Genomic DNA, 115697 nt, shown 5'->3' on the forward strand with positions numbered 1-115697 from the left:
CCGGGGCTCGGGCTCGGGCTGCTGACCGCTGGCCCGGGGGAGGCGGGGGCGCCCCGGGCTCGGCGCCGAGGGGTCGCGCTCCCCTCTCCTGACGCCTCAGACTCCCGGTCTCCAAAGCCAGAAGAGGAGGTTTGATTCAGCAACTGTTTCCTCTCTTTTCCGGGTCGCTGTGACCCTCTGGATACTGGGTTGATCCACGGAAAAAACCCGAAGACGACGTTTGGGATTTAATTTTTCCTCTCAGTTTTTGGAATCTTTTACTTCTCACTTGGACAAGAACTCACGAGCAAAATCCCCGGTGAGATTCCCCCTCCTGTCGCCCCCCCCCCTTGGAAGTTTTGGTTCGCTGTGTTATCTAAAGACTTAATGTAAAGTTTCTATTTCTTTTTCCGATGGTTGAACGAACCATTGAAACGCCTTTTCCTGGGGGAACCCGGCGAGATTTTCCATTTTCCCTCTCGGGCCCTGGCTGCTCTCAAGCCCGGGCGGTCTTCGCCCAGGGGGTGCAAACACGGTTTCCCTCCCGACTTGGGGCGAGGGCTTCCTCCAGGAGGGCTCTGCCACGAACTGCTCTTGCAAACTGTGTCATCAGGTCCAGTGGTCTCGTAGCAGTTTTGAAAGGATGCTGTTAACGTGGCCTTAATGTAGTTACAAAAAAGAAAAAAAAATCTGCATTCTCTATGGAAGCCATTATCCCTGAGAATATTTAGGAAAAAGGAAAACCTTTCTTGGTATTAGGGATCGGCCGTCGCGCAAACCGGTCTTTAATGTTTGGAAAAGATGAATTTTACTTACGTCTCTAGGTAAAATCTTTATTACTTTACACAGAAAGATCTGATAAATTTTTGTGTCTGATTTGCAACTCCCTTGAATTTGTTTCAGAGTTGTACACATCTTGTGTTGGGGTGGAGGGTTGGTTTGGGAATGAAAAGATCCGGGGAGTCTAGGAAGGAAGGCGACGATTGCATACGGATTTACTAGAGGTGTATGGGAAATTGTTTTGGAGTCTATTTAAATCCTAATTTCTTGTTCTCTTCTTATATAGTTAGTCTGTCCTTTTCTTTAGTTTCTAATTACGGGTGAGAGGGAACTAATTTGGTTAGGATCTGGATTAGTTCAGTGGCTGCTTCACCTGGCCAGCTCTCTAAGAGAGAAAAGTCCTGTGTCCCCCCCTTTTTTCTTTTTCTTTTTTGCTAATGCTGCCATTGAAGGGGAGCCTTGCGTATTGTAATCCTGTGGGGAGAAACAAGTGGTATAGCCCAACAGTAAGGAACTGAAACCAACATCTTCTTGCCTATAGGCCTCAGACAGTTGTAATGTGATTAATGTTGATCTTGACATGGAACCACTTGCCCCAGAGCTGAGAGGTCCCAAACTGATGAAGAGGAACCAGATTTCTCAGGAAGCCTTTAACTTACACATATCCTAAACACTTCATTCCGAGGAAAGAAAGGTTGAGTTCGAGGATGAGTTCTCATCTCTGCTCATATCATTATTCTTTAGTGTTGCAATCTGGTTCCTAAGGAGGAAGAGGAAGGCAGCCCTGGAGTGGTTTCTTTCTGTAATTTCAACAGAAGAGTGAGAGATGGAACCCGAAGAAGAAAGGATTCGTTACAGCCAGAGATTGGTTAGTATTTTCTTGTCTTTTTTTTTCTTTTCTTTTCTTTTTTTCCAATTTTGAAGCAGAAAAACTATTTTGTTTACATTTGTGAACATACTGTGATTAAAACTTTTCAGGTGGCTTTTCTCTGCACCAGAGGAGGGAAGGTGTATTAGTATCTCATTTGAATTTTAGGCCAAGTAGTTAGAGTCTTAGTAGTCATCCTATTTGGAAATGGATTTATAGGTAGCTTTTAACTAATGCTGAAACCGTTGTAAATCAAAGGATTTTGTGGATTACAGTGTGACAAGGATTCCTAATTTTGCAATACTGACATTGTAATAAATCTAATTGATTAAGTTAGATTTGAATGTAAATTTGAGGAACAAAACTGTTTGAGGAAGGATAGTTCTGTATAATTTTTTTAGATTATTGTGTACCAAGATTTTTGGCTTTGAGCTGGGGAGTGGAAATGTGGATTTTTTTTTTTTTTTTAACACAAATTAACACTGATAGGGTTGAAGGGGATTGATTGAGAGAAGGTAGAATACTGGATGCTGATAAAGTTCTGTATTTTGTATTTGGGGAGGGATGTATGTGATATATCTTATAGAAATAAATTTTTACTTAGTAATGATTTGGAAGGAATTAGTTTGTATGTGCATATGAATACTTTGTCCATTAGGCTCCTGCTTTCCTCTCAAGGTTTCCCTACTGGAGTTTAAGAATTTGATTTTTGTTTTCCCTAGTCAAAGAGAGCTTTATTAATATTCTCACCATATATTCGTTTCAGAAATTTGACTTTATTTGTAGAGTGGGGAATGAGGAAAGCCACAGAACTATATGCATTATGTAAAATTTGGTGAACTGAAAGACCTAGAAAATTACTAAAGGAATTTATGCTGGTTTTATTTGGCTCTGCATTTTAGACTGAATTTGGAGGAAAAAAGAGTGATTCTTTAATTCATTTTCTGATAATGTCCAGACTCTTTGAGAAAAGGCTGTTCTCCCCCGCCCACCCCCCCCATGCCCCAGTGTGACTGTTGAAAAGGTGTGGTGTGTATTGGCAAGTGTATCCAGTAGGCAATATGTTCTGGCAGAGCTTTATTTCAGAGATTTGCGTCTTGTCTCCTAATCTGTGTGTTGAGATTATAATTCTTTAACTTTTAGAAATAAAGTATATCATCAGTGGAATTTTGTACGTTTAGGATTTATTTTTGTTTTGACATTTCTTGAAATCAGTTTTTTGGGGGGAAAAGAAAGAAGATGCTGCAAAACTCTTTTCTCGGTTAGTTACTGCTATATGGATTTTCGTTTTTATCACGTCAGGCTGGTAGAATTGCTGTTTCATAAATATCTGAGAGATCTTGGGATCCAGTCTTTCAAAGCAAGTTTTTATTTTTTAACAAGATAGGGAGGTAGTGGTAAGGAGATCCAAAGAATCTGTGATTTTTGTCCTGGTAAGATTTTTTTTTTAATTGTAAAATGATTACTACCTGTTGCACACATTAACCTTTTCCTTATCTAGCATATTTTTTCTTTTGGTTTATGTGTTTTTGTAGCAGTGTTGTGTAAGAGGGTACAGCAAATATTTTGGGAGAATCTTGCTCACTTAGAATTTTGGGTAATAATCTTGAGTTTAGGGTGACTGATGTCTGTTTTCCTTTTTTAAATTACATGACAAAATTATATCCAAAGTGTAAATCCCTTCCATAACATAACTTTTTTTTTTTTTTTTTTTTTTGTGGTACGCGGGCCTCTCACTGTCGTGGCCTCTCCCGTTGCGGAGCACAGGCTCCGGACGTGCAGGCTCAGCGGCCATGGCTCACGGGCCCAGCCGCTCCGCGGCATGTGGGATCTTCCCGGACTGGGGCACAAACCCGTGTCCCCTGCATCGGCAGGCGGACTCTCAACCACTGCGCCACCAGGGAAGCCCCATAACATAACTTTTGATATGAGAGCATATTGGTGGCTAATTTGAATGGCAGTCTGCCTACCAAACTTTAAAATTTATTTATTTATTTATTTTTAAAATTTATTTATCTTATTTTTGTCTGCGTTGGGTCTTCATTGCTGTGTGTGGGCTTTCTCTAGTGGTGGCGAAAGAGGGCTACTCTTCATTGCGGAGCACGGACTCGAGACACGTGGGCTTCAGTAGTTGTGGCGTGCAGGCTTCAGTAGCTGTGGCACACGGGCTTAGTTCCTCCGTGGCATGTGGGATCTTCCCAGACCAGGGCTCGAACCCATGTGCCCTGCATTGGCAGGAGGATTCTTAACCACTGCGCCACCAGGGAAGCCCTAAATTTATTTATTTTAGGCTGTGTCGCATCTTTGTTGCTGTGCGCCGGCTTTCTCTAGTTGCGGCGAGCAGGGGCCACTCTTCGTCGTGGTACGCGGGCTTCTCATTGCGGTGGCTTCTCTTGTTGCGGAGCATGGGCTCTAGGCGCGTGGGCTTCAGTAGTTGTGGCTCGCGGGCTGTAGGGCGCAGACTCAGTAGTTGTGGTGTACGGCCTTAGTTGCTCTGCAGCATGTGGGATCTTCCTGGACCAGGGCTCAAACCCGTGTCCCCTGCATTGGCAGGCAGATTCCTAACCACTGCGCCACCAGGGAAGCCCTGCCTACCAAACTTTTAATGTCTCTGTGGCAAGTGCTTATATTACAGAATTCTCTATTGATGAAGTTAGATATTTGAGGAATTTTAAGACTGACATGAAGGCATAAAGGCTAATTTTTACAGTAGCTATAACACTGTATCTCTTTAAAGTAAGTCAAGGTATAGAACTTAGTTTTGTTTTGCAGTTACTGGCCATGGAACATGAAGTTTGAAAGAGAGACAAAATGACAGGTGTGCTAATTTGGCTTGGTGATTAAACTTTGTGTGGTCTCATACTATATGTTTGTTGAATTGAATTACCTAGTGCATTGATTATAGTGTTATTGGCTATCACTTCCATATTGTTTTAAAGGACAAAACCTAAATGGTTATCCCTCTGTGACATACTTTCAAAATAGCCTCTTGGGAGAGAAAATGTAGTATACCAGTATTAACAGTCTGAGGCCAAACTCATTTCAGAACAAGAGTGACTTTAATATTGAGGATCTTTTACCTATCTTAAAAAAAAAAAAAAGTTGTATTCTTACTTATAAGAATATGTATTATTCATGATTGAATAGATCCTTTTTAATGCTTTTAACTGACATAGCTATTTCAAGTTCACAGACTGGATTTGGTGAGATAAATTTTGATATGTTTGTATCATCTTTGTGACAAGCCATTTTAAAAAAAATCAGACATAGCTAGTTTTTAAAAATTGGCTTGTCTTTTGTCAAACTAGTATTATCTATTACATGTAGAAGAGAATTACACCTTTGAATATGGTATGTACGTGTGGATTGGGGGCATAAGCTCTTCTTTCTGGAACTAGAACATTTACTTATTTTGCAGTGTAGGGAATACAAGGGAGGGTAAATGCTGTTTTGACTTTTTTAAACAAGCCACCGTTTTGTTTTTAATGAAAAGATTAGTAGTTTTGTGTTTGGATTTCTAGAAGAAAGCCAGATAGATCTCCATGAGAAGTTGACATAGTTGAGGAGGTATTCAAGTGAGAGGGATAGAAGCTTCAGGTTGGTGATGGGTGGATATTTGGTTATCCTGAGGTAACGATGATTTATTTCTGTATTTCTAGTAAATTAAGATGTAGGACCTTACTGAGAAACATGGACAGGTACTAATTTTAGAACTTTTTTTCTTCATTTGGTTTCAGGAGCCAAAGTGTTGAAGTATTTTTGAATGTTTGTTACAGCCATGTATATTTAAATGTTTGTTTATAGGGAATGTTCAACATAATATCTTACTGTTTCTTAATCTAAAATGTTAGTTAAATCCTCAGCAATTGTAGTCAATGATCTTTTTTTTTTTTCTTTTTTTTTTTTGCTGTACACGGGCCTCTCACCGTTGTGGCCTCTCCCGTTGCGGAGCACAGGCTCCGGACGCGCAGGCTCAGCGGCCATGGCTCACGGGCCCAGCCGCTCCGTGGCATGTGGGATCTTCCCGGACTGGGGCACGAACCCGTGTCCCCTGCATCAACAGGCGGACTCTCAACCACTGTGCCACCAGGGAAGCCCAGCCAATGATCTTTTAAGTTTTTGAAATCACACCAATTCTGAGTAATCCTTATTATTGCATAATAAAAATAAAATCAAGGACAAAATAATGTGCATCTGAAGTAAATGCTTAAGCTATAGTTACATTTAGTACAGAAAAAATTCACTGACCCCTGCCAAAGGCAATTGTAGAAACAAATGAACGCCTAAATCAATGTAAAAGAAGGTGAAGACAATATACTTCAGGGTAAAAGAAGTTATATGACCTGAATATTTTTTTCCCTTGACTTCACCTAAGCCTAGTGCTGTTATCTGAAGGGAGAGATGCTGATTTACTTGAGAATTCAGCTTGCTTGTCAATCTTGATGCTAAGATGAAGAGATTTTCTAAAGGATGTTATTATACTACTGGATGCTCAATCCTATTAATATGCCTTACATATGATTCTCTCTGAAATAGCTAAATCATTTATCTGTTGCAAGAAACTGAGGACACTGAGTCCTTATGATATTCTCACCTTTCTTTGGGTCATCCTTAAAATTGTCTCCCCAGATTCAGGAGCAATGAACAGATTATCCCTTTTACAAACAGTCGCACTTTGAATGTCCCCGCTCTAAGGTCTTTCTGCCCAGGAATAGACCAGGCAAAATAAAAACCTAATTTTAAGCAAGTTTTTCCATAGTTTATTAATAATTAAAAAATTATAGATGGTCTAAATTGTTGAATTTGCTTATTTATCATCATTCCATTAGACTTAACTGTCAGTCTCTATTGGTGGAGGAGTACATTGTTCGGAGTGTTGCAGTCTCCTTCCTGGTGATGTAGGAAAAACTTGTTGCCCATTTTTGGCATTCAAAATGCAGATGATGAGGGAGCTAATTCTTTATACTTATGCATCAGTCTTCCACAGTTACCCGTATTTTGGGGACCCAGAATACAGGGCTGTATTTAAGCCCCATTACCTTCTCTTATTTATTTTGCCGAGCACTAATCACTACCATACTTAAGTTTGTTTGTGCATATCTATCCACTAGAGTACAGGCGCCTTGAGAGTTGGGACTTTGTTTTTGTTTATGGTGTCTACTGGATGCTTCGAATAGTGCCTGACACATAGAAAGTGCTCAATAATTAGCCTCAAAAAGAGAGAAGAAAGTACTCTCAGTCTGCAATGTAGAAAATGCTCAATAAGTGTTTGTTGATATTGTTGAAAGCCTTCATAAGTATTTACTTTTCTTTGCTATGAGTTTTCTTGACTGCTAGGAATAGATCACTAGAATGGAGGAGAGTTTGGTATACAGGGATGAACAAAATATTGGGGTATTGGGTTCTGTAGTATACATAAGAACCAGAAGGCCTAAGCTCTAACAAATAAAAACTTATGCTTAGCACACGTGCCACATGAACACATTTATAGTATTTAAGCCATTAGAACAGATAAGAAAATATTTAGTTAACTGTAAAAGCTCAATCTGAATTTTAAGTTTCCTATCTGAAATCCTGTCCTAAACCCTCCATGTTAAGGTTTTTGCTGACTTTAAGACAACCTTAAAGTTGTGAAGTTGCAAGCGACGGTGTTTGTGTTACTCTCAAGTCTTGGTTTTTGTAAACTGATACAGCCACTATGGAGAACTGTATGGAGGTTCCTTAAAAACTAAAAATAAAACTACCATACGACCCAGCAGTCCCACTACTGGGCATATACCCTGAGAAATGGTAACCATAATTCAAAAAGAGTCATGTACCACAGTGTTCATTGCAGATCTATTTACAGTAGCCAGGACATGGAAGGAACCTAAGTGTTCATTGACAGATGAATGGATAAAAAAGGTGTGGCACATATATACAATGGAATATTACTCAGCCATAAAAAGAAACGAAATTGAGTTATTTGTAGTGAGGTGGATGGACCTAGAGTCTGTCATACAGAGTGAAGTAAGTCAAAGAGAAAAACAAATACCATATGCTAACATACGTATGGAATCTTAAAAAAAAAAAAAAGGTTCTGAAGAACCTAGGGGCAGGACAGGAATAAAGACACAGATGTAGAGAATGGACTTGAGGACATGGGGAGGGGGAAGGGTAAGCTGGGACGAAGTGAGAGAGTGGCATGGACATATATACACTACCAAATGTAAAATAGATAGCTAGTGGGAAGCAGCCGCATAGCACAGGGAGATCAGCTCTGTGCTTTGTTACCACCTAGAGGGGTGGGATAGGGAGTAGATATGGGGATATATGTATAGCTGGTTCACTTTGTTATAAAGCAGAAACTAACACACCATTATAGAGCAATTATACTCCAATAAAGATGTTAAAAAAAAAGTCTTGGTTTTGACCATTAAGTCAGGGAATGGATACATTTGCTGTATACCATGCAGAGGGACATAACATTCTTATTTTCTGTTCCTTTTTATTTTTCTTCTTGGGGAATGGACATCCTTAGTCAGGTTTTATTAATGTGCTCTCTTTATCTCATTTTTGGGATAATACAGTGTTTTGCATTGTGCTTTCACATCAACAGAGGTTAAAATTCAATAAAGATTTATCATGTGTCAAGTACTAGGCTAGGTTCTTTCAAATGCGTTACCTTATTTAATCTTCAAAACAGCCCTGTAAGGTAGATGGTATAGTTTCCAACCTTAATTTTTTTTTTTTTTTTAATAAATTTATTTATTTATTTTTGGCTGTGTTGGGTCTTCATTTCTGTGCGCGGGCTTTCTCTAGTTGCGGCCAGCGGGGGCCACTCTTCATCGTGGTGCACGGGCCTCTCACTGTCGCGGCCTCTCTTGTTGCGGAGCACAGGCTCCAGACACGCAGGCTCAGTAGTTGTGGCTCACGGGCCTAGTTGCTCCGCGGCATGTGGGATCTTCCCAGACCAGGGCTCAAACCTGTGTCCCCAGCACTGGCAGGCAGATTCTCAACCACTGCACCACCAGGGAAGCCCCAACCTTAATTTTTTTTATCATGGTAATGGAGGCGTAGGGAGCTGCCTTGACTTGACCAGGGTCACAAAGTTGGTAAGGGGTGGAACGGGACTTTGAACCCTGTGTTTCTTCTTTCACACCTTATCATCTCTCTTGCAGTGTATTTCATACAGAAAACAAATGATAGGTACTCCTGTTGTAGGAAGTTGTAAACTGAGTGCTTCATCTTTTTTTGAGGGTACTGTTACAGTTTCTTTCCTAACAAATATCTGCTTAATAGCCTAAATGGCTATTAAGCTATTAATAGCTATTAATATTAATAGCTATTAATAGCTATTAAGCTACTAATAGCTATTAATAACTATTAATAGGTACAAATATTTGACAGCTAACATTTGATTATATTTTTTAAAAATTGGCACGTTCTTTCTTTTTTGTGAACTTTGAACTTACTGCACTTGATCTATTAAAATAGCAATATTCATGCAGTTTGTGTATATGTCAAGCCTTTTATTTATGCATGTCACTCATATCATTGTTTTCTGTTTTAAATTTTAGGTTCTTGGGGGTTTTCTCTATCTGTGAGTACTTGGTAAAAACTTAAAGCCTAAAGATAAAAGGCAGCAGATAGTGACCAAATGAGTGGTTTTGGCAAATACAGTGGTGAAGCCTCCTTCAGGTAGGTAGAGAGGAGGAGGGAAGAGGGTGGTCTTGTAGGAGCTAAAGAGAGCGTAAGCTTTACTACAGATTAGTAGGACTAAAGTAGAAGATTTGTTTGGGAGGTAGTGTTGATAATGTAGGGAACACATTTTAAACAACTACGAAAGCCAGGTATGGAAAATAGCCGTTAGAAGCTGTGGTTTGTTTTTAATTGAACACTAATTTGATCAAAATGTTTTTTTACGAGTAATATTTTTGTAGTTTTAAGTCAGGGAGGTGTCTAGAAGAATACTGAAATAGATTACCTCTTGAGGTGATAGGTTACCTGAACTCTAGGGCAGTGGTTCTTGAAGTGTGGTCCACTTACCAGCAAGGTAAACATTATCTGGATGTCTGGGAACTAGTTAGAAATGCATATTTTTGGGCCCTGCCTCATACTTTTGGTGGATCAGAAACTCTGGGGTTTGGGACCCAGTGATCTGTGTTTTAACAAGCCAGGTGATTCTGATGTGTGCAGAAGTTTGAGAACTACTGCTCTGGGGGGGTATAGATAGTAGAAATGGAAAGGAAGAGATAGAAGCAAGACACTTTGGCAGTGAAGGACTGACAAAACTTGGTGAATGATAGATACCAGCATGTTAGGATGGAAAAGAGTGCTTGATTGGGGATCATGAGCCCAGAGTCCTAGTACCAATTCTACTACCAGCTATAGTTGTGAGCAAGAGAACTGACCTCTTCTTGAGGGAGTTGTACTAAGTGATTTCTGAGGATTTTGGAAGCAAAGACAAATGAATTAAGGTGGACTCTGGGATTAAGTCTTGATTATCAGGAAGATCAGAGGGAGGGATTTTTGAAAGAGGGAGGAGTGAGTGTGGGCAGATGTTTTAGACATTTGGAACAGATTTGTTTAAAGCAGAGGTTCTCAGCTGGGTGTGATTTTTGCCCCCACCCCCCGGAGACATTTGGCAATATCTGGAGACATTTTTGATTGTCAGACTAGGAGAGTACTACTGGTATGTTAGTGAGTAGAGGCTAGGGATGCTGTTAAAACATCCCATTAAACATTCCCTACAGCAGAACCTGCGGTATAGTGCGGGGAGCTCAGCTCGGTGCTCTGTGGTGACCTAGATGGGTGGGATGGGGTGGTGGTGGGAGGGAGGTCCAAGAGGGAGGGGATATATGTATACATATAGCTGATTCACTTCGTTGTACAGCAGGAACTAACACAACATTGTAAAGCAACTATACCCCCAAAACAAAAACCAAAACAAATTGCCCATAACAAAGAATTATCCAGTGTTAATTGGGTGAGATTGAAAACTGATTTAAAGAGAGCTATCCAGTAGATGGGTTCTAGGTTTCCATCCTGATTATCTGCTGTTAATCTTAGAGTTTTAAGTCCAACACAAAACATCTTGAAAGCATCTCAGATTGTTTTGCTCAGGGCTTTGCCCAAATAAGCATGAAGTGGTTTTTTTGTTGTTGAATTTTTGCAAAAGTAACTTCATGGTCATGGCAAATCCTCAACCTAGTTGCAGATTTCTTTATTATTCCTTTTAACTTATTCTAAGATCACTTGATTTGGGTAACCAAAGTAAGTACTCACTGTCTTGAGATGAATAGTTAAGTTATAACAATAAATCATCTTTTGGTATTCTCTTCGAAGGATAGCAAAAAATGAGCTAAAAGCTGTGGGTGTTGATGTGAACAAATATTGAAATACTTTTGATTACCGTGTGGCTGAATAAACCCATGGCCATTCCTGAGAAACAACCTCATGAGCTGGTTGTGGCCCTCAGTGTGAATTTAAGGTAGCCCCAACCTTAATTTATCTCTTTATATCCCTGGATCACAGAAGTTACGAAGTCTTTTGTGTCAGGGCAGTAATCTAGCCAACCCTTTCTTGTTTCTGACAGTAACTTCAAGAGGATGTATATTCATAAATACGGTGATTGTATTGTAGTACTTTAATCATTTCCAAAGTACCTCTGTGTTTATTGTCTTTTGATCATCTTATTCTTTTGATCATCACAATTGCAGGGGTTGCTAGGACATGGGGATGGTGCTACCATGTTGCACAATTCCTGAGGGACCCGTTCACATTTCTTTATCTATGTGAAAGATGCTCTTGGAGATGGGCAGTGTGCAAACAAAAAAAAGGGACCCTTTCTGGGTGGGTAAGATAAAGGGCTTCCCTCAAGGCGCAGTGGTTAAGAATCTGCCTGCCAATGCAGGGGACACAGGTTTGAACCCCGGTCCAGGAAGATCCCACATGCTGCAGAACAACTAAGCCTGTGCGCCACAACTACTGAGCCTGCGCTCTAGAGCCTGCAAGCCACAACTGCTGAGCCTGTGTGCCTAGAGCCCATGCTCCGCAGCAACAGAAACCACGGCAATGAGAAGCCTGCGTACCACAATGAAGAGTAGCCCCTGCTCTCCGCAACTAGAGAAAAGCCCGTGCAGCAACGAAGACCCAATGCAGCCAAAAATAAATATAAATAAAACAAATTTCTTTCAAAAAAAAGATAAAGGAAAAGCCACCTTGTATATTTGAAACAAAGGGAGAAAAGAGTCCAGTCTGATGAATAATAGCACACATTAATTGAGTGTATACTATGTGCTTGGTACTGACCTTTTACATATATTAACTAATTTAATTTTCAGCAGCCCTTTGAGGTAGGTTCTGTGATTTCCATTTTCTAGTTTGGAAACTGAGGCATAGCACAGTTAAGTAACTTGTCCCAGGTTATTCAGCTAAGTAGGGAAAGAGCCAGGATTTATAGTAGGCAGTCTAAGATATACTGCCTCTTTTTCAACTTTGTTGGAACGCAGTTTGTAAATGTTCTGCTGTTGAATTTAGGGTGTTCCCCAAGTCATCTTTTCTCACTCAAGAGATTCATTCACTTAAATGTTTGCTGAGTGCTTACACTGTGTCAGGCACTTAACATGGGCCTTGCTTTTTTAGAACTTCCAAATAACTGTGGTTTCAGGTAGTACTGAATACTTTGAAGAAATTAAGAGGGGGATAAAATACTTGTAGGGTGGGGATCACTCCTTGAGTTGGGTCATCGGTAAAGGCTCCCTGAGAAGATGGTGTTTGTAACTGAGACCTGAGGGATGAGGAGCCAGTCTTGTGAAGGTCAAGGCCTTGGGGGACCAGATCTGGGTCAGCAGAGCTCTAGGTTGAGGGACCATCTAATGCAAAGCCCTATGGTAGGAATGAGAAAATATTACAAGCACTTAACCACATGTCAGACACCATGTAGGGCACTTGGGATACAGATACAGTGCTGAGCAAGATAGGCATGGTCCCTCCATCATCGAGATTACGGTCTGTTAGGGAAGTCAGACATTAAATACTTATAATGTTAATTATAGTTATGCAAAGGACTACAAAGATAATGTAGGAGGCAATGAAAGTGTATAATAGAGTGACCTAATCTAAACTTCAGGAGTGGGAAGAGGCATCAGGGAACACTTTTCCTGAGAAAAACTTTAAAGCTGAGACCTGAAGGGTGAGTAAGAGGTAACCAGGCAAAAAGGAGAAGTGATTATCATATGCAGAACCTCCGAGGTTGGAAGGAATCTGAAATGTTTGAGGAGCCTACCAACCAAACAAAACCAAAAAGGACAGTGTAACTGGAGAGAGGAAGTAAGTGGTGGAGACAGTTAAAATCCTGACAAGGTGATCAGGGGTCAGGTCAAGTAGGGCTTTATTCTTTTCTTTTTAAATTTATTTATTTATTTATTTTTGATTGCGTTGGATCCTTGTTGCTGGACGCGGGCTTTCTCTAGTTGCCGCTAACGGGGGCTACTCTTTGTTGCGATGCGCGGGCTTCTCACTGCGATGGCTTCTCTTGTTGCGGAGCACGGGCTCTAGGTGCACGGGCTTCAGTAGTTGCAGCACGTGGGCTCAGTAGTTGTGACTCACGGGCTCTAGAGCACAGGCTCAGTAGTTGTGGCGCACAGGCTTAGTTGCTCCATTGCATGTGGGATCTTCCTGGACCAGGGCTCAAAGGGTAGAGCTTTATTCTGAAGGCAGTGGGAATGCAAAGTTCAGCAGAGGTGTATAACATGCTTGGAGTAATATCAGTAGCTGCAGGGTAGAGAAGGGATCAGGGAGAGGTAAGAATGGATTTGGTGAGAACAACTAGGAGGCTACTGCAGTTCAGGTAAGATAAGATGGTAGTATGGTTGAGAGTGCTGGCAGTAGAATTATAGAGGTCTTCAGGAATATTTAGGAAATGGAATCAAAGGACTTTGTTTCATTGGTTGTGTGGAGGGTGAGGTTAAGGGTTACATATGAGCATGACTCCCACGTTTTTCTCATGTGAGTGGTTTGTGGTGCAGTCCTTTTATTGAGATACAGGGCGCACTGAAGGAAGAGCAGGTTTGGAGATTGAGGGGAAGAGCTTACGTTCAGTTTTGAGTTAAGTTTGGACAGGTTGAGTGTGAAGTGCCTGTGAGACATCCTGGTAGAACTGTTGAGTAGGTAACTGGCTGTGGTTCTGGGCTTCAGGAAGGGCTTATTGGCATATAGTTGGATCTTACCGGCATACGTGTGGTAGTTGAAGTTGGGTAGACAGGGAGTGACTTAAAAAGGGGGTGAGAAGGAGGAACCAGAGGGATATGAGGAAAATCAGGAGAAGTGGTGCTGGGACTTCCATGGTGGTCCAGTGGGTAAGACTCCTCACTCCCAATGCAGAGGGCCCGGGTTTAATCCCTGTTCAGGGCACTAGATCCCGCATGCAGGCCGCAACTAAGAGTTCGCATGCCGCAACGAAGATCCTGCATGCCACAACTAAGTCCCGGTGTGGCCAAAATAAATAAATAAATAAATTCTTTAAAAAAAAAAAAAAAAAAAAGAGTAGTTGTGCCTTGGGGACTTCCCTGGCGGTCCAGTGGTTAAGACTCCATGCTTCCAAGCAGGGGCATGGGTTCAATTCCTGGTTGGGGAACTAAGATCCCACATGCCATGTGGTGGGGCCAAAAGATTTAAAAAAAAAAAAGGATAAACAGTGTTTATCAGGCACTGTTCTAACCATCAGTGTATTTTTACTCATTTAATGCTTGTAACTCTATGAAGTAGGTGCTTTTATTATCTCTATTTTATAGATCAGGAAAATGATACAAGAAGGGACTGTATAATTTGCTCAAGACCACTGGGTAGTAACTGGAGAAGTTGGTTTTCGAACCCAGGTTTGTATGGCTCCAGTTTGCATTTTTTTTTTTTATAAGTTTGTTTATTTAGTTTGGGGTTCTTTTGGCTGTGTTGGATCTTCATTGCTGTGTGTGGGCTTTCTCTAGTTGCAGCGAGCGGGGGATACTCTTCATTGCAGTGTGCGGACTTCTCATTGCGGTGGCTTCTCATTGCGGTGGCTCTAGGCACGCGGGCTTCAGTAGTTGTGGCACGTGGGCTCCGTAGTTGTGACTCGCGGACTCTAGAGCGCAGGCTCATAGTTGTGGCTCACGGGCTTAGTTGCCCTATGGCATGTGGGATCTTCCCGGACCAGGGCTTGAACCCATGTCCCCTGCATTGGCAGGCGGATTCTTAACCGCTGTGCCACCAGGGAAGTCCCCAGTTTATATTCTTTTTTTTTTTTTCGCGGTATGCAGGCCTCTCACTGTTGTCGCCTCTCCCGTTGCGGAGCAACAGGCTCCGGACACACAGGCTCAACGTCCATAGCTCATGGGCCTAGCCGCTCCATGGCATGTGGGATCTTCCTGGACCAGGGCACGAACCCGTATCCCCTGCATCGGCAGGCGGACTCTCAACCACTGCGCCACCAGGGAAGGAAGCCCCCCAGTTTATATTCTTAAACACCACTTTACACTAATAGTGTTTCAAAGAGGAGAGAGTGGTCAGCTGAGGTGGATGCTGCTTACGGGCTGAGTATACTGAAGACTTGAGATTTCCATTGGATTTGGCAACATAGAGGTTATTGGTGACTTTAAACAGGAGTTTTGGTGGCATTTGGGGGCAAAAGACATTCTTCAAAATAAATGTGAGATTAAACAGAGACAGTGAATGAAGAGAAGTTTAGAGAAGTTGGGCTGTGAACAGAGAAGTGGAGCAAGTCGTTAGCTACAAGTGTAAGATCCAGACAATGTTCCCTTCAATGTTTATTTGTTTGCTGTGTTTTGTTTTAAGATAGAAGAGACCACTGCATTTTTTTGTTAATGGCGTTATCAACTATTACTCCTTCTGTTACTCTCCATATTTAATTAGTTGCTAAGGCCTGCTGGATTTCTGATATTCATCTCTTTGTAGTTCCTACTGCCACTTCTAGTTCTTACTCTTAGCCTGGACTATTGTAGTAGCCTTTTCTTAGATTTTTAAATTTTTATTATTATTTAGTGTCAATTCTTTTTTTTTTTTTAAGTTTATTTATTTATTAATTTATTTTGGCTGCGTTGGGTCTTCATTGCTGCATGTGGGTTTTCTCTAGTTGCAGTGAGCGGGGGCTACTCTTCGTTGTGGTGTGCGGGCTTCTCATTGCGGTGCGTGGGCTTCTCACTGCGGTGGCTTCTCTTGTTGCAGAGCATGGGCTCTAGGCACACGGGCTTCAGTAGTTGTGGCACGCAGGCTCAGTATTTGCAGCTCGCAGGCTCTAGAGCTCAGGCTCAGTAGTTGTGGCGCATGGACTTAGTTACCCCGCAGCATGTGGGATCTTCCCAGACCAGGGCTCGAACATGTGTCCCCTGCATTGGCAGGCAGCTTTTTAACCACTGTGCCACCAGGGAAGTCCCTCCATTATTTCTTATATTGTGCTTCTAAGGTTCTGATAATGTTATTCCTATCCTCTGTGACATTTCCATTCTGTAAAGTCACTGGTGGCATGGGACAGACACTGGACCTTGGTTCATGAAACTTGGCTTTGAATTTCAGCTTATAAACTGTGTAAACTTGAGCAAGTTATCTAACCTTGATGAACTTTCATTTTTCAAGTGTGGAATAGTAAAAATAAAACTTACATTTTGGAAATAGCTTATTAGTGCTTGGTTAACTTTAAAGGTTTGCCACTATAGGCGCGAACTCCTTAGCCTGGTATTCAGGCTTTCCTGCACACTTGTGATATCCTGTCCCTACCCTAGTTCTCATCCTCTAAAACCCATTTGCAGTATTGTTTTCTTAATCCTATATGTTGAAGGAAACCTCTTTCCTGAACACTCATAGTTTTTTCTCGCTATCTCTTGTGATATCTAACTGGATACGAGATAGAAAGCTTGATTATGTCTAGATTATATGCTCCTTGAGGACAGAGCATGGCACACAGATAGCACAGAACTATTTACGTCACTGAGACTCTAACATTACGAGTCGGTTAACTTCGTCATGAACACATGGTAGAGTGTAATCAAATTAATTTACTGCATTCTCTTGTTAAGTGCTGACAGTACTGCTATAATTATCAGGAGGGTGGTGGTCAGACAAAAGAGAAGGGAGCCAAGGAACAAGAATTTGCCACATCTGGTTGCCCCACTTGTTATGGTCAGTAGAGAAAGGTGGAACAGACTGCTCATGTTCTTGAGACCATCCAGTTACCTTATTTCTTATATCGTGCTCACCAGGCTACTTTCATAATTAGTTTGGTTCCCCTGTTCCTTGGGAAATGGGTTCCCTGGATAATGGGCATGAGTATTTATAGTGCTAGGCATTGTGAAGAAGTTAACTGACAATCCTTTTATCTTGCAGAGTTGAGTACTAGCCTACCAAGATCTCTCCTCTGGGGCTTCCCTGGTGGCGCAGTGGTTGAGAGTCCGCCTGCCGATGCAGGGGACACGGGTTCGTGCCCCGGTCCAGCAGGATACCACATGCCGCGGAGCGGCTGGGCCCGTGAGCCGTGGCCGCTGAGCCTGCACGTCCGGAGCCTGTGCTCGCAACGGGAGAGGCCACAACAGTGAGAGGCCCGCGTACCACAAAAAAAAAAAAAAAAGTCTCTCCTCTGAACCTTAAAGGAGACAAAAATGTCCACTTAACAGTAGTAGTGTCTACACTCTTCTTATGTACAAAGGTTTGAACGGTGTGTAGAATGCTAAGGTGCCATCATACCTTAGCTCAGACTCTTTTCTCTGGGGAGAATTTCTTTGACTAGGTCAGATCTTCCAGTTATTCTCATAGTATAGAATACCTCTTATGCGTAGCACTTCTCAAAATTGCCACTTTGCTTGGGTTATTATTTGATTGTCTGTTTCCCTTTTAGAATATAAGCATCATTAAAGGCTGCTACAGTGCCTTTTCTCACCATTTTATCCCCGTGCTTGGTACAGGTCCTGGTCCACAGTAGGTTCTTGATGGAATTTTTTTCTGTGAATGTGCATATCTAAAATGCTTTCCCTCCCACCCCATTCTGTCTTCTTGGGTAAGCTCTTAGTAAGCTCTTAGTTGTCCTCTAAGACCCCCAGATGTTGCTCTTCTCTTGAGTTCTCCTCAGTTACATTCCCAAGACACTTCTTATACATTTTTGCTCTGGGACTAGTCACTTTGTGTTGTAATTCTTTGACCACGAGTCTATTTTCACCCAGCTAGAGTAGACTCTTTTCCAGTTTTATTGAGAAATAATTGACATACATCACTGTATAAGTTTAAGGCGTACAGCATGATGGTGTGATTTACATATATTGTGAAATGATTACCGCAATAGGTTCAGCTAATATCCATCTTCTCATACAGATACAATAAAAAGAAGAGAAGGGGACTTCCCTGGCAGTCCAGTGGTTCAGACTCTGTGCTTCCAATGCAGGGGTCACGGGTTCAGTCCCTGGTTAGGGAACTAAGATCCCACATGCTGTGTGGTGTGGCAAAAAAAAAAAAAGAGAAGAAAGGAAAAAAAATTTTTTCTCCTTGTGATGAGAACTCTTAGGAATTTCTCTTCCAACAACTTTTCTACATATCATACAGCAATGTTAGCTGTAGACATCATGTTGCACATTACATCCCTAGTATTTTTTTTTTTTTGTAACATCCCTAGCACTTATTTATCTTCTAACTGTAAGTTTGTACCTTTTGACCACCATCCTCCAGTTTCCACTCCCCCCACACCTCATCTCTGGTAAGCACTAGAGTAGACTTCTTTAAGGCAAGAACCATGTCGTTTTCAAGAGCTCAAGTGCATTTTATTGTGCTTAGCTTTATTGCGCTTAGCAAATACTGTAGGTTTTACAAATTGAAGGTTTGTGGCAAGCCTGCATTGTCAGATGATGGTTAGCATTTTTTAGCAATAAAGTATTTTTTAATTAAGGTATATATATATGTTTTTAGACAATACTTTTGCACACTTAATAGATTATAGTGTAGTATAAACATAACTTCCATATGTCCTCGAGGTATGCTTGTATGTCTATTGAAATGAACAGAAATGTGTTGTGTACTTTCTTGAAAGTACATAGACCATCATATATAACATAATAACCCTAACGATTAAAAAAACCTTAGCTTGGTAATCAGGAAGCCTGTATTAGTTATCTCAGCTTTATTTTATTTACCTACAAGGTCCTTCTCAGTTCTAATAGTTTAAACCAGTTGTTTTCGAAGTGTGACCCAGACCACGTCATCTGGGAACTTGTTAGAAATGCAGATTCCCAGGTCCTACCCCAAACTTACTGAATCAGAAACTCTGGGAGCGGGACCTGGACTTGTTTCAATAAGTCCACCAGGTGATTCTGATAGATGGTAAAGAACCACTGAAATTATTTTAGCAGTTAGTTTTTCTGTGCATTAAAAAAAAAATAGAGTTAACGACCTTAATTTAAACTTCATAGCTTAAAGTTATTTTTAAAACTTTTCTTTATATGTGTTTCATACCAGTTGAATTTGAGGACATTTTTCTAAACTAGTTGTAGCTAAATATCAAGGTATCTTTGAATCAGCGGCAGTAGATTCAGAAGTATTTGAAGACTGCTGCTTGCACAAAGTATGAGTGTGTGTATGTGCTTATATTTATATCTGTATATATGCATGTAGCATACATACATGTTTTTCTCTCTATCACTGGAAAATTCTCCATGATGAGTGGTTAAAGGAAGGGAAGGATACAGTACAGGCCTCTATTAGGCAGACTTGAGTGAGTGGTATGGCAGAATAAGAAGTATTAAAAAGTAGAAGTTGCTTTTTTACATAGCAGATACACATATAGTTGGCCCTCTGTGTTCCTGTATCCTGCATCTATGGATTCTACCAACCATGGATTGAAAATATTCAGGGGAAAAATTCCAGAAAGTTTCAAAGAGCAAAACTTGAATTTGCTGCAGTGGCAACTACTTACGTAGCATTTACATTGTATTTACAATCATTTATATAGTATTGTATTAGGTATTATAAGTAATCTAGAGATGGTTTAAAGCATATGGGAGGATGTGCATAGGTTATATGCAAATACCATACCATTTTATGTAAGGGGCTTGAGCATTTGTGGATTTTGGTATCCTGTGGTGGGGGGTGGGGGTTAAGGGGAGTTCCTGGAACAAATCCCATGTGGATGCTGAGGGACAACTATATTTACCTCCTATACCAAGGAGCTCTCTTAGCAACAGATTTTACCTCCGTGCTACCTGCAGCGGGTTGTTGTTGTGGACTGAAAGGTACTGATTATTGTTGATGTTCACTTACTTCCTATAGAGGGAGTTGCACACTTTACTATTGGAAACCATAATAATGGCATATCTCAGATGCATATTTTGTGTTTGGCACTATGCTAAGTGCTTTTATATGTGGCCCACTTTCACCGCTGTTGTTTTGGCTTAATACCTTGAGTTTAAATTTACTCTCTGTTAAATAAAAGGGAACCTTTTGGAAATAGAGTTCCTAAAAAGAACTCATTTTTTTTTAATAGATTTATTTATTTTTATTTATTTATTTTTGGCTGTGTTGGGTTTTTGTTGCTGCGCGCGGGCTTTCTCTAGTTGCGGTGAGCGGGGGCTACTCTTCATTGCGGTGCGTGGGCTTCTCACTGTGGTGGCTTCTCTTCTTGCGGAGCACGGAATCTAGGCGCGCGGGCTTCAGTAGTTGTGGCACACGGGCTCAGCAGTTGTGGTGCATGGGCTTAGTTGCTCTGCGGCGTGTGGGATCTTCCCGGACCAGGGCTCAAACCCATGTCCCCTGCGTTGGCAGGCGGATTCTTAACCACTGTGCCACCAGGGAAGCCCAAGAACTCCTTTTAAGATACCTACTTGAACAGTTTCAGGATTTAGTAAACAGTATCATGTTTGCTTCATTTACCTGTTGTGCCTTTTGTGTGTGTGTGTGTGTGTGTGTGTGTGTGTGTGTGTGTGATTCATTATTTTTATAGATTATACTCCATATAAAGTTATTACAGAACAGTAGCTATATTTCCCTGTGCTTTACAATATATCCTTGTTGCTTATTTATTTTATACATAGTAGCTTGTACCTTTAGTTATTACCCATCTCATACTTTCTAAATTGAAGAAGCCTGTTTTCTTTCACCTTTCCTTACATGGAAGTTGCTTCTTCTTTTTTCTTTTTTTCTTTAATTACTGTAATGGCCTTTCTCCAAGTCTTTTCTACCTATTAACTATTTCCTAGTGTGGTTACCAAAACTATAAGAATTGTCATAGGTTCAGAAGTTTTGTTGTTTTTGCTCATTTATTTATTTATTCAGCAAACATTGTTGGGTGTACTGTCGATGTTTATTGCATGTGCTGGGTATACAGAAATGAATATCTCTACCCTGTCTTCATAGTCTGATAAGAGCCATATAAACAAATAATTATGCTCTACTATGGTAAATGAAATTTAGGAGGTATAAAGTACAAGAGGCAAGAGGAAGGAGGGTATGACTGAGGAAAGAAAGTCTTCAAAGAGGAGGTAAACTATTTACTAAGCTCGATATTGTAACATTAAGGGTTGTCCAAGAGGCCAGAGGGTGAGGGGGGAAATTCCAAGCAGAGGAACCAGCATGTCCAGAGGCAAAGAAATATGAAACAGCACTACAGGCTCAAAACAGCATTGCCAGTAGTTCAGTGTTACTAGCACATACAAATGGGAGAGGATCTGAGATCTGAAGAGTCTGAGTCCTGTTAAGTTGTTTGTACCTTATGCAATAGGTAGTGAGGAGACATTATCGGAACTAGAAACATGGGGATACTTGATGGTATCTGTTTTAGAAAGATCGCCCTGGAAAGGTGTTGTGGTGGATAGACTAGTGAGGGAAGAATTGCAGCGGTAAGGAAATCAGATAAGAATTTACGATAATATTTTAGAAAGAAATGGTAACCAAACCTTGGTACCAAGAATGGAGATGGAGAAGAGACTGAGTCGAGGTACTTTAGGACAGAGTTGATGGGACTTGGTGATCCTGTTAGATGCCCTCGGAGAGGAAGATGACTCCTGAGTTCTTGGCTTGTGTTCCCGGTTGATGGGTGGTGTCACTCACTGAGAGAGAATACCATGGTTCTATGCAAAGGCAAGAATGTAATTTTGATATATTTATATTGATCTTTATGTCTACATTAGTGTATTTATTTAATTTATTTATTAAAAATTTTTTTTTCTGCGTTGGGTCTTTGTTGCTGCACGTGGGCTTTCTCTAGCTGCGGCGAGCAGGAGGGGCTACGCGGGGGCTACTCTTTGTTGCAGTGTGCAGGCTTTTCCTTGTGGTGGCTTCTTTCTTTGTTGCAGAGCATGGGCTCTAGGCATGTGGGCTTCAGTAGTTGTGGCACGTGGGCTCAGTAGTCGTGGCTCGCAGGCTCTAGAGCGCAGGCTCAGTAGTTGTGGCTCACGGGCTTAGTTGCTCCACGGCATGTGGGATTGTCCCAGACCAGAGCTCAAACCTGTGTCCCCTGCATTGGCAGGCAGCTTCTTCACCACTGCACCACCAGGGAAGCCCTACATTAGCGTATTTAAATCACCAATTATTTATTGGGTCTGCTCTATGAGAACCTTACTAGAGATTCTGGGCTAATGTCATGAGGTATCAACATAGATTTGGATGACTTTTTATTAGGTAAAACTAGTTCAGAAACCATTGTATTTTTAAATTAATTAATTAATTTTTTATTTACTTATTTATTTTGGCTGTGCTGGGTCTTAGCTGCAACGCTCAGGATCTTTAGTCACGGCATGCCTGCAGGATCTAGTTCCCTGACCAGGGATCAAACCCGGGCCCCCTGCACTGGGAGCACAGTCTTACCCATTGGACCACCAGGGAAGTCCCAGAAACTATTGTATTTTAATTACTACATGGATTAATTATTTTTTCTCTAGGCCTTTTACTTTAAACCTGCCCAAATCAAAGGCTAATAGTATAATACTGATTCATGTGGCTTTTTAAGCCCTTTCTCAGTTCATTTCCCTCTGTTTGGAATATTATTGCATGTTGTCTACTATATCATTTATGAAAATATTAGGAACTGTCCCAAACATTATATTGTGGAAAACACAAACATCTGGAAACATCCGTCTACTTGTTACTTTTTTTTTTTTTTTTTGCGGTACGCAGGCCTCTCACTGTTGTGGCCTCTCCCGTTGCGGAGCACAGGCTCCAGACGCGCAGGCTCAGCGGCCATGGCTCACGGGCCCAGCCGCTCCACGGCATGTGGGATCTTCCCGGAATGGGGCATGAACCCATGTCCCCTGCATCGGCAGGCGGACTCTCAACCACTGTGCCACCAGCGAAGCCCCTGTTACTTCTTTTTAAGTTTTTTTCACCAGTTCTTCATATATGATACAAAATTCTTCCAGATTCTGTTTTAAAAATTCTATAAACTTTGTTTGTTAAGAATTTTTATAATTCTGAATAAATTACATTTCTCTTGAGTTTCTCCCTTCATGGAATCCATGTGGCCATCCTAACAGCACATTTGGGAAAGCCCCTGTTGATACTTTGCCATCCTAAGTCAGGTTGAACTGTGAGGAACTCTCAGTTACCAGCCATGAGCCAACGAACTCTACTTTCACTGGGTAAAAGTAGAATGGGAGTTTATAGTGCCATGGTCAAGTGTCAAGTGGGTGGTGGTGGTAGTTTTAGATCTGGGAATACATCACATCTCTAGGCCTCTCGCCTTTCCTGTGTGAGAACAGGCTTCTCTCTCATTTTTTATGGATTGAGAGTTTTCTAATCACCTGGATACAGCTCCTTAATTTGATGACTTTATTGGTGGGTTTTTAAGACCCATTTGAAAACCGAAAACTATTGGCTGAAATTTCTCAATCTTGTTCTATGGTAATAATCATTTGAATGACTTATGTATGCCCACCCATTTGAATCAAATTCACTGGCTTCTCCTAAAGCTCTAATGGGAATAGAATGGCAAGCTGACACATGTCCATTTGAATCAAAACCTGTCTGTTCATTTCACAGGTGTCGGATAGGTTCATTACCACAGGACTTTAAACTAGGCACACTGGCTTACGTGTGAAATAGGCTCTATTCGGTTTCTGAAAAGGAGAAGTTCCTTTGGGTATAATGCTTCTTTATATGCTATTAAATCCTAAAAATAGTCTATTGGTTAGTTGTACTATGGGATTAATATGACTCCTATTGAAATAGTAATTAAATACAGGAATAATACAAAGGAATGGAGAAAAATTCAAATAGGATTTTCCCATGGGTAAAATTTTGTTTACCTTTTCTCATACTGATCAGTCTTTTGGAATGTAATACTGATGACTCTTCCACAATTTATTAGTGTTTTTGCTTTCTTCCCTGAACTTTGATAGAATTGATATTTTGGGTGAGTGAATGAGGAAGAAGTTTAAAGGATTTTACCCTGTCTAGTGATAAAAGTTACACATGCTAGTTGTGAAAAATACAAGACAATCACTCATAATCTTAAACTTAACCATCATTAGCATTTTAGCATATCTCCTTCCAGTTTTTTTTCCCCATGCATAAAAGTATTTTTATGTAGCTGGGATAATGCTTGATATCATTTTATATCTTGCTTTCTAAATTTATCATAATCATTTTCCAGTCACTAAAAAATCTTACAAGAGTTTTTAGTGACTAAAGGTATGCTGTGATTTCCTGTAGTTTATTTGCCCATTTCTGTTATCGAACATTAGGTTGTATCTACTTTTGGGGAGCATTAAAAATAAAAATACAGTGAACTTATGCATTTTTTTATGTTTCTGAGTATATCCTTATCATTCCTACAAGTACAGTAATTAAGGTTATGAACATTGAAAAAACTTACTGTGGAAAAATTTAAACATACACAAAATAAACAATAGTGTAATGAGCTCCATCACCAGCTGCAATGATTATCAACATATGGAACTCTTTCATCTGTATCCTCCGCTCCCTCTCAATTATTTTAAATTAAATCACAGATACTTTTTTTTTTTTTTTTTGCAGTACGCAGGCCTCTCACTGTTGTGGCCTCTCATGTTGCAGAGCACAGGGTCGCAGGCTCAGTGGCCGTGGCTCACGGGCCCAGCCGCTCCGCGGCATGTGGGATCTTCCCAGACTGGGGCACGAACCTGCGTCCCCTGCATCGGCAGGCAGACTCTCAAGCACTGCGCCACCAGGGAAGCCCACAGATACTTTTATTTAAGTAATTTATTTCATCTGTAACATCCTTCAGTTATGTATATCTGAGTTTTTAGTAAAACTTACTGTTTGTGAAATATAAAGCACATACAGAAAAGAATGTAAAACATAAATTTCTAGTTCAGTGCATGATCACAGAAAATACCCTTGTAACTACCACTCATCAAGATTTGGAATTGCCACTACCTCAGGAGCTTCCTCATGCCTCTCCAAGTCACTAGTTTGTTTTTCTTTCCCAATGGAGACTTCTAGCGTTATAATTTAGTTTTAGTTGAGTTTGAACTTTTAAAATTGGAATAATACAGTGCGTATTTTGTGTCTGGCTTGTTTTACCCAACATCTTGAGATTTATCCATGTTGCTCTGTAATATAGACTTTTTAAAAGCATAGCAGCATTACTGGGCTTCCCTGGTGGCATAGTGGTTAAGGATCCACCTGCCAACACAGAGGACACAGGTTTGACTAAATTTGCCAGTGTTCTTCCCTGGTCCGGGAAGATCCCACATGCCACGGAGCAACTGAGCCGGTGAGCCACAACCACTGAGCCCACGCGCCAGAACTACTGAAGCCCGCGTGCCTAGAGCCCATGCTCTGCAACAAGAGAAGCCACGACAATGAGAAGCCCACGCACCGCGCTGAAGAGTAGCCCCCGCTCGCGGCAACTGGAGAAAGCCCATGCGCAGCAACGAAGACCCAGCGCAGCCAAAAAAAACATGGATGAGAAACAACATTACTAGTATCAAAGTAAATGAACAACTTCTTAATACCTTCATTGTTCAAATTTCCCTAATGGTTTTTCTTTTTTTTTTTCTCTTGTTTTTGGCCACGCGGCTTGTGGGATCTTAGTTCCCCGACCAGGCCCTCAGCAGTGAGAGTGCAGAGTCTTAACCACTTGACCATCAGGGAATTACCTTTTTTTTTTTTTTTAAATGATTGGTTTGTTTGAATCATGAGTCAGACAAGGTCCATCCACATGTTGTATATGGTTGTTATGTGTCTGAAAACTCTCTTAACCTGTAAGTCACTATTCCCCCCTTTTCTTTTTCTTGTCTTGTGGAAAGATCTGGTCACTTGTCCTGTAGAATTTCCCACTTTCTGGATTTTGCTGATTGTATATCCATGTTGTTGTTTTTTTTTTAATTGAGATATATGTAACATATAATGAAATATAGAGGTCTTGTGTTCAGTTTGGTGAGGTTTTTTTTTTGTTTTTTTTTTTGTTTTTTTTTTTTTTTTGCGGTACATGGGCCTTTCACTGCTGTGGCCTCTCCCGTTGCGGAGCACAGGCTCCGGACGCGCAGGCCCAGCGGCCATGGCTCACGGGCCCAGCCGCTCTGCGGCATGTGAGATCTTCCCGGATCGGGGCATGAACCCGTGTCCCCTGTGTCAGCAGGCGGACTCTCAACCACTACATGCACCACGAGGGAAGCCCCAGTTTGGTGAGTTTTGACAGAGTAGTCACTATTCAAAATAAGATATAGATAGAGAACATTTCCATCTTCATGGAAATTTCCCTTGTGTCCCTTTGTATTTAGTGTCCTCTTCCATCCCTATATCTGACTTCTATCACCATAGACTAAACTTGCCAGTTTTCATAAATATAGAATCACAGCATGTGCTCTTCTGTGAGGGGCTTCTTTCACTTAACATTACGTTTTTGAGTTGTGTCCATGTGTTTCCAGAGTTTTTTCCTTTTTATTGCTGAATATATTCCATTGTGTATATATATCATAATTTGTTTATTCTCCTTTTGATGGACACTTTGGTGGTTTTCAGTTTTCAGCTATTATGAATAAGGCTGTGATAAATATTCTTGTATAAGTCTTGATGTGGACATGTTTTCATTTTTTCTTGAGAAAATACAAAAGAGTGGTTGCTGGGTCATATGGTAAATATATGTATAACTTTATAAGAAATTGCCAAACTATTTAAAGTGCTGTTCCATTTTACACTTCCCCAGCAGTGTATGAGACCTCCACTTGCTCCATATGCTTGTCAACGTTTTTTTGTGGTTTTTTTTTTGGCCGCGCCATGTGGCAAGCGGGATCTTAGTTCCCTGACCAGGGATGGAACCCATGCCCCCTGCATTGGGAGCATGGAGTCTTAACCACCGGACCGCCAGGGAAGTCCCCTTACCAAAATTTTTGACATTAGCGATTCTAGTGAGTGTGAAATAGTATCTCATGATTATAATATTTATTTCTCTGGTAACTAATAATGTTGAGCACCTTTTCATGTGCTTACTGAGCATTTGTATATCTTTGATGAAGTATCTGTTCAAGTCTTTTGCCCCCTTTTTTATTGATTTGTTCATCTTTTAATTGTTGATTTGTAGTTCTTTTATATATTTGGATACAAGTCCTTTGTTAGACTTAACGTGCTGCAAATATTTTTATCCAATCTGTGACTTATTTTATTTTTTTAATGGTGTATTTTGGTGAACAGAATTTTTTAAATAATTTTTTTGTTTGTTTTATGGTTTGTTACATGCTTTTTAAAACTTGATATTTGAGATAACCCTTTGAGAGGAAATATGGTAGTGTCCTCATTTTGCTCATTAGGAAACAGAGGCCCAGAGAGGTAAAAAGACTTGTCCTAAAGTTATACAACTAATAAGCGGTAGAGCAAAGCTTGGAAACCAGGTCTTTTTACTTCGGGTTGAATTTCTTTCCATTACATCTTATTCTCCCTTTCTCTTTTCCCATTACCTGAAAATGATACTGTACTCAGCTACTTTCTTTTTCTTGAAGTTCTCTGGCCTATTTTACCTTGGGGCCTTTGCGTATGCAGTTCTGAGTTGAACACTTTCCTTCCTCTCTCAAATTTGATTTATCCTTCAGATTTCAGCTTAGATGTTACATCCTTTGGGAAAATTTTGACATCTGTTTCTCTTCCTGCTAGATAAGGTACCTCTTCTCCCTGTTTCTTTAACATTAGATTTTTCTGCTGTCATAACAAATAATACCCTGATTGTCTTTCTACTTACTCTCTCTAGATTCTGAGGGCAGGAACCATTACCGTCTTATTTACCAGAAAATTGACAATGTCTGGCACATGGGAGATGATTAAAATATAATGAATTCGATTGAATATAATTCTCTCTTTATCTACTAGTGACAGATTTTTTTTGGTACCGTATACTTCAACCCTATTGTGTATTTAATTTAGCATTTTTGTGTAGTGTCATGATGTTTCACTTGTGATTGCTGAATTCCTGAAAGGATTGTAGCGTATTTTAAAGTGAAGATTATAAAAATTTATTTTTTATTCCCTATATACCTAAGGAGTATTAAAACTTATTGAATTGAATATTTGACTAGCTTTAGGAAGTTTTCTTTATCCATTTACTTTATTTTTATTCATTTACTTTTACTATTGACAATGTCTTAAACTGCAAATTTAAACTATATAATTGCCTGAAAGATATTACATCTGAAAAACTAATTTATACATTTCACAGCTGCTATCTTTGACATTGAACAGCAGGCATAGACTCCATCTTTTATTCCTAAAGAGTAGATAGGTTCTTAAAAAGTAACTTACAGAATTTACTGACACCTGGTCTGTGGTGTGGTTAAAAAAAAAAAATCCTTATTCTTAGGAAGTGCACACTTAAGTATTCAGGAGTAAAGGGCCATCGTATATACAACTTACTCTCAGATGGTTTGGGAGTAAGTGGGGAAAAAAATACACAGCTGTGGAATGTAAATTGGTGCAGCCACTGTGGAAAACAGTATGGCGGTTCCTTAAAAACTAAAAATAGAGTTGCCATATGATCCAGCAATCTCACTGCTGGGCATATATCTGGAGAAAACTATAATTAGAAAAGATAAATGCACCCCAGTGTTCACAGCAGCACTATTTACAATAGCCAAGACATGGAAGCAACCTAAATGTCCATCGACAGATGAATGGCTAAAGATGTGCTGTATAGGCACAGTGGAATATTACTCAGCCATAAAAAAGAATGAACTAATGGAGAGTTCTCTGATGGCTTAGTGGTGAGGATTCAACCCTTTCACTGCCATGGCCTGGGTTCAATCCCTGGTCGAGGAGCTGAGGTCCTGCAAGCTGCGTGGCGTGCCCCCCCCCAAAAAGAATGAAATAATGCCATTTGCAGCAACGTGGATGGACCTAGAGATTATCATATTAAGTGAAGTAAGTTAGAAAGAGAAAGAAATACCATATGATATCACTTATATGTGGAATCTAAAGAATGACACAAATGAACTTATCTATGAAACAGAAACAGACTCATGGACACAGAAAACAAACTTATGGTTACCAAAAGGGAAAGAAGGTGGGGGAGGGATGAATTAGGCAGATACAAACTGTTATATATAAAAGAGATAAACAACAAGGTCCTACTGTATAGCATTGGGAACTATATTCAATATCCTGTAATAACACCATAATGGAAAAGAATATGAGAAAGAATATGTATATATAAGTGAATCACTTTGCTATATACCAGAAACTAACACAACATTGTAAATCAACCAGACTTCAATAAAGGAATAAACAAAAATTCCACACCTGTATACACACACACACACACACACACACACACACACACTCTTGTATATATCCACAAGCAGTCCCCACTTTGCATGGTAGTGTAGGACTATAAAAACGACCATGAAGACTAAGGCCATGCAAGATGACCAATGGGAAAAGTTATGATGTGCCCTTTAAAATTTTTGTCAAAATATTGAAAACAGTTTCATTGTTGGTATGAAGAAATGAAAAAGTAAAACTAGTATTTATTTGATACACTGTAATCTAAAGCATTAGAAACATTGAATATTAAAGTGTTCTATGTCTTTGTTAAAATTTATCAAGAGTAGTTTGAGCAGTGTTTGCCTGCTTCTTGTCCTATAACTTAAGATATGGAGGAAACGTCTTTTGGATGCCTTGGCTTCCAGCATTTTATCCTTTGTACTTTCTTTTTTTTAATTTATTCTTATTTATTTATTATTCTTTTTTATTTTATTTATTTATTCTTTATCTTTTTCTTTTTTTATTATTCTTTTTTTTTCTTTATTTATTTTTGGCTGTGTTGGGTCTTCATTGCAGCGTGTGGGCTTTCTCTAGTTGTGGCGAGCGGGGGCTACTCTTTGTTGTGGTGCGCAGGCTTCTCATTGTGGTGGCTTCTCTTGTTGCAGAGCATGGGCTCTAGGCACGCGGGCTTCAGTAGTTGTGGCTCACAGGCTCTAGAGCGCAGGCTCAGTAGTTGTGGCGCACGGGCTCTAGAGCGCAGGCTCAGTAGTTGTGGCGCACGGGCTCTAGAGCGGAGGCTCAGTAGTTGTGGCGCACGGGCTCTAGAGCACAGGCTCAGTAGTTGTGGTGCACGGGCTTAGTTGCTCCGTGGCATGTGGGATTTCCTGAACCAGGGATTGAACCCACGTCCCCTGCATTGGCAGGCGGAGTCTCAACCACTGCACCACCAGGGAAGCCCATATCCTTTGTTGTTGTTGTTTTTTTTAATTAAATTAAATTAATTTTTTTATACAGCAGGTTCTTATTAATTATCTGTTTTCTACATATAAGTGTACATATGTCAATCCCAATCTCCCAATTCATCACACCACCACCACACCCTCCCCCGCCCCCGCCACTTTCCCCCCTTGGTGTCCATATATTTGTGCTCCCTATCCTTTGTACTTTCAATGTCATGAAATATCATTGAGAGTTCCTGTTTTTTTTCGCTGGTGTCAGTTCCTCTGGGACATCCTCATCCTTTTCATCATCATCATCATCATCACTTTCCTTATGTGTATGTTGATAAGTTTGCCAGTACTAAGCTCCTCTGATGCATGTTAACTCTGTTTATTTTCTATTCAGATTTTACTTTAAGCATTACCACTTTTTACCTCTTTGCTTCATTTTTATCTCTGTAGGCCAGTTCCCTTTTTTGATTATCCATTTTTATAAAATGTCACATGGGTTTATTACTGGAGACTAGGAGTCAACACAGCTACACGCTGTGCTGTTTGTGTGTGAACTGAATAGCATGCCCAGTGACTCATCACTAACAGACTTTGAAAGAAGTGATGTGATTGGTCACTGATCACAATGCACATCTTCACTTACATAGCCATTTCTGGAGTGAAGAACTAGCAGTAAAATTTGTACTTGAACCTAGGGGCAGGACAGGAATAAAGACGCAGATGTAGAGAATGGACTTGAGGACACAGGGAGGGGGAAGGGTAAGCTGGGACAAAGTGAGAGAGTGGCATGGACTTACATATACTACCAAATGTAAAATAAATAGGTAGTGGGAAGCAGCCACATAGTGAAGGGAGATCAGCTCTGTGCTTTGTGACCACCTAGAGGGGTGGGATAGGGAGGGTGGGCGGAAGACGCAAGAGGGAGGAGATATGGGGTTATATGTATATGTATAGCTGATTCACTTTGTTATAAAGCAGAAACTAACACACCATTGTAAAGCAATTATACTCCAATAAAGATGTTTTTAAAAATTTGTACTTTATGCAGCTACTTGTGGTTCATATACCATGGTAACTGAAGTTTGAACTATGTTGTTGGGAGACTGATGTTATTTAACTAAAGTGTGACTGCTGAAATTTGGGCATATGGGATCGTGGAAAACAAGTACTACCAGTAAAAAGAGCATGTGTGGGGCCTTCCCTGGTGGCGCAGTGGTTGAGAGTCCGACTGCCGATGCAGGGGACACGGGTCCAGGAAGATCTCACATGCCGCAGAGTGGCTAGGCCCGTGAGCCATGGTCGCTGAGCCTGTGCGTCTGGAGCCTGTGCTCCGCAACGGGAGAGGCCACAACAGTGAGAGGCCCGCGTACCGCAAAAAAAAAAAAAAAAAAGGAGGTCATGTGTGAATGAATGCAAATCCTTCCATTTTTATAATGTTAAAAGATTAATAACTCCTTGCAGGAAGATTTATGTCATTGTATTCACTTTTAGTGACTTGTAGCTGTTATTTACAGGGAGCATCAGATGATGAGACACTGTATGTATATAAAAGTTCTTTGTTAATCATGACATAGAGAACAATATATGGTATGATAGGGTAACCAACATTTGCTGAATCGCTCTAATATGCCAGGCAGTATTTTAGATATTTTACATTATTAGATATGCCGTTTAATCCTTGTAACAATCTCTGAAATTGGTAGTATTTTATATAACCTCATTTTATAGAGGAGGAAACTGAGGCTCAGGGCTTATGTAGGCTTAGTAAGTAACAGTTCCAGGATTCAAACTTAGGTCTGCCTGGCCCCAGACCTACTCATTCTGCTACCCCATTTTTCATGGTGGTTGTTGGCGCTCCACCAGAGTCCCTTTGATCGTGACTAAACTGAGACTAAAACATCAGAAAGGAGCACTTTAGATATAAGTTTATGGAGCTTTAGGTGATTAGCTTCAGGTTAAACACATTGGCAAAAATACTACAAGGGTCACCGCCTGTGTTTATTTATTGCATCATACCAGGAGACAGTTTCAGGTTGTCTCATTTTTGGCGTTGCTATGTTTGATCACTTTGTTACAGGTGCAACTGTCATATCTTTCCTTTAAAAATGTGTTTTCTCCTTTGTAATTAGAAAATAATTTGTGGGATGGTACTTTGAGATTCCCAACAACTTTTTGCTAATCATCCATTTATTGTCCTTGCTGTGGTATACTTTTATTGATATCTTTAAAAGTTTATTACCAGAAATTTAGAAAATTAAACAAATAATGTATTTTTCACTGTAAGAGATAATAGGTGATCTCCAAAGAAGAGAAAAAGTTCAAAGGCACTGTTGAGCTTTTATTCTTTTATGATAACTTTGCAATTCCTAAATTTTTTTTTTTTTTTTTGCGGTACGCAGGCCTCTCACTGTTGTGGCCTCTCCTGCTGCGGAGCACAGGCTCCGGATGCGCAGGCTCATGGGCCCAGCTGCTCCGCGGCATGTGGGATCTTCCCGGACCGGGGCACGAACCCGTGTCCCCTGCATTGGCAGGCAGACTCTCAACCATTGTGCCACCAGGGAAGCCCGCTAAATTACTTTTGAACTGTGTACTCTGAAGTATGTCAAAGGCACTGTTCTGTATTCTAATTGTTCTCTAGTAGAACACAGCACAACACACACACACATTTGGCCTGTTAAACCTTTCTGAGTTTTCTTTTTAAATAATAAATAATCAGTAATCAGAATATAGCACTCAATGGCAGAAACTTTCAGGAGAAGACAGAATTTAAGATCTACTGATATAGTGGCAAAGAAAAGAGAAGAGTTATTTTATGGTTATAAATAGATAGAGCTGGGTGATTGTGATGATAGGTATTCAAGAATCAGAATTAAATAATGGCTTCTCTGGAAATGGTGGATCTTAAACTGGTGAGGACAGAGAGCCAGAGAAATAATTTTAGAAAGTAAAGCACAAAAGGCACATCTTAGGGGCTTCCCTGGTGGTGCAGTGGTTGAGAGTCCGCCTGCCGATGCAGGGGACCACGGGTTCGTGCCCCGGTCTGGGAAGATCCCACATGCCGCGGAGCGGCTAGACCTGTGAGCCGTGGCCACTGAGCCTGCGCGTCCGGAGCCTGTGCTCCTCAACGGGAGAGGCCACAACAGTGAGAGACCCGCGTACCGGAAAAAAAAAAAAAAAAAAAAAAAAGGCACATCTTAGAACTTAGTCGTCTTGAAATTTGAGTGAATTTACTGAGACCCAGTGAGAGGGTGAGAAGGTACCTTGATAATGGGGGTAGGATGAAAGAGGCAAGGGTTGGCCCAACATCGTGGGGAAGAAAAACTATAATTGCTACGTTTTAAAGTTTTGATGTTCTTTATAGAGTAAGTCATGAGGTCATCATTTGTAAGGAAGGGTGGTAGAACTGGGAACAGAGTTTAGGAAAGGAACTTGAAACAGCATGTGTAATATAAACCGAAGTCACATTCAAGCCAATATTGCTGAATACAGAATGAGCAATATTGAAATGGTGGATGGAAAATAACCATTTATTCTCTCTCTCTTTTTTTTTTTGCTGTAGAAAACTCTTCAGTTTAATATTGGTTATAAAAAAATATTGGTTATAAACTATAATGCCATGCTTTCCCCCCTCATTTTAGTGGGTTTTATCTATTGATTTCTTAACTTGAGTATAAAAATGTTTTATAAAAGCTTTTAAAGGTACATAGCTTTTTTATTTCATTTGGAATTAGGTTAATATGTTTGAAACTCCCTCAGAATCTCGCCCAGGACTAAAGTTAATTTGTAGCACTGGCGGTAAAAATTTCCTGAACCAGATACGGAACTTGAAATAGAAATAGAACTAAGATTTGTGAAAGTGTCTGACGTATAAGTCCAGAGTATGTAATCAACTTAAAAACAATGCTGTATGGAAGACTTGGCATTTGAGAGTGGAGATAAATCTTATTTATATTTCATCCAGGCTTAACCACAGCTCTTGTTCCATCCTGGGAAAGGTCAGGTTAAAAGAGATGCCCTTCACTGGATTTCAGGAGTCAGTGAACCTAGCTAAACTTGATTAAAGAAAGAAAGAAAGGATTTCAAGGATCATGAGCTTCGGAGTCACTGTATATATTTCCCTTACATTAGAGATTCTTGTAGCAAGACTTCTAGCTGATCTTCTAGCGGTAATGTAAATTGACTGAATACACACATATCAGTTGATTAACTTAATTTTTACTAGATCAGTTATAGTTGGTACAAATACTTGTCATTGTTGTTGTCCTTTAAGAAAATTATGGGGTTTTTGGTAGTTAAAACTCAAATCATAGGGTTTTTCCTTTGTCAGAAACAAATAATCCACACCCTAAAGTGCAATCCAGCTGAATTTATCCGCTGTACTTTGCTTAGAATTAACCAAAAGAGCTGAGGTGGGAGCTGGTGGTACATGGCTTGTCACTACAGCTCTACTTAAATCTCTCAAACTTTCAATAGGTTCAGGACGCTGCAGCCACGATCAGCGGAGTTAGTACGCCAGTCAAGAAATACCACAAAGTGGTCTTATGGCTTCGTTTACTGAGTCTGGCAGATAAATAAGCAAATTTTTTTCTTTAACAATAGCAAAAGTTAAAAAGTGTTTTCTCTTTACTCCTGAATTAACTGAGTATTCCCTTAGCAAGGCTATAACTAATCTGTCAAATTCCCTGTGGATTTGCTTTAGTGTGGTTTTGGGGTCCCTTCCAGGCCCTGACATTTGTGTGACCTTTAACAGGGCATTTCTTAACCTCTCTGAGTCTCAGTTTACTCATTTCTAAGTTGGGGGTAATGATGATACTTGCCTTTTTAGAGTTGTTTGAGGATTTAATGGGATAATGAATATAGACTACAAACAATGAACTTTGAATGAATGGTATCTGTTATAATTTTCAGAACTTAAGTTATATAACCAGCTAGTTCTACATATTTCAAATCTGACTTTTTTTTTCTTTTTTAAATTTATTTATTTTATTTTATTTTTGGCTGCGTTGGGTCTTTGTTGCTGCACACGGGCTTTCTCTAGTTGCGGTGAGTGGGAGCTACTCTTCGTTGCAGTGTGCAGGCTTCTCATTGCGGTGGCTTCTCTTGTTGCAGAGCATGGGCTCTAGGCACACGGGCTTCAGTAGTTGTGGTACGTGGGCTCGGTAGTTGTGGCGCACGGGCTTAGTTGCTCCGAGGCATGTGGGATCTTCCCGGACCGGGGCTCAAACCCATGTCCCTTGCATTGGCAGGCGGATTCTTAACCACTGCGCCACCAGGGAAGCCCCCTGACCAGTTTTTAATTATACAAAGAGAATAGAAACACATTATTATATAAAGTATTATAGATAAGGCTAAAGAGCCCCTTAAACGGCTCTAGTCCCAGTCCCTTCCCCAGAAGTAACTATTTTATCAAGTCATGTATCCTTCCATGTCGTCTTCTTTGCCTTTAAACACACATACACATACACATGCACACGCGCACACATGTACACAAATAATACACAGGTATATATATTTTCTACTTCATAGATCTATAAAAAGATAGTGAGTTAGTAATTTTGTATATATTACAAGTACTGGTTATTAGAATCTGTATTTTATTAGCTCAGTAAACAAAGGATAGCAGAATTCAACAATTTTTTTTTAAGACTTTTTTTTTTTTTTTTAGATGTTGGTAGGAGTTTATTAATTAATTTATTTTTGCTGTGTTGGGTCTTCGTTTCTGTGCGAGGGCATTCTCTAGTTGTGGCAAGTGGGGGCTACTCTTCGTTGCGGTGCACGGGCTTCTCATTTTGGTGGCTTCTCTTGTTGCGGAGCACAGGCTCTAGGCTCGCGGGCTTCAGTAGTTGTGGCGCATGGGCTTAGTTGCTTTGCAGCATGTGGGATCTTCCTGGACCAGAGCTCAAACCCGTGTCCCCTGCATTGGCAGGCGGATTCTTAACCACTGCGCCACCAGGGAAGTCCTAGAATTCTTATAACCCTGGAAAGGTTTATTCAAGGGAAGAAGCTGGAAGAAATAAGAAATATAGTTTCAGTCATTTAGCTCAAAAATACACATTTGCTAAAAGACCAATAAAAGATTAGAACTTAGGAAATTCACTGTCTCTCCGTTTACCTGAAGTTCTACAGTTGGGGGGTCAAAGATACTGTTTGTTAGTCTGACAAGTAAGAAATGATGTTTCCTTTTTTCAAAAATGTGAAAAATTTGCTCTCATCTTTGTGGGGCAAGGGAGACATTTGAGGGAGGATAGTAGGGAAGAGTAATTGAACTACTATTTGTATATCATTGATCCTAAGTATATTTAAATTATTTTTTTGTTACCTATGGTATTTTTGAAATAGACATTGGGAAGTGGATTCTAGGCCACTTATGGAAAGAGATTGATCTTGAAGTGATGTTAGTTGCTTTCCTAAAGCCACTTTCTGGCAGAATTTTCTTTTTAAAGTAAGGGAATGTCAAGAGGAAGAGGCCACAGTTACTTTGGCAGCAGGAATCTAAGAGTTGGAGAATATGGATTTGACATGATCTCTCTTCTCTGGGGAATTGGAGGTCAGTTGGACAAAACAATGGGGGAAGGGGTTAGTAGACAAAGACAAATGCCAAGGGAAAATGGTGCTAATTCTAAGCATTAGCACCTTTTTCTTTTTTCATCCTAGTCTTCAGACTGAACCTAGTAATGAAAGCCAAGGGACAGAACTCCCAGGCCCACCCGGTATGTGTGTAGAGGATGTGGGGTAAAGTCTCCCCTGCCCACATAGAGATGTGATAACCCCCTTTGCTTAGAGGATATCGTGGAGGGTACCAGAGCAGGGATTGAGTTTAGTTTGTAAATTAAACCTTGGTAAATGGTTGTTTGGCTGATTATCATATGTAAATATAGAACAATTCCAGCATTTGTTGATTTTGGAGATTCATATACATACAGTAAATCCCTTTCTTGGTAGCTCACTTTCTAAGCTTTGCTTTCTGTTGCTTCTTCTAAGAGCTAGATTGTTTTGTTCAGCATAGTAAGCCACTGGCCACATTTGGCTATTGAGCACATGAAATGTGGCTAGTGTAATTTGAGATGTGAGTGTAAAATACACAATGAACCCTGAAGACTTAATATGAAAAAATAAAGATCTCAATAATTTTTATAATGATAACAGTGAAATGATATTATTGATTACATGTGAAATGATTTCTTGGATTAAATAAAATATATTATTAAAATTAATTTCACCTTAAAAATATGGCTACTAGAAAAAAATTACATATGTGGCTCACATTACTTTCTGTTGGAGCCCGCTGGTCTAGAACAACCTGCACAAGGGATGCGTACTTGCTGTAGAATTTCATGTGGGTCATTCCGTAGACATTGAGTGATTTTAGTTCAGTAAGAACATTTAAGCCATCATTTAACTTTTATAGTCAGATTTTTTTCCCTTGGCTGGGGAAACAGCATTTGAAATTTAATTTTGTAAGTCAATGAGAATATAGGATTGCAGTGCCAATTTTTTGTGTGTGTGTGTTACATGCATGCACTTGTGCATGTGTTATTTTTCAGGAATTCCTCTTGCAAGTGCTTATGGTGCATCTTATACCCATGTCCACAAGGAATGGGTCCTACCAATCTTCCTACCTGATTAAGCCTGTCCTTGGAAAAGCGATGCTTTTCTGTCCCAGAAAAGGATCCTGGAACCAGGTATATTCCTCAGTGCAGTTCTCATAAGCCCTTACTCCCAAGGAATTTGGGACATTAGGCTTAATATGTTGTCAACCTTTGTATTCAGCTGTCTAGAGCCAGTTTTCTACCTTCACAAAATAAAGTTGCTCCCAAACTTTTTTAGTTTGAAAAAGCTCTAATACAGAAAAGTTGAAAAAGCAATATAATGAACATCTGTATATTCTTCCCCTAGAGTCCCCAAATACTTTTTGAAAATTGCCACGTTGTTTCTATATATAGTTTTTTGAGGCTGAATTATTTGAAAGTAATTTGCGCATCATGACACATATTTATCACCCCTAAATATTTCAGCATGTCTTTCCTAACAATAAGGGTATGACCTTATCACAAAGCTATTGTCATAACCTAAGAAAATAACAATAGTTCCCTGATATCTAATATTCACATTTTCCTAAATAGCTTTTTCCTGACTTTTAAAAATTCTGGATTCAGTCCAAGTTTATGATTTACGTTTAATTATGACTCTTTAGTCTCTTTTAATCTAGGATAGAGGTTGACATACTACAACCCCTGTGTCAAGCCTGGCTAGCCACCTGTTTTTGTACAGCCCGCTAGGTAAGAATAGTTTTTACATTTTTTTCCCATATCATGTTTTTTTAATTGAGGTAAATTCTCATAACATAAAATTAACCATTAACCATTTTAAAGTATGCACTGCATTGACGATTAGTACATTCAGTACATTCTATCTAGTTCCAAGACATTTTAAACATCCAAGAAGGAAACCCCGCACTGTTAAGCAGTATACCCCTCCTTTCAGCTCCTGGTAAAAGTACTAGTTCACTGTCCTTTCCTGTAGATTAACCTATTCTGGATGTTTCATATGAACGGAATAATATAACATGAGACCTTTAGTGTCAGGCTTCTACTCAACATGTTTTTTTTGTTTTGTTTTGTTTTTTTGCGGTACGCGGGCCTCTCACTGCTGTGGCCTCTCCCGTTGCGGAGCACAGCCTCCGGACGCGCAGGCTCAGCGGCCATGGCTCACGGGCCCAGCTGCTCCACGGCATGTGGGATCTTCCCGGACCGGGGCACGAACCCGTGTCCCCTGCATCGACAGGCGGACTCTCAACCACTGCGCCACCAGGGAAACCCCATGTTTTTGTTTTTTTTGGGGGGGCTGCGTTGGGGGTTCGTTGCTGGGGCTTTCTCTAGTTGCGGCGAGCAGGGGCTACTCTTCGTTGCAGTGCGTGGGCTTCTCATTGCGGTGGCTTCTCTTGTTGCGGAGTATGGGCTCTAGGCTCTCAGGCTTCAGTAGTTGCAACATGCGAGTGCTGTAGCTGTGGCAGGTGGGCCCTAGAGCACGTGGGCTTCAGTAGTTGTGGCGTGTGAGCTTAGTTGTGGTGAGTGGGCTTCTCAGTGCAGTGGCTTCTCTTGTTGCAGAGCATGGGCTCTAGACGTGTGGGCTCAGTAGTTGTGGCACGTGGGCTCTAGGGAACGCGGGCTCAGTAGTTGCGGCGCTCAGGCTTAGTTGCTCTGCAGCATGTGGGATCTTCCCGGACCAGGGCTCAAACCTGTGTCCCCTGCATTGGCTGGCAGATTCTTAACCACTGCGCCACCAGGGAAGTCCCCATCAGTGTGTTACATTTGTTACAGTTGGTGAATCTACACTGACACAACATTATCACCCAAAGTCCATAGTTTATATTAGGGTTCACCCTTTGTGTTTATAGTTCTGTGGGTTTTGACAAATGCGTAATGTCATGTGTCCACCATTACAGTATCATACAGAATGGTTTTCACTGCCCTGAAAATCTGCTGTGCTCCACTTAGTCATCTCTCCTCTTCCCTCTCACACCAGCAGCTACTGATGTTTTTATCATCTCCATAGTTTTGCCTTTTCTAGAATGTCATGTAGTTGGAATCCAAATACAGTATTGCAGCCTTTTCAGACTGGCTTCTCTCACTTAGTAATAAGCATTTAAGTTTCCTCCATGTCTCTGTGTCTTGATAGTTCTTTTTATTGCTGAATAATACTCCATTGTATGGCTATACCATAATTAGTTTATCCAGTCACCTGTTGAAGGACATCTTAGTTGCTTCCAGGTTTTGACAGTTCTGAGTAAAACTGCTGTAAATGTTTGTGTGCAGGTTTTTCTGTGTGGACATAAGTCTTCAACTGTTTTTGTGGATGTTATTTCCCAGTCTGTGATTTCTCTTTTCATTCTCTTAAAAGAGTGTCTTTCACAGAGCAGAAGTTTTTGATTTTAATGCAGCCCAACATAACATTTTTATTTCATGGATTTTGCTTTTGGTACTGTATCTAAAAACTCATTGCCAAACCCAAGGTCACCTCGGTGTTTTCATATTATCTTTTAGAAGTTTTATAGTTTTGTGTTTTACATTTAGATCTATGATCCATTTTGAGTTTATTTTTGTGAAAGATATAAGGTCAGTGATTGTATTTTTTTTTTGTACATTGACTGTCTAGTTGTTTTAGCCCCAATTATTGAAAAGACTGTTCCACAGGAAAACGTTGAATTGCCCTTGGTCCTTTGTCAAAGATCAGTTGACTGTACTCATGTGAGTGACATTGTCTTTTAAAAAGCCCTACATTCTGGATTTGTCTCTTTCCTCATTGTATACTTTAATTTGTTTTCCTAAACTGTATTCCTCATCAACTAGAACTTGAGTCTAGAGGATTAGATTCATGTTAAACATTTTGGCAAGGATGCTTCCTGGATGATTGAGCACTTCAAATTATATCAAGTCAGAAGGTACACAGTGCTAGGTTGTCTCACTGGTAGTGATGGTTAAGACTGGTTAAGGTGGTAACCAGCAGATCTTTCCATTGTAAAGGTATATTTTTCCCTTTGCAATTAGTAAGTACTATAGGGGTAACTTTGGCCATGTAACAGATGAATAGTTGAATCTATATTTGTCAGGCGTGTGCTAGATTCTTGGGAGGCAGCAGTAAAAAGAAAGATTTCTGCTCTCACAGAATTTGCCTTTTCCCCTCCAAGTTTGAAGACAGTAGTGGGATTGGGTCTATTCTTGGACGGGGTGCACTTGGAACTTAGGGTAGGCCGATATCAGAAAAATAGGATCATTGAAAACGTATATGCCAGTAAGTATAGAGTTGCAGTATGGGATGATGTAAAACTCCTGGCTGGAGAAGGATAGTGGTGTTGGTTGCATAATAATGTGAATGTACTTAATGCCACTGAACTGTATGTACATTTAAAAATGGTTAAAATGATAAATCTTGCATTATGTGTATGTTACTACAATTTTTTAAAAGTATATGCCATTATGATGCATCACTGAACGCAGTCCTGCCTCACTGCCTTTTCGCTGATAATTTTCATCAGGGTTTTGTTAGTCTGTTTGGACTAATTGAGAGAGAAACTGTTTCTGAGAGAAAATTCTGCAGTTCAGTTCTGGTAGAGAGGAAGAGGCAGTGATGTTATGTTTCATTCACTGCCTCCAGTAGAGTTTGTCTTTGTAGCCTCTCAGGGAGATCATTGTTGAGATCTCTGGGTGTCCTGGATTGTGCCCAGGCTGTGGGTGGAGCTTCAGCTGTTGGTGCAGACAGGCTCTGCCTTTCACTATCTGCTGTTTCCATTTGTTGCAGTTCGCCAGATGCAGACCTGCCTTTGCCAGGATACAGAGAGAGATCTACAACTTGAACCATTGTCTGAGTGCTGCTGTTTTGACCCAGGAAATCATATAGATTCAGGATGAGAGCAGTAACCATAACGCCAGCAGCAAAGTGATTGTTGACCAGTTTGCTCTGAAGGCAGGCCCTTCATTTAGGAAGTCAACCTGTGATTAAGAGCAAGAGCTCTGTTTAGAGGGAAGGGAAGAGCACCTTTATTTGTGGCTGATGGAGCTTGGATAACTCTTGCCTTCCTATTTACCTGAACTGACTGTGGAAGCAAAGGTGGTAGGAAAGCTTTAGTGGTGGCTGTGGCAACAGCGTGATAGCGTGGTGAGGTGACCTGTGGCTTTATTCAATTTATAGAAATTGTATCCACCTGAAACCTTTATTTGCCTTCATGTTGGAGAATATCTAGCTTATGACAAATTCTCAGTTTTTAGTATACAGATTGTAGGTTATGTGTGTATAGCCTCTGCTTTGGCAGTAGTATAGGGAAATTAGTATGTTGTACAGTGTTTTTCAGTGTTTGACTGAGCTGCAGTAGGAAATACATTTTCTTTTTTTTAAATTTAATTTATTTTATTTTTGGCTGCATTGGGTCTTTGTTGCTGCACGCTTTCTGTAGTTGCGGCAAGCAGGGGCCACTCTTCGTTGTGGTGCACGGGCTTCTCATTGCGGTGGCTTCTCTTGTTGAGCACAGGCTCTAGGCGCACGGGCTTCAGTAGTTGTGGCTCATGGGCTCTAGAGTGCAGGCTCAGTAGTTGTGGCGCACGGGCTTCCTTGCTCTGCAGCATGTGGGAACTTCCTGGACCAGGGCTCGAACCCATGTCCCCTGCTTTAGTAGGTGGATTCTTAACCACTGCGCCACCAGGGAAGTCCAGGAAATATATTTTCGTTAGGACCTAGTACACTCATACACATGGGTGTACATAATTTTAACAGCAGTTTCAGGAAATGGTACTTAGCCTACTGTGTTTTCTTATACTCTCCATATCATTCTATTCTTTTATTTCATTTTAAAAATGCATATCTGACCTACATTGATTTTTATGACCCATGATTTAAAGAAGATTGGTGTGGAACAGTGGTTCCCACAGTATGATATATACTCAGGATTCTTTTATGTATAGGGATCTGTGAAGTCAAAACTATTTTCATAGTAATACTGAGATGTTATTTGCCTTTTTCTGTCTCATTCACCAATCAGTGGAGATTTTCCAGAAATACAGTGGAGTTTTCCAGAACTTACATGATGTGTGATGACATCACTCTCAGGGTTAATAGAGTGTGTATTTGTGTATTCTTGTGTTTTCTAAAATTTTGTAAAGTAGTAGGATTTAAATGTGTTTTTTTCAGAGATTAACTCAGTTTTCAGTACTCATATTGTGCTCTTACTAGCTACTGTTTGATTATAACTGCTGTAATCTCTGTAACTTCATTGTGGTCCAGTGAAATCCTGAAGTTTTCCTTGAGCCTTTGTGGAAATACAAGACATTGTCTTGTTTTGCAATTATATACTTAGAAAATTCTTCCATTTTAATTTGTAATCACTAAATATTGACCTATGTAACCCACATATACAAAAGCTATTTGGGGTCCTCAGTAATTTTTAAGAGTGTAAGGGATTCCTGAAACCAAAAAGTTCGAGAACTTCCGGCATAGGGATAAGAATGTAAGCTTGTTTTTTTTGTTTCGTTTTATTTTTTGTCTGTGTTTTTTTTGCAGAAGGGGAGTCGCACTTTTTTTGTGTGGTTAAGAAATATATATATATATAACCTGAGATCTGTACTCAACAAGTTTTTATTTTTTTTAATTGTTATTTATTTATTTAATTTATGGCTGCGTTGGGTCTTCGCTGCTGCCGCACGGGCTTTCTCTAGTTGCGGCGAGCAGGGAGTATTCTTCCTTGCGGTGCGCAGGCTTCTCATTGCGGTGGCTTCTCTTGTTGCAGAGCATGGGCTCTAAGCAAACGGGCTTCAGTGGTTGTGGCACGTGGGCTCAGTAGTTGTGGCGCATGGGCTTAGTTGCTCCACGGCATGTGCGATCTTCCCGGACCAGGGCTTGAACCCGTGTCCCCTGCATTGGCAGGCAGATTCTTAACCACTGCGCCACCAGGGAAGCCCTCTCAACAAGTTTTTAAATGTGCAATATTGTTAATTATAAGCACAATGTTGTGCAACAGATCATCTTGCATAACTGAAACTTTATACACACTGAACAGCAACTCCCTGTTTCTTCCTTCCCCCAATCCCTAGCAACCACCATTTTACTTTCTGCTTCTGTGAGTTTGACTTAGAATATAGGCTTTTTTTAATGATAGTTGGCTGTATTTGAGTCCCAGCTCAGCTACATGTTGAGTAATCCTGGCTTCTTACCCAACCTTTTTGATTCTTTCTTCATAACTAAAATTGGCATTTTACTGTCTTCATAGGGTTGTTGTGAGGATTATAAATGAGCTAGAAAAAGGGCTCAAAAATGCTTAGCACAAGGAAGCATTCATATGTTACCTATTATTATGATAGAAAATGTAGTAACATCTAGTCACATTGATATTTAGCTGTAGCATTTCATAGCAACACGCACCTGTGTGAAATTGGATTGTCTAAACCTACTCTTAAGTTCTCGTTCTCATTCTGCTCTTGCCTGTGCCTCTAGTCTTTTCTTAATTAAGTGGGTGCTGTTTTCCAAACAAATTATGAGCTTCTTGAAAATAGCCGCTCTCTTCTATTTATTTCTGTTCTGTCTTGGACAGAACTCAGCCTATAGTAAGTACTCAGGACATGTAAGTCCTGTAAGTCCTAGTACAAAGGCTGTGGGACACACAGGCTTAGAATCTCTACGAGGATGATGGTGGGAAAAGAGCTTTTTAGGTCCCTGTTTTGATTCTTTACTCTGTCTCTCTCAGGAACTTCCTTCCACTACTAAACAAGCTTCCTAACAAGTATAGTGAAGGATGAATTACAATTTATTAAATCATTTCAGTTTATTTGGTTATTGCCCTTTTTCTTGGCAATATAAAATTCTAACATAATTGTATACTTTTCACCAGGGTTTTCTTTCATTATATCCGAACAGTACAAGAGAATCATAGCAATAGATGATTTAATTCTTGTTTTCTGTAAATGTACATGATTACTTCTATAGCACTTTCTGAGATTTTAGAGCAACACAGGCAGGGAGGTGTGAAATTTATTTTATGTCAAGAATTGAACTGTGTTCTAAACCTTCTAGTTTTGTTGGTCAGTTCTCTTTTCTCCTTTAGTCTGTCTTCAGCCTTCTGTCTGTCTTAATGTCCAAAAACTTGTTCTTATATAAGCACAGAGCTCCTCTATCTTCTGGCTCCGCACTTCCCCTGTTCACATATGACCATTCCTTTAAGTTCCTGCTACCCAGAAATCAACAACAGTAGAGCCAGCTCTACCACTTAGACTTTTAGGCTTCTCCCAAATAACACCTTCCAGCAATGACCACTTCATATTAAATTGCTGACAGTGTCGGGATGGAGAGGGTACAGTTGCTGCATTTCCTGAAATTTCATCCCTAGGATTAGATATTTGATGTAAGGAGATAGAGATGGTGAAAACATAAAAGAGCTCTTGAAAGGGATAGACTTAGGAAACTTATTAGAAGCTTTGCCACTTGGGATGATAAGGGAGGAATATATCTTATCTGATGTTTAATGCTGTTTGAGAAAAGGCATGTGAGGTATGACTTGTCTCTAGCTGCATAAACCGCTCTTTTTGGGAAAGATAGCTTGTTTCCCAGTCCAGTGTTGATTCCTGTTCAAAACCATAGTTGCTAATATTTTTTGGACATGTGCTGGCTACTTCACGTCTTTTATCTCACTTAATCCTCATACAGTCCTGTGTGATGGCTTCTATTTTAATTTTTAAAGTAGCTCATGTACAGTGAGAGGCAGAACCATTATTTGAACCCTAGACTCTGCCACTACTACATTCAGTCTTTTTTTATGTATGGGACGCTTTACAGTTTGCAGAGTACTTGTGCATATGTTCTCATTTAAACCTCACCACAATCCTGTGCATTAAGTGAAAGTCTTGACATTTTCACACAAGAAAATGGAAGCTTCAGGAATTTGAAGCTCAAAGTACCGGTACCTAGACCAGGCCCATACCCACTCTGACTCCAGTTCCTTTGTTCTCATTATGTAGTTTTGCTAAAAATAATAAGTAATAAATAGGGTCATATCTGAAGGTGAATTTTCTAAGATTGTTCACTTGGTTGAAGGTGATTGGTAATGTTTTAGATGTCTGGAGAAGTTAGCAAATATGTGGTCATTAACTTGCATTACTGGTTTCTCTCATAGCTTGAGTATAACTGGTTTATCTAAGTATTCCCTTTGCTCTTGGGCTTCTCAATGCTATGGGTCAGTTTACCACTCTTACACTAACATTTCTAGGTAAATTCAGAAGTGAAGACATAGTTTTCTGTGCTTTAATCTTCCTTGGGTGGCACAAATGAGTGACTGAAAGATGAGAAGGAAAAAGGTCTTGACAGGATTATAATATTATCATGGTAGTGGGAAAGGGGAGGAGTATATGTGTTTGTGGGGGACAGTTTAAAATACCAGCTCTTCATCTTTTGCCAGTTCCTTCCAGAACTTCTGTTCCTAAACATGAAATTTCATGACTCCTCTAAATCTCAAGTTTGACAGTTTGAAAGAGGTCATGTGTTGGTGAAGAGATTGATCTTTGTCTGTGAATCAAAACATTAATCATAGCTCCAGAGAGGAGGGCCATAGAGAAAAGCATCCTGATCAGAGGAATATAGCAAGGCTGGAGATAGGTACATTTATCTAATATCATCTGGCTTCAAGTGACTGCTTGCTGTCTCCCCAAACTCACCTAAAATTTAGGAGAAGCAGCATGTGGGACACATTTAATGGTTCATATCATTTACTGAGTAAATGTTTAGAGTTAGTGTTTTCCAGAACAAGCTGTCCTTTTAGGTTTGCAGTACCTTTCTCAGTGACTGGCAGAAAGGTCACACTCTTACTTCCCCATTAGATTTAAGGTAAACTTCTAGGGGCTTTTTCTTTTTCTACAAATTGTTTTGTCTAACAAATACACTAGTCTTTACCTTCTAGGAACTGAAATGGCATGGCTTGTGCTACATATCATACTAATGGCTTACAGTTGCATCAGTTACCGAAGATGGTGAAAAAACTAGGCATTATCTTTGTTTCTGGATTCTGGGTGTCTGTTGCTATAGAAACAAACCAGGCAGTAAACATGAGTGTTTAGGGAGTATTTGAATCTCAATGGATGTTCATTGGCTAATGAAAATAAAGTTAAGAAATTTGTTGAGTTGAGGGATAAACTGAATATTACTGAGTTCATTATTGTTTCCATTTTTGGTGGGTGGTATTATCCATTTTGGTTGTGTGCAGGTCATTTGAAGATTATTTCCTAGTGATTAGGCCTTCCAAAATTCCCTTTTCTGCTCTAGGAGGTGCACAATTAGAAAAAGCAAACATTTTATGTTCCTTTTGGGTAATGATTTCACTTAATTCAGATTAATTTTGGGGGGTTTGGCAATGAGTAGATTAATTTTTGAGTGTCATATAGTAAGAGTGCTGAGTTTAAAAATCATTCTATGGTTACTAAAAGGAGGTGAAGATTTAAGCAGGATAGAAGGTAGGGTGGGGAATTACACATCTTTATTTCCCAGTTATTTAAGAAATAAATCCCCCTTGGGACTTCGCTGGTGGCACAGTGGTTGAGAATCTGCTTGCCAGTGCAGTGGACACGGGTTCGATCTCTGGTCCGGGAAGATCGCACATGCTGCGGAGCAACTAAGCCCAGGCGCCACAACTGCTGAGCCCACTTGCTGCAACTACTGAAGCCTGTGCGCCTAGAGCCTGTGCTCCAAAACAAGAAGCCACCGCAAGGAGAAGCCCGCGCGCCACAACAAAGAGTAGCCACTGCTTGCTGCAACTACAGAAAGCCCATGGGCAGCAACGAAGACCCAACGCAGCCATAAATAAATAAATAAATCTAAAAAAGAAGTAAAACCCCCAACATGACTTGGACATTGACAAATGTTGTTACTTATTTCCAGTTTCTCTGATGGCTTGACTAGGCTACTTTGGGAGGATAAATGGATTGAACATTTGCATGTTGATAGTGTAATATTGCTGAGTACTACTTTTGCCAGTATCCAAGAAGAAGAATGTATGTATATTCTAGTAAAAACCTTTAGGGGAATAAAAATGTGCTTTTTCTATAATGTCTGAACTCAGATTATTTCTCTTAAAGATGGTGTTGAGATGCCTGTCTTCATCCTGAATTTCAGAGAATGATTTGGCTACTTGTAGCCACAGTTTTTTTCTTTACAGAATTGTGGCGATATCATGGTTACTTGTGCAGTAAGCACACTGAACAGTTGATTATACCACATAGTATGCAGAAAAGCAGGGCATGTTGGTGGAAGAGATCCAGCACTTTAACTCATTTCTCAGCCAGTTGGTTTTTTGGAGGACGTGTTTGTGGTTGAGTAACTGTATCCTGACTCAGAATTTTAGGATCATTCTGTATATAGTAGGTATTTGATATTAGTTCTGAGGGAACTTTTAGGGGAAAAGTTCACTTTGTGTTATATATCCCTCTTCTTCGGAGCATTGTGCCTTCTCAGCTATCTTTTTTTTTTTTAATCAGAGACTTAGGTGTGAATAAAGCTTCTTGCCAATTTCTATTTATGGATTACTCTGCCTTGTTGGAATTACTGTGATCTGCTAACGTCTTTCATATATAGAAAGTGTTCTGTGTACTGTTGATCTCTGCAGAACGTGATCTTCAGTTAGCCCAGAAAATATTTGAAGGCTGAACTGTCAACAAAAGAAATGCAAGCTTTTCAGCCATGTCAGTTGATCAGTACACATTCTTTGTAATACATTAAAGCAGTCGTGTTAAAACTAAGCATGTACGGGGCTTCCCTGGTGGCGCAGTGGTTGAGAGTCCGCCTGCCGATGCAGGGGACGCGGGTTCGTGCACCGGTCCGGGAAGATCCCACATGCCGCGGAGCGGCTGGGCCCGTGAGCCATGGCCACTGAGCCTGCGCGTCCGGAGCCTGTGCTCCACAACAGGAGAGGCCCGTGTACTGCAAAAAAAAAAACAAAAAAAAACTAAGCATGTGCCTTCCTTTATCTTTGTGGTCAGGCCTCTTATTTTAAGGGCCAGTAAGTGTTAAATCAAAAGGTAAAAACTTGGGCCCAAGGTTCAGTCACTGTAAGGCAGTGGTTCCTACTGTTCTTGTACTACCTTAGGGTGTTCCCATTAAAATCCCTCATGAGGTGTAATGATCACATTTTCTAAACAAAGATTATAAGCTTTTATTTTTGAAAAATGTTATCCACACCCTCTCATTTAATACGGAGGTCCTGAGTAATCCAGTAGGGTGAGGGGGAAACCCAAAAAAGTTTGAAGAGGTCACTGCTATAGAGGAGCAATATAGAGTCTGTATCTATAGTCCTTGGCACTTAGTAGGTGTTCAGTAAAGTTATTATGAATGAACAGACATTTCTTCTCTTATGTGGAGCCTTCACCAGCCATTCTGTTACTTCTTCTTCTTGGACTTTAATAACATTTGTATCTACCTATCTTAATACAGTACATTATCACATTGAATTGTAATACTGTAATTTATTTACATATCTGTCTCCCCCTACTGGCCAGCAGTCTCCTTCAGGGCTAGGACTGTGCCTTTTATCTTTGTATGCAGAGCATCTGGCTGTTACTCCATGTTCAGTGTCCTGTTTTATGAATGAGTAAGTGTTCAAATAATTTTTTTTTAAGAACTTATTTTTCTCGTTCTTTTTTTTTTAAGATTTTTTTGATGGGAACCATTTTTAAAGTCTTTATTGATTTGTTCTGTTTTTTTTTTATGTTTTGGTTTTCTGGCCACGAGGCTTGTAGGATCTTAGCTCCCTGATCAAGGATCGAACCCCCACCCCCTGCATTGGGAGGCGAAGTCTTAACCACTGGACTGCCAGGGAAGTCCCCTCAAATAATTTTTATAGCACAAACCACACATACACACATAGGAAGGTGGTAGGCAACGATCCATCTACATATGTACCTGTCCCACTGTGTGATCTTACAGTAATGATGGGTTTTCAAAAATATGGAAAGAAAGAAAATGAGAACAACACTTTAAAGTTCAATTGATTTTTAGGGTATGTATATGTCCATACTTTTGTGATAGAGGCTAGTTGAGAACCTCAGCTTCTTTCTTTAAAGATGTATAAGAGCTTATTAAGCACTTATCAAATAGGGGATTTGGTATATGTTGGAAAGATTCAGATTTAATCCATATAGCTTTATAAATTTATAAAAAGATGCCCCAAACTTTTTTTAAAGCAGTATCATGATGTGGACATGAAAATCGAGTTATTACTTGGCTTCTTATACTATCACCAGCAAAGAGGCTGTGTAATTAATAACTTTTCTATCAGGTAGTGGGGTAGATCTATCTCAGATCAGAATCTTAGAGAAAATAGGAGACATAGAAATCTTGCTTTAAAAAAATGTTGGCAATTTCATTTTTACAGAAGGTATGTAATAAATGTCACTGACTACAAATACAGAGAATGAGAACAAATTTTAATACCATACACAATAAAGGTACTAAGTTCAAAGCACTCTGATATAAAATAAAATGATCTCTGGTTAGGAATAGCAATATTTTTATTTCAGCCAGAATAGCTGAATGTCCAGTAAGATAATTTGTCAAGTAAAAGCTAGAATTAGAAGTCAGGAATGGTAGAATGTTAAATAAATAGTGGCATAGCTAGAAATGTAGTATCCCTTAGCAAATATCAGAAACCTCCAACCTTAGGGAAGGTCTTTTGCTAATCTTCTTTCTACCAAGCATGGTTTTCTGATTTATAGATAGTCTCCTTTGTTGCCAGTAGGTCCCACCACTTTACTTCCTCTCGCTGACAGAGTCATTTCAGCTGTCTGGGTGTCTTCTTCCTTTGACAGTTACTTCCAGCTGTCTCAAGCTACTGGTCTGGCTGAAGTTTCATTCCAAAATGATTTCAGTAGTATAGGGTGGTTAGACCATTGGTTCTAAAACCAAAGTGCCGGGGTTCCAATCTCAGCTGCACCAATTACTAACTTTGTAACTTGGGCAAGTTACTTCTATCGTACATTTGCCTTTTTTATTTTTATAAAGTAGAGAGGATAATATTCTTCTATGTGTTAATACATGCATAGTGCTTATTACAGTACTCGGTACGTGGTAAGCACTCAAATGTTAACTGCTATTACTACTGTAATTTTGCCCTGGCATCATAGTTCACCTTCAGAGCAGTAGCCCTTGTGGGTGTCATTAATAAAAAACTAACTGCCTTTTCATACTTTATACAATTTCTTCATTCTCTGACTCCTTTGTATCCCTAGGGGAGTGGGAATTGCCTAAGCTCTCCAGAAAGAACTGCCTCTAACATCTGGTTGATTGAGATACACGGAGGTTTGTTTAATATGGGGGGGTAGGCAGACAGCAGGACGATGTTGAAGTCCCTAGGAGGGCTACCCTGCCAACCCACCACTGGTCTCTCTCAGTGTCTCTGGTCAGGACAGAGAGGGCTAGGTCTGGAATTTAGATAGTCTATGAATAAGGGCAGGCAGACCTGGGGGACCGGTATGTAGCAAAATTTCAACATGGTATAATGTAAAAGGGAGCAAGGCTGATATCTTAGATGGAATCAGATTGTTGAGGACTTTATTTTAGAACACAAAGGGACCTTGAATTATTTACCTCCAGGGGAAAACTAGGATCTAGAGAGGTTAAATGATTTACTTAAGTGCCTAAGATCACATAGAAAGTAGCAATAGTAGAATTGACACTAGATAATTTCTCCCTTTAGACACTTTTGCTTTCTTGTTTTTCTGCTGTTTTCTAAGAGGGTTAACTTAGGTCAGTTTTACCTTTCTTTTTCTTTGTAAAATAATACCGTCATATTTCCTGATTCTCACAGGTTGATTATCTTAGCAAGAAAAACTATTTGATATAAAATGATAGAATTGTACAGTGATTCTTTTTTTTCTTTTTTTTATTGGCTGCGTTGCATCTTCGTTGCTGTGCATGGGCTTTCTCCGGTTGCGGCAAGCGGGGGCTTCTCTTGTTGTGGAGCATGGGCTCTAGGCACGCAGGCTTCAGTAGTTGTGGCACGCAGGCTCTAGAGCGCAGGCTCAGTAGTTGTGGCGCACGGGCTTAGTTGCTCCGCAGCATGTGGGATCTTCCCGGACCAGGGATAGAACCGGTGTCGCCTGCATTGGCAGGTGAATTCTCAACCAGTGCACCACCAGGGAAGTTCCTGTACAGTGATTCTCAAAGGGAGATTTTTGATATATTACATTACTAATTTTTAGAAATTGTAAAATATTTATAACAAAATTTGCCATTCTAACCATTTTTAAGTGTATTAATTCAGTGTACTACCATCATTACTGTTTCCAGAACTTGTTTTCATTACCCCAAATAGAAATTCTGTAATCATAAAGCAGTAACTTCCCATTCCTCCTCCACCCAGCCCCTAAACCTCTAATCTACTTTCTCTATGAATTTGTCTACTCTAGGTACTTCATAAGTGGAATCATACAGTATTTTATCTTTTTATGTCTGACCTATTTCACTTAGCATAATGTCTTGCAGGTTTATCCATGTTGCTGCATGTATCAGACCTCCATTTCATTTTATAGCTGAATAATATTTCATTGTATATATAAACACCACATTTTATTTATCTGTCAACGGAAATTTGGGACTATTTCCACCTTTTTTTTTTTTTTGACCATTGTGGATAATGCTATTATGAACATTGGTGTCAAGGTGTCTGAGTCCCTGCTTTCAGTTCTTCTGGGTATATACCTAGAAGTGGAATTATTGGATCATATGGCAATTCTGTGTTTACTTTTTTGAGGAATTGCTAGACTGTTTTTTTACACAGGCTGCAAACAGCAATGCATAAGGGTTCCAATTTCCCTACTTCCTGACTAACACTTGTTATTTTGTGTTTTTTTGATGATAGGAATCTTAATGGATGTGAAGTGGTATCTCATTGTGGGTTTGATTTCTAGTGATGTTAGATCTTTTCAAGTGCATATTGGCCACTTGTGTATCTTCTTCGGAGAAATTTCTGTTTAAGTCCTTTGCCCATTTTTGAAGTGGGTTTATTTTGTTGTTCAGTTGTAAGAGTTCTTTATATATTCTAGATACTGATCCCATATCAGATATATGATCTGCAAATATTTTCTCCCTATGGTTTCTTTTCACTCTGTCATTAGTGTCCTTTGCACAAATTTAAAAAAAAAAATTATTTAATTTATTTGGCTGTGCCGGGTCTTAGTTGTGCATGTGGGATCTTCTTTGCCACGTGCAGGATCTTTAGTTGCGGCATGCGGGATCTAGTTCCCTAACCAGGGATCAAACGCGGGCCCCCTGCATTGGGAGCACGGAGTCTTAATCGCTGGATCACCAGGGAAGTCCCCAAATTTTAAAAATTTTGATGAAGTCCATTTTGTCTGTTTTTTTTGCTTTTGCTTTTGATATCGTTTAAGAAATCCTCGTTAAAGCCAATGCTGTAAAGATTTTCCCATGTTTTTGTCTAAGAATTTTATTATAGTTTTAGCAGTTATGTTTACGTCTTTGATCTATTTTGAGTTAATTTTTGTACTGTATGGTGTCAGTAAGGGTCCAACTTCATTCTCCTGCGTGCAGATACCCAGTTTTCCCTGCATCATTTGTTGAAAATGTATTTAATCTTAATTAATTTAAGTCTCATAGTCACATGTAGCTAACATTTTGGACAGCTCAGATCTAGCTGATCATGTAATTTTTCTCCTTTAATCCGTTAATGTGGTGAATTATATCAGTAGTTGGAGTGGAAATTCTCAGAACTAACAAACCGCTTCTGCATTTTTGGCACATCATGGTAGTTCATTAAATACTGAACAACTTTTTTTAGTCACTTGTCTGTGTCCTTTCATATAAAATCAACTGAAATGTCTATGGAAATTGTTTAGAAAAAGACTTTGCTTTCTCAAAAAAATGATATCAGGCAATGTGTCTTCTATTGGTCTACATCAAACTTTATTCTTATAAAAATACATTGCTTTACTTAAACATGTACGTTGTATTACCTTTATTCTTTTACAGTTGCCCATCATTATTTTGTATTGAGATAGAATTCATATGCTAGGCAATTCACCCTTTTAAAGTGTGCAATTCAATAGTTTTTAGTAAATCCACAAAGTTGTGAAAACATTACCAGTATCTAATTCTAGAACATTTTCATTACCCCAGAGAAACCCAGTACACATTAGCAGTTATTCCCCATCTCTCTTCCTTCCAGCCCCTGGCAACCACTAATGTGTTTTCTGGCTTTATAGATTTGCCTATTCTGTCCATTTCAGATAAAGGTAATCATAAACTATGTAGTCCTTTGTGATTGGCTTTTTTCACTTAGTGTGTTTTTTAAAGTTCATCTGTGTTTGTAGCATTTATCAGTACTTCACTCCCTTTTTCTGCTCAACTGTATTCCATTGTATGGATATATACTATATTTTATTAGCCATTTGTCAGTTGATAGACCCTTGGGGTGTCCATCTACTCTGGTTATCATGAATAATGTTGCTATGAATGTTGGCGTACATGTTTTTGTGTGGCGTGTTTTCATTCTCTTGGGTAAATACCTAGGAATGGAATTTCTGGGTCATATGGTAACTCTAACCAATTTGAGGAACTGCCAGACTGTTTTCCAAAAGATTTGCTCTGTTCTTCATTCCCACTAACTGTGTATGAGGGTTTTGCTTTCTTCACATCCTCACCAGCACTTATTACCTAGTAGTTGTGAAATAGTATCTCGTGGTTTTGATTTGCGTTTCCTTAATGACTGATGAGCTAAAGACTAATGATGTTTCATGTGCTTATTGGCCAGTTATATATCTTTGAAAAATACTCTTTCAAACCTTTGCCCACTTTAATTTTATATTTTGCCTTTTCATTTTTAAGTTGTAAGAGTTCTTTATATATCCTAGATATTAGACCCTTATGAGATATATAATTTGCAAATAGTTTCTCTCATTTTATAAATTGCCGTTTACCTTTCTTGATAGTGTTTTTGAAGCACAAAAAGTTTTAATTTGGGGGCTTCCCTGGTGGCGCAGTGGTTGAGAGTCCGCCTGCCGATGCAGGGGACGCGGGTTCGTGCCCCGGGCTGAGAAGATCCCACATGCCGCGGAGCGGCTGGGCCCGTGAGCCATGGCTGCTGAGCCTGCGCGTCCACAGCCTGTGCTCCGCAGTGGGAGAGGCCACGACAGTGAGAGGCCCACATACCGCAAAAAAAAAAAAAAAAAAAAAAAGTTTTAATTTTGAAGAAATCTAGTTAATCTATTTTGTTGTTGTTACTTGTACTTTTGGTGTCTTATCTAAGAAACTGTTGCCTAATCCACAGTCATGAATATTTACACCACAGTTTCTTCTAAGAATTGCATAGTCTTAGCCTTTACATTTAAGTCTGATCCATTGTAAGTTAGTTTTTTTGTATAAGGTGTGAGGTAGAGGTCCAGCTTCATTCTTTTACATGTGGATATCCAGTTGTCCCAGCACCATTTAAAATTTTATTTTAATTTTTAAAATTTTTATAGTTTTAAAGGTTGCTTTCCATTTACACATGTTTAGAAAAGAGAATGCCAGATGTTTCTGTGTCATAGTGAGTACCTGTTTGCATCTATTCTTGCACCATTGTCTTTTTTTTTTTTTTTTTTTTGGCCACGCTGCAGCTTGTGGGATCTTAGTTCCTCAACCAGGGATTAAACCCGAACCCTCAGAAGTGAAAGCGTGGAGTTCTAACCACTGGACCGCCAAGGAATTCCCACCATTGTCTTTTCTACAGCTAACCATCTAGGAGAGTATAGTATAGTATAGTATAGTATAGTATAGTATAGTATAGTATAGTATCTGTAGCCCTTCATCTTATGTATCAGTACTTGAGTTAACTAAATATTCCATTTATGTGGCTGTTTTTACCATTTAATATAGTTAATTACCACCTGACCAGGAGTGGTAAATATTTTTTTAAGGCAGTTTCTAAATTTTTTTTTTTTCGGCTGTGTTGGGTTTTTGTTGCTGCGCGTGGGGTTTTTCTGGTTGCGGCGAGCAGGGGCTACTCTTCGTTGCAGTGTGCGGGCCTCTCATTGCGGTGGCTTCTCTTGTTGTGGAGCACAGGCTCTAGGTGTGCAGGCTTCAGTAGTTGCAGCACGCGGGCTTGGTAGTTGTGGCTCACGGGCTCTAGAGTGCAGGCTCAGTAGTTGTGGCACACGGGCTTAGTTGCTCTGTGGCATGTGGGATCCTCCCGGACCAGGGCTCGAACCCGTGTCCCCTGCATTGGCAGGCAGATTCTTAACCACTGCGCCACCATGAGTTTGCTCATGGTGAGTTGGAAAACATGAGTTTGCTATATAGTTTGGTAATCTAAATAGAATAAATGATAATTGGTTATTCAAGAGTAAAACTCACTGTTAACCCTGGAAAGTACAAATTGCTTTTGAGTGAAAATGTGGTTGGAATAGATTTCATAGTTCAGTTTGTGCCTATTTACTGTGACACTGGGTTCGGCAAGGGCTGGTGTCTATGGGAGCCCAGAAACATCCTTTAGGTTGCCAAAAATCACCTAGAATTTAAAAAAGCACAGCATGCTAGTTAAACCATTTAGAATTATTTGGTAATGTTGGTAGGCTGGAGGAGATTGGTGGCTGCTTTCCTTAGTGTTAAAGTGGCATTGCCTTTTGAGTTTCACCTGTAGCAGATTGTGTCATTGACTACTTATTTCCAGGGTTATTTTGAGGATTGAATATGTTTTTTAAGCACTTAGAGGTTTGCCGTAGATGTTTACTTTCACCAGGGTTTGCATATAGATAGAATGGGGTGGGGGGAACCTTATCCTGGACAGTGTTAAAACCAGCACAAATAATTTCACATTACTGTTGACCTCCCAATTGCAACAATCAAAAGAAAACAAGAATTAAATTTTTCTGTAGTCCTTAAGAAATGGGCATAGCTTGGCTGGAGCAGGAGTTTTCCTTATATCCTTACACTTTCCATATTGAAAGTACAAATGGAAGAATAATTCTTCTTGAATATAGGAAAAATAAAAGCATGTAAAAAGAAAGAAGAGACAGAGAACTTCAGGCTACCATGTTAGAAATGTTGGGATAATCAAGATGATGATATCTTGACTGAAAAAGAGTCAGTAATAGTTGACCTAGGAAATGTTAAAGTTTGAAAATATGACTGGGATTTTTTTTGATGTGCATATTAGAATTTATGCAAAAGAATGCTTTCTTTTCTCTTTGAAATTGAGGTATAATTGACATACAATATTATATTAGTTTCAGGTGTACAACATTCAACATTTGTATACATTGCAAAATGGTTACCACAATGGTTCCTTACCATCTGTCACCTTACAAAGCTAATACGGTATTATTGACTATATTGCCCCATGCTGTACATTACATCCCCATGACTTGTTTATTTTATAGCTGGAAGTTTGTACTTCATAATCCCATTCACCTGTTTCACACCACGCCCACCCCTTGGCAACCACCAATCTATTCTGTTTATGACTCTGGATTTTGTTTTGTTAGTTTTGGTTTTTAGATTCCACATACATGCAGTGTATGTCTTTCTCCACCTGATTTATTTCACTTAGCGTCATACTCTCAATCCTGATGTTGCTTTAGATGGCAAGATTTCATTCCTTTTTATGGCTGAGTAGTATTCCATCGTGTGTGTGTGTGTGTGTGTGTGTGTGTGTGTGTGTGTGTGTGTGTACACATATACCACATCTTTATTCATCCATCAATCAAATCGACACTTAGATTGCTTCCATATCTTGGCTATTATAAATAATGCTGCAGGGAGCATAAGGATGCATATATCTTTTCTTTTTAAAGAATATTTATTTATTTTTGGCTGCACCAGGTCTTCCTTGCAGCATGTGGGAAATTTAGTTGCAGCATGTGGACTTCTTAGTTGTTTCATGCAGATTCTTAATTGCATATGTGGGCTTCTTAGTTGCAGCACGCATGCGGGATCTAGTTCTCCGACCAGGGATCGAACCTGGGCCCCCTACATTGCGTACATGGAGTCTTACCCACTGGACCACCAGGGAAGTCCCGCATATATCTTTTCAAATTCATATTTTCGTTTTCTTCGGTTAGATACCCAGTAGTAGAATTGCTAGATGATGTGGTAGATTGATTGATTGAGTCTTCATTGCTGCGCGTGGGCTTCTGGGGGCTACTCTTCGTTGCGGTGCGCGGGCTTCTCATTGCACTGGCTTCTCTTATTGTGGAGCATTGGCTCTAGGCACACAGGCTTCAGTAGTTGTGGTACGCGGGCTCAGTAGTTGTGGCGCACGGGCTTAGTTGCTCCGCGTCATGTGGGATCTTCCCGGACCAGGGCTCAAACCTGTGTCCCCTGCATTGGCAGGCAGATTCTTAACCACTGCACCACCAGGGAAGTCGCTTTTTTTTTTTTTTTTTTTGCCATTCTGTGTGGCATGAGGGATCTTAGTTCCACAACCAGGGATCAAACCCACACCTCCTGCAGTGGAAGCATGGAGTCTTAACCACTGGACAGCCAGAGAAGTCCCTGTTACCTTTTTGATAATAGCTATTCTGACCGGTGTAGGATGATACCTTACTGTGGTTTTGGTTTGCATTTCCCTGATGATTAGTGTCATTGAACATCTTTTCATGTGCCTCTTGCCACGTGTGTCTTTTTTGGAAAAATGTTTATTCACATCATCTGCCCATTTTTTAATCAGTTTGTTTGTTTGCTTGTTATTGAGTTGTGTGAGTTCTTTATATATGTTGGATGTTAACCCCTTATCAGATAAATTATTTACAAATGACTTCTCCCATTCAGTAGGTTTCCTTTTTATTTTTGGTGGTAGTTTCCTTTGCTGTGCAGAAGCTTTTTAGTTTGATGTAGCCTCATTTGTTTATTTTTGTTTTTGTTTTCCCTTGCCTTTGGAGTCAGATCCAAAAAAATTGCTAAGACCAATGTCAAGGAGCTTACTGTCTATGTTTTCTTCTAGGAGTTTTATGGTTTCAGGTCTTATTACATTTAAGTCTTTAACCCATTTTGAGTTAATTTTTATATATGGTATAAGATAGTGCTCCAGTTTCATTCTTTAGCATGTAGCTGTCCAGTTTTCCCAACACCATTTGTTGAAGAGACTATCCTTTCCCCGTTGTATATTCTTGCCTCCTTTGTCATAAATTAATTGACCATGTATGCGTGGGTTTATTTCTGGGCACAAGTGAATGCTTTCTAAAAGTGATTATTGTGGGAAACTACATTTATTCCGATGGTATTGTTCCTGCTTTTTGACATACTTGGAACTCATCTTTTGGAGTTCTCTTCAAAGACACATATATGAAATAAGGTGAGGAAGAGAACGGAGTGGTGTCTTCTAAAAAACGAACCTATTTAAGAAATTGTCAGTGAAAATACCACCCCCCCTTTCAAATATAAAGGTAACTAAGAATATTTTGAGCAGTGATGGCATTTTTAGAGTGAGAGGTCTACTAAAATTAGGTCTTTTGGCCTTTGAGCTGTGATTTATGGCAACAAAGTGCTAGGTAAGAGTGTTATAAAGTTTTTTGTGTTTTTTAAAAATATTTATTTTATTTATTTATTCTTTTTGGCTGTGTTGGGCCTTCGTTGCTGCACGTGGGCTTTCTCTAGTTGCCCCGAGCGGGGGCTACTCTTCGTTGCAGTGCGCGGGCCAGTGGCTTCTCTTGTTGCGGAGCACGGGCTCTACGTGTGCAGGCTTCAGTAGTTGTGGCGCGCGGGCTCTAAAGCACAGGCTCGGTAGTTGTGGCACACGGGCTTATTTACTCTGCGGCATGTGGGATCTTCCTGGACCAGGGCTTGAACCGTGTCCCCTGCATTGGCAGGAGGATTCTTAAGCACTGTGCCACCAGGGAAGCCCAAGAGTGTTATAAAGTTTTTTACCAAATATGGAAAAGATATCAGGTATCTATCAGTGTTTCTACCTAAAACTGCTAAATTGAATCTTGCTCTCCTCTGGTGTGCTCTCCTCTGTGTGTAGTTTTTATATTTTATGACTTATTTCTGCCCTTTCCCTGATCCTATTCCCTAAGAGACCTTTCTACAGTGTCTCATTTTCTTATGTGTTTATATAAATTCAGGTGCCATGTAATCAATTCTAGATCATCAATATCTAACTTTAAATTCCAGGTTTGGTTGTCCTTAGCACATACTGGAGTAGGGCTACTTTACCATTCATTGTCTCCCACGTGGATTGTCCTATGTGTATGTATTCAAGAAATTTCGACAAATTTTAACACTGGCTGTAGTAAAATATACCAAAAGGTAAATTTGCAGCATAAGCAACGTGTTATCTTAAAAAAAAAAAAGCTTACAAGATTATTCACATACCATAAAATTCACCCGTTTAAAGTGTACAACTCAGTGGTTTTTAGTATATTCACAGAGTTGTGCAAACATCACCACTATCTAATTCTAGAACATTTTTAATTTCTCCCAAAAGAAACCCATACTGTTAACAGTTACTTTCTATCTCTCCCTCTCCCCAGCCCATTGCAACCATTAATCTACTTTCTATCTCTGTAGATTTGCTTTTTCTGGACATTTCATGTAAATAAAATTATGACTTTTTGAGGGCGGTGACCGAGTCTGGAGCTGCCCCAGGAGCCGGATCTGTCGTATCCTCTCTTCCACTTCCTGTTGCAAACAATAAAGTCCATTCGTACAGTAAAAAAATAAAAATGTGATTATGGTCTTCTGTGTTTGGCATCTTTCACTTAGCATGTTTTTAAGATTCTTCCATATTGCAGCACATATCAGTACTTCATTCTTTTTTATGGCCAGTTACTATTCCATTGTGTAAATATACCACGTTTTGTTTATCCATTCATCAATTGATCGACATTTGGGTTGTTGCTGCCTTTTGGCTATTATAAATAATGTTCTGCTGTGAACATCTGTGTACAGGTTTTTGTATGGACGTGCGTTTTTAATTCTTTTGGATATATACCTAAGATTAAAATTGCTGGGTCATAGGATAACTTACTGTGTGTTTAACTTTTTGAGGAACTGCCAAACTGTTTTCCAAAATGGCTGCAACATTTTACATTCCCATCAGCACTGTATAAGGGTTCCAGTTTCTCCACATGCCCTCCAACACTTGTTATTGTCTACCTTTTTGATAATAGCCATCCTATTGGGTGTGAAGTGGTGTATCGTTGTGGTGTTAATTTGTATTTCCCCTAATGACTAATGATCCCGAGCATTTTTCATGTGCTTTTTGGCCATTTGATCCCGAGCATTTTTCATGTGCTTTTTGGCCACTTGTATATCTTTCTTTGGCAAGACACTATCCTTAATGCTAAGTATTGATGGTCTGCTGTTTGGAATACTGTTGTTTAGATTAACTTTCTTTATCTGCTGTAAAAGAGTTTCTGTTTCATTAATTCAAGTGTTTTAGTCTATTCTTGAAGGTTGTTTTAGAAAGCTAATCTAGAAAGGGCCTTCCCCATGAAAAAATTATGTTTTGTATCCTGGCCTGTAATGTCTATGAAGACAGTTTAAGCAATGATAGACAAATAAAATGTTTAGTAGACCCGATTTGGTCCTATTTTCGTTGTAAATTTATATCTCTAGGCTCAAAGAGTTAGCAGTGGTAAAATGTACAAAGTAGGAAACCTAGTGACTCATTTAAAATTTTGTACATTCTGAGAATATTAGCTGACCTTTGGTTGAGAAAAAGATCTATAAGGCAAGGAAAATTGATGCTTAACATAGCAACTGAAAGGCATGAAAAAGTCCATGATTTCATCCTTATGTCCCTCTCTCCCCAGCGTGGTACCATGCGACGACGCTATGAAGATGATGGCATTTCAGATGATGAAATTGAAGGAAAAAGAACTTTTGACTTGGAAGAGAAACTCCACACCAACAAATATAATGCAAATTTTGTTACTTTTATGGAAGGAAGAGGTCAGTATCATTTGGGTTCAGACCTGCAGCCCCTTGATGTAGGAAGTTGTAGACTCTGGGAGCTGTGGACTCAGCATCTCTGCAGCCAAAGTACTGCCTGTTGATGCTGTGATGCTATTTATCTGTATTTTCTCTTACTACTCAATGCCACTCATGCACACACCCCCGCCCCAGTCCTCCCACCCTGTGAGTCATTCTCTGCTATATTGGAAAAAGCAAGCGTTTATTAGGGCAAGAATGTTGGAATTTTTCCCTAAAGGCCTCTTCCTTCTTCTTCTCCCATCCCTTGGTTTGGGTTTAATTAAGAATAGTATAATAAAAATCCTTTTATGCGTGTACCTGCCCCACCAAAACTGAGCTCTATGTGTATCATGCAGCTTTGTTCCTTGGCAAACTGACAAGGATGTCATGGTATGTATTGTAGTGGACAGAGTTACATATTTAGGCTATTAAGTGACAGGGCGATGATTTCTGCTTAGGATTTATGAGATGACTCAATAGTACTATCCCCTGTTGGTTAAATTCTGAATTATTGTGGAAGTATAGATTTAGCAAATCCCTTGAGCCCTGCTTCTCAGTGTGCTCTCCCTATACCTTAAGAGATGCTTCTTAATAACAAGCATGTATTATCTAACAGCAAAACTGTATACACAGAAATAGCAAATACCATCTCTACCTTATTATTTAGGATCCATTTTATGGTCCTTTTGTCTTTTTCCAGCTAAACCTTTTGCCTTTCTAACAATTGTTTTCCTATGGTGACAGATTTTAATGTAGAGTATATCCAGCGGGGTGGCTTAAGAGATCCTCTGATTTTCAAGAACTCCGATGGACTTGGAATAAAGTAAGTGTTTGCTGTTTGATTGGATGTGATTGCAAAATGGCCACATTACACCCAGGGCTATAGACAATGCAGTATGGATAATCCAAAGCATAGATCATTGAAAATATCTAAAAGTGTGTTGTTATAGGTAAGTGAGAAAATATAGATGAGCTATAAAGAAAATAAATCTCCTAAAATCTACCACCCTGAGATAATCTCTATTAACCTTTTCTCATATATTCTTTTTTCCTATGTATGTATATGTACATATATATACATTTATATTTCAAATATATTTTAATCCTCAATATGAAGATTGATACGTCTTGACTGGAGAGTTCTTAATTCTTTAAGAAAAAACTCACCTGACTAGAGTAGTTGTGCTTCCCATTATACTTACTAGTGTTTGTTTCATAGGATGCCAGATCCAGACTTCACTGTGAATGATGTCAAAATGTGTGTGGGTAAGTATTAAACTTGAGGCCTTTGAGTGTCTTTGAGGCAAAGATCTAAGATTTACAACTGGGTCTTAAATCCCTTACTGAGATTTAAGGCTTAGGAACATTGAACTATATATTTGATTGAAGTATATACTACTTGAAATCGTTTCTTGATTAGAAACTACTGTTTAACAACTGAGGATTTTCTCAAAGGTAGTTATAGAAGTTGCTTCATTTATTACTACTCATTAGACATACAACATCTGAACATCTGCCTCTTTCCTACCTACTGTTTTTATCACTGTGCATCCTTCCTTCTCTCCATGAAGAGCCTACCTTCCAGGGCAAAATTTCAAAAGTGAAATTTTATATCTCTGAGCCAAGAATAAAACTTCATTTATGATTCTCTTCCTTTCCCTAAAAGCCATGGAGAAATTTCCAGGAAATTTTCACCAATGCTACATTTGGTAACTTGGCTAAGGTTTGAAACTTTGTAAGCTGAGAAGTAGATTCATTAAAATTTCTCTTCATCAGTGATTGGTTAACTTGAGTCTTAATCAGAATTGTATTTTCTTCCTTCTTTTTTTTGGCTGCACTGGGTCTTCGTTGCGGCATGCGGGCTTCTCTAGCTGTGGCACGTGGGCTCTGTAGTCGCAGTGCGCAGGCTTAGTTGCCCCATGGCATGTGGGATCCTAGTTCCCTGACCAGGGATCGAACCCTCATCCCCTGCATTGGAAGGCAGATTCTTAACCACCGGACCACCAGGGAAGTGCCAGATTTGTATTTCATTATACTGAAAGTTTAGAGGGAAAAAGCAAATTAGAACAGTCTAATTAAAGAAGAAAACTTCCTAGAGTCAGTAAGGGTTTGGTCAATTTTCTGCAGATCATTGGTGTTCAGTGCGGCCCTGAGACGTGTCAGGATCCTTAGGAATTCAGAGATAGTTATTCTCCTATACATGATAAGGCAGTAAAGTGGATTAAAATATTTTAGAAATGTTTCTGACAGGACATGAAACAAAAGTTTTCAGGTGCTTTCCGCCTAACACTACAACTTCTATTATGTTTTGTCCTCTATGCTGAAGCTCCAGTGCAGTCTCTCCCTTTGAAGTTAAGTATTGCAGTACTGTCTCTTGGCCACTTGAGGGCTCTTTTTAGACAGCTGGATAACTTCCGTTTATCCAAGAGATAAATGTCCTAGGTAGAGGAAGTTTCTCTAATTCCCTGTATTTTCCACTCCCCTACCTGTTTCTCTGTTAGATTCCAGCTATCTGCCTGTCACTATGTATTTCCTATTACTTAGCACAGTCTCTGGAGTATAGTAGATACTCAGTAAATCTGTTTACTAATTAAAATGCTTTCCTACTCTTCACAAGGCAGGGTTCTCAGGGGGCCTCGGAAAACTTATCGGTCCATCGCTTGACTTTTTTTTCCTAATGGACCTCCAGGAAGTAATTCCTTGGATCCACAAGTTAATGGACCACCAAAGCTTTTCTCTATTGGTCAGGCATTCTTAGGGGTTTGTGATCCACAGATGACCTGCATCAGAATCATCTGTGATACTTGTTAAAAATATAGACTTCTAGATCCTGTCATAGACTTACAGTATCCAAATTTCTGAGCTGTACAGATATAAGGACTGATTCACTCACTAGCCTTCTTTTGCATTCCTTCTCACTTATCACTTTCTCATGTCCTCAATATGTTTTCTGCTAATAATGGTCTTTAGAGCCCTTCCTAACCTTATATTTTCCAAATAGACCTGTGGATGGTCACAGATATCTTTGTTGTGATTTAAAATAAAGCAGTGATTATATTTAAACTGACAGACTTATCAGAAGTTTCAAATGATGATTGTTAAAATGCAGTGAACAACATATTGGTGATTACAATAACCCATTATTACTAAATGTACTTTGGCTGATCCATTCTTCTTTTCTACCTAAAGTAGAATGTTACATCTCCAGTGTCAGTTCATGTCCCCAAAAGATAGTACACATGTTCTATTGTGTAAACTTTATATAATGGGATATATTGATTTTAAAGTGTGGACTCAAACAAAACTGGCTGGTTTCAAATCCCAGCTCCACTAATTACTACCTGTGTAACCTTGGGCAAGTTACTTAAATGTGAAGAACAGTGTCTGGCACGTAGTATGTGCTCAGTAAAAGTTAGCTATTTCTATGACTGTCATTATTTTATCTGAGTGCTCTGGTAGCATTGGCATAGTGGAACTGTGTTTGCCTTATCTACATTCCTAAAGGAAAGCATTCACTTTTTAGTTTTTTTTTAAATTATGGTAAAATACAGATAACCTAAAATTTATCATTGTAATAATTTTAAAGTATCCAGCTCAGTGGCATTAAGTATATTCACAGTGTGCAACCATCACTAATACCTACTTCCAGAACTTTTTCATCACCCCTAACAGAAACTCCATACCCATTAAGTAGTCATTCCCTGTTCTCGCCTTCCCTCAGGCCCTGGCAACCACTAATCTACTTTCTGTCTCTAGATTTGCCTATTTTGGATATTTCATGTAAATGGAATGATAAAATATGCAGCCTTTTGTGTATAGCTTCTTTCACTTAGCATAATGTTTTTGAGGTTTATCTATGTTGTAGCATATAACAGTACTTCATTCCTTTTTATGGTTGAATAATCCATTCATTGTATGAGTATACCACACTTTGTTTTTGGTTTTGTTTTTAATTCCTTAGTTTTTCATTTATTTATTTGGTTGCGCCAGGTCTTAGTTGCAGCATGCAGACTCTTAGTTGTGGCATGCATGTGGGATCTAGTTCCCTGACCAGGGATCAAACCTGGGCCCCCTGCATTGGGAGCACAGAGTCAACCACTGCACCACCAGGGCAGTCCCACCACACTTTGTTAATCGATTCATCTGTTGATGGACATTTGGGTTATTTCCACCTTTTTGCTGTTGTGATTTAGAGCCGCTAAGAACATTCATGTATAAGTTTTTGTTTGAACACTTGCATTTGATTCTTTTAGATATATACCTAGGAGTAGAATTGCTGGATCATGTGGTCATTCTCTGCGTAATTTATGGAGGAGCTACCAAAGTGTTCCCATAGCACCTGCAGCATTGTACATTCCTGCCGGCACAGTCTGATTTCTCTGTACCCTTGCCAGCCCTTGTTATTTTCCCTTTTTTAAAAAATTTAAATTGTGGCCATCCTAGTGGGTGTGAAGTGGTATTTCAAGGCAGTTTTGATTTAGTGTTTGCCTTTTCTTCCAAATAATGAAGAGTAGGTTCAGTCCGTTGTCTTACATTAGCAGTTATCTTTTTATGTGTATTCTGCCATATCTGCTTCATTATGGCCATATTCTTGTCCTTTTGCCTATTATGTCTTATCTCTAACTAGACTATAAACTCCTTGAGGCAGGGGACCAGGTCCTAACACTGCTTGGTATATCCACCAAGCCAGGTGGATATATAGGTGTTTGTTAGTTTCTTACAAATTGAACAGTATTCTTAATATTTCAGTGGCAACTTTTTATTCTCTCTCTCCCCTCCTTGACCTCCATTTTCTTAACTTTTTAGGTGTGCTGCCTCTCCATATCTTCTCTTATGCTGTTGCCTCTGCTTGGAATTCTCTCTGTTGAATCTTGTTGACATTCTGTTTATTCCTCCAGGCTCAACTCAAATGTTTCTTCTTCCCCTTCCTTTTTTTTCTTTTTTTTTAAATTTATTTATTTGGCTGCATCAGGTCTTATTTGCGGCACGCGGGATCGTCGTTGCAGCACGCAGGCTCTTCGTTGTGGAGCGCGGGCTTCTCTCTAGTTGTGGCGCATGGGCTCTAGAGTGCACAGGCTCAGTAGTTGTGGCGCGCGGGCTTAGTTGCCCTGCGGCACGTGGGATCTTACTTCTCCGACCAGGGATCGAACCTGTGGCCCCTGCATTGGAAGGTGGATTCTTAACCACTGGACCACCAGGGAAGCCCCCCCACCCCATGCGCCCCTTTTTCTAAAATCCTTCTCTGGTCAGTCTAGTGTAAAATATTTTTTTAAATTTTCTTTTATTTTTACTGCTGTTTAACTGAGCACCTATTTTGTGTCAGACATTTTACCTCATTGACTAAATCCTCACAATGGCCCACAAGGTGATATTATTCCCAAGTTACAGAAGAAGATATTAAGGTTCAGAGAAGTTAAATAACTTGCCTAAGTAATATTAGAGCTGAGGTTTAAACTTGGGTCTCTGGCTCTGAGGCTGTTGTTTTCTCCCCTCTGCTATTTTATGCTGGCTCTGTGACATTCTGCTTTTTGTTGTGGTTGTTATAGTTGGTTGAGGATCTGACGTACATCTTTGTATTCATTAAGATGTCTTTATCATTCAGTAAATATTTATGGAATGAATGAAATTTCTCATCTATGAATGGTACTTAGTATTTAAAATTGTTAGGATTGAGTGAGATGTTGAATATAAGATTCAATGCCTGACCATATAGTAAACATGCCATAGGGAGTGATTGTTGTTTTTAATATTAACCATTGTCTTTGTCATTCTTTATGATTTGATTTTCTGTCAGTTACCTTGAAAGTGACAGCTATAGCCTATTAGTGAATACTGCAAAGTGTTTACTTTCACTTGTGTCTTATATTCTTAATATATTTAAGGATATTAGTGGCTCAGTAGAGATGATCAATGCATCTTTCATGGCAGGGAGTCGTCGGATGGTGGATGTCATGGATGTGAACACACAGAAAGGCATTGAAATGACCATGGCTCAGTGGACACGCTACTATGAGACCCCAGAGGAGGAGCGAGAAAAACTCTATAATGTCATCAGCCTAGAGTTTAGCCACACCAGGCTGGAGAATATGGTGCAGCGGCCCTCCACGGTTAGTCTAATCATTTTCTCCACATTGTCTTTGTCACCAAGCGGGTTGATTATACACTGGGAGAATTTATAACTTCTTAAACATACAGGATAAGGATGAACAAGACAATTTGATAAGAATAACTTGTGTTTTTAGAAGGTTCATCATTTTCCAACATCACTTAGTTTTTGATAGGGAGAGGCCATTCTGATAATTTAAGAACATTGGCCTTTGCATGTAATGGAGAAAAGTCTTAAATTCATTCTGATAAGAACTGTGAATAGGAAGTTTGCCTAATAAATTTCTATCCTATAGGTTTATACTTGCAGAGATGCTTGGGAGAAAACTGATTTAGAGCCAGGTGATTGTATGAGATGGGTTCTCGAGTAGATTCTGTTGGATGACTAATAGCAATAATTTGACAACCCACCCCAAGGGGAAGTTAGTTTTCGATGCTTAACTTTCCTGAGGTAGATACTGATTTAACCCATCTCTTATGAAAGTGGCTGTCTACAGGATGCTGAGAGCACTCATTTCCCTAAGTGGGATTGGTTTCACTTTTAAAATATACCTAGTCATTTTTCGACCACTTTTATTCCTGTCTCAGAACTCACTTGAGTCAAGTATTCCACCTGGAACGGTGGAATTTGGAATGTACTAATGGAAAAAATGTACATTTTTTCGGAGTCAAGTTCTCAGAGTTTTATCCTATCGCCATTTAAATTATCCTAATTGTACCCTTGGACTTTCAAAGTTGAAATGTGGTATTAATTGGTTATAATACTGTTTTATATATGCATTTATATATAAAATATATATATACATATATATATACATATACTTTGACTTTCAAATTGTACCCTTTGACTTTCAAAGTTGAAATGTGGTATTAATTGGTTATAATACTGTTTTATATATACATTTATATACATACATACCTTCAACTTACTAGTTAGTTGCATTGTTTTTTATCACTAACACATTGGTGTGTACAGACCAAAGGGAAAATGTTGTCAGTGTTATGTGAAGAGACTATAATTTTTGTCATTGTTTCTTGTTATTGGAGATGCTACAACAAATACAGAATTTCTCAAGAAAACTTTTCCTCCCTAAAATGACAAAAATCCTTTTTATATTAATTGTCATTTGTTTGGTCATGTGGAAATACAGGAAGACAGGTGGTTAGAATTTAGCCTTGTTATTAACCTAACAAGGTGCACTTAATAAATAAAGAATTCAATAAGAGAGATAGTAAGAATCACAATAACATTGTTTATAAATGTGTTCCTTAATATTTTTAGAATTTCAATTTAAGAGTAGTAAGATTGTAGCTGTAAAAGTAAAACTTGGCCTGGATCATACTTTTCCATTCTTAAAATTTAGAAATGTGTTATTCACACATGAAGCCTTCTTTGTAACATCCTTAATTTATTCATTTTGCCCCTAGTTTTAATGATAAAAATGCTACATCATTTTATAAAAATTAGAAAAGTACTCCACCATTAAATGGAGGAATAGAACCCATGGAAGAGCTCAGAAATAGAAAATTTTCTAGAGGGCGGAGAACAGTGCACCAGTATCTTCTAGAGACCTAAAACAAGGCCAGAAAGATTGAGTGAGCTATTATTACCAAAGTCACCTCCTAAAAGGAAGCAAGCTTTTTATGACCTTGCTATATAAGCAGCAACATTCTTATTCTACTAGGGTGTTATTTATTTACCAGGGTATTTTCCCCCAAGGTATATCCCTCCATTTATCTAGGTCTTTTCTAATATATCTCAATAATGCTTAATAAAAAACCAACTTTATTGAGGTACAATTGATATACAATAAAGTGTACCCATTTTAAGGGTACATTTCAGTGAGTTTTGAAAAATGTATTCATTCATGTAGTAATCTTTTACATAAACTACATAATTACTTGTTCACTGTGATCTTCACACCTTCAGAGTGAGCTTATTGGTTTAAGGGCCTGCTACATGCTAAGTGCTGTGCTTAGGTGCTAGAGGTACAGTGGAAAACAAGATCATTCTTGTCCTCAAAATGCTTAGAGTCTCATGGGGAAGAAAGACCAGAGAATTGGCATTTATAGAAACTACAATGTGGTAAGTGCTTCAAAACTGAATAAGTACGGAATGTTGTGGGAGCCAGTAGGAAGGACCCACCTAACCTAAACCGGAGGAGAATTGGGCGAAGTTTTTTGGAGGAAGCGGTACCTAGGCTTGACATGAAAGAAAAAATGAGGCAAAGAGAAGGAAGACCAGAATCCCAGGCAGGAAGAATAATATGTGCAAAAGTAGGTGCAGGGAAAGTAAGGTGGGCAACTTTTTTTTTAATAAATTTATTTATTTTATTTATTTATTTTTGGCTGTGTTGGGTCTTTGTTGCTGTGCACAGGCTTTCTCTAATTGTGGCGAGTTGGGGCTGCTCTTCCTTGTGGCGCGCGGGCTTCTCATTGTGGTGGCTTCTCTTGTTGTGGAGCATGGGCTCTAGGCACACGGGCTTCAGTAGTTGCAGCATGCGGTCTCAGTAGTTGTGGCTCGTGGGCTCTAGAGCACAGGGTCAGTAGTTGTGGCACATGGGCTTAGTTGCTCCACGGCATGTGGGATCTTCCCGGACCAGGGCTCGAACCCATGTCCCCTGCATTGGCAGGCAGATTCTCAACCACTGCGCCACCAGGGGAGCCCAAGGTGGACAACTTTTAAGTGCCCATTGTAGGTGGTAGCATAAAGTGGGACTCTCTAGTGAAGAGAGAGAGGTGATTTCTGCTGTCATCCCAGCAGTAACTGAGAAGTAGATGAAAAATAGCAGCAGATGTAATGTGCAGATTTGTTTGGTGATGGGGAAATTAGTTCGTGGAAGGCCATGAGCTGTTTTTGCACAGTGTATGAATAGATTATCTCTTAGTTATTGCACTTCTTGCCAGTTTGGCCCTGTATTGGTACGGGACAGGTAGAAACTGTGATTATCTCCGCTGGAGACTTGCTGTCATATGGATGAGGCCATTTAGCAAAAGGCCTATCCAGAGCCTAAAGATTAACCTAAGAAAAATGTATGAACGCCTTACCATAATATTCTCTTGATAGTCAGATAATACCCAATAATATCAAATAAAGGGAGGCCAGAGAGTGACTTATTGCTGCAGGTGAGAAATTCTAGCCAGAGAAGTTCATCTATCTCTGAGTGAACACTTGACAAAAAATACTCATGTGTTCCTAACTTTTCCTCTCCCTATCCAGATATAAGAACTTATAGTGAGTATACTGAGCAACTCACAGTTTTTCTGTATTCTGTTAAAGGCTTTCCAAAGGACAACACCAGGAGATGGGAGAAAACTGGCCACTACATCAAGAGAGCAGAAAATAGATTTTGTTTGATAGAAAGAAGAATCTGGGGCTCATTCAGTGTTCTTAGGCCCAGTGGATGCTTAGTTAAAACTGTTGGATCCCTGAGTGGAAATTCTTTGAAATGGGGCAGCAAGTTAACCTTCATAGTTGTTCCTCATCTTGCTTATTTAAACTTGCATATCGGGACTTCCCTGGTGGTCCAGCGGTCAAGACACTGTGCTCCCTATGCAGGGGGCCTGGGTTTGATCCCTGGTCAGGAAACTAGATCCCATGTGCTGCAACTAAAGATCTTGCATGCTGTGACTAAGACCCAGCGCAGCCAAATAAATATTTAAAAAAAAAAAAAATCTTGTATATCATTGGTGACCCCTTCCAAACACTCTCCCACAGCTTACATCTGAGTGTCCACTGGACATTTGCCTCATATCATTACACACAGATTGTATGCATTTATCTAGATCTATGTTGTAAGGAAATAAATGATCAAATATATACATACATAAGTTATAAAGCTTACCAGGTACATGCTTTTTATAGCCATAAGTTAGATACTTGGAACACCAGTGCTATGCTGAATCTATGGTTATTTGGTTATCACATGGTTATCACACTTTATCTACCTAAGACTGTTTCTTGGAGTTCAGTGGTTGGGTGCCGTCATTTGAAGGTACAGGGCACGTTACAATTCAGTGTGAAGTATTTTAATAAGTTCATACTGTTTTCATTTCTCATTTCTTTCAGCACATATTGGATTGGCCAAAATGTTTGTTCGGGTTTTTCTGTACGATGTTATGGAAAACCTAAACGGACTTTTTGGCCAACCCAATATTTAAAACAGATTCCTGGACTTCCCTTGGTGATCCAGTGGTTAAGACTCCATGCTTCTACTGCAGAGGGCACGGGTTCGATCCCTGGTCAGGGAAGTTCCCCATGCCGCATGGTGTGGCCAAACAAATGGATTCCTAAACTCTGATGACATTATATCAAAAAATTTTTAACATGTATTTACATGTAATCCTCACAATATTCCTTTGCGGTAGTTATCCTTATTTTACAGATAAGTTCCAGAGGCTCACATATGATCTTCAGAAAACTAGACCTGGAACTTCTGATTCCTAACCCAGTAGATTCTATAGCACATTGCTCATGCAAGCTACAAACCCCTACTGGAATTCTTTTCCCTTCCCCTCCACCTCTCCCCTCCCCTCCCCTCCACCTCTCCCCTCCCCTCCCCTCCACCTCTCCCCTCCCCTCCCCTCCCTCTCCCCTCCCCTCCCCTCCCTCTCCCCTCCCCTCCCCTCCACCTCTCCCCTCCCCTCCCCTCCCCTCCCCTCCCCTCCCCTTCCCCTCCCCTCTCCTCTCCTCCCCTCTCCTCTCCTCCCCTCCACCTCCCCTCCCCTCCCCTCCCTTTTTCTTTCTTTTTCTTTTAAATTTATTATCTTAACTTTTTCTTAAATGATTTTATTTTTTTTAGATTTATTTATTATTTATTTATTTTTGGCTGCATCAGGTCTTCGTTGAGGAATGCAGGATCATTCGTTGCAGCATGTGGGCTCTTTGTTGTGGTGCACGGGCTTTTCTCTAATTGTAGTGTGCGGGTTTTCTCTTTCTAGTTGTGGCACGTGGCCTCCAGAGCACGTGGGCTCTGTTGTTTGCAGCACGCGGGCCCTCTAGTTGAGGCGCAGGAGCTCAGTAGTTGTGGCACACGGGCTTAGTTGCCCCACGGCATGTGGGATCTTAGTTCCCTGACCAGAGATCAAACCTGCGTCCCCTGCATTGTAAGGTGGCTTCAAAAAGTACAGCTGATTATACTTCTCTCCTCTTCTTTTTTCTTTTCTTTTCTCTTTTCTTTCTTTCTTAAATGGTATCTTAGCTGCTCTAACAGTACTTATATCTTTTGGTAAGTTTATAGGTACCTTCCAGACAGTGCCTTTTATTGGACCAAAAAAAAAAAAAAATTACAGCTGATTATACCACTACTGACACAGAAGAGAGGGCTTGGTTGGATACTATGGCATCATTTAATGACTTTGTTTTGATTAGGGCTACTTTTATGATCATGCTGATGGAACCATTAGTCTTTATTTTCACTTAATAATTATTTCTAGAATGTTTGCCTATTGATCCTAAGATTCACCAACATATTATTTGTTTGCTTAAAATTAAATTGTAGTCTTTCAGTGTGTGTTTTGAGAATTTCTATTTTTCTTGACTTTAGAATTCTCTTTAATCCCAACCCTTCCTTTGAAGCCTAAATGTTCCTCCTCCTTTTTAAAGGTGGATTTCATTGACTGGGTAGACAATATGTGGCCAAGGCATTTAAAAGAAAGTCAGACTGAGTCAACAAATGCCATCTTGGAGATGCAGTACCCTAAAGTGCAGAAGTAAGTGGCTTACCCTGCATTTTCCTCGGTGTGCTGTGGGACACCAAAGTGATAGCAAGAAATGGTTCCTCCCTTCGGAACCTTGCTCTGGGTCCCAAGTGATCAAAAAGGTGAATTATTTAAAGAGTAGACTTTAGTTCCAAAGGGAAGAGTGTATGTAAGAGTACCATAGCCCATGATGACATAAAAACAAAAGTATCTTCTGATAATATGATAGCTTGAGATTGCATTCCTCTCACCGACTGGGAGTTTATTAGGTGGAAAATAGAGGGAGTGGAGTACACAAGGGGAGAGTGTGGCATTGTGGTGGGGAAAGTCCTCTTTTTCTTGTCAGTGTACTAATGCTACTGCTTTTTTTGGGTCAGGTACTGTCTGATGAGTGTTCGAGGCTGCTATACTGACTTCCATGTGGACTTTGGTGGTACCTCTGTTTGGTATCACATCCATCAAGGGGGAAAGGTACGGTCATAGTTGTGATGGGGGTTGGAATCTGAAGCTGGTTATATGAGTTTCCTTCAGTTCATGCATGCTTCATATACCCTGGAAACGAGTCTACTAGGGGATTGTCCCCACTCATATCTGGAGAGAATTGTAGATTAAGTTGACCTTCTTGGCTAGAGTCCAGTAGGAATTACTATTCATCTAGTTCATTCTCATTTTACCAGTATTGGCATCACTACTTAGTAAACCTCAATGGTCCTGTTTCTAGATTCCCAAAACAGAATTCTCCAAATGAAGGCAAGGAACTGGTTTTAGGAGGACAAGATAATTTCTCTACATGAAAGTATAATAAAGTAGTAGAAGGAAACACAAATTATGGGTAGATTCACAATGAAATCAGCAAATTGGGATCCAAACCACTTTTCCCTATATAGAGGCATTGGTCTGAAATGTAGCCATAGGAAGCCTTTAAGTCCTGTCAGAGGATATAAATAGATTTTGAAAGATTATCCTCATTCATAAAGACCTTTGTTCCAGCTTCTCAGAGTGCTTCTGAATGCTGTTTAAGAATGGAAATGTAGAATTAATATTAGAGGTTTATAGTATTACACTCTTACGTTACCCTTTTTTCTCGTAAGAAGTGAAAGCATTTGTGAGAGAAAAGTAGAACTGGAATGAAAACAGATGATGCTTTTAAAATGTGAGGGCCAAATCTAGAACAGCTGTACCTCCAAATCCAGAGTCATTTTGTTTATTTTGGATCCATTTAAGTGGTATCTTAAGTTCTGTCCTTTCAGTCTCGGTTACTACCTTGGAATAAAGCAACTCAGGCCTGTGTTTTGAAGGTACTGTACCTAACTAACTGTGCTTCTTAGGACCATTTAGACCAGCCAGCCAGGGGCAAATAGGGACTGCCTAGGTGACAAGCTAAATGCCCTCCTTCTCTCTGAGTCCTGTATAGGTTCCGGGTTCTACAATCAAACCCCAGGGAAGCCCTAATGCTGTTTGATCAAGTGGAGGACAAAAAAGGTTCACTTCCTTGAGGCCTCTAGAATTTCCCAAATGGTCAAGTTCTGTAGGCTGGGAGGATTGCTTGTTTCTCTTCTACCTGTTGGTCTTAAGTTTGTACCTGTTTATCAGTTGAGGGAGACGACTGGGTCATGTCAATGGCTGTTAACAGACTGAAGTTTTTTAACTCACAGGTCTTCTGGCTCATCCCCCCTACAGCCCACAACCTGGAGCTGTACGAGAATTGGCTGCTGTCAGGGAAACAGGGAGACATCTTTCTGGGTGACCGGGTGTCAGATTGCCAGCGCATTGAGCTCAAGCAGGGCTATACCTTCGTCATTCCCTCAGGTAAGCAAGATGCAAAAAAGTGGGTTGTCTACTCTAGCCACTTTCTTTTCTTAAAGAAAAATAAATTGATAGATTACCACCAACACCAAGAATGGTTATGATGCTGGAGTGGGCAGAAAACAATGGCGTGTTCTTTCTTGTCATTACTGAGTAGATGACAAGAATTTATCTTCTTTTATAAAGTCTATGATTTTCCACTAAGAGTATGTATCAGAATTGCCAGTGGCAGCTTTTCAGATCTACATGTTTGAGCCCCACATTAGCCCTAGCTCTTCAGAATCCTAGGGATAAGACCTGTTTTGCAGGTGATAAACAGCCCCCTATTAAGAGCTACCTACTCTGCTAAGGGATAGCTGTGAAGGCTAGAGTGCTAAATCAGTAATAGTTTTTATCAGGTAACTAAGTTCCCAAATAAGTACTTAGAGGGAGCGTAGATTTTGGAGTCACAGACCTGTATTAGAATTCTGACTATGAATTTACCTGCTAATATTACTTTGGTCAAATATTTAAATCCCTGTCTCATTTTGTTGTGAGGAGTAAATGACAATACATGTAAATTCTCTTGTACTAAGCCTGGTTAATATTAGGTGCTCCAAAAAATGCAAGCACCATTTATTGAAAGTTTGTTGTAAACACTTTACACGTACTTTCTCATTCAGTGCTTACCAACCACACATATAAAGTATAATTTATCCTGATTTTATAGAGGATATTGGGGCTGCAAGAGATTAAGTAACTTGACCAGCCGTGAAGAGGCAGAATTAGAGTAAAAAGTGTGATCCAGAAGTCTTGTACTAATGCTCTGAGAGAGCCATGTTACAATGTGTGCTTACAGCCACTGCCCTCCATTCCCTTTCTTCTAGGCTGGATTCATGCTGTGTATACTCCTACAGACACATTAGTGTTTGGAGGCAATTTTTTGCATAGCTTCAATATCCCCATGCAGTTAAAAATATACAACATTGAAGATCGGACACGGGTAAGTAACTCTATGTAATAATTGGATTTGAAGAGGTTTCTTATATCTTTCTTTAGTCTGCTTACTATGTAACACTCAAACTGTTAAACTTTATGAATGTGTATACTGCCTTTGTCAACTGGGGTTGTGTGAGAGAATGAAGCCCTATAGAAAATGATTTGTGTGTCTTGTTTTGTCAGTTTTCCATAGGATGTTACATAGCTGATAAACCATTCTGGATATATAGGGGAAAAGTTACATGCATTGGATACCTTAAGGCAAGAATTGGCAAACTTTTTTTGTAAAGGATCAGATAGTAAATATTTTAGGCTTTGTGGGCCATACAGTATCTGTCATAAGCACTTAACTCTGCCTTGTAGAATGAAATACTTAAATAAGTGAGGATGGCTCAAATAAAATAACATTTTGTTTATGGACACTGAAATTTGATTTCATATAAGTTTCTCATGTCACAAAACCCTCTCTTAGTTAGGTTTTCTTCTCACCCCAACCCCAGCCACTGAGAATGTGATATGTTAACAACTGGTGAATCTTGGAGATGCTGTGGAAGTCTTAGTGGTACTGCTTTTTAAACTTTTTGGTGGATTTGAAAGTTTTCAAAATCAAAAAATAACAATTAATGAAGAATTCACAACTTTTAGAAGGAGTAGTCACTGACCAATTTACTGTGAACATGATCAGTTAACCATTTTGGTGCCTATTTTGAAACATTTATTCTGGTTGGAGCTATTATATTATACGTAAGTTATAAGATTGGTATTGTTGGAGTTACAGGGATTGCCCTGTTAGAATTGAGAGGATGCAGTGCTTTTTAAATAAATTTTATAGAATTGAACTTCTGCTTGTTTGTTAAAAGTAATGAAAGTACAGAAAACAGTAAATAGCTTAGTAAGTTTTAAGTTATAGTAACAGTAAAAGTAGTTAAAATGTTTCAAAAGAGAAAAATTACATAATTTCATAGTAAAATACTCTTATTTAACTCAATCATTCTAAGAGGTAATACCACCTACACTGCTGTAAGATTCAATCTGAAAATGTTTTTAAAAAGCATTCCCTTTTTTGGCTAAAAATAGCTATTATACCCACAGCTTAATTGTTTGCTCAGTTTGAGGGAAGAAAGGGAGAATATATATTCAATGGCATAGGTAAAATGATCACCTTATCTCTGCATGAAAAATTTCCTTCAGACAGTTAAACTGGTAATAACTGATGTTGATTTATCTGTCTAATTTTCCTGGACTTTGTTTATCAGAAAATGTCAAATTTCAGTATCTAACTGCTATATTATTCCATTTTTCCTAAGAACGGCTTAATTCTTTCATTCCAAATAGGAACCCTTCCGTGTTTCTATAACATTTCATTGGGTCCTCTACATATGTACACACAGAGCCTTTTTTTTTTTTTTTTACTTTCTCCACCAAGCTTTTACATTGCCAATACCAACTTGACATATGTTTATTATGTTACAAACTTCTATAAACTTACAGAATTTAACTTAAAAGAGAATGTGTAGAGAATGCTTTAGGGAAGAAATATACAGTGTTGTAAATTTAAGACAATGTTTTGGCTACTTTTGCCATGCCAGTGTAGAAATAGACTATTTGAACTTGATACTTAGTAATTATTCTATTGATAGCTCTTAAAGGCTCAGTAATTTTATAATGAGTATTAAAATTTTTTCTTCCAAAAACATTCTAACCCAGTCTTAGAAATTGCTGTGCTCTGTGGTGTCTAGCAGCATAGGTAAAATGTAATGGCACAGTTTGGGTGTGTGATGTCTTGGCTATTATTAGTACAGTCTCTTGAGTTCCAAGTGAAAAATCAAAAGTTTAATGCCCACTTTATATTTTATTTATTTATTTTCTGTCAGTATTACTCCGCTCTCAACAGAGTCCCAGAGGTTTTAGAATTTTGGGTTGTCCTGAACTTTTAATAAAGACCTTTCAGAAAAGTGTTAATAAAACTTAAAAGGCGAGCAGAGAAGTCCAGTATATTATGTTTAATTTGGGGGGGATCAAGTATCTATTAATTCTTGTGTTCTCTCCTACTGTACCAGAAGTAAATTAATTTGATTTTCAAATAAGGGTGGATAAACCTCTTCTAGTTGTTAAAGATGTAGTGGCAGTGAGAGACCGAGATTCGGAGCCTGAAGCCTCTGCGTTTTAAAGCTAATGAAAAGTACATGTGTCTCCTGCCTTGCAATGAGGAAAGTGATCTCCTCACTCCACAGTGATGCCCTGTGACCTAGTGAAGGGTTTTGAAAAGGGACTCCCATCTGGGTCTCCTTGACTGGGGAAGACTACCTGACATGGAGCTTTGAAAGGAGGTGGGAACATTTTCAGGAGTTACATGTTCAAAACAATCCTAAAAGTATTGTTTGCCTTATCCTTTTGAGAGATGGCCTCTCTGAAAGAAGATGAGCAGAATATACAGGCATACCTCAGAGATATGGCAGGTTTGGTTCCAGACCACTGCGATAAAGTGAATATTGCAGTAAACTGAGTCACATGAATCTTTCTGGTTTTCCAGTGCATATAAAAGTTATGTTTACATTACATGTAGTCTGTTAGTGTACAGTAGCATTATGTCTTTAAAAAAAAGTAGATACCTTAATTAAAGTATACTTTATTGCTAAAAACATGCTAACCATCATTTGACAGTGCAGGGTTGCTACAAACCTTCAATTTGTAAAACTCAGTAAAGCAAAAGCACAATAAAATGAGTTATGTCTGTATTTAGGATAGTCCCCATGGTTGATCTTTCTCACTCGTTGATCCATGCTGATTTGCCATTTCCTTGACTATGGTAGATCTAAAGGGCAATTATTTTTATTATAATTCAGCTGGAATAATTTCATGCTACTTTTGGGGAGAATTGGAAAGAAGACTAAAGATAGCAACTGATTAGGCCACGTGGAGTAGTAACCTGATTTGTGGACATACCATTTTGGTAGACTACAATGTATGAGACGGGCAAGCTGAGAGTTAATAGTGGGGCAAGTACTCAGTCTCATGTCCTAGACTAGATATACCTTGAGAATGCATCTCTAATCATACTTTCATATATGTAAGGACATAATAAAAACATATAACTTTATCTCATGTCCTGATTTCCTATTATATTCTGTGTTTCATGGCCTTCTGGTTCAGAGTAAAACCACAGTAAAGGCAAGAGTGGTTGGTATGCCTTTGTATCCTAAGAACCCTAAAACAATTTTCTCAATTAAGTATATTGTGTCTTACTAACATTTTACTCTCTGTCTGGAAACTTGTTTTTGATGCTTTCCCACTCAACAAGACAGCTTCTTGATAGTTCTAAATGATCTTTCCAAGTACCTTTTATCTTTAGTGATTATTTCCCAAGACCAACATTTTCTAAGTTGACAGATCCACTTAAGTTCTTGTTCCACATGACAATTTAGGTTTGCAGGCTACTTAGAGAGTGCTTTTCCTGGGCTAATTATTGCAGTGATTGTTTCTTACTCTCTTTCCTTGAAAATTATTATCAGCTTGATTTTTTCATCATTTTTTTCCTGTGTAGGTTCCAAATAAGTTCCGCTATCCATTCTACTATGAGATGTGTTGGTACGTGTTGGAGCGCTATGTGTACTGCATAACCAACCGTTCCCACTTAACTAAGGAATTTCAGAAAGAGTCCCTTAGCATGGGTAAGTGTTCCACCTACATGAACTTTCAAGATACTCTGCAGGACTGAGGGTGAGACTGGGACTATTCTGTAGGCTGTTGCTCAGTAGTTTTGTTTTGTTTTTAATTAATTAATTAACTTATTTATGGTTGCGTGGGGTCTTCATTGCTGCGTTGTGGGCTTTATCTGGTTGAGGCGAGCAGGGGCTACTCTTCGTTGCGGTGCATGGGCTTCTCATTGCGGTGGCTTCTCTTGTTGCGGAGCATGGGTTCTAGGCACTCAGGCTTCAGTAGTTGTGGCACATGGGCTCAGTAGTTGTGGCTTGCAGGCTCTAGAGCGCAGGCTCGGTAGTTGTGGCACACAGGCTTAGTTGCTCCGCAGCATGTGGGATCTTCCCAGACCAGGGCTCGAACCCGTGTCCCCTGCATTGGCAGGCAGATTCTTAACCACTGCGCCACCAGGGAAGTCTAGTAGTTCTGTTTTTATGGTTTGTCTTTTTTACTTACCTACTTAGAAGTACCAAATCCATTCACTGAAGTTGAACACTGGTTACAGCTGATCCTCCTACCCAGATGTGAATTACCAGGGCTAAATGAAATATTCTGGATCTCATCTTTGAGTTGTTAGTACTTAGCTCCTCACGAAAGTAATCAGTTGGAAATTCCCTGGTGGTCCAGTGGTTAGGACTCCGCATGTTCACTGCCATGGCCCAGGTTCAGTCCCTGGTGGGAGACCTAAGATCCTGCAAGCCACACAGCGCAGCCAAAAAAAAGAGAAGAGTAATCAGTTGTCTAAAATGTTTTATTCTGTAAAGAATGGTCTTTGGCACAATAAAAACTAGGATCGTATCATCATAATTACTCTTACTATATTCCAGGCACCAAACTAAGCAGCTTATATACATTGTTATTATTATTAGCTGTGAGGTGTAGCTATTATTATGCATATTTTACAAATGGGGGCATTAAGGTTCGAGGAGATTAAAAAACTTGTTCGTGATCTAAGAGTTAATAAGTGGGAAAGCTACAGCTTAAACCATGTTGGTAAGATTCTAAAATATATTTTCTTAACCTCTGTGCTTTAATGTTTCCCCAACTTCTATCAAGAGAAATATTTTATTGGATGTCAAGATAGTTTCAGTTATACATTTTTAGGCTATTCCATGCCTTAAAAATAAAGAGGAGCCAACACTGTAGTATCCTGTGGTCATATATTTAATGGAGAGTCTTCAATCCAAGCAAGATACTTTTTGCCTTAGCATTTCTGAAACATGCTCACCAATACATGAAAGCAAGATACAGAATTGTACATACAGCATGATCCTAATTTTGTTTAAAAATACATCAAGTCGGGCTTCCCTGGTGGCACAGTGGTTAAGAATCCGCCTGCCAATGCAGGGGACACAGGTTCGAGCCCTGGTCCGGGAAGATCCCACATGCCACAGAGCAACTAAGCCCGTGTGCCACAACTACTGAGCCTGCGCTCTAGAGCCCACGAGCCACAACTACTGAGCCCATGTGGCACAACTACTGAAGCCTGCGCCCCTAGAGCCGTGCTCTGCAACAAGAGAAGCCACTGCAATGAGATGCCCACGCACCGCAACGAAGAGCAGCCCCCGCTCGCCACAACTAGAGAAAAGCCCGTGCGCAGTGATGAAGATCCAACGCAGCCAAAAATTAATTAATTAATTAATTAAATTATAAGGTTTACAAAAAAAATACATCAAGTCATAGTCATACACATATGTATAGGAAAAGATGGAAAGAAGATACATCACACTGAGTTGTTATCCAAGGGTGGAGAGATATGGGATGACTTATTTACTTCTTTGCACCTTCCTGTATTTTCTAAATTATTAATAGTCAACATGTGTTACTTTCATAATAAAAGATCAGTTAACATTTTAAAATTATTCTTTCATTAAAACTTTTATTTTCACTTTGTTTTGATTATCAAAATCTTTATTTTAAAAAATATTCACTTTGTTTTATTAGCCATGCTGCTAAGATTTCAATTCCAAAGCTTAATTTTATGGTGAAAACTGAACAAAACTACTTTTTAAATATATGTGCTTCATACTATTTTTTTAAAAGATAATGAAATCCCATAATACCCAAATTAAGTTTGAACTTGAAACTAATTTACAGCTATTTTCATAGGTAACTTATTTCTAGCACACAGTTTAAAGACTGCACCCTTCCCAATCTTTTAAAAATCCAGTTGACTGTTACCTCAGTTGTCCTGCTAGCTCAGGATCCTGTTTTTACCTGTAAATGGTTTTCAGCAGTGGACAAATTGGTTGGAATAGGGAAGACCATTTTTAAAATGTGACAGCTTTGTCATTTATAACCTCAAGGCCCCTCCCATACTACCTATTTCTCTTGTTGATCACATGGCCATGTGTCATGTTCTTACTGCATTTTCTCTTCATACTGGCAGATTTGGAGTTAAATGGGTTGGAGTCTGGAAATGGGGATGAGGAAGCAGTAGATCGAGAACCCCGGCGCTTGAGCAGCAGGCGTTCTGTCCTCACTAGCCCTGTAGCCAATGGGGTTAACCTGGATTATGATGGACTGGGCAAAACCTGCCGAAGTCTTCCAAGTCTGAAGAAAACTTTGTCTGGGGACTCATCCTCTGACTCTAGCCGGGGCTCCCACAATGGCCAAGTATGGGATCCCCAGTGTAGCCCCAGAAAGGACCGACAGGTGCATCTGACCCATTTTGAGCTTGAAGGCCTTCGTTGCCTTGTAGATAAATTGGAGTCTCTGCCACTGCACAAGAAATGTGTCCCTACAGGGATAGAAGACGAAGATGCTCTCATTGCTGATGTAAAGGTAAGGGTTGGTTATTTTGCATGACAGCTATTGATCTGGCTAGGGCATTCAGTTTCTGGATTCTGAGAGAAAATTTGGGAGTTTTGGGTAATCTTGGTTCAGCGAGAAAGAAGTTGAGTGTGTGTGTGTGTGTGTGTGAGTGTTTGGACTATACAGTGTTTCAATTCCTAGAATGAGGTTAGGTCCCTGTTATGAAAATACTAACATTTGTACGTTCAGTTAGGACTTAAATCTAGTCCTAAAAATGCTGGTTTCAGGCTGACCCTAAAAAAAGGAAGAGCCCGAGAAAATGTTTGTATTAAGAAATGTTACTTTGAACTTAAGTTACACTAAGATAAAGAGGCCTATTTCAGAGCAAAAGTGGCCAATAACAATCTCTAGCAGTCTTACCCCAAGCAGACTTAGAGGAAAGAAATTGAAATGTTGGGTTATGTTGAGCATGTTTAACATATTTAGCTTCAAATTTGTCTAGTATTAAGACTTAAATACATTGGGGCAACTTTTGAGAAGAGTGTCATTTTAAACATAATTCATCCTATTGCTATTTCAAGTTTCTTCTTGTTGTATATTTTTCTTCTTTCTCAATAAGTCTCCAAGCATTAGTAATCTTCAAAGCCCAGCCCAGCCCTCATATATTGGTCTCAAAGAAATGAGCTTATTTTTAAGGAATCCAGATTTGAGCTGTCTGAACTGGAGAGAGTTCTATTAAATCTTTCCTTATACATAAACATTGGGGACTTCCCTGGTGGTCTAGTGGTTAAGACTCTGCGCTGCCACTGCAGGGGGACATGGGTTAGATCCCTGGTCAGAGAACTAAGATCCCACATGCCACCCGGCGCGGACACACACACACACACACACACACACACACACACACACACACAAAAGTAACCATTAATATGAACACCAAAAAGTCTTTAAGTCACTGTTTGGAATTATGTCTTGGATGCAGGGCATGGGTATGTGTATTAGAAAGTTAGTTCACCATTTGTAGTAAGTGTTATTTTTCAGACCTGTCATATAGATTGTTTTAAGCCACAGAAGAATTTATAAGGAATAATTTTAGTGACCTCAAGGAAGACGGGCAGAATATCTCATAGTACATCTTTTCCATTCCTGATTCCTGATTCAAGTTTTCCCTTGGCCACCACTAACCAACCAGCTGAGGTGCTCCCTACCTTCTGCCAGATACCTCAGGAAAGAATTCCAAAGACTAGGAGAGGATCTAGACTTTTAATTTTTTTAATGTTTTCTTTCTTCGATTGACATTTTAATTATATCTTACTGTTTATGCATCAGTGAAGTGGTAAAAACTTTAAGAGACTAAAAGGGGTGGTACCCTAGTGAGGTTGGTCCTCTCCATAGTGATAGAAGCTACACAGTTGGTTTTTATAGTTTGGTTTTATACAGCTGTTCTAGACGAGGCAGGTGGTTATCATTGTGGCTTGTATTTATGGGAGGAAGTAACAAAGTTCCAGGCGGGTGTGGTCCTATATCTGTCATGATTAATGTGCAGCAAAACAAACTTAGCTACTTTTCCAGATTCACAAACCAGTTCCCACACTCACTTCCCACCCCTGAGTGAACAAAGGGCACTTACATTTTTTCTTTTCCATTGTGATGGGACGTGTATGATTATGTTTTCCTGAGAGTTTGAGTGTAACATCATCTTTTTTTCTACAGAAGGTTCTCCTTTTTTTGGCCGCGCCGCGCGGCTTTCACGATCTCAGTTCCCTGACCAGTGATTGACCCCAGGTCACGGCAGTGGGAGCCTAGAATCCTAACCACTAGGCCACCAGGGAACTCCCCAGAAGTTTCTTTTTTCAGGTAGCTATTCCATCATGGATGCATATAGGAAACATTAAATCGTGACTTTGGCGACTTATTAACTTGTATAATTGCCTTTAGAAACCCTAAGAAGAAAGATTTGTAAGTTTATCTCTCACTAATGTTCTTGTGGCCTGGGGAATCTGTATTTCTAATTCATGAAAAAGAAAAATATCTTTTTAATCCTAAAGGATGTCTATAGATGGATTTGATTTCATTGAATCCAGTTGCAGGAAGTCATATTATAATTCACTAACCAGTTGTACAGGTCAAATGTCATGATAGAAATACACAAACTCCCTTAACGTAGTTAAATAAGGATATTTGCAGAGGCAGAGTGGTAGGGGAAAATGTAGAAAGATTTGTGTCAAATATTAAGCAGAGTAAAAGGAGGCAGCAAGAAAGGGAATGAGTTAAGAAGAGCCATCTAAAGAGAACTCTTAACACTGTGAAAAGTGTCTAGAGAGAGCTTCCTGTTTATCAGGAATCATGGAGAATCTGGCTGCCATTGCTCACTAAGACAGAGTGGCATAGACACCAGAGCATGAGGAACGAGTGGCCCAGTAGGATGACTGCATAGACCGACAGTGTTTGAATTCTCCCTTCTCTTGTTTACCCAATACCATAGTCAAAATGTAGCTGATAACAGAAGACAAAAGATTTAGAACCCAGTTCTGCAGGTAGTTTCACTTAAGATCAAATGGATTATTCCTACATTTGACCAGTTATATTTAATCTGAGCTTTAGATAACACTGAGTTTATGGCTTAAGTACTTCGAGAATCTAAGCATCACCAAAAAGGAAAAAGCATTGGATTGGGTGGGTGCCGAATCACTGCCACAGCTGGAGACTGCAGTGCTAGAGAACTTGGTGCTGTGGTAGCACAGAAGGCTACACTGCAGCAAAGGACAAAAGCAAGCCCAGAGTTTACCCTTCCTGTAGAGAGAGGGATTGTTTCTTGTTGTAGCCTATATGACTCTCACAAATAACTAGGAGAAGAGATGAGAGGAAAATTGGTGGATATCTCAAGACATCCATAATTACCTATTCCCTGAGAGAAAAGTCAATTTTACTGATGTGGTAAAAGGGCTTTGAAGATTCTAAAATGTTCTGCAGTGTTGAAGAAAGATCATAGAGTTTGAAGGGAATTAGATGAAAAATGAGGCATTAAAAAGTTTTGATTTGCCACAACAGTGAGAGGCCCGCGTACCGCAAAAAAAAAAAAAAAAAAAAAAAAAGTTTTGATTTATTGGCAGAGTTCAGGGGAAAGTAATGAGCGTGTGTGAAGTCCTATTTGGGAGGGGTGTGAGTAACCTTGGCTCCTAATCTAAAATTGAGAGGCCATGTTCTTGAGAAATGTTGAATAAAGAGGCAGGACCTGGAGCAGTATGTATAGTGCAGTCCCATTAATGTAAGAAAAGGTGTCTTTGTTTGTATGTGCATTACAGCGGGGCTGGAGGGGCACATCAACTGCGGACAGTGCGTCATAGCAAGATGGTGGGGGTCGGCTGGAAGACTGAGTTTTTAATCAGACTTTACTGTTCTGTCTGTGCTTATTTTGGTAATAAAGGAGCTCTTAATGTGTGTGTGTGTGTGTGTGTGTGTGTGTGTGTGTATTATATAAAGAAGCTTTTAATATATCAATACATTTGGCTGCCCAGCTCACTTAATGAAACAATTTCAGTGTTATTGAATATTTTTCTACTTTCTTATTTTCCCTAAAACCTTTTGATAAGCTTGGCAAACGTGTGACTTTTGGGCAGGATACTAGATCTATAAAAGCATGTTTTCTCCTCTGTAAAATAACATCTACCTCAGTGGGGATGTTGTGAAAATTAATGATAATGTTAGTAAAGTACTTAATAAACAGTATCATTATTACAGAAAAAAATTAACTGTTACAGATCTATGAAATTCACTTATTCCACTAATGTGAATAATGCCTGCCTACTCTCTGCCAGGAACCAGGCTTAGAGTTGGTATAAATATGCGAACATACTGTGGACCAAACCCTCAGGGGGCTTACAGTCCAGTGGTGGAGCAGGCATTTTAAGTGGGCTAAGAAAGTAAGTGCCTTCTAGGTTTACAGGTGCTGGGCATGACACTGAGGGGCGGGTGGTCAATTCTGTTCTAAGGGAAGGAGGTGCCAGTCTTTTTAATTTACCAGTTAATAAACTTTCCTGTTAGATGATACAGATTGATTACTACAACATTATCTAAATGATGAAAGCTCTCAATTTATAAATTTGAAATTTTTTCTTTGTGGTACAATTGGCTACTGCTGCTCTGATCTAAGATTCTAACATTTTATTTTGTAACTGTGATGTAAAAATTTACACTAAGCTCCATCCCAGGAGTATGATGGGACTGAAGCAGAGAGTTACGGTTGTGAATAAATACAGAAACACTAATCAGAAATTTCCTTCATCTGACACTTTGGGAGTGATTCACTAATAAAGAGAAGAGCTGATAGAGGACCCAGTGTAATTAGAACTTAGTCCATTAAACCAGATGAGGAGGGAAAAGAAGAACTTGTATAAATAAAACTTCATTTGCAATTTTTACTGACAAGATATTTGTAATAATTCACATATTCTTACTGACTAAAAAGTTTTAAATAACTCAGCTCCAAGGCATATAGGTTAGGTTAAAATAGATACAATTATTTAAAAATATTTTCATTATATTCCTGTATTATATAATGTTATATTCTTATTCTCATCTTTGTTGCCTATCTTTTATTCTGAATTAATAAGAGAAAAAAATTAGGTCTTGTTTAATGTGTGATTTGAAAACTTACCTGGAGTGAGTTTCCTAGTGCCCTGTCTGGTTTTTGTCCTTTTCCGGTGGCCTTTAGAATTTCTGCTTGCTACAACTTGAACTTGTGTTTTGTTTTGTTTTGGAGTAACTTGTTTCTCAAGTATTTGTGCATACTTCATCATCCCTCTAGGTTAGATAACACTAAGACCAAAACAAGCATTTTCCAAGAAGACCTCTCACACCTGTTAAGGAAGGTTTTTCTAACGTAATAGGCTAGGGACTTCCGAGGCAGTCCAGTGATTAAGACTAAATTACACAGGGTCTCTGAGTCTTAAGATAAAGTGCAAATGAGGTTTAGGATTAGAATGACCATTCAAACATTTCCAGGAAGAGCTCCACAGAAGAGCACGAAAGTCCCTCCTTTTCCTTGGTAAACTACTGTAAAAATTAAAATATGCAGAGCCCATCATCCAAAGCCCCAGGCCCCAGAGAGCCTATTAGACCATTGCCTGCACCAGAAACTCACTGAAACAACTGTCCTGGAATAAGCTAGAATAAATAAGCATGTTTCCAGTGGTTAAGAGCTAGGTTCTCAGTGGCCTGAGATGTTTATTTCAAAGCAGCTTCTGTCATTTCCAAAAAAGCCAAGTTACATTTATTAGAGTCTAAAAATTACATAAATCTGGCCCCAATATATGGGACACTGTAGCCTGAGAGAGTGCTTATTCTGTCTGAGCTTAACCCTGACCGTGGATCGGTGCGTGGAGAGTGGGTGACATGTGTCACTCGAGTGGCCGTCAGAAGTGGCATGGAGGTGTCTGACAGGATGTGAGGCTGGCTGCTTCATCCAGGGAATATCAAGAAAGAGGCAGGCAGAACAGACAACTGGCATAGGCAGAGGAGATGTGCAGGAGTGCTGGTGCCCTGAGGGCGGGGTAGTCCAAGGGGCAGGGTCCCAGGAGACTGGCAGGTGTGGAGTTGGCAGCTGCACTTCCCCTGGTTCCCTGTGCCTGGTTCCGAGGTAGGAGAGGTAGGAGAGTAAAGCTCCTTGACCTGAGATTGCGCCTCAGCTGGTCTGACTTGGTCACGAGGGAACTGCCAGCAGAGCTGCCCAGGCGGTTCTCTCACTGTGGGAGGCTCCCCGGGTGGTGAGCAGAGGCCGGGATCTGTTGTGGAAGTAGCTGATATTAAACAGACGTATTGTATTGAATACCTCAGTATTGGTTGAAATGTGTCATTCTGAAGGTTTTTCTGGGAACGTGTGCTGGTTCTGGATTCTGGGCTGGGGGAGGGGCAGGTGAAGCAGGCCGGTTGTTCAGGGAGTGAAGGTAACTCCAGAGGAGCTCAGCTCCGGGGCCTGGCTCAGCTGCAGAGGCTGAACTTCGGGCGACTCGCTGTCTGCCTGAGAGTGGGGAGAGATCGGTGTGTGCAGCCAGTGAGAGCACCGGCTGTGACCATAAGAGGTGACCCTGGGGGGAAGGGTGTGGACCGAGGCAAGGACAAACGCGGGACCAGACTTGGAATGGGTTAAAGCCTTGCCTTTGCTGGCGCCTTCCGAAGTCAGCCAGCGAGAGCCCTGGGGGCCGGCCCTGGGTTCTCCTCTTGCGGTGACGGTGGGAGGGAGAAGGCGGGGCGTGGCCGGCTCACCTCCCCGGCGGGCTCTCCTCCAATCGCCGGGCAGAGAGCGCCTGCCCAGCACACCCCCTCCTGACTCTGCCGCAGGACGCTGGGCCCTCTGCTGGCTTGCTCACTAGAGCTCGGCTCCCCTCCTGCCATCTTCCGTTGCAAAGCATTTCTGGGAGCTGCATGTGGGTGACGCAGCAGCATTGTTCGCAGTCACAGGAAGCCGCGGCTGAGCTGAAGGGCTCGAGAAGGAGCTTAGAGCACTGCACGCCGCTCCCTCTGGGTAACCTGAAGGGGTTAGCCCGACTGTCCTGCCTTAGCTGCTCTGGGAGATTTCAGAATTTTCAAGTAAATTGGGATTTTTCCTAGAGACAGAAAACCTAAGTCCTTCAGCACAACTTCCAATACAGAAAGCAAAACAAAGACGCTGGGGAAACTTCAACCAAGAGCCTCGGCAGCTCCAGAGCGACGAGAAACGCAAGGTCAGGCAGGCGGGCGGCAAACCCTTTCTGGTTCGGGGTGTATGTAACTGTAGGGACTTTGTCTTGGTGAAGAGGCAGAAGAACTGCCTGCCGAGCGAGTCCGGGACAATGCTTAGGTGTTGGTTGTGCCGTCACTGCACTTGTTCCCCTTCTGGTGGGATGTGCTTTCAGATTGGGTCGTTTGGCTTTTGGGAATCTTTTCCCCTTCTCTACTCAGGCGCCCGCGGTTCTCTTCCCCTTCCTGGGCTGTGTCGGGTGTGGGCTTGTGCTTGAACATTCTCTCGAATGCCAGGAGCCTAGATAGGCGTCAGCCTTTCCGCACTCCACCCCCGCTCCCTGTCCCAAACCCCCTCTGGTGAAGGGTGGTGGCTTCTTTATATGGTTTCTTGAAGGGCCTCAGCTGGAGTCTGCCTTTTTTGATGAAGGCAGGACGTGCTTGGTCGTGCTTGGTCGTATGGCCCCGGTGAAATAAGGCTTGGAAGGAAATCTGCATTTCCCTCCACACCCACACAGACCCTAGTAACTGAGTCGTGTATGTGTGAACAGCTGCCCCCCTCCACCCGCCCCGCACCCCAACACAGACACAGTTTCTCCACCTACCCTTCCCTGTCCCCCACAGAAGTCTTGCAGGTGGACTGCTTTTGGTGAATAGTTAGGTTCCTTTTCTACTCTTAAACAATTGCGGATCTTTCTGTGTAGTCTGTTTTGCTGAGAGTGGAAAGTCCCTGTTTGTGGACAGCTCAGTGCTCGCAGGCAGAGGAAATGGGCAGAGTCCTACTCCTCGGCAGTGCGAAGTGGGGGAGGGGAGCCGTGCACTCCCTAGCACACATTTTGAATGGACCTGAATTTTTCACCCTGGGGAGATTAGGAGCCCGTACCAGAGCCTAGTCCCACGTGGCACTGCACCCCGCCTCTTCACCCCCACGCAGTGTGGTGCTAAGAGGAGGCTCCAGAATAGGGTGCCATAGCAACTCGAAGTAAATAAAACGTCTGCAAATGAAATCAGTTTGGGGGAGTGTGAGAGGCATCTGGAGATTTGGCAAAGGGGATCATCGTGGAGGAGCTTCATGGGTATGAGTTAAAGGGTCATTCTGAGTCCCAGCTCTGGATTTGGAGCATGATCCTTAGGTTAAGGATGAAAAAACTTGGTAGAGAAATGCCTCATGCTTCAAAAAGTCCTGGTCTCTAGGCACAGACCCCACGGGGTTAGGAGAATTATTATTAAAAATGGCCCAGGCATGCTGGCCTGTCCAGGATCAAAGTTTACTTTTCCCTGAAACAGTTAATATCCTGTATACACCTAAAGCAACCAGAAAGAAATTGTGTAACTTGTCTTCTGGATTTGTGTTTTTTTGCAGTTGCCATTGCTTTAGGGCTCATGAGGTCAGATGAGGAGGGATTTCGTTCTGCTAGAAGGTTTGGGACTCAGAAATTTCTGTCTACAACGTAAAAGATTTGTTTCAAAATAGCACTCAACTAGTGTGACTCACTTGAGTGGCAGTTTCTTACTGTAGAATTGTACCTGAAGTCATTCAAACTAGATTGGCTAAAGTCATGGGAACTATTGCCCCTAAGGTAGTTCCTGGTCCCCTTTATGGGAATAAAGGCAAATAACTGTGTGTGTGTCTGTGTGTGTGTGTCTGTGTGTGTGTGTGTAAGAGAGAGAGAGATTTGAGATTGAGATTTCTGTAATCAGCCTTAGAAGAACACAGCCCGGGGTTGAATCAAGACATTAAGACCCTGCTGTTCATATTATTAATTCAGTATTAGCCAGTCCTTTTTTTTTTGCCACTTCACCAATAACATCTGCAAAATGAAGGCAATATTTAAATACATGATAATACTCGTTAACTGGTGTAGAAGAGTAATGGGGTGAGGTAAAGTTTTACTGTCATATATAGAACTGTGTGACAACACTTGTCACAGTGGTAGCATAAGTGGTTACAGTAAGTACACAAGTATGGGGTTGGAAGCAAAGGTAAATTTGAAGTCTTGATAGTACTGCACTCATTTGAGTTCTTTTCCATCTTCAGTTAGTTTTGCAGTGAGTCTCTCTCTATATGAAGGGAAAATATAGACAGTTGCCAGCCTGCCCTTCACCTTGGTGCTTAGGGGGACTGAGGCTAAGTCTGGATGCTGTTAGGAGTGGTTGGCTCTTTGTTCACTATGTCCTTTTTTCCCCTCTTCTCTCCTGTCTTACCCTTAGATTTTGCTGGAGGAGCTTGCCAACAGTGATCCCAAGTTAGCCCTCACTGGAGTCCCTATTGTACAGTGGCCGAAAAGGGATAAGGTAAGAAATTATTCTTCAGGCTGCTGAAACATTTTGCTGGCTAACCATTACTGTTCCTGGAAGAAAAAGAACAACTAGAGGCAGACAGCTTTGGTTGCATTAGTGTGAACTGACAGAAAATCATTACTCAGTTCTGTTTTGCCTCTTAAGTCAGGATAATTGGCTATCTTTGGAGGTGACTCTCTTAACAGAACTGTCAAACTAGGAGACCTGCCTCCAGGTTCAGATGCCAAGAATGGATCAGTTCCTATCCTTCTGGCCCAGTGACTCAATTATTTTCATACATCGGATGTAAAACTAGTTAAAATAATTGCATATACATTTAAAAGGCTAGATGTCTATATTGGAGTGAGACCACACTCTCAAGTTTCCCCTTAATTTGGACTTTTCAGTATTGAATTGAAAAGAGAGGAAAGCAGTTACCCATTAGTTAGTAAATTGTCAGTTATGAATTTTCATGCCTCTTCAGTCAGGTCCTGTATAGTTTTTTCCCATATTGTCCTTTGTCAAGGTCAGTGATAGCATTCTGATCCTGGTCGTGAGTCTGGCAAATAAATTAGGCCCTTCTTTGGTTCCCTAGCTAAAACTTGCAGAGCCATCACATTCCAGGAACGTTTAGGCAGAATATAAAGGTGTGTATCTAAAAGATGTCTTTGAAGAACCACTTCCTCCTTCCTAAGTAGTGTCATCCCACTTGGCTCATGCATGGCCACATGGGACTGCCTCAGAACAGCATTTCTGGCCCTGGCTGTTGAGTGTTCTGTGTCAGAAAAGTACTTAAGGCACAGTGGGAAATTAAAGAAGTGGAAGACATAGTCCTTGTTCTTGAAAAGATAACCAGCAGGCTAAAATACAAGTGCTAAAATTATAAACATATACCTTAGAGATTTATTCCGCCCTTACCTATTATTGGAGTGTCTCCTGTGTACCAGGTTGTAGGCTTGGATTTGGAATAATAAAGAACAAGATTGGTCTCACCCTCAAGTAGTTTACTGTCTTCTTCAGGAATGTATTCTGAGTAGTAATATTCAGGATAAGGAAATATTAAAGTGCCCCTGGAATGACTTTGGTACATAGAAAGCTTCAGGGAAGGATAGCTAAGCAGAGTGAGAGGGATGGGGCTGAAGTAGTCTGAAGGGATTGGCAAACTTTTTCCATAAAGATAATGTGTAGGTAATAAATATAATAAATAAAGATAATTTTTTTAGGTTTTGCAGGCCATACAGTCTGTTGCAGCTTCTCAGTTCTGCCACTGCACTTGAAAGCACCCATGGACAAAACATAAACAACGGAGCATGGTTTTGTTCCAATAAAATTTTATTTACAAAAACAGGCAGTGGGCGGTTTGCCCTCTGGCCATAGTTTGCCAAGCCGTGTAGTGATCTACCCCCTCCAGTCCTTAAAACTACCTGATATGTTTGACCTCACTGCTTTCTCTTTCTAGCTTAAATTCCCGACCCGGCCAAAGGTGCGGGTTCCTACCATCCCCATCACAAAGCCTCACACTATGAAACCAGCTCCACGGTTAACACCTGTGAGGCCAGCTGCTGCCTCCCCCATAGTGTCAGGAGCCAGGCGGAGACGAGTGCGATGTCGAAAATGCAAAGCCTGTGTGCAAGGAGAGTGTGGTGTCTGCCACTACTGCAGGGACATGAAGAAGTTTGGGGGCCCTGGTCGCATGAAGCAGTCCTGTGTTCTCCGGCAGTGCTTGGCGGTGAGTGATCTGCTGGGTAAAGAATATGGGGGAGGGGGGGTGGTACCAGGGGACCGAAATACACACAGTGTAGACTTCAGAGTTGGGAAGACAAGGTTTTGCTCTCTTTATGGCTTTCTTCATTTTGTCCCTTTTTTCTCTGGGTTTAGAAAGAAGGTATCTAATATTTAAAAGAATCGAATTTAATCTTTCAGCCTTAGCCAATTTTCAACTGAGGGACCAGCATTTGAAGGGCAAATCACTGCTGTCTGTCCCCTCTTTAAGTGGATTAGAAAGGAAGGACCTGAGAGGCCAAGGACAGGCCAACTGAAAATAAACTGATCTCTTTTCCTCAGCTAGTTGACTCTCCCCATTTTCTTCCTTAGCCATTTTTCCTGCCAAAACCTCTCTTCTCACCACCCGGTCTCTGTGCTCTCTAAGTGTTTACTAGAGAATTACAGGAACCAAATCGTCCATCTTTGGTTAAAGGGAAGCTGAAATGATAAGGATCTAAGCCTGCTCTTTTCTTGGTTTCTGTCTTTGTCCTCTTGTAGCCCAGACTGCCTCACTCAGTCACGTGTTCCCTCTGTGGAGAGGTGGATCAAAATGAGGAGACACAGGACTTTGAGAAGAAACTCATGGAATGCTGTGTCTGCAACGAGATTGTTCATCCTGGCTGCCTCCAGGTGAGGAGAGGCCTAAGGGGCCCATGAGGTCTCCGCTTATAGAATGTCTAAAGATACTGAGTGGAGCAGAGGAAAGTGGAACATCTGTCATGAGAGGCTGGCAGCATCCCTACTGTGGGCCATCAGCTGTGGGTCATGTAGTGGTCTAACATCTGCTCTTGATTCAGTGTCTGTATTCAATGTCAGGCACTGTGCTAGACCCTGAGGATAAACCGGTACACAAAATAGTCCTGGTTCCTACCCTCATGGAGCTTACAGTCTGGCCCCTGGTGGGTATGTTTGGAGTCCCCAGGCCATCGTGGCATAGCCTAGTATGTTTTGGAATGCCTCATGCCTTTAAGTGCCTCTGTTACGTACTTCATTTTATCTCTGGATATTAGTTCCTGAAAGATGGTGAGAGTAGTACTGTCAGCTAATATTTAATGTGTGTTCAGTCTGTATCAGGCTCGGTGCACACCCGGAGAGCTTTAAAAAAAAAAAAATAGTAACAGGAATTCCCTGGTGGTCCAGTGGTCAAGACTCCGTACTTTCACTGCCGAGGGTCTGGGTTCAATCCCTGGTCAGGGAACTAACTAAGATCCCGCAAGCCACACAGCACAGCCAAAAAAAAGTAGTTAGAAGGTTCAAAAAAAAGAAGGTTCAGACCTCAACCTCAGAGGTTGAGTCAACTCTTCTGTCATGGACTCTGGGCCCAGGCGTGTTCAAAAGCTCCCCGAGTGATTCTAATGTGCAGCCGGAGTGAAGAAGCACTCTTTTACATATACTCCCTTGTCTAATCTTTAAGACAACCCTGTGAAGTTGGGTCTGACCTGTTTCTTCTTTAAGTTTTCTTTAAATCTAAAGTGCATTGGTGCTGGTACTTTCTTGGTCTTCCTGAAGGTGTCAACTATGTCATGACTGCCACCTGGCTGACAGTGATTATAAGACACTGTTAATTGTGAGAAGCAGCCCAGTTTCAGAAGATTCAAACATGAAAATATGCATCTTAGAGTTGATAAAATAAGGTATTATCTTCATGATGATGACAATGGTTAATACAAAGTGTTTACTACATGCCAGGCATTTTTCTAAACATTTTACATAGTACATAATTCATTTAATCCTTACCACTACCCTGTAAAATGGGTATTGTTATTTATCCTCACTTAACAGTTGAGTCACAGAGACCCCAAACCATAACTAAGTCTTAACCATTATGCCCCACTGTCAAGATCACACTGGCACTGTTTCTGTGTGTTCAGTTCGTTTTACAAAGTGGCATGAGACCCTCAGGAGAATGTATGTGTCAGGGGAAGAGACCCCAGATTGACCCAGACTCTTGGGAATCTTCTCTTGGAGTCTAAACTTGATCAGGTAACCAAGACTGAGGATGGCCAGTTTCCCACTGTCTGGGAGTGAGGCCAGATGGTTCTCTATCTTTCTCCCCTGTGGACCAGTGTGTTTAAGAGTGGGTAACTCTTCCCAACCATGTGGCTGTGTTATTGTTTGATAAAGGAAACTTAAGAGACAGGTTGGGTTTTGTCTGTTTTTTAAATGAGACAGATTTTTAACATCATTATCTGCCTACAGATGGATGGAGAGGGTTTGCTTAACGAGGAATTGCCAAATTGCTGGGAGTGTCCAAAGTGCTACCAGGAGGACAGCTCAGAGAAAACCCAGGTAAGGGAACTTTCTCCAGTCTTGCACTGTGAGAAGGAAGGAAGCATCAAGCTCAGGATAACGTTTGCCTTTGCATCTTTATTTGCAAGATTATTTTTTATTCTGTTTTGTTTGCTATCTTTTTTTTTCCTTTGGTTAATTATATTTCTTTTGAGTTTTAAATTTTGTGGGGTTTTTTATTATTGAATATTGTTGGGGGTCTTGGGGGTCTGCAAATTCCTGAGTTTCTTTTACACTTCGGGGCCCTTGAAAAAGAGGAGCCACAGCTAGGCTGTTTGAGGAGGGAAATGAGGTGAGCTTGGGCTGCTCATGAGGAATGAAACTTGAGGGGAGGCAGTGACCCGAGTCAGCTGGTAAATACGGTGGTGTACTGGAGTTTCCAGTTAGGCAGGTTTACATTTTTGTCATCTTCACCTTTGTGGCAGAAAGCCCTGCCCTCGTGCCCAATTGTGTCCTACAGAGGCCGTCCCTCCTCTGGAGGGGATCAGTGCCATGACCTTGGCCCCAGGCTACTACTGTTGCTGGTCCAGTGGTCACCAGTAATGTCAAAGGACCAAAAAGACGCTGGTTACTCCAGCCAGGACGGCAAGACCTGTTAAGGGCACATACAGAGGAGGCCGTTGGCTTCGTGTCAGTCATCCATGCACTGGTGGATGATTCCAGGTACCCTGTGCAGGAGTAGGGACATGTTTCCTTGTTTTCTTTCTCTTTCTTCCCACTTAGGCACTGAGGTCATTGAATTTTCAGTCTAAATATCTTTGAGGGCAAAGATTTCTGGAGTTGACTAGTGCTAAAGTTCTCCTTATTCCAAGTTCTTATACTAGCAGCAAGTTCTTTTAGTAATAGCTTTTACATGTGTCTTCACTGGTGGTGGTGGGCGCTTGCTATAGCAGATGGATTGGCAGATACTTTGTTTAGTATTACCTTCTAATGCACTGTAAAAGCCAGCACCCAAAAGTTGGTCATTCTCTTCCAACCATAGTGATCTAAGAATATAAGGAGAAAAGGGAGCAGAATTGTTGCATAGGGACACAAAATGTCTCCTTAAAGGAAATCTGAACTACTGCTGTGATACCTAGTGGAGCACACTGGTTAGGCTCCATTGCAGCAGAGCCAGGCGGGCTCCAGGAAGGGACAAGTGACCGGTGAGCACAAGTGGCAGAGGGTGAGGTTGTGCTTTTTTTGTGAGATGTTGGCTTCACCAAACTTGAATTCCTCATTTCCATCCTGAGGAGATTCCTCTGGGAGCAGTGCAGTTTCTCGTTCTCAGCATAATCTCTCACCTGTGGTTGGTCTCCCGGGACAGCGTGGGGCACTGAGTGGAAGAAGCAGCCTGGTAGGGTCGAGCTTAGACCCTGGTAGAGCTAAAAGTCAGTAGTGTTTACTGCTATCACAATCAGCATCCTAGTTCAGATATATATGTAGGCTGCTTTTCTTCCAACAGCAGCATCTCTTGGGTGTTTAAAATGGTCAGATGGCATAGGGGTAGAGTTGTGGCCTCTTTAAAGGATTTCTTTACCCAGGGAATTATAACCAAAAAATTGGGACAAGAGCTGAATAGGGCAGGCTATGGAATCATGCAGCCCAAATTTGGATCCCACTCCTCTGTACTTGGACACAGACCTTTCTGTCACAGGTAGATTTCCCAAGTGACCTATTTCGAGGGTTTTGCTCTGTAATCAGCTTTCTCCAGCACAGACGTGAGCTCAGTTGCTGATCCTGGCAGAGTCTAGATTGCAGACGGAGGAGATGACCACCCTGCAGCAGGTAGAGATCCCTTTCCCCGTAGAAAAGCAGTGGCCTGCCTTCTCGCTAGTCCTCTGAGAGCAACAGTGAGGTTGACCCTGTAAGTGTAGAGGGTTTTGAAGAAATGAGGCACTGATGTGACGTTTGGGGGCCTGTTTTGCAGAAGCGGAAAATGGAAGAGAGCGACGAAGAAGCCGTGCAAGCCAAAGTCCTGCGGCCCCTGCGGAGCTGCGACGAGCCCCTCACGCCCCCACCTCACTCGCCCACCTCCATGCTGCAGCTCATCCACGACCCGGCCTCCCCCCGGGGCGTGGTGACTCGTTCATCCCCTGGGGCCGGCCCCAGCGACCACCACAGTGCCAGCCGCGATGAGCGCTTCAAACGGCGGCAGTTGCTGCGGCTGCAGGCCACAGAGCGCACCATGGTACGGGAAAAGGAGAACAATCCCAGCGGCAAAAAGGAGCTGTCTGAAGTTGAGAAAGCCAAGATCCGGGGATCGTACCTCACTGTCACGCTACAGAGGCCCACCAAAGAGCTCCACGGGACATCCATTGTGCCCAAGCTGCAGGCCATCACGGCCTCCTCTGCCAACCTTCGCCATTCCCCCCGTGTGCTAGTGCAGCACTGCCCAGCCCGAACCCCCCAGCGTGGGGATGAGGAGGGGCTGGGGGGAGAGGAGGAGGAAGAGGAGGAGGAGGAGGAGGAAGATGACAGTGCAGAGGAGGGGGGTGCAGCCAGGCTGAATGGCCGGGGCAGTTGGGCTCAGGATGGAGACGAAAGCTGGATGCAGCGGGAGGTCTGGATGTCTGTCTTCCGCTACCTCAGCCGCAGAGAACTTTGTGAATGTATGCGAGTGTGCAAGACGTGGTATAAATGGTGAGCAGGGATACAGGGATCAGGAATAGGGGTACGGGAGTAGGTGGCAGGTTTCCATATGAGAACAGCATGTGTCTTGGCATCTGGAGGCTTGTCGGGTCCTAAAGGATTAAATCAACCCAGTCTGTTCCCCAGACGGTGGGTCCTGTTAAATATGTGGCCAGTTGTACCTGCAGGTGTCATTGGGGAAATTTGGCCCTTTGCATCCTCTCCCTGCTACTTTCCCATCTCTCTTTACTGGACTTAAGGATGGATTTGTACATTTGGGCCTGGGGGATGGATTTGTAGTTTGTGCTAAAACTTCAGAGTCATAATCCCCCTACCCCCCAGTCAACTGAACTTGTTATACATTTGTTGAGAGCCTGTGATATGCCAGTCACTCTCCTGGTGCTGGTGACACAGATGACTGCTGTTAAGCCCCTGCCTCAGTTATGTCTCCATCTAACGAGAGAGGTATACATGCTTTTAAAACACTTTGAAGGTGCTCACAGGCTCACAATTTGCCATAGTTTTAATTCTCATCCTCTAAACCTGGATCGGAATTCCTTTCTCCAGCAAGCAGTTCAGTGTTGAAGCTTCCTGAGACTTAGTTGTCCTTCTTAGTGAGACCTGCCATTTCTTCTCAAGTTAAACGTTAAGACAAGGGAGCGGGGGGGATCCCTAGAGGTGATAAAGATTTCCACTGGGCATTGTTTTCCTTTAAGCTCCTGGACCCTAGGACATACCCTTTATATCTGGGTCAAATCCCGTTACAGTAGTTTTCAAAGTGTGATGCCTGGACCAGTGACATCACCTGGGACCTTGTTAGAAGTGCAGGTTTTCAGGGCCCATCTCAGACCTACTGAATCAGAACCTCGGGGGCGGGGCCGGGCAATCTGTTTTTAATAAATTCTCCACCAGGGGATTCTGATACACATTAAAGTTTGAGATCCCCTGCTCTATTGTAAGCAGCCTGTTTCTGCCATAGAAGTTTCATGTGCCATTGGTGAAGTTTTTTCAGTCTTTAAATAAAGACTCCATTCTTTGCAAACTTGAGTTTATTTCCCAAATCTGAATTAATATGTGATCTACCCAAATTCTCCTAATATTTCTCTTCGTAGGGCTAGTGGGCCTGCCTGGCTCTATCCCTCAGTTTCCAGGCCAAGCCACATAAGACTCGCATTATGTGCCGTCTCCTCTTCCCCTGCCAGCCAGACTCTGAGCCAGGCTGGGGAGCAGGAACTATAAAATATTAAACAGAAGCCTGCATGTTGCAGTGCTATTTGTGGCCTGTGGACTTGTAGATTACAGTGGAAGGGCAGGCCTCTCCCTTTCAGTTCTGGTCTGGACTGGCTAGAAAATGTAAAGATAGCACTGAAACCCAAGGGTGGTAGAGGACTCTCCAGGCCTGATTTTAATAAAGAGCCTCTTTCGACCTGATACAGTAATGGCTCTTTGTGGAGCTCAAGGCAAAATGAACTGTGGATGTGCCACGTAGCGCCCTGTGTCTCAGGCAGCTGGGAGACACTGTGTTGAGGGAGAGAGTAGAGGGAAGCCTAGTAGCTTCCAGCAGTAAGAAGTCAAAAAACTTGTTGACGTTCCCTTATATATACTTTGATGGGAGCCATACCATTTTAATGCAAATGAGGGGTTATAGTACATTGTTTCACTGTGTGTCCCTAACAATTGTGCTGTGTTCTCAGCCCATCCAGAGTAAATCAGGGTGAACTGGTCAAGTAATCCCTATTCTCTGAGGCAAAAAAATGACAGGGCATGATCCTTGTATGCATGTAGAAGAATCTAGAGAAGGTGAATCCTCCAGGTGCTCTGCTTTTCCCAGAAGCCTCCAGCAGCCTGTGATGAAGTTCCTCTGACAAGGGACATCAGGTATTGACAGCTAGTTCTCTTTCCTTCTGTCACAGGTGCTGCGACAAGAGACTTTGGACAAAAATTGACTTGAGTAGGTGTAAGGCTATTGTACCCCAGGCTCTCAGTGGCATCATCAAGAGGCAGCCAGTTAGCCTCGACCTCAGTTGGACCAACATCTCCAAAAAACAACTGACGTGGCTCGTCAATAGGCTGCCAGGTGAGCAGCCCTGTGCTGTCCTTCCAAGGGCAGGAAGGGAAAGCTGCGTTGTTGGCAGCGCTTCTAAGAATTGCTTTAGGGCAATTTAGGGCAGCAGTCTGTGCCATTGTTGCCTCTCTGCTTAGCAAGACACTTAGCCTGGGCCATCTTAACTGCCAGTCCCCACGGTGCCACTCTGGACTGGCAGGCCAATCACTGCAGTAGACAATGAAGAGAACGGGATCAGGTGCTGCTGCCAGCCCTGCAGGTCTGCTCAGCATAGCCACTGAAGAGGAAATTTGAGTAAGATGTTGCCTTGATCAGCCCCTTGTAAGGCCTTGTTCCCTTAAGCATTTTGAGGTCTTGGATAAAGAGGAAGTCACTCACACTTACATGACTCTGGTAGGAACTAAGCAGTCCATTTTACCACCAGAGTTAGATGTAATTTAGGAAAGCATAGGAGTCTTTGAGCTGGATTACTAGAGTAAGATTAGGACATGGTCCCTCTCTCCATTAGACTGGGCATCTATTTACCTTGGTCTGATCAGCTGGTAGTTGAGGCTTTGGATGGGCTGGTAGAGTGTATTATTGCGTGTCTGTTTCCTTCCATTGCAGGACTGAAAGACCTCCTCCTGGCAGGCTGCTCCTGGTCTGCAGTCTCTGCCCTCAGCACCTCCAGCTGCCCCCTTCTCAGGACCCTTGATCTTCGGTGGGCAGTAGGAATCAAGGACCCTCAAATTCGGGACTTGCTGACTCCACCGGCTGATAAACCAGGTATGCTCTGGGCCTGATTTCTCTGTGCTCCTCTTGGGGTAGCTTTGTCTTTCAGCTGAACTTCATTCCCAGAAGCTAAGGTTCTGATGCTGTTGAAGAGTAGAAAAATGCAAATTGAAAACAGAGTGATGGACTGCGTACAAGTACAGGTTACCTGTTTATAGATAACTACCAACAAAGAAAGGAGTAAGTCCATTTTGTGGCTTAGTGGAGCTTGGGGCTTAGAGAGTATAAGCCCGAGGAAGCTCAGGAAGGCTTCATGGTTGAGGTAGAACATTGAAAGCTGTTTCCATGATAGTCTAGAAAAGTGCGGGAGTGTGGGAAGGAGAGGAGCATTCCACACATACCCCTTTGCTGTGTAAGTGAGGCACAGTCCAGCAGCTGGGAAGAAAGAAAACGTGTCTGGTTTCCTAGAAACGGCCCCCACGCACTGCTCACTCCCTGAAGGGAAGCGTGTGGGCAGTTCTGCTTATTAACCCCTGCAGGGGGGCCTGGCCAGCAAGTAGCTGAAGCTGCCTGCAGCTTTGGAGCTGGACTAGAGTTGAGAATTTTGATCTAGGCCCTTCTCTTGCCTGTGCAGGTCAGGACAATCGCAGCAAGCTCCGGAACATGACTGACTTCCGGCTGGCGGGCCTTGACATCACAGATGCCACGCTTCGCCTCATCATTCGCCACATGCCCCTCCTGTCTCGACTCGACCTCAGTCACTGCAGCCACCTGACAGATCAGTCCTCCAATCTACTCACCGCTGTTGGGTCTTCCACTCGTTACTCCCTCACAGAGCTCAACATGGCAGGTATGGCGCTGTGATGTTTTGTGACAAACTGCCCCCTGCCTCCCAGAAGCCCAGCCCTCCTTGGAGCTTGACCGGTGGAACAGAAAAAACATGGTCTGTTGACTAAACCATGTTAATTTGTTTCCTGACATCTGGACAAGGACATGGAACTCTGTCCCTTTTGTAACTGATGGGACCCAAGGCCTCGAGCAGTTGTCAGGTGCCTAAGAGCACGGCCACCACCCAGCTGCAGTTTGGTGAGCCTTGCAGTGCAGGGAGTGCAGTGGCAGGGGGCCTTCAGAGGCACTTCTGGTCTCTGAGCCAGGTAGTTATGGGAAAAAGGGGGCTTGTTTAGGATTTTGAGGGCAAGCTGGGAAATTGAGGCTCCTGTGGCTGTGTGTACATAGCATTGTCCTTGTGGTCACTTTCCCCACAGGTTGCAATAAATTGACAGACCAGACCCTGATCTACCTACGGCGCATCGCCAATGTCACCTTGATCGACCTTCGAGGATGCAAGCAGATCACCCGAAAAGCCTGCGAGCACTTCATCTCAGACTTGTCCATCAACAGTCTCTACTGCCTGTCTGACGAGAAGCTGATACAGAAGATCAGCTAAGACACACCCAGCCCAGACTGAACAGGAAACCGATCTTCCCCTGACTCCCCAGCCAGGAGAGCCTCTCTCCCCGACCCTGCACGGGCTCTGAGGCCAGCGTCACACTCCCTCTCTGCTCTCCTGTCCCTTGAGCCCTTCCCTTACAGCCGGGGCAGAGAGGGTGGTGGACACCAGGCTTACCTGCCTGCTTCTCTCCCTCCTAAGGAGAAGGGGGTAGCAAATTGATCTGAGGGGAAAGCACAGGCTGTGTGCTGTCACAGTGCCTGCTCGCTTGCTCACCCACTCGCTCACTCGCCTGCCAGGAGGCTGGGCTCTCAGTTTGGGGTGTCTGTGCAACCGTCATCTGCACTGGGCCCTGGGGTCCTCCTCCCCATCCATGGTCCCCAGCAGTGCCTGGTTCTGAGCAAACTCCCAGGGAAGAAAGTGGCCCTGTCTCCGTGGCCAGGTTCTCCTTATGGTGTCCAGTGCGTGTCTCTCCTCCATCACACTCTCCCGGCTTACGCAGGAGGGGCCAGCAGCCCCAGGAATGCCAGCCCCATGCAGATCACACTGGTGCTGTTGAGGTGTCTGAAACCTCTTGTTGTGTCTGTGCTCTCCCTCCTCTCCTCTCCTTTAGCTTGATCCTGTCCGATGCTCGTGGTAGTTCACATAATGAGGTTCCCCCAGCCCAGACTTGCCTGCTAGTTTCTGTGAAGTCCTTGTTGCACTTATTGGGGTTGAGGCTCTTCAGAGGAGCTGGAACTGTCTACCCCAGGGACACCCCCATTTTATTGCTTCCCAGGCAGATTCTGGGACAGGCACCATCTCCCCATTGCCCTCCTTCTTTGGCCTGCCCTGCCCTTTTCCACACTTACCTTATTCCCACCTGAATAGGGCTTTCCCAGGATGCGTGTCCTCAGAGGGAGCAGCCTATCTCCCCCAGCTGGGGGGGATCAGAGAACTAGGCCAAGTCCCCCCCTGCCTCCCAGCAGGCTCCGGGCCTCAGGTGTCCCGTAGCCACCAGAGCCCAGGCCTGTGTCTAGCCCCAGTGGCTCACTGATCTGGCACCTTTGGAGGGGTGGGAGGTCCTGCTTAGAAGCCAGTCACCTGCCCTCTGCCTGCAGCCATGGAAGGGGGTGTGCATGTGCCTCTGTGTGTGTGGCTGAGTGTAGTAAGCGTGTGTGTGGAGGGAAGGAGGGGAGCGTGGTATCTCCCACTCCACCGCCCTGTGTCGAGCCCCATCAGCTGCCCCCTCTTACTTTGCATTGAACGGCCTGTCCAAAGATCCTCTCTCTAGGGCAGCAGAGAGCTTTTTGCACTTTAAAAAAAAAAAAAAATGGAAAGAAAGGTCGGAATTTCTTTTGGGTCAATATTTAAGTGTGTGAGGAGATGCTCAGTAGCAGCAGCCTGTGGCAAGAGCTTATAAATGATAGATGCGGATTTGCACTCTGCTCCCCATCTGTAAGGATAGCGAGATAGCACAACCTTGCCCCACCTTCTCGTCCTCCAGCCCATCCCTTCCTGGCCCCTTTCCTGCAGCCCAGTCTCAGGCTCTCCTCCTCCTGAAGCCCTTTGGGGGAGGGGAAGGAGCCCAGGCACCAGGGGTCTGAAGTGTGAGCCACCCCAAGGAGAGATGCCACATGCACCCTTGCCACTTCCAAAGCAATAGAGGCAGAGGGGCTCCCTCTTTGCCACCTAGCCCAGCTTTGACCCTGGCGTTGACTGGCCTCCTAAGAGAAAACTGGGTCTTGGCAGGGGGTGGCATTGTGTCTGTTTCTTCCAATCTGCTGGTTCTCTTGGCTGCACCTTAGAAGCAGCAGTCTGCTCCCGTGACCCTCTGCCCCTTCCATTGGTCTCCAGGCCCCAGCCAACTGGGGCTGAAACTTTGAGGAAATGCCAGTGACTTATTCCAGAGTGCCTCAGTTAGGGGAACTTCTCTGTAAAGAACCCTGGGTATTGAGCAAAAACCTTATTAATATTATTGTTAATGACCTATAATTGGAAGCTTCCTGCCTTTTTTTGGTTGCTCCTGTGGAAAATACTGAAAAGATTACTTTGTTTTGTTTTCTTGTCTTTTTATAAAAGGGGAGGTGGAGAGACCCCTTCAGAGCAGGGATTGTGCCGGGAGAGTGCCTCTGACTTTGGGACGTTTCATCTACAGAAATTTCCAAGCTGATGGTTTGTTTTGGGTTTTGGTTTCTATTTTTGTTTTTGGTTTGGAAAAACAAGCATTTTTACCGCGCACGTAAATTGGTCAGCAGAAAAGGGAGCTCAGGAGTGGCAGCCAATGGACCTGTGCCCTTGCTGGGTTTTCCTTTTCTCTGGGACTGTGAGGGGGAAAATGGTTTTTAGAGGTGAGGGTTGGTCCGTGTGGAGGAAAGAAATGTCTGTCTTTGGGGACAGAGGAACCTGGGAGTTCCGCCAAATTTCCTGCAATCTGCTCTTAGACACGGCCTTGCCAGGAGAGCTTGCCTTCCTCAGACCGCGGGACCAGACACCCTGCCTCCATCTTTCCGAGCACCGGGGCGAAAGACCACAAGGAAAGGAAGAAAATTTATATATATATATAATATAAAATCACTTGGTGATTAAAAAATAACTGCTCCATAAATAAAACTCCTAAAGTCACTATGTTTAAAGGGTTTGGTTGTGTTTTTGTTTTCGGAGAAATATTGTAAATATATATTTTTTGTTGCTGATTTAGAGTCAATCTCCAATGTTGTGCTAAAAAATTAAATTAAATGTAAGCATTAAGGGGACAAGTCATGCTATCTCAGTTGACACATTGGGGTTATTTTGGGCCAGGGAAGGAGGGAAGCTAGTTGGACTTTTGTTTTCTAAACGTTCTCCACTATTGGTTTTAGAAAGAGCAAGGACATCTTTCCTCTGACATGTGGGAATGGGAGATATTTGTGTAATAAAATTTTTAAAAGACAAAAAAAGAAATAGCCTCCAATGGGAAATATTTTGATTTGGTTGTTTTTTTTTTTTTAATAAAAAGGTTTTAAAAACAACAACAACAACAACAACAAAACCTTTTCTGCCTTGGTGTGTGTGTGTGCGTCCACGTGAAAGAGGAAGAGTCAGAAGGTCCTGCAGGCTCTCGCCTCCCACTCGCCCCGCCCGCCCCCCGCCCCAGGCCCGCAGTTCCTGCTTCATTCCCGAGTTAGCAGCAGAACTGCTATGTGCCTCTACTACTTGTCTTGCCTTCCTCTTTTGAATGTCAAAAAGTAGCACTTGCTTATGGAAACACCAAAACATTTTACTTCATGAAGGGGAACTTTTTAATCGGTGTGAAAATTTAAGTATGAGGTTACTGGACCCCCACCCCTTCCTCACAAAGCAGTGCTTGGAGTGGCCCTACAGAGTCCTCAAGGAGAGCTGGGAAGGACCCCTGTGATGCTCTCCTGAGAGCGGGCCTGGGGATTTCTAATCTTGCCATCCTCGATAGCCATTAGCCGAGGCCAGCCTCCAACCACCACAGCTGTAGAACAGGCCTCAAGGACAATGCTGTTCGAGGTCACTGCACAAGCTGTGTGTCAGGCAGGCTCCATTCGGCATTTGTCCCACTGCCCTGCTGCTTATTGAGTACAGGCTTCCAGCCTTTAGACGAATGTCTGACGTGCTGCCCTCAGCCCTGACTGCACCATCTCAGGAGAGCTGAAATCCCATCCGGGAGGTCTTGAGGAGGCTCTCATCACTACCCTCAGGGCATCTGGGGGTCCCTGCCCATCCTACTCACCAAGCTGTTAGGGACCATCTCCAGTTCTGCACATTCTGGAAAAGCACAGGGTCCTGGACGGTGAGCCGGTTCCCAGTCCACTTCCTGAGGTTGGATGTGGATGTGGCCATGTTCCATGTTGCAGGGGAAGGCAGAGTGTCAATTTTGCCACCTAAATAGCACAAGAGCCCATCGTCCACCTCTCGATGACCTCACGCCTGCCACCCTAGGTGAAGCCAGCATTGTCCAGAACCTTGACCCCAGCAGGAGCCCTGAGGCTTCCCAGCCTCTAGGCCAGCCCCCTGTCCTCCATGTTGGCAGCCAGAACATTTCTCTCAGATTTGACTACTTCTCTATTTAAAACCCATTAGTGTGTCTGTCTCAGGATGAAGTCCAAGCTTCCTCACTCACCATCTGCCCCTCCTACTCCCCTCCACCCTCACAGCTAACTTCAGTGCCACCATCTCTGGGCCTTTGCTGTTCCCTTTGTTGGTACACCTTCCGTAGTTTACATGTTACTTCCTCTGGGAAGCCATCTCCCACCCTGCTCAAGACTGGAGCATATGCTGCCATAGCACCCTGCTGGTTTTTAGGACTCCTTTAAAATCAGTCTCCCCAGCTAGCTGGGCAGCTCCACCAGGACAGGGATCAGACTGTGTTGCTCACCATGTCATCCCCAGCAGCTGGCGCAGAGCTTGGCACATAAGAGATGCCCAAGCAACAGGGTTGAGTGTTCCCAGTAGCTTGGATACCCAGAGGCCTGTGCCTCCCCAGTACAGCCAGTTTGTTGTCATGTTCTCCAAATTCACTACCTCATACATCTTTCCCCTCCTTTCTTGTGTTAATGCTACCAGCTTTTTTTTTTTTTTTGGCCTGTTTCCAATCTAACCTGTATTCAGCTATGAGTCTTCCTAAAGCACACACAAAAATCTTCAGTCTTCATGTGTAACACTCCAGAGTCATGTGTAAACTCATCCTGCCACTGGCATCCGTAAAATGAGAAGCACCAGGTTGGTGGTAGGTGCTTCTAAGAGGCCTCAAACTGGACACCTCTGTAGTCACCAGGCTTGCTGTGTTCAGGGTGTGTCACCCTCACATCTATCCTTCCTTCAAACACCTCTTCCTCCAGAAGCCCTTCCTGTTTCTCCACCAACCAGAAGGGATTAACCTGGACATACTGTACCTTTCACAGGCAACAACATAGTAAAAACAGCTGGCATCTTCTGAGCCTTACTATGTGTTGACCACTGTTTTAAGCACCTACATGAAGTAACTCCGAATCCTCGCAGCAACTCTACTTTTTTTTTTTTAAGGATGGTTGATTTACAATGTTGTGTTAGTTTCTGGTGTACAGCAAAGTGATTCAGTTATACATGTATATATACATATTCTTTTTCATATTGTTTTCCATTATGGTTTATTACAAGATATTGAATATAGTTCCCCATACTATACAGTAGGACATGTTGTTTGTTTTATATATAGTAGTTTCTATCTGCTAACCAAGCTCCTAATTTATCCCTCCCCACCTCCTTTCCCCTTTGGTAGCCATAAGTTTGTTTTCTATGTGAGTCTGTTTCTGTTTCATAAATAAGTTCATGTCATATTTGATTAATTAATTAATTAAGGCTGTGCTGCGTGGCTTGTGGGGTCTTAGTTCGCTGACCAGGGATTGAGCCCGGGGCCATGGCAATGAAAGCACCGAGTCTTAACCACTGGACCACCAGGGAAATCCCTTGTGTATATTTTAGATTCCCCATATAAGTGATATCATATAGTATTTGTCTCTCTCTTTCTGACTTACTTCACTTAGTATGATCATCTCTAGGTCCATCCATGTTGCTGCAAGTGGCTTTATTTCGTTCTTTCTTATGGCTGAGTAGTATTCCATTGCGTATGTATGTACCACGTCTTCTTTACGCATTCATCTGTCGATGGACATTTAGGTTGCTTCCATGTCTTGGCTACTGTAAATACATAGCAAGTCTATTATTATCTTCATTTTAAATTTGAGAAACTGAGTTATAGACATTTGCCTAAAGTGTCTTTGCTAGTAAAACCTGGAGACTGACTGCAGAGTTGGTCCTATCCGCCCTGCTCCCTAGCCTCTGTGTACAAGCAATAGCATTTCATGCCCATACCCCAGCCAGGGCAGGGGGTGGTGGGCAGGTGTCTTCATTCTATAAAGCCAAGGCTCAGAGAGGTAAAGTGAAGGGTCAGTGGCAGGGCTGGGACATACGTGAATTCTGGGCCTGGGACTCTGGAGCTTGAGGCTTTACCCCAGCTCCCTCGTGCCTGCTGGGCAACCAGGTTGGGTGTTTGTCCACACCCCCTCCCATGTCACTTATTTATTTATTTATTTATTTATTTTTGGCTGTGTTGGGTCTTCGTTGCTGCGCACGGGCCCTCTCCAGCTGCGGTGAGTAGGGGCTACTCTTTGTTGAGGTGCATGTGCTGCTCATTGCGATGGCTTCTCTTGTTGCGGAGCACGGGCTATAGGCGCACAGGCTTCAGTAATTGTGGCATGTGGGTTCAGTAGTCGTGGCTCACAGGCTCTAGAGCACAGGCTCAGTAGTTGTGGCACACGGGCTTAGTTGCTCCGTGGCATGTGGGATCTTCCCGGACCAGGGCTTGAACCCGTGTCCCCTGCATTGGCAGGCGGATTCTTAACCACTGCGCTACCAGGGAAGCCCTCCCATGGCACTTTGAACTTCTTAAGGGTGGGGCTAGACAGCTCGCTCTGCTTCCCCCCTTCATCTGCCCTGGGAGTCGAGCGATAAGGAAATTTACTGAGCATAATGAAAAGTGGACTTATAGGAGAGGGAAGCAGGACCAATTTCATGGGCGAGTGACCCACGCAGTCACACGGGGCCCTGCCCTCAGATGGGCCCCACACTTAGTTTAATGCACTGTTGTCACCATCTTGAAATTTCTGAGCAAGAGGACATGCATTTTATTTGCAGTGGACCCCACAAATGATGTAGCTAGACCTGGGGAGAGGGCCAATACCAGCTCCCCCCACCCTCGCAGGCCACCTCTGTGCTAAGTGCCATTTGGGTGGCCAGCAGCAGAGCAGGCCTGGCACTTGCTGGCTGGGGAGACTCGCCCTACCACCACCTTTCCAGGTGCCAGGCCGGAAAGGAAACCTCAGTGCTGACTGACACCCATGTACAGGCAGGAAACAGTGAGAGCAGACACCCAACGTCGGGGAGGACCTGTTTTGCCCTCAGCCTGGCGCTTCTGCCTCCCCACCCACCCCACTCCAGAGAGCTACAAGGAGGGCAGGAAGTCCAGCTGCTATGACCCCAGACTGTGCCATGACAGTGCTAGGATGGCAAGACAGAGGGAGAGAAGCAGAAGGAGACACAGACCCAGAGAGAAACACCCTGAAAGACCCAGAAAAGGAAAGGCAGAGAAAGAGATAGAGAAAGGAGGAGGGGAGAAGAGAAATGAGAGTAAAGAGACCATGGAGGACGCTGAGAGAGAGGCACAAGTGAGGCCCAAGGTACTCAGGACAGTGGCCACTCAGCAAGCCATCTCCCTCGGCTCGACACTGCACACACATCATCTCCGTTTATCCTCAAAACAATCCAGTGAGACCAGGAGGGAGGCGCCCCGGGTACAGATGAGAAAGGCAGTGCTCAGATAGGTTCAGTAACTTGCCTAAGGCACCCAGAGAGGCAGCAGGAAGTGGCACTAGCATTGACCCCAGGTCTTTTCCGCACACATCCTCCCTCCCCCTGACACGGCAAGTACCAGTCGCCACAGTGGGGCCGGTGGGGGCTACGAGACCCTGACTGGGTCACTCACTGGCGGGCTGAGAGGGTCAAGGCACAGACACCCACGGTGCGAACGCAGCACGACCCACCGACAGGCTGAGCCTCGGACGTCGAGGCGCATGCGCGCTGGGAACGGCCCCGGGAGGCGGCCGGGGGCTGGGGCAGGGCTGGGGCGGGGCCGGATTCAGGGGCGGGCCCGGACTCAGGGGCGGGGCCACGCCGCGCGGAAGCTCCAAGGCGGAAAAGGAGACTGGGGCCCGGGGCAGCCGTGGGGCTCGTGACTTTACGGAGGGTTTCGAGGAGAGCCGCTGCTCCAGGGAAGTGGGTCAGGCGGAGCCAGCGGTCTGGAAGCCTGGCCCAGAGTTGTGGGCCATCAAAGGTCCTTGGACTGTGCGGGAGGGAGCAAAGAGCCTGTCTCCTGGAGATGTAGGAACCTCCTCGATAACCAGGCTCTTTCCTCCCTCAGGGCCTGTGCACTTGCTGTTCCACATGCTTGGAAAGCTCTTTTCCCTGCCCCTAACAAAGCTGCTTCCCTCCTAGCCTAGCTCTGGCAAAAGTGCCAGTCCGCAGAGGTTTCCCCGACTTCACCTGAGGAGCTGCTGGCTCTTACAATAACTTGTCACTTGCCTCATAAGGATGTTTTGAGCATTAAATGAGATCATCTGGGTTCTAGGAACAGTGCCCTGCACGTGAGGAGAACCCAGTAAGTGTCAGTGTTTATTATGTATGGTTTGCCCATAGATTCACTGTCTCTCTCCATGTTGGATCCCCAAGGCCAAGCACCAGTGCCTGGCATGTAGTAGGAGCTCAACAAATATTGTTGGATAAGTGGATGAGTAAATGAGGTGAAGTCCCAGCAGCCTAGCGAGAGCCTGGCACTGTCTGGGCCCCGGGACATCAAAGAGGTGGCTGTCCACCATAGGCAGGAGTTTCTCCTGGTTAATCTGCACACCCCTGGTGAGGTGTACAGATTGGGAAGCCCTCAAGCTCATCCTCCTGGATCTTCAAATCCCAGGATGGAGACCAAGGGGTGAAGCCCCAGCAGGAGGAAACTTGCACCCCTGGGCCTTGGCACATGCCAGTCCTCACCCCCAAACTCACTCATGCTCACGTGCATACAATGTCAAGTTCAAGACCTTCCCCAACTCTTCCCCTGACTCTCTTCTCCTGAGCTCCCCATCTCCTCACGTTATAGCTCTTGCCAGGTTAATTAGAGGCATTCATTTAGGGGTCTTCTTCCTCACCAGACTGGGCCACCACTGAATCCTCTTTCTCCTTGTGGCCCTAACTTTGTGCCCAGTGCCATGGTGAGGGTTGAAGAGTGCACCAGTGACCACAACAAACGGGGTCACCCGGGGAGAGCCCCCTGAACAGGAACTTTTTTTTTTTCACGAAAAATGAACAGGAAGTTTGCAGCCCTTGGGATGCAGGGTGAGCAGGAGTCTTTCTTGCCGGAGAGGAGGGAAAGGAAGGTCATTCCAGGCAAGGGGAATTATAAAGTCAACACCCGGAGGTGGAAATGAACTTGGCTTGTTGTAGTGACAGAAGGAAGACCAGAGAGACTGGAGAATAAAGGGCACAGGGAAGGGCGAGTGGGCTGAGTTAGACAGATGGGCAGGGGCCAGACTGCAGGTCTCACAGGCCACAGAGAGGGGTGGGTTTTCCCTAAGTGCAGGGGTGGTCATTGGAGACAGGGTTAGATTTAGGCCTGTAAAAATTCTGGCTAGGGACTTCCCTCGTGGTCCAGTGGTTAAGACTCCACACTCCCACTTCAGGGGGCCCGGGTTCGATCCCTGGTCGGGGAACTAGTTCCCGCATGTTGCAACTAAAGATCCCCGCATGCCGCAGCTAAGACCCGCCACAGCTAGGACCCATCGCAGCCAAAATAAATAAATAAATAAATAAATAAATAAATAAATAAATAAGGACTTCCCTGGTGGCGCAGTGGTTAAGAATCTGCCTGCCAATGCAGGAGACATGGGTTTGAGCCCTGGTCCGGGAAAATCCCACATGCCACAGCGCAACTACTGAGCCTGTGCTCTAGAGCCTGCAAGCCACAACTCCTGAGCCCGCACTTCTAGAGCCTGTGCTCTGCAACAAGAGAAGCCACCGCAATGAGAAGCCGGCGCACCACAACGAAGAGCAGCCCCCGCTCACCACAACTAGAGAAAGCGTGCGTGCAACAACGAAGACCCAGTGCAGCCAAAAATAAATAAATAAGTAAATTTATTTATTTAATAATAAATAAATAAACAAAAAATCTCTGGCTAGAGGAGAGGCAGGGAGGAGGCTGGTGCAGGCATCAGCGCCAGGCAGCCCCAGGTGATGGGACTCAGATCGGGTTTAGCAGGGCACAGTGGAAGGATTTGGGGTGACACACCAGGTAGTCGACAGGACAGGCTGGATGAGAGCATGTGTATGTGGGGGTGGGGGGGGCGGCAGAGGCAAGTGAGGGAAGAGAGGAATGGAGGATGACTCCGTTTTTTCGGAGGAGGAAGGAGCCACTACTGAGATGGGGAGGCGGGAGAGGAGCAGGTGGGACCGGGCTGGGTGCGGAGCCAGAGCTCAGTGTGGGACGCGTTAAATTTGCAACACCTACTAGTCATCTGGGCAAGATGCCAGGTAATGATGTATCTGCAGTCCTGCCAGCTAGGCAGAGACGGGGTTCCACTCCTCATTCACTCCTAGCATTCCAGCCAGAGGCTGACACGGTCTAGGCACCAAAGTTGGTTGAAAACGACTGAAGCCAGCCTGAAAAGGCAGGTTGACAATCGACCTTCCCTCAACCACCAGAGGGCAGCACTACCCAAAAAAAGCCCCAGCCCAGGGCTTCCAAGAGCTGCTTTCCAGGGTCCCAGGAATCAGTGAGGGGTGCCCTGGAGACTCTCTCTCTCCCTCCGTCCCTCCCTCCCCCCCTCCCTCTCTCCCTCTCTCTCTCTCTCTCCCTCTCCTTCAACCCCAGCTTCAGGCCTGCCTGGGTTGTGGGTTGGGCAGTGGCTGGGAAGGGCCTTCTGGGCTTTCAGGTGGTGTCGGGGAGGTAGGGCCACCTCCGGGAGCAGGATGGCTGGTTTTTCAGAATTCACGGGGACTCTGGTCTGATGAGTTCTTTAGACAGGATTTTTAAATAGGAGTGGTTCCAGAAACCCCAGGTGGCTGTAGTTAGAGTCCAGAAGAGTTGGGGAGAGGCGGGAGGAGAGGAAGTTAGAGGCCTTCTGGCGCATCCTCCTGTGCCTCTGGCCGTCTTCTACCCCAAACTCCATGTGCCACCTTGGGCTGTGGAGCTCATTCACTCAGTCACTCATTCATTCATCAAACATTGACTCTACCTTCCTGTGCCAGGTCCCACGGTGGGCAGTGGGAGGAGGTATGAACCCTTTTTTTTTTGGCGGTACGCGGGCCTCTCACTGTTGTGGCCTCTCCCGTTGCGGAGCACGGGCTCCGGATGCGCAGACTCATCGGCCATGGCTCACGGGCCCAGCCGCTCCGTGGCATGTGGGATCCTCCCGGACCGGGGCACGAACCCGTGTCCCCTGCATCGGCAGGCGGACTCTCAACCACTGCGCCACCAGGGAAGCCCTGAACACTTTTTTTTATACGTTAGCATTTCTAACTTCAGGATGCATTTTCCAATGGATGCAAACATTTAATAAAGCTTCACACACACACACACATCCCATCCCTCTGTCAAAAACTTGAAATGATGCATCTTGCAATTGACGATGCTCTCAAATCAAGGAAGTAGGCAGTTAGTGCAGAACTGGAGATGAACAGAATTGGAGGCAGGGGATTGGGGAAGGCTACCTGGAGGAGGTGGGTCTTAATGGATGAGCAAGAATTAGCCAGGGAAGAGGGCACACAGAGTGCTTCCAGACACAGGGCGGAAGAACAAAGGCACAGAGGTAAAAACTGATGGGTAGGCTGGTGGGGGGACCCTAGGCATAGGGGATGGTGGCAACACAGGCCTGAGAGGCGAGCAGGACCCAGTCATCCAAGACCTTGACTTGCAGGTTAAGGAACTTGCTCACCTGATCTACTTTGGGCAGAGTGGGCCCCCCTCTGATTTCCCACTCTCAGGAGCCCCAGAGGTCCGGGAGCACTGCTTCTCAGTGCTAAGCAGGCAGTAACCCTATCAGAGCTAGATCTGGGAGAGGCATCTCTGGTCAGGGCCTGCATCAGGGCGGCAGCTGTGGGGATCCTCAGAAGCAGACAGGTTTAAGAAGATTCTTATCTGGAGGCCAGATAAGAGGGTGTGGTGACAGATTAGGGAAGGGGGAGATGGAGAGCCAAGGATGATGCCTGGAGTTCTGGCTTGAGTATCTGGGTGGATGGTGGTGTCGCCCACTGACGAGGGGACCTCACTATCTTGATGTGCTCTGGTTCCAGGCTCTGCCGAGGCTGATCTCAGAAGGTAGGCTGAGAAGTGCAAAGAGCAGGGGCGGGGCGGGGGGAATCCTGTGCTTTGCAAAAGGGTTCTGATTACTGGCCCACCAACTGGCGTGAGGCTTTGGCTCCATGTGCCCAGGACTGGGAGGGGATCTTGTCACCTTGGAAAGCAGAGAGAGGCTCTCGAGGGCGTGTTGAGTAAGGGGTGCCGCTTTGAGATACATGGAACCCCCCCACAGTGGGCTGTCAGCAGAGTAAGTTTCCCTTGCCAGGCAGTACAGTGACCTGGGTGCCCTCCCAGGCTGAGAGAGGTTTGATCCCACCTTGTGGAATCATGATGATTCTTGTCTGGGGCGGGGAGTGGTGTTGGTGCAGGGTCCTTGGTCCTGAGTGGGAGCCCTGGGGGCCTGGATTGGGTCTGGGGCAGGAAGAATGGGGATTGGGCCTGGGGTAAGTCTGGAGTCTGACTGCAGTTGTCAGGTCCCGGGTCCATGGCGGCCTGCTAAGGGTTCTAGGTCCAGTCTGGGTCCCGGTTGGATGTCCTGGTCCTGGGTCCACGTCCAGAGTTTTTGGTGTTGGGTCTAGAACCCTGGTCTGGGATTGATGGTCCAAGCCCAGGTCTGGGCCCTGCCCCTAAGTCCAGGGTTTGGAGTCATGATAGTGGTCTGAGTCTGGGGGTGGAATCAAGGTTGGGGTCAGTAACCAAGATGGGATCAAGGTGGTGGTCTGTGGTTGGGATCAGTGTTTGAGGTCATGGTCCAAAATCTGGATCTGGGGTCCTGTTGCAGGTCGGGGGTCAGTGTCAGGATCTGGGTTTGAAGGGGGTTGGGCCCAGGGTGGTGGTGATCTGAGGTCATGGTCAGAGTCTGAGGTGGTGGTCCAAGGTCTAGGTCTGGGGTCCTGTTTGGAGTCTGGGGTCAGGAATGTTATCCGGGTCTGGCGTCAGGTTTCTGACTCTGTCCAAGGTCAGGGGTCAGGGGTTATAGCTACAGTCGGAGATCCAAGTCCCTGGGATCACGTTCTGCAGTGGCAGTCTGGGGTCACAGCCATGGTCTGTCTTGGAGCCTGGGATCCGAGTTGTGATCTGAGCTGTGGTCAAGGTCTGGGTCTAGGGTCTTCTTCTGGCCAGGGTCCCTGTCGTGTTCCAAGTCTGAGGTCAGAGTCATGGCTGGGGGTCGGGGTCAGAGAGCCGAGGACCTGGTTGGGGGCTGAGGCGGGGTCTGGGTGCCGCGGGGG

At 42.2% G+C, this 115697-nt stretch overlaps 1 protein-coding gene across 2 annotated transcripts; it reads left to right on the forward strand.

The window, feature by feature from the left end:
* The first annotated feature begins 1535 nt into the window (after positions 1-1535).
* On the forward strand, positions 1536-105193 carry KDM2A (lysine demethylase 2A). 2 transcript variants are annotated; one of them, XM_065883057.1, is made up of 20 exons: positions 1536-1627; positions 61515-61653; positions 62419-62497; positions 62894-62940; positions 67603-67781; positions 73385-73491; positions 73857-73950; positions 75135-75288; positions 76152-76267; positions 79808-79934; positions 82352-82746; positions 91645-91728; positions 93173-93442; positions 93976-94107; positions 95677-95766; positions 97676-98388; positions 100290-100453; positions 101048-101206; positions 101787-102002; positions 102418-105193. In XM_065883057.1, exons 1-20 carry the CDS (start codon positions 1586-1588, stop codon positions 102597-102599), a joined length of 3489 nt encoding a protein of 1162 aa, XP_065739129.1. In that variant the 5' UTR covers positions 1536-1585; the 3' UTR covers positions 102600-105193. The 2 variants fall into 2 exon arrangements, with proteins under 2 accessions (XP_065739129.1, XP_065739130.1); XM_065883058.1 differs by lacking the exons at positions 1536-1627; positions 61515-61653; positions 62419-62497; ... (6 more) ...; positions 79808-79934; positions 82352-82746 and adding an exon at positions 89284-89438 and having other exon boundaries at positions 102418-103915.
* Positions 105194-115697: the final 10504 nt, after the last annotated feature.

The sequence above is a fragment of the Phocoena phocoena genome, chromosome 8, assembly GCF_963924675.1.
Source record: "Phocoena phocoena chromosome 8, mPhoPho1.1, whole genome shotgun sequence".
NCBI classification, from domain to species: domain Eukaryota; kingdom Metazoa; phylum Chordata; class Mammalia; order Artiodactyla; family Phocoenidae; genus Phocoena; species Phocoena phocoena.

Coding starts and splice junctions, on each gene's coding strand:
- KDM2A (XM_065883057.1), top strand. CDS start 1,586: ATGGAACCCGAAGAAGAAAGGATTCGTTACAGCCAGAGATTG. Junction 82,747..91,644: donor CTCTCATTGCTGATGTAAAG/GTAAGGGTTGGT, acceptor TCTTACCCTTAG/ATTTTGCTGGAGGAGCTTGC. Junction 102,003..102,417: donor CACAGAGCTCAACATGGCAG/GTATGGCGCTGT, acceptor CTTTCCCCACAG/GTTGCAATAAATTGACAGAC.